This window comes from Gracilinanus agilis, chromosome 1 (assembly GCF_016433145.1).
Source record: "Gracilinanus agilis isolate LMUSP501 chromosome 1, AgileGrace, whole genome shotgun sequence".
NCBI lineage: Eukaryota > Metazoa > Chordata > Mammalia > Didelphimorphia > Didelphidae > Gracilinanus > Gracilinanus agilis.
Genome location: NC_058130.1, coordinates 645536962 through 645659470, shown reverse-complemented (window position 1 = coordinate 645659470; position 122509 = coordinate 645536962). Strand labels below are relative to the sequence as shown.

At 34.7% G+C, this 122509-nt stretch overlaps 1 protein-coding gene across 1 annotated transcript; it reads left to right on the top strand.

Annotated features, from left to right (window-relative positions):
• The first annotated feature begins 5474 nt into the window (after positions 1-5474).
• LRP12 (LDL receptor related protein 12) lies at positions 5475-110526 on the top strand. Its single transcript, XM_044684032.1, has 7 exons — positions 5475-5544; positions 49192-49248; positions 87713-87848; positions 99641-99843; positions 103737-104841; positions 106284-106416; positions 109565-110526. The coding sequence occupies exons 1-7, from the start codon at positions 5475-5477 to the stop codon at positions 110426-110428; spliced, it is 2568 nt and encodes an 855-aa protein (XP_044539967.1). The 3' UTR covers positions 110429-110526.
• The last annotated feature ends 11983 nt before the right edge of the window (positions 110527-122509 follow it).

Below are 122509 nucleotides of genomic sequence, written 5' to 3'. Positions count from 1 at the left end.
GGGGAGGCCAGTGTCACTAGAAAAAAAAGTGCGGGGGCAGGGGTAGGAGGGGGAGGAGTGTAAGATATAAGAAGGTAGAAGTCTTCTATATGTTATTTCTTGTATTTAATGTTATCTTTATGTTATTTCCTGAAGAATCAGTATCATTTTATATATTTCTTTAATGATTCTCTTTAAAAGTTCAAATTTTGGAGAGAATGTAGAACTTCTGAGAAGGTGGGAAAGAAAACCTGAAATCGAGACCAGTAGTCAATAGTTATTTCATTTTATTCAATATATTTTATGCAGTATACTGATTTGAGTTCATAATCAAAATTATATAGAACAGGGGGCAGCTGGGTAGCTCAGAGGATTGAGAGCCAGGCCTAGAGACAGGAGGTCTTAGGTTCAAATTCAGCCTCAGACACTTCCTAGCTGTGTGACCCTGGGCAAGTCACTTGACCTCCATTGCCTACCCTTACCAATCTTCCACCTATAAGTCAATACACAGAAGTTAAGGGTTTAAAATTTAAAAAAAAAAAAAAAATTATATAGAACACCAAGACCAGTGTGGGAAACAAATGTAGGCCACATAATCTGTAGAATTCTAAGTTGTTATCAGGTAGAAAGTTATCTTCCTAAAGACTCATTCTTATTCTTCCGGTTCAGCTTTGTTTGTCCACATCCTAACCCATTTTACTGAGCCACACAGTAACTTGGTGACACCAAAGGCCTTACCATCTTTCAGATTTCTGAGATCTAAAACTTTGTAATCTCAACCTGACAACAGTCTTTTAGTTCTTAAACAACTCACTTAATATCTGAACTTAAGTATCCTTATCGTAAGATGGTATAATGAATGATATATCTGTCTCACAGAGTGGCTTTGAAAAAGTGCTTTGTAGACCTCAAAACATTATAACTAATATTTGCCTTTACTGTAATCTCTGGTCAGTGAGAAAGTACAAAATGTTCTTCAAGTTACAGAAATAGCATCTATTTAGAGCTAGAAAAAGACCTCAGGGATCATTTAACCCAACCTCTTCATTTTACCCTTGAACAAACTGAGGCCCAGAGAAGTTGTGACTTGCCCAAGTTCAAACAAGAATTAAGTAACAGAGCCTGGATTTGAGCCTAGATCTTCTGAGTCCATTATCTGGAGATTCTATTCTAACCTACTTTCCCTTGTCTAGGCTCTCATGATACCTCTCTCCTGATTATGAAAGACCTGTCAGCTCGAGGTTTTTTTTTTGTTTTTTTTTTTGCCAGATCATCCTCTTGGTCATGCCAACTAACTGTGGGTGACTCTCAGGGGTCTGTCCTGTTGCCTCTTCTCTCTTACTCTATAATTCCTCCCTTGGTGATTTCATCAGCTCCTAGGGGGTTCCATTATCATGCTTTTGCTTGCAGATGATTCCTCCATAATTTTTCTGTTGATCTCTAGTACCTAGACATCTCAAACTGGATGTTCTCATAGACCTCTTAAATGCAACACATCCCAAACCAGAACTTATTATTCCCTCAAAGAAATCTTTTTTCCTAACTTCTCATTTTCTCTTGAAAATACCATCCTCCCCAGTTGCCCATGCTGGAAACCTAGATGCTATCCCTCAACTTTTCATCTGTTGCCAACTCTTTTTGCCATATTAAGAATACTTTTCTTTCCTTTAATACTATACTGTATCTCAGGTACTTAGCCCTTATCAATTCATGCTTGGACTATTACATTTCCCTTTTGAGTTATATTTGTCACAAGTCTCTCCCTACTCCAGTCAGTCAGCACATATCACACCAAGATCATCTTAAAGCACAAGTGCTCCCTATTACTCATAAAATGCTTTGTTTGCTTCTGAGGCCTTTAACAACTTGACCCCTTTTTACCTTTCCAGTGTTAATATACTTCATTCTCCTCTACACACTATGATTCAGCAGTAGAGGTCTTCTTGCTATTCTTCACATACAACACATATGCAATTCAGTGCCTTTTTTCTGTCTCTTTTCATGCCTTGAAAATTCTCTGTCTTCCCCCACTTTCTTACATATTACCTTAAATCCTACCTTCTGCTAGAGGGCTTTCCTTTTCCTTTTCTCTTCCTGCTTCCTTCCCCATCTCCCATACCCCTCCCATGCCTTTTTTTCTGAGATTAGCTCCTATTTACCCTGTATGTATTTTGTATGTACAAAGTTGTTTGAATGTTGTCTTCCCCCTCCCCACCTTAGATTGAGAACTCTTTGAAAGCAGGGGCTGTTTTTGCTGATCTATATATTCCCAGTACTTAGTACAGTGCCTAGCATTTAATAAATGCTTCATGTCTTGACTAGTAATACAAATATAGATAAAACTTCATGGAGGAGGTAGCAGTTCAGATGGACCTTAAAGAAAGAAAGAAAATTCAGCTGATAAAGATGGGGGAAGGAAATCCATTTTAAGTAGGAAGGACAACATGAGCCTGGGCACAGTAGCAGGAGAGAGCAAAAGAAAACCAGAGTGGGGAGAGATGGACATTAAGTAGTTTAAAATACAGGGTACATAATAGGGAATCGTGTGAGATAAGGTAGATTAATATATAAGGTCCTAATTGCAAAAGTTAGGTTGATGTCTGGTTATGAGGATCTAGAATGCTAGGATCAAGAGTTTAACATTTTTGTATAGGAAATAAGAAGCCACTGAACTCTTGTGTAGAGGAGTGAAGGGTAGTACATTAAGAGGAATGCTTTAGAGAGGAGAAAATTACAAGCAGGAAGAGCAGCTAGAAAAGTATGGTAGCCAGGCAAGTGAAAAAGGATAATTTAGATATGGAAATGAAAACAACCGGACTTTGTAGTTGATAGGATGTGGAGATGAGTGAAAGAAAAGAACCAAAGATAATGACTCATTATTTCATTTCCTATAGTGACTGTTTCAAACTTTTCCGTCTTACCTCTTATTCCTATTCCCCATGCTTTTAATAGATGACTTTCTCTTTGAGAGGACTGAGGCTCTCTAATGTGAACTTCCAAAACTCCCCCAGTCCCATTCTTTAAGCTTTTTTCTGCTGCCCAATCCATTCGATAAGAGGTATCTCTTTTTTCATATCTATAAGATGATGTCATGTGATAGATAGAAAGCTTTGGCCTTATGTTTTGTGACAGGATAAGTCATTTAACCTCTCAGAACTCCAGGCAATTCTGTAAGATTCCTTAAGTTTTCAGTTAGTTGCTTGCTGAATTTTATAGGAGTCAGGTTGGTGGACCTATGGCATGTGTGCCAGAGTGTGCTAAAGGGAGCTACACCCTTCACCCTCTCCAAAAGCACCTGAAGACATTTCTCACATGACCTGAACCTTTGCCCAGCAGCCCAATAGGAGTACTTCCTCCCTCCCCTGTCTGGGGTAAGGTGGGGGGCTCACATGGCATGAGGGTTGCAGTTTGGGCACTTGTCTCTAAAAGGTTCTCTATCACTGCTCTATACCGACAAAATCATAAGTCTGGTGAAAGGAGAAAAGAAAAAGTGGTTTCTGTACCTTTTCTTCCTTACTAACTACTCATTCCTTATCCCTTTGTAATCAGACTTCTATTCTCACCATTCTACAGAAATTATTATTCAATCAACAAGAATTTTTTTATTTTATTATTTTTTTTAAACCTTGCCCTCCGTCTTGGAGTCAATACTGAGTATTGGCTCCAAGTCAGAAGAGTGTTAAGGGTAGGCAATGGGGATCAAGTGACTTGCCCAGGGTCACAACAAGAATTTATTGTCATATGACAGGAACTGTGCTAAACTCTAAGGTCCCCATTGGTCATCTCATTAAATCCAGCAGGCTGTTTTTGGTCCTCATCCTCCATGCCATTTAAAAATTTTTTTTGACCACTGTTGACCCTTCTTTTTGGCATCTTTTTCTCCTTGTCATCAAGGTTATCATATTCCACTGATTTCTTTCTGTCTTTAATTGACTTCTGTATTCTTTGTTGGCTCTTCATCTTCTTCTTGATCCATTTATTTGTGGATTTTAAAATTATTATTCTTATCCCTCTATTTCTTGTACTCTCATTTCACTCACTTTGAAGTTTCAGCTTCAATTGCCTACTACCTTTATATAAACATGACTTCCATAATCTGTATCTCTAATTTTCTGTGCTTTTCTTCTGAGCTCCAAGAAATGTAGTTACAATTAGATATTTCCATATCTTTGTCATGCTAGCACCCTAAATTCAAAATGTCCTTAAAACATGCATATTCTTTCCACCTAAATGTGCTTCTCTGTTTACCACTGTTTCTGTTTGTCCTTTCCCCACCATATTTTAAATGATGGGGAATAGCTCTGGTCACTCTAGAGCTATATAGTATTCTCCGCATTGTATCACAATGCATCCTTTAGTGCCTGCTGTCTGCTGGAAATTGTTTTAAAATGGCTATAGATATAAAGGAAAAAGACAGGTGGAAAAGTTGGGAGTGGGGAGGAAGTTAAGAAAGGCTTTGAATTCCAAGGGATTTTGAATTTACTGAGTACTGCTTATGTGCCAGGCACTATGGGCTTATTCTGAGAAGGTAAGATTTGAGCTGAGCCTTGGAAGAAGATTTGTCTCCTTTCTCTGTTCCCACCACAGTCATTCTTGTACAGATTATTTGCCCGCACAATTTTTTTAGTACCCTTTTAATAGTAAGAGAGATTTATGGGTTGCACTTACTCAAGTATAGATTTAGTTATGTTATTCCTCTGCTCAGAAAATCTTAAGTAGCTTCTTGTTGTCCACTGAGTAAAGATTAAACTTCTTTGCCTGGCATTCAAAGCCTTCTTCCGCTTTTTATTTATTTTATCCCATTCCATTCTGTCTTCTCTTAAGAGATTACCTCCTCTATCATTCCTGCCCTATTACTTACCTTTAATCTCTCCCTGTCTACTAGCTGTTTGTCTTTTGCCTACAAACATGGTCAGGCCTCCCTGATCCTCAAAAAAACCCACAATTGATTTCTTTCACTGATTATTATTCCATAATTCTCCTGCCTTTTGTGGCTAACATCCTTGAGAAGACTATTGGCAAAAGATGCTTCCAAGTTCTCTCTTCTTAATCCCTTCTAATCTGGTTTCCAACTTCATTATTCAGCCCAAACAGCTCTCTCCAAAGTTACTGATTATCTCTTAATTGCCAAATCTAATGGCTTTTTCTCAGTCTTCATCTTTCCTGTCCTCTCATCAAACTTTGACATTGTCAATCAACTTCTTCTCTTTGATAATCTTTTCTCTCATGGTTTTTGTGACTGTTCTAGTTCTCAACATATCTGACTTCTCTTTCACAGTCTCCTTTGTTAGATCTTCATTTAGAATTTTAGATCATACTTGCTTACTGTATTCTACAGAGTTCTTTCCTGCATCCTCTTCTTCCTCTGTACTGGAAATGGGGTAAATTAAATACTGGGTTTAGAGAAGTGGAGAAAGGAGGACTGCTTGGGCAAGGATAAAAACAAATACCAATAGGGAATCACCTTTACACCCACAAACACAGGACTTGGGAAAATGAGTAACACCTATATGGAGGAATGGATGGTGACAGTTGGGAAACAACTGTCACTTCAGATCAACTCAGGCAAGGGTTTCCTTTTAAATGACAATGAGCCCTTTTGGTTGTGGATTGAAACAGGAAGAAGTTATAAAAACACAGTTTAATAGCTAATTTAAGGGTAAAAGATGTGGGGAAAAGTCACCCTAAAACTAGGTATCTACGGACAAAACTCAGGGACTGGGAGATGGGTCAGGATCTACATTATTCTAACCCAGGCTGCCTGGATTAGCCTAAAAGGCTGGAAGGTGAATGGATGACTCACAACTTGAGTTCACTTCTGTTGCAGTGATGATCCAGCATAGATACCAGCCAAATAAATCCTCTGAGAAGTCAGGGAGACTGATCTTGCTTGTCCACCAAACAAGACAGCAATTCTCAACCTGCTCTAGATCTTGCTAGTTGAGGTGTTCCAGATGTTGCTCAAGGCTTAAGGCACTGAGATACAGAGATACCCAAAATCCACAGGCTCTCAGGTCAGTGGCTATGACTTCTCCAAACTCCTTCAAACCCCAACTGCCCTTAGAGAGTCCTCTGTGTTTAGTCCCTTGCTGTTTTCCAGGTTGGAATTTTAGCTCCTGCCAGACTGCCTGACTAAATTTCTAAATCTTCTTTTAAAGCCTATTTCCTATTACAGTTCTACTTGCTTACTGTGTCCTAAAGAGTTCTGTCTTGAGTTCTCTACTATTTCTCTTGTTGATTTCATCAGCTCCTATGGATTCAGTCAGTTGTTGTCTGAAGATTCTCAACTCTATTTATCCAATCTTAACCATTCTTCTGACCTTCAGCATCTCCATTTCATTACACACATATTAAACCCTATGTGTTTAAAACTGAATTCATCACCCTCTCTTCCAAAACTCCCATTTCAAACTTAACTGTTAATATTGAGGACACCACCATCCTTCTGGTCTGGCTTGTAATTGAGGTTTTCCTAGTCAAGGCCTGTCAATTTCACCTTTGCTTCCTCTTTCGAATATGCTCCCTTCTCTGCCTCTTCCTTTCCTGACACTTCCACTATGCTGGTGCAGGTCTTTATCCCTTTGTGCCTGGAGTAGTGTAGCCTGTTGGTAAGTCAGTCTGTCTCAAGTTTCTTCTTCACCCAAAAGCCCTTCTCCCCCAATAAATTCTGTTTTACTTACAAAATCAAATATAATATCCTCTGTTTAATATTCAAAACCCTTTATGAACCCTCCCTCCCCCAATCTTTCCACTTACCTTCTTCCTTTCTTTGTATATCCAGCAATATTTGTTGACTGACTGCTTACTTAACTTAATGGTATTCCTTTTCTACACACTATGACTTTTTGCCAAGTATATGACTTAATTTCCCTTTGAACTTGAAATGCACTTCCCAGACACTGTCTTTGCACATGGTGGTCTCTGTGTGAAGAATTGTTTTCTTCTTCCCCACTCACATGTTGAATTCCTCTCAATATTTTTATCCTTTAAAGCATTGCTGAAGGCCTCCCTGATTCTTCTTTACTTTCTGTTAATGATCTCTCTCTTCACATTTCCATAACACTTTGTTTTGCAATTCCATGATACATTTGTCACTTATCCTGTATTACAGTTACCTGATGCATTTTATCACCTATTATCCCCCTTATCTCACATAGATTTTGCCACACTATTTGAGCAGAGACTGACTTATTTAAAAGTTTCTTATCTCCTACCACATTTTGTACCTTGAGTGTGCTTAATAAATGTAAATAGATTGACTGTGACCAATCTACTATTAATTGGTTTCATGGGGCAATCATATTTTAGGGTACATTTTGAGAAGGGAAAGTTTCCTAAGAGAGATTTGAAGGAGGAAAGTAAGTTAACTTGGAATAACTGTAAAGATAAGATTTGGAAAGAACTAAGGTAAAACATGGGAGATGAAAAATGAGAGGAAGTCATAGAAGATATTTGGGCTGGAGTTTCAGCTGAACAGGAACTTGATAGGGAGTTCAAAAAGTTTTTATAGGCTTTATGCCAGGAAAGGAAGAGACCTCCTTGGTTTTGTGATGGGAAGTTTTTTTGGTTGTTTTTCATTCAGAGACCTTGAGAGATAGGAGAAAAAATAGGAAATTTAAGTAGGAAAAATGAGATGTAATATTTTTAAGTAAGAATTTTCTCTTTTTTTCCTCTCTTTTTCTTTTTTTTCCCCCTTACTTTCCATCTTGGAGTTAATGCTGTGTATTGGCTCCAAGGCAGAAGAGTGGTAAGGGTAGGCAATGGGGGGGGGGGTCAAGTGACTTGCCCACAGTCACAGAGCTGGGAAGTGTCTGAGGCCAGATTTGAACCTAGGACCTCCTGTCTCTAGGCCTGGCTCTTAATCCACTGAGCTACCCAGCTGCCCCTTAAGTAAGAATTTTAATTACTTTAAGGAGATATAAAATGTCAGGGCATGCTTATTTTTTTGGAATAAGTAGTAAATAACCCTGAATTTTTGAATAGTGTTAACAATCTTGAATGAAAACACAAAAACGTGTTGATTATCTTCTTGATAAAGCTTTTGTTTATGTACTTCCATTTTTTCTTCCCCTGAATGTGCTGTAAGATATAGTAGAAAAAGTACTTTCCTTAGTTGGAAACTGAGTTTTGAGTCTTGGCTCTGACACTAGCTGTATAACAAATGGGTTCTCTTATGCTTCAGTATTCTTATCTATAAAATGAGCTTTAAAGTATTTCTAATACTATGTCAGAGGATTGTTTTGAGGAAAGTATATTGTATTATTAAAATTAATTATAAATTTGAATAGTTTTTACATTATTTTTATTTATTCAATATATTACAATTGATGTTCTTATTTGTATATGTGTTATCTTTTTATTAGATTTTAAGAACTGTTTTGGTAGATATATTTTTATCTCTCCCAGTGCTTACCATTGTACACATAATATAATATAGTGGTTGCTTACTAAATATTGAGCTAAGTTGGTTACTTTTATAGAGCAGAGATTTTGATTTGTATGAAGAGAATAGTGCAAAACAAGCAAAATTGTGAATTTACCAGAGTACTAAAGAGTGCCAGTGCTTTTTTCTGTGTGTATGCAGATTAATCTAGACTTCTTTCAGGAATTGATGTTTGGTTAACTAGCTTTCACTCTTTTCTTTTCCACCTTGCTTTTTATAAAATGGCTATTATTTTTTCTCCCATTTTTCTATCCCACCTACTTAGCTCCTACAAAATAACTACAAGTTTGCCACCTTAGTGTTCTATAGTTTATTTAGAATGGTTTTATTAACCTTTGTGGGACGAGAAATTAAAAAATGGATGAAGCCGTTTGATTAATTTTCTGTTTTAACTTCTGTCTTTCATCTTCCCACCTTAATTGGCAACAATTTTGACAGGAGTTGAAATTTACTTTCTCCATTCTATATACCACTGAGGTGAAAGTTACTTAATTATTATCCTGAATTCTTAAATTTTACTTTACTCAAGAAAGGGAAGCATGGCAGTATTACAGAAGATTAAGAGTTTAAAAGGATGTATAAAGAGTATAGATACTTCCTTATTAATTGTAGGAAGAAGAATATTTTTGTTCTTTACCTGACATGAATTCAGGAAACTACCTAAACCACAATTATTTACAAACCAGGACCATACAGGGAAGAGTTTTGGAATGTACCTGGAAAGCCTGGGATTTGGATCTTATCTTGATCATTTGCTATCTTTCTGAGGCTCACTTTTCCTCACTTGTGAAATGGAAATTATCATGCACTATTTTATAGTTGTGGAGAAAACATTTTTAACCCTGAAAACACTATAGCAGTGAGTTGTGTATTGTTAGAATGAAGACTGCCGGTTCTATTGTTGTTTTTATTTGGTCAATTCTGCAACAGAATTTAGTTTCTTGGGCTTTTGTCAGTCCTTTAAAGTATTACCTAAAGCTACATAGGCAAAGCATAGTATATAGTATACTCATCTTTTTAGAGCAAGAGTAAAGTTAATTGAAAAATTAGATATAGTGAAAAAGATAAAAAGTCTAGAACGTAACTCCTAATACAATTTTGTGTGTGTGTGTATGTTCTATGGAAATTTTTACTAGAAAATATCTTCCTAGCATAAAGCAGGTCCATTTTTTCCCCCTTAGAAGCAAAAGAAACCCCAAATAGTCACGTTTAGCTACTTCTCATTTCTTTGAAATCTAGGAGTGAAGATGTGTGTACCCCGGTAGTAAAATCCCTGATCCGTACCCTGATGAAGCTAAACTCTTCTTGCTACTCAATCTAAGTATATCTTTGGATTTGGAGAATTTCACTGGTTGGGCAGCTAAGCTGTATAGTTGATATAACGCTGCGCCTAGTCAAGAAGACCCAAGTTTAACTCTAGCTTCAGAAACTTATAACTGTATGATGGCCCTGGGAAAGTCATTTAACTTCTGAGTTTCTTTATCTGTAAAATGGGGATAATAATAGCACCTACTTCTTAAGGTTGTGAGGATCAAATGAGATAATACTTGTAAAGTGCTTAGCATCATCCCTAGGTTTTAGTAGGAGTTTAATAAATTCTTCATCCTTTCTTTCCATAAGGAATCTGTACTTTAAACATTACGCATTTCACTTTTTTAAAAAAAGCACTTAATTTTTTGAAATTTAATTTTAATTTTGAAGCAAATTAATGGATTTAAAAAATATTCATACTTAGGGCTAATTATTTAAGCCTAATTCTTTGATTCTACTATTAGCATATAAACCCCTTGTAGGATATAAGAGATATGTGAGAGCACCCATCATACTTGGGAAATGAAAATCCTTTCATTTGAAAAGGACAAAAATTCTTTAAATAATTTGGGAAATACAAGTACAGTTGATTAATTATTAATTTTTCTTACTTAGCGGATACATAATAGGATCCTAGATCCTAACGGCCTACGAGTAGTAAAGTAGTATCCTGTGATTGAATGTGAACCCAGGTCATTTGACCCCAGAACTCATATGGTGCACTGTCTTATTTTGCTTTGAAGTTGTGAATGATAATTCATACCTCACTACAGGTCATGGTAAGATAGAACCACTCTCATTCCTAAATGGAAAGGCATTTAAAATTTATATACCAACTTTTAAATTAGCAGCTAAGGCCCTATTTCCAAAGGATTCTTCACCAAGGTCTAAAGAAAAAAAGGATTTTAAGGTGTCACCATGACCTGAGAAAGAGCAGCTTTGTAGAAGCTGGAGCACCCCCAGGCTTTGCTAAGGTCCCTGAGGAATTTCAGGTAGACAGTGTGTATGCACTTCTACTCCTTTTTACCTCTTAAAGTGTCTGACAAGTAAATAAAATTCTAATGTGTCTCTCTTCTAACTTGAGAACATTTTCTTTTAAACTACATATACATTCTGGAATATTCATGCTAAATAGTCTGCCACTTTTAGGTAAGATAATATTTGTATCTTTCTATTTGAAATTTTGAATAATATTCCTAATCAAATTATTAGAATTTCAACCTAGGGGCAGCTGGGTAGCTCAGTGGATTGAGAGTCTGGCCTAGAGATGGGAGGTCCTAGGTTCAAATCTGGCCTCAGACACTTCCCAGCTGTGTGACCCTGGGCAAGTCACTTGACCCCCATTGCCCACCCTTACCACTCTTCCACCTAGGAGCCAATACACAGAAGTTAAGGGTTTAAAAAAAAAAAAAGAATTTCAACCTAATTGTGCAAAAAATAGAGTGTGAATAGTATAATCACTTGTCTAAATAGCGGATGTATCAGTAAAACCTTAGTCTTTAATAATATAACAGTTTTTAAGTGAAGTAAAAAGTCAACATGTTTCTCTGTTCAATCCATTACCTGATTCTTATGGAATTCATTATGGTTAACATAAAGAAAGAATTTTATGTGATATATCAACAAACAGCCTCTGCTTTTGAACACCAACAAAGCAGATAACTGAGGATCCAACTACTTATTGGCTCTGCTTCTAATCTTTTCTATGCTCAGGAGTTCCTTTAAATAGTTTAAATTGCCTCATCATTTGTTACAGCTCATTCAGTCCTTGTTAAAGTTGGCACTGAGCTTTTCCCATTTTTCCTCACTTATTTTTTTTCTCCTCTTACCTTGTGCAAACTGGTACCCAAGTGATCTCAGTTCTGCTATAGAGCCCCAAACCATGTAGAGGTGATTCAGAATTGTTTTGGACACCCCAGAGCTATTTTTAAACCTATCTAGCCTAAAAGGGTAGATCTCTTATTATCTGGTGAACTTTAGAGAGTTCATTAGCCTTCCTTTTCTCACAGTGATAGACTTAAGACTTGGATTTCAGTTTTCTATGACATTTATTGTTTCCAACAATAATTATTTGATAGTCAAATATGATTTGAAGGTGCAAGTATCAGTCTTAAACTTTGCAATTGAGGTCTCTTTGGGTAGCCTGGTACAGCTGGATTCAAGTTCTAGTTCTGTTGCTTACTTACTATATGTGTGTGATCTGGCATGATAGGCTATCATTGGAAATATGCTACAATATACTAGAACTTGTCATGAGTCTTTTAATTGCTCTTTGGATTATTTGCAACATTTCTTTGAAGATTGTGATATTCTGTGATTTGAAACCATATGGCTTCATCACAAATAAGTTTATATTTTAAATGATAGACTTTTGTACTGAGCAACAGCTTGGGATCATTGAACATTTAGTCAACAGCATTATTAAGTGCTTTTTATGTTCCAGGTACTTTATTAAGTGTTGAAGAGGCAAAGAAAGGCAACAAAAACAAATCTCAAAACAATCCCCTCTCAAAACAATATTCCTTACTCTTAAGGACTTTACAATTTAATGGGAGGGACAATTTACAAACAAGATAGATACAGGAAAAATTGGGCATAATCAACAGAGGGAAAGTAATAGCCTTAATGAGTATCTGAAAAAGACATCTTCCAGAAGGTAGGACATTAGGGTGAGACTTGAAGAAAAGTTAGAGAAGTCAAGAGAAAAGATATGAGAACAGAAAGATTCTAGGCATGTGGGATAGTGGGTATAAATAGGAGTTGGAAAATGGAGTGTCTTGTGGGAGGAACAAAAAGGAGGTTGTTGTCTAGATCACAGAATACTTGGAAAGAAGGAAGGTGCAAGAGACTGGAAAGGTAGGAAGGGACTGTTATAAAAGGCTACACACATTTCTTAAATGAAATTCACCCTGCTTTATTTCTCCTCTTCAATTCTAGGATCAACTCATTGTCATGTAATCATATATTAAAAACTGAAATCAGCTAGTCTAATCCCTTCATTTTCATAAAATTATTTTTCTAGTTAAAAGCTATTTGTTTTCTCTCCATTCTGGATGAATTCACAATTCTACCAATAGTGCATTAATATTTGTTTTTCTGTAGCCCTTCTGACATTTGTAATTTTCTCCATTGTCAGCTTGGTCAGTCTAATGAATAAGAGGTAGAACTTGAGAATTAATTTAATTTGTATCTTGTTATTTATTAGTGTTTTGGAGCATTTAAAAAATTTGGTTATTGATAACATTGTGTATCTTCCTTTGAAAACTACCTGTTCATTCACACTTTTTGTTAAGTTCCTTCTATATCTTAAATAAGAGGTTTTTATTAGAGAAACTTGCCTAAAAGATTTTCCCTGTTACTTGTTTCCCATCTAATTTTAACGGCATGCATTTTGTAGAAAAACATTTAAATTTTATATAATCAAAATTAATCCATATTATCTTCTGTGATCCTCTCCATCCTTTGTTTGGTCATGAACTCTTCCTTTAATCCTCAGATGTAAAAGGTTTCTTCTATGCTACTATAATCTGCTTATGTTACCTTTTATACACAGTCATGTATCCATTTAGAGTTTATCTTGGTATATTGTATAAGATAGTGTGTTGTAACTAATTTCTGTTAGACTGCTTTCCATTTTCCCCAATAGTTTTTTATAGAATAATGACTCCTTACCTTAGAAGTTGGAGTATTTGGGTTTATTGAACATTATGCTGCTGTTTTGTTTGCTTCAGTATGTTGTATTCCAAGTATGTTCTAATGATCGCTCTCTCACTAAAAAAAAACAAAAACAAACAAAAAAACAGTACCAAATTATTTTGATAAATACTACTTAATTAAAGGTCTGGTGAGGTTAGGCTTCCTTTTTTCCTATATGATTTCCTTTAAGACTCTTGACATTTTTGTTCAGCCAAATGAATTAATATTTTGCATCGCTCTATAAAATAAAATGATGGTTATTCAATATGGCACTGAATAAGTAGATTAAATAGTATTTTTATTTTTCTCATAATGGCCAGTCTACCAATGAGTAATTCATATTTCTCTAATTGTTTAATTCTTTATTTCTACAAAGAATGTTTGATAGTTGGATCCATATAGTTCCTGGATATGTCTTGACAAAAAGACTCCCAGATATTTTTATGTATATTCTGTAGTTATTTTAGATTTAATTTTTTCCCCTTTTTCTTCCTATCAGCTTTTTATAACATAGAGGAATGCTGATAATTCATCCAACCCTTCTTAATTTTAATGCTTCTCACTTTTAATTATTTTCTGTTTTTCTTACATGTAGCTTTTTTGTACTCTTCTGTTGTCTACCCACCTAGAGTATAAGAGCCTTGAAGTTAAAGACTGTCTTGTCTCTTTGTATCCTTAGCTCTTAGCAGAGGTCTTAGCACATAGCAGGTGCTTAATAAATTTTACCAACTAGCTGGATTTTTTTGATGAATTTTGAATTGACTTTTTAGGGTTCCCTAGACCTATGGTAGAAATGGAAAAATGTAAGTATTCCTACAGACCACCTATTGACTTAATTTTTAAAATTAAAAATGAAAAAATTTAATATTATTTATGTCTTATTGCCCCAAATACATTTTAGTCTAGCCAGGACAGCACTTAAAACTCTGGAGTATTGTGGATTGCATGTTTGATACCTCTGTCCTACTCTGTCTTTGAAAAGTGGTAGTTTTGTTTCCTCTTTAGCTATTTTTGTTTATTTTCTTGATTTCTCTAATCTTATTGCTGAAGTCAACAATTCTAGAATTGTTAAATAGTAGTGTTAATAGTAGTATCTTTGCTTTATTCCAGATCTTATTTGAAAGGCCTTTGATTTATCTCCATTATATTTCATGTTTGCTTATGGATTTTGACATATATTGTTTACTCCATCAAGGAAAGCCCATCTATTATTTTGCTTTTAAATGTTTTTAGCAAAAACGGGTATTGGATTTAGTCAGAAACTTTTTTAGCATCTATTGATATGATCATGTAGTTATAATGTCATTTCTGTTTATATGTTATTTTCCTACCCTATATTCCTGGTATAAATTCAATCTGATGATAATGTATCCTCTTTTAAATATAGTTTTAGCTTATTTGCTAATATCTTATTTATAATTTTTGCATCAATGTCCTTTAGATGTATTGGTCTATAGTTTTATATTGTTGCTTTATGTCTTGCTGGTTTAAGTATAAAGACCAGATTTGAATCATAGAAAGGGATTGCAAAAACCCCTTCATTTCCTATTTTTGAAAATATTTGAAGCAATCTTGGGATTAATTGCACTTTTTATATTTTTAGTAAGATTACTTGTAAATTCATCAACTCTTTAAATTTTTTCCTTTGGGAGTTGATTTATGATTTGTTCAATTACTGTTTCTGAAATTGGGTTTTCTTAATAATATTTGTTAATCTGGACATTTTGTATTTTTGTAAGTATCCATTTTCAATCTGGTTAGCATATACTTAGGCAATAATAGTTGCTGACATTTTCCATTATTTCTTCAATTGTGAATTCTCTTGTTTAATTTTTTATATGAACTACCTAACTTTATTTTTTTCCTTCAGAAAGAAATGGTATTTAGTTTTCTTTATCAATGGTTTTCTATTTGTTATTTATTTATTTTCAATTTTGTTCATCCTTTTTTTATTTCCAAAATTTCTATTTATTTATTTCGGGTTTTTGATTTCATATAATTTTAGGCTTTTCATTTTATGCCCATTATATTGTCTTTCTCTTTCTCTATTTTGCTGATGAAAGCTTTTAGTGATATAATTTTTCCCCAATGAGTGCTTCAGATACATCTCACAAGTTTTGTCATATTGTCTCATTGCTATTTTCTTGATGAGATTTTCTGTTATTCCTTTAGTTTGTTCTTTGACCCACAAATCAAGTTCATTTTATTCTTCCTTCAAAAAGACCTATGTTGAATATGATTTTTGTTGCATTTTAATCAGTAAATGATATATTTGGTATTTCTATTTTTCTGCATTTTTTGGTGCAATCTTTATGCCCTTATACAAGAGGATTATATAAACTCTTTCTACTTAGTAATTGCCAGAGAGCTATCATTGCTAATTTTTTAAAGTTCTATTTGAGTCTTTGAGTTCTTCTTTTTTTTTGTCATAGGTCTAAAAAGGATGCATTGAAATCTCCTACTAGAGTTTTATTGCATTTTTCTCTATAATCCCATTACTTTTTTCTTTTAAGTATTTAGGTAGTATGTCCTTAAGTACATTTATATTAAAGATTGATATTGAGTTGTCTTTTGTGTTTCCTTTAAGCATAATAATTCTGCATATTATTTTATCTTGTTTATATTTACTGTAACCTTGCATAATTAAATCATCTTTGCAACTGCTGTTTTTTTAATTTCACCTGTAGGAAATAGATCTTGCTCTAGCCCTTCCTTTAACTCTTATTTTTGTTTTACCTGTTTGTTGAAAACAGCACTGGATTCTTCATTGTAATACATTATATCCTTTTCTGCTTTTTAAAAAATGAGTGAGTTCATCCTATTCTTGTTCAAATTCTAATATCATAAATTATTAATGATTATTATTTATATATGTGGTAATTTCCCTTCATCTTTTCCCCTTCCTTTTCCTCCCCTTCTTTATACACACCCTTTTTCCTCCCTCTCTTTATACACACCATCTTTACAAATAAGACAAGTGATAAAGGAGAGAGTGTTTGTCTAACATTATTAATCAATAAATGAATGGGTCTGTTTCCATTTCATAGCCTTTTTTCTCTTTCCCTCTCCCCATCCCCATAACAATATTTTACTTTTGTCCTTTCCTTTTAATATCCTCTTCAAGCTTCCCTTCCTGAAGTTGAAGTTAGACTAGTTTTTGCTTATCATTATTTTCTTACCTAGCCTTTTCTCTCTTATACTTTTAAATATGAAAAAAGTTGAGTGGCAGAATTAGATTCAAACTGAAGTCATCTAACTTAAAATCCAGTGTTCTTTCCCCCATTGTTTTTATCTCTTTAGTTCCTACTCCAGATACATGTACTAACTCAATGGGGACTGATCATCCAAGTGTATATCTTAGTTGAGTTAATGAGCATTTTTCATTTTAGTTTCAAGATAGTTTAAAAGGCAGTGAAGAGGCAAATAGGATGCACAATCAGACTGAAGTACCTTACAAACAAAGAGTTATTAAAATACAATTTAAAAGATTTCATGAGAGAAATGCATGATCATAGTAGAATGCAGAAATGAGTAGTAACTGAAGAACATTATTGGTATTTCCCAATGTAAGAAGATTTCAAAGAAAGTTCTTCAAAATGGATGAACTCTGACAAATTTATGGCAGAATATGGACAAAATCTCTAAATTCCTTTCTAGTTCTAAATCTGTGATTCCCAGAGTCAAGAATGGATGGGTTATGATCTTCATTTTTGAAGGAATATTCACATTGATAAGGTCACAGAATCATTTGAGTATTTGCACAGAACATTAATTTTTCCAGTATGGATTATGGATTTCCAGTATGGATATGGGCCAGTCTTTTTAAAATAATCACAAATCTCATTGTGGAGGCTGTGCACAATTCTGGAACTTGATGTAGTCAGCAGAATATAATCCACAAATAAAAATGTCTAGAGGACCTTTTCCATAGGAAGCTCCATTTCTATTTGAACTCTGCTCAGGATATCCTTACAGTATCAAACTTATTCAGTAAGTATATATCATATTTTATGCCTTGAATGGTGCTAATGTGGTTGCATTTATTTAGTAATTGTATTAATTGTAATATTCATAGGGATTCCTTTACAGAAGAGACTTTTTTAAGGTTAAGTTTTGTTTTACAGCTTTTTCTGCAGTCAGTAAACATAGGCGGATCTTGTATTTTTTCAATCAAATGTTAATTTTAAAACTGGCATACTGTAGTAAATAATTTGTAAAATTCTGCCTATTTCTTAAAATTTTGTCAAGAATTTCCTCTGTATGTAGTTCTTTCTTATTAAGATTTCATAAAAGTGAGACTAAGCATATAGGTAAAGTTAGTAATGCTTTTCTTTTGAGATATGTTATAATAAAATAATATCTTAATTCTCTCTCACTTCCCAGCCCTGCTTTTCCTTTGCATTTACTTGATGCAGTTTAACCACCCTTCCTGCCTTTGATTGTGACATTTCTACTGCCTAGTGTAACATCTTGACACTGAAGGTGTCAAGGATAATATTAATAGATTATAATGAAAATATTGGTAAATCTATACTCTTACTTGTCTTCTTGTGAGCTAATAACTAATAATAGTTTGGGGATGATGTGACTTAGATAAGTCTAATGCCAAATTTTCTAAATAAATATATATTTATATTGTTAATATAAATGTATATTATTTATACCTCTATTATTTTCTGATTGCTTTGTTAAATGCTACTGCTTAGTCTTCGCCATCCTTAACCATAATATTTTACAAATCACTTTGTATTTTAAACTAATATTGCCCTTGGACACCATTTATTTCCCTTTGGTAAGGTAGACGTATTAGAAAAAAGTTTCTGAGGTCTTTTTTGACTTCTTGTAGTTACTACTGCATTGTCAAGAAACTTTTGTAGGAAATAGTAATAATGAAGGACAGAATCTTTACTTTGGCTCTATTTTTTTCATTCATCATCTTTTACCATTGACAGTTGGTTTGAACAGGTCAGGTTGAGGTTGTTATAATTGTATGCCATCTCTTGTTCTCATCTTTATTTCTGACTTGATGTTGGTTTTGACCTTTGCTCTATAGTTTGTGGTCACATTAGCTGTCATCCAGACAGCTAATTTGATATAATTCCTTTGTCAGCATGGAGGTATTTCCTGTTCATTAAGATATAATTTAATTTTTATAATTTTTATTCTTGCTTACTATCTCAGCATAATAACATTTTCTTCTTAAAGTACTCACTAACATTTTCTTCTTAAAGTACTCGCGGCTTCCATTCCCAGGGATCACCACATCCTGGGTAGCATTCATGATGCAAGAGGAGCTGGTGGTCCTGGAGGCACCCTGTGTCAGGAGATGAAGATGGCTTCTATAGTGGTTTCAGGAAGTGGGGCCTAGGTTAAGTTCAGGGCCTTTGGCAGTTAAGGGAACCAAAGAGGAAAGTACAAAGGCAGGGAGTGGTTTCTTGTTACCAAAGTATTTAGGCAAGTTCATGATCAAAACCTTGAAGGAAAGCTAATTTTTCCCTTTTATTATGGTGTCTAAAAGCCATAGACTTCTTGAGGCAGGCTGTAAGATTTAAAATTAGTTTTGACTAAATATGAGAGTTATAAAAGTAAGATTTTGTGGTCTCTTTATAAAATATTAACTTTTAAGTCAGAAAAACAACTTTTATTTACAACAAGGTAGAGGTATTAAAGTGGGAAATATAGGAAGGAGGTAGAGAATTGTCTGGCTGCCAGCCTAAGTGCTGATCTGGTGAAGTCCTGCTCAACCCCTGGCAAGGGCTCCCTCACGTCCTGATTTCCACTTGGAAGTCTCCATAGTTTCTTCAGCCAGAAATCCACCAATTTAAGCCTCTTCCTTCAGCTTGAGTCACTCACCCAGCAAGCCTCCAGGGCAGAATGCTCCAGCCCAGGACAAGTCTAGGAAAAGTGATTGCCTCCGAGAGTCTCCCTGAGGCCCAGCTCACTGAAGTAGAATGAATGAATGAATGAATGAATGAATGAATGAATGAATGAATGAATGAATGAATGAATGAATGAATGAATCCTCTGACTGGCCTTTTTAAAGCAGTTTTCTCTAAGTCACTCTCCCACTTCATGGGAACCAATCACAGTGTCCCAAATGAGTTTGTGGGATCCACATCCTTCCCCTGAGGGTGGGAACTCTTATCAAAAGGATTCCCCAGTTCCTGACTGATTGAGTTAAAAAGGTGGGGCACTCTAAAGTTAAGATAAAGAAATTCCCTTTCACTAGGCCTTTACTGAAGGATACAGTTCTAAAGATCATGCCTTTTCAGAAATAGACTGGATCTGGTCAGCATTTCAGATTTAAGGCATTTGTGACTTTTGATATGCTACCATGGTGGCCTGGGTATCAAATGCTTCAAAGAAATGATTCTAGCCATATAGACTATATCACACTGGCCAAGCTGCCCATCATTCCTTTGCAGCATGACTACTGAAAGAATAATATTGGCAAACTCCTCAAAGTGTTTTGCAAGGTGACTAAGCATTGTGGATTGGTTCAGGTATGCCAGAGCCTTGCCTCTTAGGGTACTGGCATTATCTCAACTCCAAAGCCCAAGAAATTACTGATGATAATTAGAATTGTTGAGTGCCGCACTTTTGCTAGTCTCTATGACTACTCTGGCAACTTTGCTCAAGCCATCTCTGCTGCCATCTCTAAAACCAAAAGTTACTTAACCCCCAGACCTGTGGAAAGAGGTTCATTAATCTGCTTATAAAGACTCATAAGTAAATGTCTGTCTAGAGAACACAGGCAGCTTCTGTGGCTATTACATAAATCTTTTTGCAAGAACAAAGCATAAAGTGGACTATTGCTGAAGAAAAAGTATGATATAGAACATGAGAGAATGTCCTTTGATATTTGGTAGAGAACAAAGTTTTTGTATGCTTTCTTTTTTACTCCTTTCTTTAAAGTATTTATAACGTAGACTTCTGAGTGGTCTTAAGCCTTTTGTCCCCATCATTTCTTAAACCTGAACCATATTTTTCTACATCCTTTTTGCAGTCCACTCTGGTACCCTCACATAGAAGTCAGCAAGTATCAGTCTACAGTGAGTTGATTTGGAGGATCTTGTCATGTTCTTTTTAGAATTTCTCCTTCTTTTCATCTTTAACATGTTACTATTCCATAAGCTGCTGCAGTTTCTTCATGATGCTACATTTGTTAACCATGACCAAGCATCTCATTATGTATTTCTTAATTACTTGGGGCACAAAGTGAAACCAACTTCACCAAGTTCTTTGTTTCACCCTCTTAAGATTCCAGGAACCAGTCCCATTTAACTGAACTTTATGTCTTAAAAATAGTATGATACAGTTATTCTAAAAGTATTTATTTCTATTCATTGCTTGTTGGACAAAAGTCTCACATTTAGAATACCAACAATTACTTTTTATAGATGGCCTAAATATTATGATTCTTAGCATCGTCTGCCACCTTTTCTTGCATGCTACCATAATCACTTAATTATAAATTCCTTTTGAATTTGTTTTTTCCATTCCCACTCTCATAGAATAATAGGCCTTAACCACCTGATACTCTTGACAGCCTTCTACCTGATCTTGTCAATCTCTTTCTCCTCTCCATATTCATGTTTCCTATAGTCATGTTACCATTGTCAGCTCCCAGAGAGCAGGAACGGTTCATTATCTACTTTTTTGGAATCTCTTAATCTACTTTGTTCACATAGTATGGAATTATAAAATTTAGGATGAGAAGAAACATTAGATCTTGTTTGTTTCAGGACCCTAATTTTTACATATCAGAAAATTGATTTCCAGAGAAGTTAAGGACACATAGTCCTGGTCTAATGCTCTTTAAATAATACTCTTTCCTTAAGGACACTAAGTACTCGAATGAATGATTCATATTACTTTTCTGCTTATAGACCTACATTTTTTTCCCTTTTGTTTACTGGATAAAGTCTAATAAACTCCTTTTGCTTGACATTCAAAGCCCACTACAATCTGTTTTTCCCAGGCCATCACTTTCAATAGGAATCCTCTTTTTTGGCCAGACTAATTTTACTGTTAACTGAGACACAATTTTAAAAAACAAACTTTTGTTCACATAGTTTTCTTGTCTGGAATGCCCCATATTTCCACCTATCCAAATACTATTCATACTTCAGATTTCATTTACCTTTTCAGTTTCATCTTAAGTTAAAATAACTCAACAAGCCAATCTTTTGACTGGTAGTCCCATTGTAGATCTCTTCCTTCTCCACAGTCTTTTAGGACCTACCTCTTATTTGAGCAGTTAATAACGTACTGCATTGTTACTTAATAGAATATATAATGTACATTATATATATATATATATATGTGTGTGTGTGGCATATATATATATAGTACTTTGGCACTTAACATACTGAATTATTACTTAATTGTTTATAAACATGGAGATATATATATATATAGTATAACATTACCTTCTGGTGGGGAGGAAGGAGGGAGGAGTGGGGAGAAAAGGAGAGAACAAAGATTACAAAATGTCAGAAAACAAGTATGAAAAATTATAGTGATTTACAATCTGAAAAGAAATAAAAATTTTAAAAAGAGTTCATATATATCTATTAAAATGAATTGTAGACCCTGGCAACAAAGGTTATGCCTAACATTACTTTAGTATCTCATTATGCACAAAGTCACATTTATTTGTTGACAAGAACTTTAGAAGTCATCTTGTACAACTCCTTTGATTAGAAATTACCCTGGTCAACCTTGAAAAACACAGAACCACTAAAATAGTTAAAAAGAACAAGTCTTTCATCAGGACAAGGGAGACAGAGTTCTTATGTCCACCATACATAGTCATGTGCATTCACAACACCAATACCACACCTAACTAAGCTCAGAGACTCTGGGAACAATATCTCCAGGAAAATGCACCATGAAGGTGAATGTCCATCATAGGAATTTCCATTAAACTGAAGAATTTATATCCTGGGAATATAGGAAAGAAGGACAACTGGCTTACATGGAAACTAGAAGAAGGATTCCAGCCTGGGGCTATACTACCTGGGAGAGGCCTATATATACAATGGAACAAATTTCTAAGACAAAGGAATACTTAATACTTGAATTTCTCTCTTTCTCTCCTATTCCTGTTGCTTACTGGGTGCTCCATAGTTTATTGGCCAGTCTGGGAGTTACTTGAAGTTCTCTTGGGACAATGGTAAATTTGTGGTTTTCTGAAACAAAAGATTGTCACCTCTAAAATAATCTTGGAAAGTGGTTATCTGTTTAGGACAGAGACCACTAGGTGGTGCAGTTGGTGGGGTCTTGAAGAATTGGATGTGATTGAACAAATCACCAATCACATAGCAATTTCAGAATTTCAGGTCAGATAGATGGCACCCTGGGCTTGGAATGGGGAAGACTCATTTTACTGATTTCAAATTCTGCCTCAGACACTAGCTATGTGACCTTGGGCAAGTCCCTTAACCCTGTTTGTGTCTATTTATTCATCATCCAAACAAGCCTGATAAGGAAATGGCAAAGTTTTCCAGTATCTTTGCTCAAAAAAACCCCCAAAAAACGAAATAAAGGCATGGAGGGTCAGATAGGACTACAAAATAGTAGAACAATAGCAATATATATTTACGAAATGCCTAGTAATTATTCCTTAGTATAAATTAAAGTTTCTATTATTTTTCTTCAGTCTGATTACTTAATATTTTCTCCTATAAAATAAATTGCTCTCTGGAAGGAGGAAAATGCCTTGTATTTGAGTTAAAATCTATCTTTACAAGGGGAAGCTGAGTAGCTAAGTGGATTGAGAGTCAGGCCTACAGAGGGGAAGTTGTAAGTTCAAATCTGGCCTCTGGCACTTCCTAACTGTACTGTAACCCATGGCAAGTCACTTAACCTCCACTGCCTAGCCATTATCACTCTCTGTCTTAGAACCTATTGATTCTAAGGCAGAAGGCTAGGGTTTAAAAAATAAAATAAAATCTATCTGTGCCATATCTAAACATTTCTGATAGTTTCTCCAGAAACTAAAGGATTAAAAAAAAGATAGAAATCTGAAATCAAAGGTTAAATAAATCTTTAAAATAATTTTGCTAATAAATTTGTGATTTAAAAAGTACTTTGCATTTTTGTATTACTTACAATATACATTGATATATGTTAGGATTAAAACTTTCTTGAGACTATATTTTAATTTATAATTATTTATTAATTAAAAAGTAGGTCAGAAAAAGAAAAGGCCTCTAGCCATGAGTAGTTGGCAGTTACCTTACTAAGTCTCCTCCAAGCCCTGGAACTGTGCCCACATATACCTTCCTGTTTTCAATCCCCAACCAAAATACCTACTTTCCTCCCAGGACCCAAATTTAAGCTCTTAATTATGCCCTTTTAAAAAAAGCCCTTCTGATTGGAAGACACTGACCTCCCTTTGAGCAAGAGGTAGGTCTGGCCACTAGCCCCCTGATTATGCATGTCTGCTCTTCTCCCCAATTATCTTTTCCTATTTACTGTCTCTGTTCATCTGAGAGTGGGGCAGTTTATAGCTTAATCTAATCAGGATCGATTCAAACCAATCAAATTTAATATACAAATTTACCCTCTTGAAAATCCAAGATTAATCTTGAGGGTGCGCAAAAAAAGAAAAGATGCACAAGCTAGTGTTAAATTCTCACATATAAACATATGTAATAAGTATTAAAATAATTGTTCATTATAGCTCCAACAATATTAGAACTTACAGCAAAAATTCATTTCTAAAGTATGCCCTAATTGTTGACCAGATAAATGCAGATTAGGTTGAATGCTTCTTATATACTTGACATCAGAGGATCTGGTTTCAAATCCCAGCTCTGCATTTTGAACAAAAGACACTCTAAACTCATCTGTAAAGTAATGTTAATAACACTTGGATCACTCACCTCAGTGGATTTTTGTGAGGCAACTGTTTTTTAAAATGCTTTAGAAATGTAAACTATTAAATTACATCTTGTACATGATGTTACATTTATAGTTATATCCTTAACGTAAAGAGATTTTTTTTCTCAGATTTCCTCTTATTAACGGTACTACATAAAATGAGGCTTTATTTAAATGGAAAGCACGTTGAATTTAGAGTCAAGAAAACCTGTTTCTTTCTATTTCTCTTCTATTTTTCTACCTGCAGATTACAGAATATCAGTTTGAAGGCACATTAGAGCGCTAGCCTTTCTTTGTCCAATTTAGACTAACCTTTCCTTTACATTTTTGGGCTGTTGTGGATCAACCTTTTGTTTGAAGATTTCTATTGAAGGATTCTCAAAGTAGATTGCATTAGAGGAGCTCTAAGGTCCCGTCCCCCCCCAACTCTAAGTCCTGTAAGAATTTAATTTCGTAAATCTCATTTTGTGTAACTGTTATCCTCAAATTTATGATGTCCTTTAAACTGAAATTTTTTAGTTTAGTGGTAACACCTGCTGCTTTTTGTGGTGATATAGTTCAATATTCTTAGATTTACATAAACAGAAAAAGAGTAACAAGATTCTGGAAGAGACAAATGTCAAGCAGCTCACTAGGTAGAAGCTAAAATTCTTCTTGTTTATAGTGAGCTTCAGAATAGTCAATAGTAAGAAAGATTCCAAAGCTGCAGAGATGTTGAATATAGTACAGAAAACTAATTGAATAAAGACTACAATTTCTGCTTTCATAAGTATTTTTCTATAATAATGATGTTTTAATAATTAGGCCAAAAGTTTTAAATTCATTCTAATTGTGGGGCTGAATGAGGAATCATCTGATTTTGAAATTGCTAAAGGGAAAATAGGAATCCTTATTTTAAAAACAACCAGTTTCTTTTTGGATTTCATTTACCCACATAGTAATTTTGATAAATTTATCTTTCAAACTATTTTGTCTTCCTGTCTGGTTTTCATATATTTAAGCTGAGATCTTTTAGGTAGAAGAAAACAGCCATGAAATTGAGAGTCACTGATACTCTGGTAAAATCCTGTGATTCTCAGTTTTGATCATGTTCTATTAGATTTCAGTATTATATTCAAATGTTGATGTCTCTTTTGCAGTGATTAAGAGAGTTTGTGGTGGGGAAAGACTATCTTCACTTACAGAGAATTCTGACAATTCTTTTTATATTGTCATGGGTAATATACAGGAAAAAAGTACTTAAATAGAAGCTATCCAGAGTCTACTCTAGAAAAGACCACCAGGGGGCATTGTTAATATTTTTAAGCGTCTTAAGTGGTTTAGGTTTAGTCTTGCCTTGGTGTATAATATTAATTACACCATTTTATGAAATCCCTTCTGAGTCTGTTAATGTTCTACCAACCATCTATGCTAAGGATATATTTTGTCAGACCTTTTTTTATTGTATGTTTATTTTGATAGCTTGCCCTATACCTAGTATATTGCCCTATACCTGGTGTCTAAATATTTGCAGACTAAGAAATCTAAATTTAAAACTTTTCTCTTAAAATATTCTGTCCATCCTACACTTAGTATTTTTTTATTCTTCCAAGTCAAGCACATGCCTCTTAGAAAGTCTCAAACTGACTTTAATAAATACTGTTCAAGAATTTATTTTAGAGTAGTTTTCAGGTGGTAAGGAGACTTGGAATAGTTTTAAAGCATTAACTATTTTATGATAGATGATATGAAGTCGTCCTATGTTAGTAATTGAACCTTCATAAAACCATTGGTTACCTCCTGAATTAATAAAATAATTCCCAAACAGTCATTCATATTCCATTGAAAATCATGATTGTTACTCTGAAAGCAGGCCAAGAACTCTACTATGTCTTATCATTGTATATGGAAATATAGTGGTTTCCTGGCCTTTTTTTATGCCCACTGAGATATCTTGCCTCTCCTCTAAGACTTATTTCAAACTCCATTTCTTCCACAATGCCTTACTTCATTTTTCTGGGCTAGTTTCATCTATAAAATTTCATCTATAAAATAGCTATTGGGCTAGCTTACTTGATCTTCCTTCTCTCTTAATTTCATTCTGTGATCCTTTCTTTTTAACACTAGCTAAATAAACGTAATTTAGTACTTTAGTTTTGTCAGCTATATGTTATAGATCACAGGCAACTAGGTGACATGATGGATAGTAGCTAATTGAATTTGGAACCTGGAAACACTGAATTCAGATTCAGATTCTGATATGTATTGACTGTGTGGTCCAGGGCTAGTCACTTAACCTCTTTTAACAGGTTTCCTCTTATGTAAAATGAGTATAACAATAGTAACCAGGGTTTTTGTGAGAAACTACTGAGATAACAAGTACTGTTAAACTATTTGCACACATTAAAGCACTATATTAATGCCAGCTATTACTATTATTGTACTGTTAGAACTGTTATTTTTGTACATAGTTTTTATCTCTTTTAGGCAAAGACAAAATTTTCTCATTTTTGAATTTAATTTCTAGAATAGTCTGTTTGATATGGCATTTTGACTGTTTTATGAATAGTATTCTAAAGGCTAGCTTGGGAATCCAAAAACCAGTATTATTTCTATGGGAAAAAATATTTTTTGTGATTATTTAAATTAAGTCAAGTGAGTAAGTATTATTCCAGACTTTATGCTAAATATTGGGAGCTCCGTCTGAGTGAGAGATAACACATAAACAAGTATGTACAGACAAAATATATTCAAGAGAAATTAAAGATAATCAGCCAAGAGAAGGCATTAGTTAAGAATCACATTGTTTTTATACCCTTTAGTTAACAGTAAATATTAAACGCAATCATTGGTGCCCCAAATATTAGATCTGTGCCCAGTGAATGAATTGACATGCTTTTAGAAGAACTGAGTCATCAATCTTGACATTACAACTATAAATAAAAAACTAAAAAAAAAATGAACTTGCAACTAAATAGAAGGAAGGATGACTTACAGGCTTTCCTTGGAAAGGAAAATAATGAACAAAATTGGTTTTATTTTGCATCTAAAGGCAACAAGAAAACTCATTTCATAGTACACTTAGTAATTTTACCTTATAAAGAACACTACAAAAAAGATCGCCAAGAAAACAATTATTGCTTTTTGCAACAGTAGCTATTGCACAGAAGAAAAGAGAAGGATTTTATTGAGAATTTAATAAAACCCTCCAAAATGATCAGTATGTATTTGGACAAAAGTACCCCAAAGAACAGTGAAAAATACATTGTCCAAAAGCTCTTGTAAAATTTTAAGGTCCTTTTAATGACCCCATACTTCTTCCTGAAACAAAGAAACACTTTTAAAATATCATTATTCCTTAAATGGTGCTTTGTAGCTTTAAGTCATGAAATACCAATTGTCTCTGAAAAATTGAAGTTGAAAAGGCACATTCTACAACACTGTCATAAGGAATGTCACCTAAGAGATGTTTGACCAGAAAAGGAGGTAGGCCAGTTACATACTAAGGACTTGGAATTTACAAGGAAAATCCTACATGCTACATTAGTATCTACACAATATTGAGAAATCTTGAGAAGCCACCTCCACAGATATGTAGTATTTTCTGAGAGTCTCCTGCAAAAACTAAAGGGGTGGATAGATTACTGGCATTCTGCTTAGTTGTTGGGTTGTCTTCATTGATGGGATTATAGATACTTTGATAAAGCTTTGTTTAATGATAACCTGATTATCAATTTTAATTGTGCTCAGATATCCTAAGTGAAGTCCATATATAAATAGGGATTTAGGTTTATATTCTTAAAAATTTACTAAAACTAGCTAATATCTAGGACTTTTTTTTTTTCTTTTTCTCTTATTGTTGAGAATAGCAGCAGAATAAATAGAGAGCTGACCTTGAAGCAGGGAGACTAAGGTCCAGATCTCAGTCCTGAAATTTAGGTGTCCATTAAATTTAGGTGTCAGTTAACCTCTTACTACTTATGGCAGCTCTTTAAAATACAAATTATGGAGAAAATTCTAACCTACTACATTGGTGAATGAAGTTCCTCCCTGGGGAGTCTTTATTTCAGCAAAAATACAGAATCTCATCACCAGCTTGAGAATTGGATTTAGGATCTGAAAGAAACCTTCAGAATCCAGTCCTCTCATTTTCCAGATGAGGAAACTGAGTCTCAAAGAGGTTAAAACGACTTTTTCCAAAGTCATTTAGAAACCACTTTAACAAAAAAGCTAGTATTCAGTACTATTGACTGTCAGTTATTGTGTCCTTTTAAACATGTATACGAAGATAGGTCCATTTCCTCATTTGAAGCAACAGTTACCTTAGTCTATATGTAGAACATTCATTAACAAGGAAAAGACAGTATACTAATGCATGGCTGATTTCCTAGAACTTTCCAATTCTTGATGACATCATTAGTAGTGTCTTGATGTTATTGCACAGACAAAACAAAAAGGGACAAATTAGATTTCTGAAATTATAAAAAATATTGATGCCCTGTATATTACACTGAAAAATAAAGTCTCTTAAAGGAGATGCCACAAAAAGATAGACTTATGTTGTTGATTCTGCAAAGCACCCTGAAAAATAAATTGCTGTATTGTTAACTATTGTAATGCAAGATTTATGCAAGATTTCTTGCATTTGCAATATTACCCTAGGCAATCCTGTCAGTTAGTAGAATGGAACTCTGGCCCAGCAGGTGCCAGTCCCAGGAGCTGACAGTTGAGCTGGGACTATATAAACCCCTGCAAACACAATCTTTTGTTCTGATTTCCTTGACCTCACCCAGACACCCAGCTACCCCTTGACTTCCCCTTGGGGAACCCCGGGGGTTGAGGGAGGTGGAATGTGGGCAGAAATTTAGCTTAGAGTAGCCTAGCTTAGACACCCCTAAATCAGTTTAACAATTATATCTGTTTAGGTGGTGGATCATATAACATCAGGGCAGTGTTAAATTATCTCTGACTGAGGGCTGGTTCCCTCAGCCTGACCTTACCTTCTAGGTCCATTGCCAGTACTTGCCAGTTGCCCCTAGCAACAGCTTTTCAGGACCCCAAATCCTCTTACCCCAGTTTTCCCTTTCATATCAAAATAAAACCCTTAGCCTGAAACTGAAAGTTCCTGTAGTTATTATATCATCACCCTAGGCTAAAGGGACTGAGGAGAGGAGAGAATATCAATTAGTTGAGTTTACAGGGGAGAGAAACCAAAGCCTCCATTGTATCCAGGAAGTTGAGCTTCACTTCCTGTTGGGTTCTACTCTCACCCAGTAGGGAGGCAGTTACTCCAGGAGGGAGGGGCCGCTCACTCATCACCTTAAAGGAACCTACAGCTGCATTGTGGATTATCTGGGCATCACAGCTCAGGCTGCTCAACACTGATAGCCCCAAATCTCCTGCTACTGTAGTTTCTGACTCCCAGGCCTCTGGTTGACTCACTTATACCACCAGCTCCATATTAGCCACATTATTCATTTATTACACTATGCATCAAAAGATTCGTGGATATCAGTATTTCTTGACGGCTCTCTTTTGGTTTATTTAATGCATCTGACATCTAGATCATTGTTTCTTTACCATATTTACTATTTATGGAAGATCAGGGAATAAGAAGATTATTTAGAAATAAATCCATGTAAGACTCCTTTTTTAGTGAGTTACTTCAAATGCCCTCTCAGATAAGTTTCCTATATTTGAAATTCTACTTTTTGAAAGATCACACTTCATTTTAATTCAAGAAGATTAACATATATTGGAAATGGAAGAACTATATTTTGTAATAGATATTATATTACACAAAAAGGTTACTCACATAGACTAAAAGCTCAAATTTATTTTCCTCTAGAGCAGAGTTCAAAATCTATCCTATGATCTCTGGTGGAGTGATGAGCTGCAGGTACCCATCTTTTTCTGTTTAGGATAATTGATCCTCATGATAGTTGTTTTAAAACTATATCTTAACATACTTTTGCTACTCTTGGATTAGCCTTTACTAATAAAGGATAACTTTAAAATTTATAAACAGATTCACATGTTGCCTATTTGGCTCTATAAAATTTAATTCAATTCCAACTGATACTGTACCATTCTTAAACGATTTTTGTTGTGTTTATATTAGCCAAATAACTATGTTCCATTTTTATGGCAGTAAAGTTGAACTGACTTAATTTATGATTTACAGAAAGTTTTAAGTATATATTCCATTCCTAAAGAATAATGAATATCAAGAATTCTCTCCCTCTTTAGCCTTCCTTTTTCCACTGGGTGTGTATATGTTATATGTGTATGTATATTTGTTTACATATGTGTAACTTCATATGCATTTATGTGTATATATAGATTATTATGCTATGACATACAATTGCATTATGACAATACAGATAGGTATTTCTATATAAAGATTGCATATAATATACATATCATAATATAACATGTTTACTATATAGTGTATGTGTATTCATAAATTATATTGCATGTTATGATTTATAATTCATCACATATGTATCACGTGTGAATACGTATTTACACATTGCATATAATATCTATATAAAATCCAGGGCACATGTGTGTATTATGTATATTATTTATTTCTTGATATTTGTTATAAGATTGGAATACTATAATATACTTGAAGCCTTTTAAAAAGCATAAGTTAAGTTCATTCAAGGTAACTGCCATAAAAATGGAATATTGCCAATATAAATGCATTGTTTAAGAATGATATGGTATCATCTAAAATTAAATTAATTTTGTAGAGTAAAATGTACATATTAATTTTAAGTCTATTCTTTGTTAGGAAAGGATAATCATATGTGTATATGTACACACATGGAACATGTTGTTTGCCCATTGTTTTCAAAGAAGACCAATGATATAGTGTGATGTCTTGATGTGTGTTGATTGGATTTAAGTGAGACAGTTGCACAAAATTGTCAATCTCACTCTCTTCCAGAGTTGTTAGAGTCTAGTGACAAGACAAAAGTCAAGAGCACTGGTGATGGCCTAGGATGCAATGAACAAGCTTGGTTTTTGGGATGTCTGACTAAACTCTAAGCATTCCACAGTGCTCCTTTCATGACCACTGGAACAAACTGTTTTCATCTGTCTATTTTGCTGTCTTCACATGCTTTGGATAGACATTGATCTCAACTCATTGAAAGGTTTGAGACTTTTTGGTCAACCTGTTTTACATTCAACCTGGTTTAGCCTGTCTGCTGAGACAGTTTTACCAGGTGTGGCCTCTGCACATGCAATAGTTTCTTGGATCCACAGGTGAGAGTTGGGTGATAGGTAGACACCAAAGGTGAATGAGCAGTCTTGAAAAGTGTTCAGCAAGCTCTCATTCCAGAAGTGCTAGTCTTCCCTGTACACTAACATACAACACACATTTACATTATGACTACTATACAATATTATATTTATAACATGTACTACATGTCTAATATACATTATAACTTATTAAATATTATATGTACTTTCCACAGTTAATATATAACATTTATAATGGGCAAATAGTCATAGCACAAGAAAAAGAACAAAGGCTATGATATTGTTTTTAATATCTTAATGTTAATTTCCTTGTTAACTTTGCCAAAGAAATGGAATATACATTTTAACCAGTTCTCATCACATGTAGTTTTAAAATTCAAAATTACTTTTTGGTTACTTTCTTGGGGGAAGAGGAACAGAGTAGTATCTCATGTGCAAAGTTGATATCATTGACTTTGTGTTTATACTTACTTTGAAGGTGGTTTTTAGATATGATCTGTTCTTTTTTTCTTCTCTGTTCTGTCACATTTTCCAATGCCTTCTATATAGACTGTCTTTGATCTAGTAACTATTTTCTCTGCCTATTCAAGTTTCAGGAAATTCCTTTGCTAATGGAAATCTTAGTATTCTAATGCCTACCTTGAGGAGCAACCTTGAACAATGTCCCAATTATGGTCATGATCAAAGATCCTTCTATACGTATCTCCTTTAGAGAACTTTAATGTTCCAGAGACATGACTTGGAAAGATAATTTTCACCAGTTGAAGGAAAGGAGGGTGGAGGAGAAAGTGGAAACATCATCATATTATTTTGTGTTATATACACAGTTAAAAACATTTGAAATGAATAATTTAATTGATAGTTTATTGGCTTTTCTTGAGTTAATAATTGTATTGCTTTAAAGATGACATGGCTGAATAACTTTTTCTACTGTGCATGAATGAAAATTTGTGAAATCAAATGTCTCTTTCCATATTACTTTTTTTGGAGGGTGAGAAGGGAATCTACCTTTGATTTGAGTCATATCATTATAGAAACTTTCTCTACCCATTTAGAATAGTAACTCATCTCTAATTTTATAGCCTTATAAAGTTACTTAGAGCACTTCCCTGTGTTTGCATAGCCAGTACATGCCAGGGGGAGGAATTCAATTCAGGTCTTTCTGGCTTTTTGACTTGGTCTTTTTACTATTTTTACCTTTCATAACATTATTGTTATTAAAATAATTTAAGCTTTTTACCTCTATTGATAGGTTCCCAGAGGCTTTAAAAAACAAAAACCACTTTATTATTAAATTTCAGTACCTATGATGGATTCTTTAAACTTTTGATAGTTTTATCTATAGTTCCTACAATTCCATTATAACAAAATAAAATTATTTGTATATGACATTTCAGTAGATCTGTTATCTCTTCAGTGGGGTAAGGAGGGGAATTCTCTTCAGAGATATAGATACAGCCCAGGCACACCTTCTCTTGTGCTTCTCCTGTTCATGACTTCTCATAAATCTTCAAAAGAGTTGCCACCCATCTTGTCAGGGAGGCATTCACTTAGAACTTTTGGCATTGCATGGATACCAACAGTACAGGAAAACTTCAGCCTTTGGAAGTTTCCAGGATGGCAATTGGTTTTAATTTCAAATTGTCTCCAGAATTTGTTGGATCAGTTCACAATTCCACCAGCAATGCAATGTTTCAATTTTGCCACATCAGCTTCAGCATTTATTGTTTTCCTTTACTGTCATATTGACCAATCTGATATGTGTGAAGTGGCACCTAAGAGTTATTTTAATTTTCATTTCTCTAATCAAGAGTGATTTAGAACAGTAATGGGCAAACTATGGCCCACAGGCCAGATGCAGCCCCCAGAAATGTTCCATCTGCTGTGCGACATTATTCCTAATCTTACGAATACAGTGAGTAGGATACAATACAATGAAACTTCAAAAGAATTGCCTTAGAAACAGACTGACAGATGAGCATATCATTTCATTTGGCCCCCTCTTTAAAAAGTTTGCCCATCACTGACTTAAAACATTTTTTCATATGATTATTGGTAACTTTGATTTCTTCCTCTCAAAATTGCTTATTCATGTCCTTTAACCGTTTGTCAATTGGAGAATGACTCATATTCTTAGTTCTCTATAAATTAGAAAAATTAGACCTTTGTCAGAGAAATTTATTATAAAAATGTTTTTCCAGTTTCCCTTCTAATCAGAGTTACATTGGTTTTATTTGTACAAAAGTTTTTTAATTTAATATAATCAAAATTATTCATTTTTACATCTGATAATGCTTTCTATCTCATTTTGGGTCATAAATTCTTCCCTTCTCCAAAGATCTGCCAGGTAAACTATTCTGTGTTTCCCTCATTTACTTATAGTATCACTCTTAATATCTAGATCATATAACCATTTTGACCTTTTCTTGGCATAGGGTGTGATATATTGGTCTATACCAGTGATGGGCAAACTTTTTAAAGAGGGGGCCAAAGGAAAGGAAATGCTCATCTGTCAGTCTGTTTCTAAGGCAACTCTTAAGTTTCATTGTATTTTTTCCTTCTCATTGTATTTGTCAGATTAGGAATAATGTCATGAGGACGTATAGACCATTTCAGTGGGCCAGTATCTAGCCTATGGGCCATAGTTTGCCCATCACTAGTCTATATACCTAATTTCTGCCAGTTTTCCTAGCAGTTTTTGTTAAATAGTACATTTTTATCCCAAAAGCTGGGGTCTTTGGGTTTATTAAACACTGAGTTGCTAAGGTTATTTACTCCTGCACATTTTGTATCTAATCTAGTCCATTAATTCACCATTCTGTTTCTTAGCCAGTACAAAATTATTTTTTGATAGTTACTCTTTTTTAGGACAGTTTGAAATCTGGTACTGGTAGGCCACCTTCCTTCTCATTTTTTTTTTTCCCGTTTGTTCTCTTGATTGAATGAACTCTTTAAATGAGAATGAGTCTAGTTAGTTTCAAGAGAGTTCTCACATGAGAGAGAGGCTCCATTCTTACCTAAAGTCTCCAGAGAATCAAGTTGGAAATCAGAGATACATATTTTGAGGAGCTAGTTTCCCCTATAGATTTGTAAGAGACTGTTTTTCTTTCTTCTTCCTGGAGTTGGTCCTGAAGAGAATCTGGAACTATTTGTTGAAGAATGAAGGGAGAAGTGGAAACAGAAGGGAATAAACATTTGTATAGTACTTACAATGTGCCAGACACTGTGCCATCCACTTTATAGATATCTAATTTGATCTTCACAAACCAGGGAAGCAGTTTGCTGTTGTTTTTATTTTTAAGGTGAGGAATTGAGGCAAGCAGGTTTAAGGGACTTGTCCAAGGTCACACAGGTAGTGTCTGAGATTAGATTTGAATACAAGGTTTTCCAACTCTGGGTCCATGCTTTATCCATTACACTACCCAGCTGCTTCAAGAAAATCTCTTCTCCCTAAAGTTCTTAAATTAGCTCTCTTACCCAGTGCTGCATGAGCATTCTTTCCAACAATTAGAAGTTTCAAGTAAAATGATCCAGTCTTGGCTGGAAAACTGTGTTACACATGTACGTGTTCTATAGCAGACCATACTGATTAATTTAAGTCTAACTTTAAAGAATAGCCCTTGCAGCTTACAACTTTGTAAGAATCAAAACCTATATGCACATAATAAGGAAAGGATCATAGAAACTTGAGATCAGTCACAGGAAGCATTACAGCATTTTATCTTGCTGTATCATTGATATAAGCCATAATAATTTCTCTTTAAGCAAAAAATACCAAACCAACCATAGATAAGAGAATGCATCAGATAGGTACTTGTCATTGTGCTTTACAGATCTAACAAAAGGAAATATTAATTGTCCATGATCTTGAAATTCATTTTTTTAGTTTAGTTTGTATGTATATACATACATACACACATATGTCCAGTTTTTTTATCATAAGATAAAATTGTTCATTTTTTTTTCTGATAATTTTTTTCTTCCATATTATTTGAAATAGAAATTTTTGAATTTTGGGGGCTGTTGGCCTATTAGAGACCTTTTTGTTAAACAGCTGTGCCTCTGATAAACTCTTCACTATTATTGAAGTTATAAAACAGGTTATTAGATTATTAATTATGTAAGAATTCTTCTCTTTTCACAGATATGCCATAGAATTAGAAATATTTTAAACATTAAAGAAAATATTAAAAAAAACTTATACATATATATTTTTATTTAAAAAAATTTTTTTTAAACCCTTAACTTCTGTGTATTGGCTCCTCGGTGGAAGAGTGGTAAGGGTGGGCAGTGGGGGTCAAGTGACTTGCCCAGGGTCACACAGCTGGGAAGTGTCTGAGGCCGGATTTGAACCTAGGACCTCCCTTCTCTAGGCCATTGACTCTCAATCCACTGAGCTACCCAGCTGCCCCCTACATATATATTTTTAAGGAATTCTAGTACACTTAATTTATGGAAAGATATGAGTAAGAGTTGTGCAAACTAGATATTGTAAGGGTGGATAGCAAGATTTGCATTGTTGCAGAACACAAACATTCAGATTACACTTCCGTTTTAGTATTTGAATATTTTAATTATGTACATGTTCAAAGCAGATTTTTTTTAGGGCTATATCTTTTGGAAAATGAAAAGCATTCATTTCTGATTAGAATTTGTCAAGTAATAACAAAACAGCTAGATTTTATATTGAGAGATTTTACATAAATAGATAAATGGATTAAAGACTCTTTAAAGGAAAATCTATAATTGTAAGCCACAGGGTTCTACCTAAGACCCTGACTTGTCCAACATTTTGTCAGAGACTTTAATGGAGAAACAGATGGCATGCTCATCACATTTGCTGGGCATGAAGCTAGGAGGGACAGGAAATATGTTCAGTGTTAGAACTAGGGTTATAAAAAGTGGCATCACACTGCAACAGTTGGTCATTTAACAAAATAAAATTTAAGAATAACTGTAAAGTCTTTTATGGAAAAAAACCCAGCTTCATAGGAACAATATAGAAGAAACCATGTAAAGATGTAAAATAAAAAATCATGTAAGAACTACTTGGGGGATTTTGGTTGTTGATAAGGTCATTATGAGTTAGTAATGTGACATGCTTGTCAGGAAAAGCTAATGGGACTTTTTGGGATTGAATAGAACTGTAGTATTTGGGAAAAGTGACTGGATATCCCCTGGTCAGACTTTTATTTGAAGTCCTCTCTGTAAGACACAACACTCTGAATTTTGATAAACTGGACAGTGATCCTGATGGTTAAGGAATTTGAAGATTGTTTGAAGTAACTTGGGATACCTTACTTGGAGAAGAGAGGAACATCATTATTTTAAAATGCTATCTAAAGTTGTCATTTGGATTGCTTGGTAATGATTGTGGCTTGATTAGTTAGTGAATATTCCTAAGTGTTAAAGCACCAGGTCGATGACATCTATTGGGAAATTTGGCAGATGGGAATTTTGTAGAGGGTAGGAGGTTGGATTAGAAATTCTTATTTCTTGGAGTAGGAGATTGGCCTACAAATGATCATTTCTCAGTAATGAATCTTAATTTTTAATTTAGATAATTAAAAGTTCTCTAAGATTTCATTGTCCTTTAGTTGCAGTTAACTAAAATTTAATTCCTTTTTTTTAAAGACTAGTTTTCTCTATCCCACCTAGTCTGCAAATGCAAGGACTATTTTAATTCTTTGCCATTTTCTGATAACAGGAAATTTGATCTACTTCATTTCTGATGTGGACTGCTTTACCCTTCCTTAAGCAGATCACCATATTAATATCAGAATTAGTCAGGCAGCTGATCAGCTTAGCCCAGTTCATATCAGATCTCTGAAGCTCAAGAGATGCATCATACTTGGTCTCCCTCTTAGGAGGAACTAGAATATACTACCATACTCATACATTCCAAATTCAATAGTTTAATGTTATTGTGTATTTTTCTCATACTTCTTTGCTAAGTCATCTCTCTGCCTTGGTTTTTTTTTTCTTTTGGAGTGAATGGATGAGTGAATGAATGAAAGAATGAAAAAGGATTTATTATTTACTGTGTACTAAGCACTGTGCTAAATTCTAAAGATATAATTTATTACATTACCATTTTTTTCAACCATTCCCCACATATTTTTTTTTTTTTTTGAGATTGAGTCTCCCTTTCTTGCCCGTACTGGAAGTACAGTAGATGCTCCTGGGCCCTACCCCATTGATGATCAACAGGGATGTCTTTGACCTGCTTCATTTCCAGCTTTGGTTGGTTTGCCACTCCTAAGGCAACCTTGTTTGTCCCCTGTTCTTGCCTCCTCTCATACAATGTGGTGTTTGACCAATGGCAGTCAGTTGAATTCAGTTTATAATTAAATGTTAATGTTTTATTAATAATTTATCATGTGTTCTTAAAGTATTCACTTTAAAGTATCTTGTTTTCTTGTGTGACTTAGTGTCAATCTTTGCAATAAATTATTGAGTATTTTAAGCATATTAAAGTACAGATAGTATTATGATAAATGCATGTATACAATGCTCTTTTCTACCCTCTTTTACCTAACCCCTGGATTTTCATGAGTTTAGATTGAAGTGATTAAAAAGCTGAGGTAGGAAAGCGTTAGGGAAATTGCTGCTACCTAAAACCTGATCTGGAGCACAAATGCAAAGATGTTTGCTCATTTCTTTCCACCTAAAATATTGAGATTAAGTAATCTGTTTATCAGGAAAGAATACCTGATGTACAAGATAACAAAATTATATGCTTTTAGAGTTGGAAAGGACTTCAGTGACCATCAAGTCCAACTCATCCAAAAAGGAATTCCCACTATAGCATATGTAAATTGGGGGGGGGCAGTAATGTAAGGGGTTAAAATTAAAGGGTTGGACTAAGTTATTTAAGAGTATGGAGCCAGGAATTAATTACTCAATTCCAAAATGATTTTTATGGTAATTTATTTTACAAAAGGAGAGAGAGAGAGAGAGAGAGAGTGAAATTAGAGAAATGGGAAAGAGGACAGAGTAAGGGATCTAGCTTAATGAGCTAAATTATGTGCTCATGCCCTGGCTTACTTTGGCAGGGCCTAGGGGTCAATTAACAAGGGTTTTAGCTACGAGGCTCCTCTCAGACAAGGGGCCGCCTCTCCAGAGGATAGTACCTCTAGGAAAGGCCAAGGAAGGAGGAGTCAGCCTTTTTCACTCACCCACATGGTAGTTCTAAGGAGAAACAGAAAGCAGTCCAAGGTCCTCAGCCAGAGATCCTCTAGGGTCCAGTTCAAGTTGAAAAGACTTCCTTCACAGGAAGTTCTTGCCACTTAAAAAGACCATTCCTTTTGTCACTTCCAGTGCCTTCTTCCCACTTTACAGGTACCAATTACAGCTAAAGCTTAGGTTTGCCCAGGGGGCAGTCAGTCAATTCTGATTCATTACTCACTATAGCACATGTGGGTCACAGACCTCCCCACCATACTTAAGGCTAAGTGGGGTATATATGCTTCTAGTGATTAAATCTAAAAATGGGCAAGGTAGAGTTAATCCCATCTTCACACTTAACTGAGGTCTGTCTCTGCTCAGTCTAATCCTGTCAGTCTAATGAGGAGAAGCTAATAACTCTAGTCCCCTCAACCCCCTGCAGCCCATTCTGTTTTTGAATAGCTTAAATTATTATCAAGTGTTTCATCACATTTAATCTAAATTTGCCTTTTTGAAACTTTTTATCCTGGTTACACTTTCTGGAACTTAATAGTTCAAGTCTAATACCTTTTCCAAATGATAATCCATTAGAATAATTCTTGGGCTGCCATGTCCCATCCTGATTGTCATATTCAGGTTAAATATCCTCAGTCACTTCAGTTAATCTTTATGTGATATGAGCTAGAGACCCTTCACAATCCTGGTTGTCCTCCTCTAGGCACTCTCTAGTTCATTAGTGTCCTTCCTAAAGTGTGGTATCTAGATGTGAAAACAGTACTTCAGATGTGTTTTGATCAAAGCAGAGTATAAAGACATCTTATTTTTGAGAACTTTGCCTCTTGTGTTAATAGAATTAACTCTAGCCCATTCATAGTCAAAACTCTACTTACCCTAGGCATAGAGATGATATCATCCCCACCTCCCTTAGTGGGGAGGGGAGATGAGTTACTCACATGTGACAATAAGTAACAAATCAAGAACAAGGGACTGCCCTTTGGGCAGTCCAAATCAGTGTAGAGGCTGCCATTTGTCCACTTGAATTAGAGGTGGACCCACAGGAAGTGACAAAAGACACTCTCTCTTCAAGTATGTTGGTTACTTCCTGCTAAGGGAGTTCCCGCTTTGAACTTGGTGCTGAAGGAGCTCAAGGGGGACCTCAGGCAGCTTCTACTCTGAATGGTCACGTGGGTAAGTTAGGCTGACTTCCTTGGCCTACCTTGGCGTTTTTCCAAGACTCTACCTTAAGTAGGCTCTAGCCTATAGGATTACTAGGCCTCGTGGCTTGTAGCCTAATTTATTTAGCCTTCTAACCTTCTCTCTCCTTCCAGGCCTCTGCAGGTCTGGACTAGCCTCTCCCTCTCTTTATTTCCTTACCTTTTACCTTCCTAATTGTAAATAAACTACCTTAAACCTGATCCTGACTTGGGTCTATTTTAATTACAGAATCAATCTGAATTGTTGATTCCTGGCGACCACACTTTAAATATATATCTGTAAATATCTAAAATCTCCCTCTTACACTCTTTTAATGTAGCCTGTTACTTTAGCCCTTGTAGCCATCATATCATATTGTGCACTAATGTTGAGCTTGTGGTTTACTAAAAAGACTTATCTTTCTCAAATAGATTTCTTACAGTGTCTCTCCCATTTTGTACTTAAACAATTTTTTTAATCCAAGTATGACTTTACATTTATACTTAATAAATTTTGTCTTTGATTCATCCTAGTACTCTTCTCATTCTGTAATCTAGTGTTTTAACTGTCCCTTCTATTTTTGTGACATTTATCAACTAGTAAACATGCTACCTATCCAGCTCATTGATAAAAGAGGACCAAACCGGCACATAACGCTAGGATATTCCATTGGAAACTACCTGGTTTGACTTTGAACCATTAATAAATTTTCTTTGAGTTTGACCAGTCAATTCCTGTCCTGTTTATGATTATATTATCAAATAGTCTATGCATTTCCAGTTTTCCCACAAGAATGGTATGAGATTTTAAATCAGATGATATTCTAAAATCATTTGTTAACTTATACCTATATTATTTTCATAATCTACCAGTTCAGTAAGCCTCTCTCAACAAAATAATAAATTTAGTTTGGCTCTAGATCAGTGATTCCCAAAGTGGGCGCTACCACCCCCTGGTGGGTGCTACAGCAATCTAGGAGGGCGATGATGGCCACAGGTGCATTTTTCTTTCCTATTAATTGCTATTAAAATTTAAAAAAAATTTAATTTCCAGGGGGCTAAGTAATATTTTTTATGGAAAGGGGGCGGTAGGCCCAAAAAGTTTGGGAACCACTGCTCTAGATCCTTCAGACTATCCACTTGGCTGCTTGAGTGGTATTACTAACTTGCAAACTTAATTTCTTTTCTTTTTTTTTTTTTTTTTTTTTTTTTGGTTCCAAGGCAGAAGTGTGGTTAAGGGCTATGTAATGGGGATCAAGTGACTTGCCCAGGGTCACATAGCTAAGATGTTTCTGAGGTCAGATTTGAACCTAGAACCTCCCATCTCTGGGCCTGGCTCTCAATCCACTGGGCCGCCCACCTGCCCCCTCAAACCTAATTTCTTAATCCTAGTTCTAAATAGTAAACATGTTACTGCTATGGTGGTTCTCTTTTACTTCTAGGATCTAATGTTCTTCACAATCTGGTTCTACCCTACCTTTCCAGTATTACTACATTTTACTTTTCTTCAACATCTAGAAAACACAACAGATGGAAGCCTGATGGGCAAATCTAAGAAAACCCCTCAAAAGAAGTCATTTTTCTAGCCCAGGTTAGCATGGGAAGATAAAACAGCTGGGGACACTAAAGACAGGGTCTGGTCAGGATCACACCTTATAAAATGTTCTAATCCCAAATTTATACGTGGGAAAATGGGCTGATAATGAATGGCGAGACAAGGGCACATATAAGAAATGTTTACAGGGTAGAAACAAGATTTGTCAACAGATTGGATATGTAGAATGAGTGCTAAAGATTAACATCTAGGTTATGAGCCTGAGAGATTGTGATGATGGTGGTATTCTTGACAATTAATGGGGAAGTATAGTAGGGATTACATAGCTTGTAAGGAGTTCTGTTTTGATCTCATACCTTAGTTGATCTATCACCTGCCCTCCTTTTCTCTCTCACCCCTTTTTCATGCCTTTAGTTTTCTTCATTAATCTCAGCTTATTCTGAGTTTAGGAATTCCTGACACTATTTTTACAGTGTTGTGTCATGCTCTTAGAGTCATCCTGTTTACCTGCTAATTGCTTCCATTTTCTTGATATATGTGCACCAAATTTAAAAAAAGAAAGTTTTTACATTCCCTGTATTTCCATATCAGCATCTTCAGATAACTTATTTTTTTTCTTATTGGAATTTCTTTTGTATCTTTATAATTTCATTCTATAGAATTACTATTTCTCCTAGGTTGAAGTAACTTAGCCCTTTTTGCCTTATAATTTTAGAACTTGGATCTTATTTATCATAATTATTTGAAATCTATTCTTCCAAAATCAAAGGTATATTTTTCAGACTACTTTCTTCTCTTCTGTCCCAAATTTAGCTGTCACAATATTTCTCTCATTTTCCTTCCAGAAACCAATTCTCTAAGTTAGGATCACAGAAATCCTGAATAGAATTTTACCTTTTCCTTGAAAGATGAAGTCGTTGTTTTCGTCAGAGAAAACACCCTAGCAAAAGTCTAGATAATTGAAGTCCCTCATCACTAGAATATACTAGTATATATAATGCTTCTTGTCAAGTTTATTTTTCTAAAATTCTCATCTATTTCTTCTTTCTGTCCAAGTGGCCATTAGTATACTCCTATAACATTTCTGTTTCTGTCTCTATTGATTTCCAATAGAATGCCCCCCACCGTATTACCCGAATCTGATTCCTTGAGGTGGTGTACTACCATGATTATACCTTCTCATTATTATACTCCCCCTCCCTACTTCATTTTATTTTATATTTTTCTTTTTAAAATTGTTTTTTTATTATGATCTAAACAAATTTGAATGTTCCAATATATTAAAAACAAAAAGAATTCTATATGAAATTGCACGTCGATTATGTACATCCTTTGAAAATACTAATTTACCACAATAGTATTAGCATAACTTTTCTATTTTTTTCATATTTAATTTAGATTTTTATCTTATTTTGTGTGTTTTCAGTAAATGCCTTCTTCCTGAAAAAAAAAAAAAAGTCAGTTTTCTTGGAATACATTCCTTTTGTCATTCATGTCATTCTAATGTTCCATTCAATTTATATACTCTTTCAGAGGTACCCATTTTATTTCTGGTTCTTTATAACAAAGTGATGTTATAAATGCTTTAGTGGATTGCTAGGTCAAAAGGTATGCATAGTTTAGTGTCTTTTGGGGGTATAATTCCAAATTACTTTGCAGAACTATTGGAGAAATTTAGAACTGTGCCAAGAGTGCATTAATATCCCTGTCCATGGACTCTTTAATACTTGTAATTTTCCTTTTGTAATGTTTTTGTTAGTGTGATGGGTGTGAGAGTTCTTTAAGTATGTGGTCTTTATTACTGCTAAGGAACATTTTCTTTTCATGAATTGTTTATATTTTGCATTTCTTCCTTTGAAAATTGCCTTTTGATTATTTTTGGTCACTTACCTATAGGGGAATATCTCTTGTTCTTTTATATTTAATCAATTCCTTACATATGCTGGATTTAAAATCTTAATTAAAATTGACCTTTTTATCTCTTGTGATCTACACTATCCCTTACTTTTATCAAGATTTCTTACCTCATCCTTAATTATGAAAAGTTACCTTCTTCTCTAATCCTATAATTGTTTACAATATGACTTTTAATATCTAGGTCACATTTTGAGTTGGAGCTTATTGTGGGATATCTTGTGAGGTGTTGGTCTAACCTTAATTTCTGCAAGGCTGCTTTCTAGTTTTCCCGGCAGTTTCTAAGTGAACCCTTAACCTAGTAGCAAATGTCTTTGTATATGTGAATCCTTATGCTACTGTGTTTGTTTGCTTCTGGGTCTTATGTACCCAGTGTGCTCTACTGATGAACTTTTTCTATTTAAATTATTGTCATTAGTTTATATTACATTTTGAAATTTGGTGCTGCTAGGCCCCCCTATTTTTTGCTGCCATTTCCCATTATTTCTCCTAAAAATCTGGCCTGAAATGAATTATGTTATGTCAAATTATATGAAATCTTAGATAGCATTTTAATTGCATTTTAACAAAAGGGCAAACTGAGGCAGAGCTCTGAGCAAAATATAATTTATTAGCCAGGGACATGTTACCTGTCAATAAATGGACCAGTGAGGGGGCAGCTCGGTTGCTCAGTGGATTGAAAGTCAGGCCTAGAAATGAGAGGTCCTAGGTTCAATTTTGGCCTCAGACAAACTCTGGGGCCCTGGGCAAGTCACTTAACCTCCATTGCCTAGTTATTATTAATAATCTCTTCTGCCTTGGAACCAATATATTCAATATTGATTTTAAGATGGGAGGTAAGGGCTTAAAATAAACAAATAATTAAATGAACCAGTGACTTTCCTCCATTCATTCCAAAGACCCTGAGCAGTTCCTTTTTTTAATAGGTTTTGGAGAGTATAGACCAGTGGTTCCCAAACTTTTTTGGCCTACCACCCCCTTTCCAGAAAAAATATTACTTAGTGCCCCCTGTCACATACTATCACTGACCCCTTACAGTTATTCACCACCCACAAATGCACCTGTGGCGATCACTGCCCTGGATCGCTGTAGCACTCACCAGGGGGCTGTGGTGCCCACTTTAGGAATCACTGGTATAGAACAAAGAGCAGAACAGGGCAGAGAAAGAATAGATCTGAGCATGTAATTAGGAAAATGGCAAATTACAGTTGGAAATAAATACAAAAATAGACATTTGGAAACTTAAAGAAGATATAAATAGAATCAATAATTAAAAAAAAATAAAGTGCTGGGCCTGATATCTTTGCATCACCACCAAGCTTTCCTTCAAGTAGTTTAGTGTCCAGAAGTGTAGGATACTATCTCACATTTGTATTTTCTCACATTTGTTTAAGAATACTTGAATATATACAGAAAAAAGTTAGTTAGATCCCAAAGTTTTGGTATGTTGTATCATTCCAGTAATTTTATTTGATGGAATTCTTTCTTCATAATTTGGTTTTAATTCACATTATTTAGGACTGCAATATTTAATCATTTATGTTTGAATTATTTATTCAAATGTCCTTTATTAATTAGAGAGGCATCTAGGCATCTTGAATAAAGTAATGGATTTGGAGTCAGGAAGGCCTAGATTAAAATCTTACTTGAGAGATTTGCTAGCTCTGTGGTCCTAGGCAAATCATTTAACTTTATTTTGACTCATTTTTTGTTTTTAAAATGAGAGGATTGAACTTGATGGCCTCTAATTGGTTAGTCTGCTATATAAAGTACCTACTATTCACTGGGCATTGACTTCAGCAATGTAGATACACAGATAAACAAAATACAAAATAAAAACCAGTTCATGCTCTCAGATAGCTCAGAAAATAATAGAATAACAGCACATAAACTATTATGTACAAACAAATATTTGCAAGATAAATTGGGAGTAGTCTTAATGGGAAGGTGTTAAGGTTAAGAAAGACTAGGAAAGGCTTCTTGAAGAAAGAGGGACTTTGGCTAAAATTTAAAAGAAGTTGGGTATTTTGTTGTTGTTGTTCATTCCTTCAGGTATGTCTGACCCTATGTGACCCCCAGGACTTTGGTCCATGGGGTTTTCTTGGCAGAGGTATTGGAGTATTTGTCATTTCCTTTTCCAGTAGCTAGGAGGTGTAAGTCAGGAGATGGGGTGTCATTTTCTGGAAACAACATTGATATCAATGTTATAGGATACAGCAGATTATGTAAGGGTCAGTTAGGGTATAATGTAAGAAGACTAGAAGGGTCCAGGTTGTAAAGGGTTTGAATGTCAGACAATATTTTAATTTAATCTCAGAAACAATAGGGAACCACTGGAGTTGAGAGTGACATACATCAGATCTGTATTTTAAGAAAATCAATTTGACAGCTGAGTGAAGGATGGATTAGAATGGGAAGAAATTTGAGGCAAGAAGACTAACCATTTTTAAATCCCTTTTTAAGTCCATAGATTTTAAGTCCTATGCTTTTAATTTTATTGCAGTTGGTAAAAAGTGGTTTAATATTTTTGCTTTTCTATATTTACATATGAGTTTTTTTAGGCTGTAACACATGATCTTTTTGTAAAAAAATACCATAAAACCTGTGAAATATGTGCACTCCTTTTGATTCCCATTCAGTAACTGCTAGAGATTTCTCCTATCTTACTTTCATAAAATATTATTCAGATCCTTATCTTCTTTTTTGCTTATCTTTTGGTAATTTTTTCAGTGTTTGAAAGGGACATGTTGAAATCCCTACCTTTTATGGTTTTGCTTTCTATATCTTCAGTAAATTAGTGAGCTTTTCCTTTAACTATTTAGATGATGTGCTTATTAAATGCATATAGAGTATCCCATAAGTCTTAGTACAGTTTAAAGTAATTATAGTTTCCGATTGCACTAAAATTTTTGAGCCATCTTGAATATTCATTGTGTGTGTATATTTACGTATACGTGGACAAATTTTACCTTTAAGTATAATGTAGCTTATTTACTTATCTCTTTTAGCCATCTCTATTTTTATTGCTGCTCAGGAGAAACTTGTTAACAATTTAAATTTTTCAAAAATGGAGGGGATTACTTTAATAGTGGATGGCAACCTACTTGGCAAGTCATAAGTTGAGTGATGATGGCATAAAGTGGATAATCTTTTGTCAGGTATAATGGAGAGAGAATTCTTATTCACACATAGGTTAGAGTAGATGTCTTCTAAGTTTTCTATGTTTTTATCAAAATCTGATTAATCTGTATTTGAACAATTTATCTCTAATATTTGGGGAACAGGTTATTGAAATTTTCTACATATACTGTGTAGAAAAGCAGAATATGAAATCTCACAAAGAAACATTTAAGGATTGTGAATATCTTAGGGTCATTATAAATGCCAACTGCTAATTATGTAGTAAAGTAGATTGTGGATTAGATTATTTTGGGGAAGTTTTACAGTGATTACTAATCACAGACTTGTTTGCAAGTCATATCTTTTTTAAAAATATAAATATTCTCCCAGTCATACTTTAGTTGTTTCCATTTATGACTGATGCAGAAGTGGCGTAAAAACTGTATACTTAGTAAAAGAGTGGGCTTTGGAAATGAGTGTTCACAATTTTTGAATGGGGTTATTGTATGAAGATTCAAGCTATAAAAAAGCTAGAGTAAGAACTTGAGCATTTTGTATAGATTCCCTATCAAAGACATAGGGAAAAAAACACAGCCAGGAACTGCATTGTATGAGATGGAATGGATAGGTTGAGATCTAAATGAATAGAGGAGATCACAGTTTTATTGATGTATAGTGTAGATGTGTAGAAGTGTAGATGAGGTGTAGGACATATAGATAACAATCTGCTAGATGGCACAGGGGATAGAGGGCTGAACCTATAACCAGGAAGAACTGAGTTCAAATCCAACCTCAGTAACTTAATAGAGTAGGACCTTGGATAAGTCACAACTCTGTTTGCCTCAGTTTCTTCATTTATAAAATAGGGATAATTATAACACCTCCCAAAGTTGTTGTGACCATCAAATGAGATAATAATTATAACTTAGCAGAGTTCCTAGCACATAATAAATGCTATGTAAATATTAACTTCTCCCCCTTAAAATTATTTTTTTCAATAAATCTTTTATATCATTTTGCTTAATCATTTCTTTCTCAGTAAACATAGAATGTCTAACAAATTCTGGCAGTTTGAATTTCCCAGTACCCTGAATTCTGCACATTAAGAGTGAAAACGGTCAATTATAGAACATTAGTGCTTACATCTTAAATATGAAGTTATTACAATTTAACTTGTTTATGGATCCCACACTTGTGGAGTAAATTTTATTTACTTGTTTGTAATTATAGGCTATCGACATTTATTTCTAGTTGTATAAAAGGATATATTTTTGGCTGTGTTCCTAAAATAATCTGTATATTTTAAAAATATAAATAAATATGCATTAACATACCATCAATTTTAACTTCAGGAAATAAATATTCCCATTATCTTAGCTAGGGGACACTTCAGCTCAATTTTTTTTGTCTTAGATAAAATTTGTTTCCTATTTCAACAAGTATTTAAAAGTCTTTCTCTAGGCTCATGAATATTTGGTGTTATAGGAAGTTAGGGAAGTAGTTACATGACAATGTGGCTGTTGTTAAAGAGCTTAGTTACGTTAAAGATAGGTCTTCATGAAATACAAAGAACAGTACAACACAAAATATGAGTAGGTACCAAAATGTGTACACTGGCAATAAGTCCTAGGAAAGTCTTGGAAAAGTCATTAAATAGTAAGCACCTACTATATGCCAGGCAGTATGCTAAGACTGGGGATACAGAAAGGCAAAAGACAATTAATTTCTACTCTCAAGGAATTCACAGCCTAATGGTGGAGGCAACAATACAATTATATATAAGATATATACTGATAAATTGGATCAATAGAGGGCGGGCACTAAAATTAAGATCTGGCAGGGCCTCTTAATTAGAAATGGGTTTTTATCAGGGACTTGAAGGAAGCCAGGAGGGAGAGAATTCCAGGCAGGGGGACATTCAGTGAAAATGCCCAGAGCCAGAGATACCTCTTTGGTTAGGAGTATCGCCAACACATTTAACAGGAACATTGTTATTATATTAAAGAAGATGTACACATTAACATTATCTTCTTGGGGCAGCTGGGTAGCTCATTGGTTTGAGAGTCAGGCCTAGAGACGGGAGGTCCTGGGTTCAAATATGACCTCAGACACTTCCCAGCAGTGTGACTCTGGGCAAGTCACTTGACCCCACAATGCCCACCCTTACCACTCTTCCACCAAGGAGCCAATACCTAGATGTTAAGGGTTTAAAAAAAAACAACATTATCTTGTATTTACCTCTTTTCTGTAGTATACATTCCTCTGATTTTCCACTTTCATAATTTAACAACTTTTTTTAGCTTTTTATATTGCAGCCCTCTAGGGATTCTGACTGGTTTCCTTACCCTTTCTCTCTTTCACTCCCCTATTCAATTTCTTAAAGAAACATTTTATGAAGTGAATTTAACAGAAGTAAAACAAAATCTGTTTAACATAAAGAATACATTGTTTTTAATTCTGTCATGTGATAGTTTCTAAAACATTTTCTCTGCCATATTTATTGCTTTTCTTTTTATAATCTTAAAAAGTGTAGTGCATAGGGCCTTTGATTTTTAAGTTGCAATCCATAAAAGTAGCTTAGTCTTTCCTTGCCCTTTTAAAGAAAACGGATCTGAAGAAATTTTTACAAATTTTATCTTGGAAATTAGTTTATTCATTATGTTTAATTTTAGGAAATGGTGCTCTTGCAGAACATTCTGAAAATGTGCATATTTCAGGAGTGTCAACTGGTAAGTCATTTTTTGTAATGTTTAAATTTCATGCATGACTTATATGGTAAATATTGAAAGCCACCTGGTATCTTATGAAGTGATATTTGGCTATAAAAATTATTACTGCCTTTTGCAGCATGTAATAAGGAATGAAGCAACTGGAACATGGAAAAATTCTCATAAGATAAAATTGATACCTGCATGCCCCTGAACTGATTATGCTTTTCTGAACGGACTGCTTAATTATTTTTTTCCATACAAACATTGAACTAAGAGAAAAGTTAGTTTAAGTTGAATTGATATTTTCTTTTCAAGAATTTATATGAAATGAAATTTATTAAAATGTAATTTTGGATTTTGGTTTCTATATAGAAGAGTCAGAAATTAAACACTTTATTTGATTTAAATTGAAGTAGTAAGACTAGCTAAAGTACTATATATTTGTATAGTTTAACAAAAGTTGGTGTTCATGAAACTGAGAAACTTCTTTTGGTATAAGAGTTTAAAGAGTTCAAATTTTATCACTGGCATGTACTGTTAAAACATAATACTGACCAAGTGTTTAAAAAAATAAAATAAAAAGCTTTTTAGAGAAGAAGCAGATAATTTATTAATGAAGCTGTCCTGAATTCTGCCTGTTCTGGCATTAGACATAAACCTGCAAATTAGAAGCTACCCTTTCCTTAATTTCTTTCTTGCCTTTTATCATCATTTTCACACTCTGTTCTAGCAGGGAAATATATTAATTTCTGTATTGTATGTATACATTGTCTTCTACTTCTAAATTATTTGCACATCCCATTTTCTACATTTAGAAACTTCTTCTCTTTGTAACTCTGTGCTAAAACATTTTCTTTAGCCCTCACTCCTTTCCAACTCCTATTCTTGCTCATTTAAAACCATGATCAGCTCTCACCAATTTGACCACATTTTAATTCCCCACAAATTTCATTTACCTCACCATTTATTTTTTTTCAGCCAAGTTACCAACACTTAAACCTTTGACCAGATTGCTGAAACTTATGAATAATTTTGTATCTGTCTCTAATTTTGAAAGGTGTATTTACTTATGTAACTTCTTCCTAATTGTTTGTAAGTCCTTAAGAAGATGATACTGGGCAGCTGGGTAGCTCAGTGGAGTGAGAGTCAGGCCTAGAGACAGGAGGTCCTAGGTTCAAACCCGGCCTCAGCCACTTCCCAGCTGTGTGACCCTGGGCAAGTCACTTGACCCCCATTGCCCACCCTTGCCACTCTTCCACCTATGAGACAATACACCAAAGTACAAGGGTTAAAAAAAAAAAGATGATATTATTTTTATTTACTTGATAACTCCCTATATCTAGTAGGCAGTGGATTAACAGTTATCTTAATCAAATGACATTCTTTGGGTTCAGGGAGTTCTTAGCTATTTTTGTGTCATGAATCTTTTTGCCAGTGTGTGGAAATTTTGGACCTCTTCTGAGAATGTTTCTAAATGAATAAAATACAAAGGATTGCAAAGGAAACTGATTACAGATTCTTCTACTTTTTCCTCTCACTGTCTTCTTAACACTCAGTAGTCTGGCTTATCCAAATCAAACTGCTCTTTTCAAAGTTAATAAAGATCTCCGATTTGTCTAATCTAATATCTTTTAATAAATACTCATCTTGACTTCCGCTGCAGCCTTTGACACTATCAGTCACCTCCATCTTCTTGATTTTTTTCTTCTCTAGATTTTCATGATACTACTCTCTTGTGATTCTTCTCCTGTCTAGCTGAGCACTCTTCAGTTTTCTATGTTGAATCATCCAAGTCATTCCTTGCCAAGTCCTGGACCCTTTTCTCCTCTACCTCTATATAATTTCCCTTGGTTATATTATCAGCTTTAATGGATTCATTTATCATCTCTAGGCTGATAATTCTCAGATTGCTTTATCTAGTTCTAACCTCTCTGTTGACCTTTAGTCTTAAATCTCCAACTATCTACTGGACATTTATCTAAATGTCTCATAGATATCTTAAACTCAGCATGTCCAAAATGAACTCATTCTCTTTCCTCTTTAACCCAACCCTCTTTCAGATTTTACTTTTACTTTTGGGAACACCACCATCCTTCCAGTCATTCATACATGCAACTTAAATGTTATCTTCAACTCATTTCCACATTCTTATCTCTTATATCCAGTTTTTGATAAGGCTGCTGAATTTTATCATTGTAACAGCTTTTGCAAACACCCTGGCTTTCTTAACTCTCCTATCCCCTGAATCTAGACATTTTCAACGATGGTCCTCCTTGCCTAGAAATGCTCTCCTTCCTTGTCTCTATCTCGCCTGACTTTCCTGGTTTCCTTCAAGTCCTACCTGGAATCTCACAAGAAACTTTTTATAGACCTCTTGCCTTCTCTCTGTTTATTATCCCCAATTTACCCTATATTTAGCTTGTATAGTATTTTTTTTTAAACTTACCTTCTTAGAATCAATATTAAGTATCCATATCAAGGTAGAAGAGCAATTAGCATTAGGTGACTTGTCCAGGCTTACACAGCTAGGAAGTATCTTCAGCCAGATTTGAATCTAGGATTTCCTGTCTCTGGGCTAACTCTATGCACTGAACCAACTAGGTGTCCATTTTTGTATAGTTTTTGCTTGTTGTCTCTCCAGGTAGGCTGTGAGTTCCTTGAATTCAGTGATTGTCTTTGACCTTTCTTTTACTTAACTCTTAAAATGGTTATTGATTCACAAGGCATTTAATAAGTATTTATTGATTGTAAAAAAAATATATGGATTGCAGGTTAAGAACCCTTATGCTCCAGTGACTTATACATAGTTTTTGATGTGTAGTTTTCAATTCTACAAATTTGTCCTACATGTTTTCAGTGTCCTGATTTGAAGCAGAAATACAAGTTTGATATGCCATTATACTGGGTGTCATAATAGTTTTAGTCTGAACTATTAAAGCTTAATACTGCACTAAGACTTTTCAGACCCTCTATTTGTTCCTTAAATAGTGGTGTAACGTGTATTACCTTAGCATTAATGACTTAATTATAATTTTAAGGGTGGAAGGGACCCCACAAATATTAATTCCAACTCATACCTAACTCATCAAGAATCTTTTCCTAAAATTTGATTGAAATCTTCAAATATAGCTTTGTTTGAGACCTCTCTATTCACAAAAACCTCACTGACTCCCAAGGCAGTCCATTTTACTTTGATTTAAATGCTCAAATGTTTTCTTTATATTAGATAAATCCTACTCACTGCTTCTCTATTACTTATACTTTTTGCTCCTATTTCTACCTTCTAGGCCTAAGAAGAACAAATCTGATTTATTATAGGATTGCCCTTTAGAACATATCTGTCCTAAGACTTCTCTTCAACTTAGATATGATCAATTCTTTCAACTAATCTTATATGCCATTTCTCTTACTGTCTTGGTTGTCCACCAGGTCATATATATCTTTCCTAAAATATAGCATCCAGAACTGAAAAAAAAATATTTCACTTCTAGTCTGATAGGGACTAAGCTATACCTTCTAGTTGATATCAATTTATTAATTATTACTCTTTTAATCTGGTATTTAAACCAGTTGTGAATTCACCAAACCTGTTCTAACCTAGAACTCTTCTTGTTGCTTACCAGTAGAGCATGTTCTTTAGTTTCAAATAGTTTGCTGAAATCACAGACTGCTTTTACCTTTCCTACCAGTTAGTTTACTCATTTAAAAAAAAAAAGACTAATTGGGAAGAATCTATTCTTGTTGATAACTTGCTGACTATTTCCCTTTTTAAATGCTTTCAAAGCTAGAATTCTAGAATTGCCTTCTTGGATTATAGTTTTCTGGTTTTCTGGTTTTTCCTCTTTAAAAAAAATTGGAATGCTTTCAATTTTCCGTCACCATTACTATTTAGTCTCTTTTTTTCAGTCATTCTTTCAGGTGTGTCCAACTTTTTATGATCTCATTTGGGATTTTCCTGGCAAAGGTGAGTGATTTGCTATTTTCTTCTCCAGCTTATTTTACAGATGAGGAAACTAAGATAAACAAGGTTAACTGACTTTCAGGGTCATGCATATAGTGTCTGAGGCCACATTTGAAGAACAGGAATGTTCCTGACTATAGGCCCAGTACTCTAACTACTGTACCACTCAGATGCTCCCCCACATTTTCTTATACAACATTAAAAATGGCTCAATATTTTCTGGAAGTTCTTTCAATTCATCCATTCTTGGTTACTTGAATTCTTTGAAGGTAGCTTTGGATTTTAAGATACCATCTCTTTGTTAATCTTGAATTTCATCTACTAGAATTCCATCTATTTTTACTGTCCTTTTCATTAACTGAGAGCTTTCACCTTAGAAGATAGAACAAAAAGAAAATGAGAGTTGATTACTTTAGCTTTCTCATCCACTTTTTCTCATCCTAGCTCCTTAGAGCAGTGATGGGCAAACTATGGCCCACAGGCCAGATGCAGGCTCCCTGAAATGTTCTATCTCCCCCCCCCCAAAAAAAAACCACATTATTCCTAATCTGATGAATACAATACAATGGAAGTGTTGCCTTAGAAACAGACTGACAGGAGCATTTCCTTTCCTTTGGCCCCCTCTTTAAAAAGTTTGCCCATCATTGCCTTAGAGCCATATTAATATTCCTTTACTGATTCTTTTCTTTCCTCTATTGTAGCTATATAAATCGTAAGCCTTCATTAGAACTTCAGCTCTTTTGGAACTTTAGCATTCCAGAATCATAAAGAGGCAGATAACTGAGGAAGAAGAATTTTTTTCCAAGTAATATTTTCTTTCTGGTCACTTCTCTCTGGTTCACACCTGCTTCCTTGATGGAGGTAACAGGAAGAGTGTGGCTACTGTAACTCTTAACTATAAATGAACAGTTTTCTCTTTCATCCAGTTTGCATTGACTCCTACAAAGCAATAGAGAATGAATGGATGGGGAAAAGTATTATCAATCTGCAAATATGTAAATTTATTTTGATAGCTTAATAACTCCTCACTGAAAAAAATCAGGTCTCAGTACTCGGAGATTTCCCAGAAATGTAATTGGCATATTTCCCCCTTAATTTTCATGCCCCATCCCCAAGCTTTTTAGAATGTCTTATTAATAATTTCATATGTTCTAATAATGATTTTCAGATTCTGGAAAGCCTCTGATTATATAATGATGTATATAATTCATTTTTCCAAATTCATCTCCATTCCATTTCCTCTTATACCATTTAAGCATATTTTTATCCTTTCCTCTCAATACACATATAACACAATATACATATACTAGTATGTATACACATATATACCTTCATATATATGCATTTATATATAGATATATGCACGTGTAGTCTTTGACCTTTCCTCATAATTCTTTTGATTCCATATTTTTGTCTCATTATTGTACCCATTATTGAAGCTAATAATTTGAGTAGCTCTTTGTGGCATCATGGACTTCCAAGAGAGACTGTAAGAAGTGATGAAAAGACCTAGGCTGGACCAGTATTCACAAATTATAATAAACCTATGATTCCTTCCAGAATTTGAAGTTTCAGGCCACTATTAAAAGGTAGTACGGAATAGTGTAATGGATTTAGAATACAGAGGACCTGATTAAAATCTTGGCTGTCCTACTTATAACTCATATAGCTTTAAATAAATCACTTAAACTTTCCAAGTGTCAATTCCTCATCTATAAAGGACTTGGACTAGATGGCCTCTTAAGGTCACTTCTAGCTCTAAATCTGTGATTCATGAACCCTGTCATATTATGGATGGTGAGGTCAGGTTACAAAGGTATGTGTGTGAAAAGTGAAGGGAGGGAGGTAGGATAGATGGGAGAAAGGAGAGAGGAAGGTAGAGGAAGGGAAAGGAATGTAGAGGTCCCAGCCCTGGCAGGGGGAAATTGATCAGAGCCCCTAATAAATTATCAGAGAGCAACTTTAGAGTTTGAAAAGCTTGGTTTTATTTTAATTAGAAAGGGAAAGGTCTAGGGAAAACTAGGAGGTAGGAAGAAAGGGGAAAAGGTGCCAAGAGAGAGATCAGGGTCTCAGGGTAGAGAGCTCTAGCAGGTTGAGAGAGCCCAGCCAGCCTCCAAGGTCTAGAGAGAGAAAAGGCGCCAAACTTTCCCTTTTATACTTTCCCTGACACCTCCCCCAAAGGAAGTGGGAGGTGTCAAGGGAAGTTGTAGCAGAGAGAGAGAGTCCTGGGAGACTAGTCTTCCGGGGCTTAGGATAATTTTAAATGACACAGGTAACACAACTAGTAAGTGGCAAAGTTAGGATTAACACTGAAGTTTAAAACTAAAGAAGCTCCCAAACTGCAAAGATTAAATTCTATTTTGTTAATTCCCATTAATCCAATTATAATTAAATTATTAGCCTGTTGGACAGTGTCCTAGCATTGCAAGGTACGGACCTAAAAGTATAAAACATAACAGTTTAAAATATTTAAAAGTTTTTAATATGTTTAAAACCAATGATCTGCAATAGAAATAGTATACTAGCTTTTAAATCATGACAACCTGGACCATTAAATTAATATCAAATTAGTAAAATACTTCATTTCTGAAGGTAATGTATACAATTGATACATTTCTATTGTGGAAGTAGAATATTATGAAATGTGTTAAGATCATCTTAGCTAGATTAACATCTCAACTTCACAATAAAAAAGGTGTGTTCATTGTTGACAATCTCTTATTTCTCTATACTTTTGCCTTTCTATCGGATTACTCCTGAGTCTCTTTTATTTGATCATCATTCATGTTTCTATTTCCTAAGCTTGAGCCTCATCAAGAATCTTGGGCCTCCTTTAAAAATGTTGTTTTGTTGTTGCCTTTTATTTTTAAACTGCACTGATTTCCCTTTAATTTTGTTTATGTCTACCTTCCCACATACATTTCAACCCTTCCTTGTAACAGCAAAAGATTGAAAGCCATATTAAGTGGCATAGCAACTGCACCTGATAATGTACATTATGGGCCTTTACCCTTTTTTCTGAAAGTTCTTTCTTTTGAAGAGTATCAGTTTCTGTGGGTTCAATAATTTCTAGGTAGATGTTACCCATATTGAGAAAGTGAGATAGACACATCTACTCCATTAGGGAGAACTTATTCAAATATATACTGTACCTAGTCTAATCCTGCCTCAATGATAGAAGAGTCTGAGGGTCCTTATTTTTAATCACCATTATATAGTAGTAAATGTGAAAATTAAAGTATATGCCTAGCTGAAGCAACAAAAAGAACATATCATAGGTAGCACGTGCAAGGCAAGTGAAACCACTTCTACACCATCTCCCCCGGGACCCTGAATCCAAGAGCCCTGGGAATGATAGTGTTCCCCAGGACCTAGACCTATTTCCAGCCCAGACTTTACAGCCATTATGGAAGGGAGAAATCATTGTGGAACAGGGACCCGTATTCCTTCTTACTACCAGTAACAATTGCTTTCATTGAACAGATATATGTAAGAGCTCTCAGATTCTTCCTTATCCCCCATCAGTCTACAAATCCTGCTTCCAACCCATTCTTCTCATCTATTATCCAGTAAGACACTTTGGATGAGGGTCCAGCCATCCCTACCAATTGCCAACCAACTGCCAGGGAGACTCAGGAAGCAATGTATGCCAGGTAGTTAGTTCAGATCACTTCCACCTTGACCACCATTTCTTCTCATACTCTAACTAAGACGCTGAACCCAAGAGTTTGTATGTGTGTGTGGTGTCTTTCTCATCAAAATGTGAGCTCCTTCAGAGTAGTCTGTCTTTTTTGTTTCTGTCATCTGTTCTTAGCATGCTTTATACATGAGCATCTGACAAATGCTTCATTCATTCATTTGGGTTCAAATAGAACTGAATCAGTATTGATCTCAAGGTTTTTTTTATTTTTCTTTAATTTTTCTCTGCAATACTAGGGGAAAAAATTACCTGAATAAGCAGTCTAAATTACTTTTGATGCTTTTGAAATCTAATTAATATATAAATGCTCCTTTCAGTGGTAAAGATTGCAAACCAGCCATACTTTTTTTCATGATGTTCAATTCATGTCTGTGCCTTATTATAAATCATTTCCAGGTCCCCTAATGTACTGATCATCTATCTCTGTATTCCATGACATTTAGATACCAGTTTAACATGTTACTTAGCCGTCATTGATGCCTCATCCTTGCTATATGACTAAATCAATGGCTTATTTAAGTCGTACATTTCTCTTATTTTTTATGCAACTTCTACACAATTCTTTGTTGGCAGTATGTTGTCTATTCACCCACCAAGGTTCTTCTTTGCTCTGTGTCTTGCTGCGAATATTTGGACTACAGCATCATAATAATTGATATACTGCTTGAAGAAATAGAAATGACACTAAAGCAAGCAAGGATGGAAAGAGCAACTGGATATGACCAAATATATAGAGGAGAGGTACATGCTAGAGGCAACATAATTTCAAAGGTATTGAAAGATCATTTCTTAAAATGTCTGAAAAAGAGAGTATACCAAATGCTTAGAAAATATCGGGGGCCTTCTTAAGCAAAAAAAAAAAAAATGAATTAATTGGGCACTCAAAATAATAGCCGGATTCATTAAAATTTCACCTTATGCTGAAGATTTTTACCAGTTCTCTTTGCTGCTTGCACCTTCCCTCTGAGATGACTTTCTGGTTACAATGTATGTATCTAGGTGTTTCTCTTTCATCAGAAGTTATGCTTCATGAGGGCCCGATTGTCTTTTTTTTTTTAGTTTTAACCTTATGTATCTATCCTTTATCATAGTACTTAGCACTATGATATAAAATACTTGTTGACTAACTATCAGCCCATATGCCTACTTTTTCTATCTCTACGAAATTTTTTTTTGGGAAAAATCTATAATTGCATTAAGGTCATCATTGATGAACATAGGTATAGGGGCTGAATTTGTTTCCCTGATAAAGGATTTTCCCAGGTAAGGAAATTACCTATGCATGCATGCATACATAGTATAGTTCTTATAACTTATAATCTTAGACCGTTGCCTAGAACACTGAAATATTAAGGACTTCTCAGGTCTTGTTTACACAGTCAGTATATGTCAGAAGTAGAACTTGAACTATGAACTATGGGGTCTTCCATGCCCTTGAAGCCAGCTCTTCATTCATTATGGCACGTTGCTTCTTTGATGAATGTATGAAAATGAAATAGTAGGCTTTTGCAAATGGTATTCTGTATAGCAGATTATATTTTTATAGGCACAATTCTTAGGGAATGATAGAGAAAAATATCTTATAGTGCTTATTTTGACTATTCTTTTTTTTTAAAGGAATTTGATTCAGTAGAACATGCCATGTCCTTTAAGGCTGTTCTCTAATAAAATGTCTCTCACACATATATTTATATAAAGTTCCTTGAAACATGGAGCAAGAAATAATATTGTTCATTGACCCTCTGATTATAAACATTAAGTGAAATATAACATACTCTCACCAAAGGTATGCATATTTAATGAAGAGTCAAAATGAAAAAGGGATTTCCTATGTAAGGATGGGATTTGTGCTAGGGGGATGAGTCAGAAGGAGCCTGAGGAGTGGCTGACAGTTGGTGACAGTTACTGGCAGTTGAGACCAGAGAGAGAATTCTGGGAAATTCTCCGGAGGAAAGGGGAGAAGAGGACTCCACTTCTTCCAGTGGAGGACTAAGAGAGGGAGGATGTGGACAACCCAGCTCGGATCCAGTCCTGAGGGCTTCCTGAGGATCTTTCTTTGGACATTGAAACCCTGATTCCCTGATCAGCCATTCCTTCATATCTCACCTGTCAAGACTTCAACCATCGAGTTAGCTAAGTTTTTAGACTCCATTTTGGGAGTGATCTCTTAGTCTCCTTCAACCATTACCCAACCTTGCTGAGACTCCCTTTCAGTCAAAACTTACAATTATAGGAAAAGATAGAAACAGAAAAATAGAAACAGAAGGAGAAGGGGTGAGGGGAGACGCTTAGGAGTGGGATCCCCAAAGGTTCCCACCTAAGCTACGGACCCCATAGAAATAGAGAAGAGGGCACCCCAAAATCCCTCTGCCCTTCACCCCTTTCCCCAACCCCTGAATTGCAAATAATAAAAGCCATTCATTAGTCAGATAGCTTTCCAGAGAGCCTGAGATATTTACAAGGGAAAGGGGAACCACAGCTTGGTCTGGCTGCCTCCATCTTGAAGTCAGACAGACCACCTGCTGTGAAGTTGACTGACCTGGGGGGAGGCTTGTGTGAACCCCGTCCTCATTCAGAATTGGATCGGGGTACCACATACCTTGTCGTATAGAGAAGCCTTGCCCCCAACTCCTGAGGGGCAGCACAACCATCTAGGTCATCCAGTTTCGGGGTGACACCCCCTCGAAGTCTCCCAGAGTATATTCGGCCTCAGGGGAGTGCTGGAAGAGAGACTCACCTCATAGACTCTATCTCCTCTCTATCAAAACATTTATTGATTGGCTCCCTTTATTATTACACCTATTATGATATCTTCCACATGCTTTTATTTCCAAATTGATTACATCAACCTTCTGAGCTTTGCGGTGTCCATAAGCATATAAGAAAATTACTTTTGTTTATTTGGCAATGGAAAAAAAAAAACTCCACAGAATTGATCTATCAGTACTTATATCTTACATAGGCACTCCAAATGGATAATAAACTGAAGCAAGAGTTAAATGGGTTGGATTGCCTTTTGAAACTCTACACTGACCGTCAGTAAGTATTACCTGCAATGAAGACAAGTTAGAAGCCTTCCCAATAAGATCAGGAGTGAAGCAAGGATGACCATTATCACCTCTATTACTTAATATTGTACTATAAATGCTAGTGGTAGCAATTAGAGAAGAAAAAGAAATCAAAGGGATTAAAGCAGATGATATGATGGTATACTTAAAGAATCCTAGAAAATCAACTAAAAGGCTAGTGGAAATAATTAACTTTAGCAAAGTTGCAGGGTACAAGATAAACCCACATAAATCATCAGTATTTCTGTATATTTCCAACAAAATTCAGCAGCAAGAGTTAGAAAGAGAAACTCCATTTAAAATCATTCTAGACAATATAAATATAGCAAAGTTCATTTGGAAGAACAGAAGATCAAGAATATCAAGGGAAATAGTGAAAAAAAAATGTGAAGCATGGGAGCCTAGCAGTACCAGATCTTAAACTGTACTGTAAAGCAGTGGTCATCAAAACAATATGGTACTCTAAGAGACAAGATCAAAGGAATAGACTAAGGGTAAATGATTTCAGGAAGCTAGTGTTTGATAAACCCCAGAACCTCAGCTTTTGGGACAAGAACTTATTTGACAAAAACTGCAAGGAAAATTGGAAAACAGTATGGGAAAAATTAGGTTTAGATCAACATCTTACACTCTATACCAAGATAAATTCAAAATGGGTAAATCACTTAAATATAGGGAATGAAATCATAAATAAATTAGGTAAACATAGAACTGTATACCTGTCAGATATGTGGGAAAGGAAGGAATTTAAGACCAAGCAAGAGATAGAGAACATTACAAAATGTAAAAAATGGATGGTTTTGATTACGTCAAATTAAAAAGGTTTTTGTTCAAACAAAACTAATGTAACCAAAATTAGAGGGAAAGCAACAAACCGAGAAAAAATCTTTATAATAAAACTCTGACAAAGGTTTAATTTTATATGTTAGGAATTAAGTCAAATTTACAAAAAATCAAGCCATTCTCCAATCAACAAATGGTAAAGGGACACGAATAGGCAGTTTTCACATGAAGAAATCAAAATGATAAATAAACACATGAAAAAGCGTTCTAAATCCCTCCTGATTAGAGAAGTACAAATTAAAACAACTCTGAGTTACCACCTCACACCAGCAAATTGGCCAATAAGACAGCAAGGGAAATTGATAAATGTTGGAGGGGATCTGGCAAAATTGGGACACTAATACACTGCTGGTGGAGTTGTGATTTGTTTGGGCCATTCTGGAAGGCAATTTTCCCAAGGCTTTAAAAAACTGCCTGCCCTTTGATCCAGCCATGCCACTGTTGGGTTTGTACTCCAAAGATAATAAGGAAAAATACTTGTCAAAAATATGTATAGTTGTGCTCTTTGTGGTGGCAAAAAATTGGAAGATGGTGGGGAGGGGTGTCCATCGATTGGGGAGTGGCAAGATACCAAATTGTGGTATCTTGAACTGAAAGAATTCCTTGTGTACTGGAAAGATCTTCAGGAATTGATGCAGAGTGAAAGGAGCAGAACCAGGAGAATGTTGTATACAAAGACTAATAAGTTATGGCACAATCGAATGTAATGGACTTCTCTACTAGCTGCAGTGCAGTGACCTAGGACAATTCCAGAAGAACTTGTAAGAAAGAACACTATCCACATCCAGAGAAAGAACTGTAGGAATAGAAATGCAGAAGAAAAACATTGATCAATCTGGTGGTTCGATGGTGATATGATTAGAGTTTTGAAGTTAAAAGATTATTGCAAATATGAATAATATAGTAATAGATTTTGAGCAATGATGCATGTATAACACAGTGGAATTTCTTGTCAGCTCTGGAAGTGGAGAGGGAAGAGGGGTGGGAAAAATGAATCATGTAACCATGGAAAAATATTTTAAATACATAAAAATAAAAAAAAACACATTGCTTTTAATAAAATTGACCTTTGTCCCTAAAGAAAGCCCCATCTTTTAAAATGTCAATATTCTTCTGTTGACATTTTATGCTTATTAATCATTGAAAATTATAGTCTCCAAAAAATTCAATTTGAGATCCATGGTTCTTGTTAATCACAATGTTAACACATTATGTTTTACCTGTAAATGCAAAAGATTTTAGTTTAGTTTTAGTTTAGTTTAATCGAGGTTCTGATGTGAGAATTTTTTATTCATAAGGAGTAAAAACTGTCATGTTACCTTTGTAAGTCATCTTTGTAATGTTGTAGTTCCTGTGATTGAGTTATATAGGTTTTGAGGAAAAGCAAATTTTTTTTTTCCCTCTCTGAAAGTATATTAATTAAATAAATTGATATCCCTCCTACACTTGACCTTGCTATAATGTGTTCATTGTTATAGCCTCATATGTTTAAATGGCTTTAAGGCTTTTTGGCATTTAATCCCCTTTGTGGTACAAGTTGACCCAACTTATAAAACTACAGTTTTATAGCAAATAATAGTATGTGAGGAATTTTCAGAACCAGAAATCTGGTGAAATATACCTAATTACTCAGTTTTTTTTTTTTAATCAAAAAGCTTTAATTTTTTTGTTTTATTCTCCAATCCTAACTTTTTGGTTTCCCAGAATTCAATGCTCTTTTCATTTAAGCTACATTTTTTCACAGTAGCACTGAATATACATAGAGAATTTAATGTGACTTTGACAAATTAAAGAATAATAATTATAATTACTACCATTGTTAGTATTATTATCAATATATATAGTCTTTTTAAGATATAGCACATATATAGTTTTTTAAGGGTTGCACAGAGCTGTTTGCATTTATTATAACTTTTGATCCTCAATTACCCTGTGAGATGTGTCCATATTATCCCTCTTCATTGACATTGACAGTTGTCTGAAATTCTTTGATATCTTAACAGAAAAGAGACGTAGTGAAAATTTACATAGGTGCTTTGGTTTTTAGATGTTTATAACTTGTTTCCTTGAAGCTTTTGGAAAGGGACAAGAGTCTACTCTTCCCCCTTTTAAAGAGAAAAATGAAAGAAAATACTACAACAAATCAGTACATTTTTTAAAAGCTTGAAAACATGTGGCCTGAGCAATACTCAGGGACCTCCCACCTTTGCAAAGAGTTTGATTAGAAGCATCCTTTCATATCTCTTTAGACTTGAATATTCTTATAATTTTGCTACATTAACATTGTAGACTTTTATCTGTTTACTCTGTCATTTCATATAGATCATTCCATGCTTCTCTGTATTTGTCACATTCTTAATTTATATTTTAAAAAACATTTATTTTTATATGTTGTAATATAATACATGTGATATAGTGTAAATATGTAATAATTATGTTTATCCCAAAGAAACATATTCTCACATTAGTACTGTTCAAAAATCAAAAAATTTCCCCATCCTATTTTTCCCTCTTCTCACTCTTTCCCCCTCTCTCCAAGAAGTCAGGAAATATTATATAGGTTGTACATATTATAGCATAATTTCTTATATCAAGTAATACTCTATTTCTGTTGTTGAATTGGAAAAAACACAGGACTAATAAATAGTCAGAAAAGCCACTCTTTAATCAAGGATAGAGGTAACAGGACAGAGTAGGCCTCTACTCAGATCTGCATGCTACACCCTTATGCAGAGTCCTAGGATTGAATATGCTGGGCCCTGACCCCTGGGAGTGACACCACCCTAGAAGACAACTCAGAGGAGCCTTTGAAGTTGGGAAGCTTAAATATCTTTTCTGGGGAGCTTGGGGACTAAGGACTTGAGGGATAGTTGATTGACCTTTCAATAGTAACTAAGGAAAATGAAGAGTTCTGGAAAGTAATAATAGTGAAAGGCTGATGCCTAACTACGGACACCAAAGGGAAAGACTCAGCCAAGGGCTGGGCCACCTGAATAAAGGGCCCTGGCCTAAGGGGAGAAACCCTTGGGACTGAAGAGATACTTAACCATCCATTGGGATTAGCCATCCCCACCTAGATTCCTTAAAGGCCCATTGTTAGTTTGAGACCAATGAAGTTGGACTTTTCCTCTGGAAGAACTCACAAAACCAAACCTGGGACTTTCACCTTAAGGCCAACTAAACTGGGGTTCATCAGTTCTTCCTAGGATACAAGTTTGGGGCCTCCTAGATTCCCCGTCAGCACTATATTCACAAACCACAGTTTGTTAAGCCTTAATCAATGGACATGTACTTTGTTTCCAATTCTTTACTCCTATAAAAAAGTGCTGCTATAAATATTTTTGTATATATAGACTTCCTTGGGTTATGATGCTAATGATAGAATATCTGGGGCAAAGGGTATTGACATTTTATCCACTTTATTTGCATAATTCAAAATTGCTTTCTAATATAGTTGTACTTTTTCACAAGTCTACAATTTAATAGTGTGCCTATCATATCTTCACTAGTTTTCAGGGTGTGAAGTGAAAATTCAGAGTTGTTTTTCCATTTTTATTCTTGATTTGGAGTATTCTTTCATGTGGTTCTTAGTACTTTGAATTTTTCTGTTGAAAATTTTTTTACCTTTTTAACACCTTATCACCTATCTCTTGGGAAATAAAGTCCATTTCTTTTTAAATGTACCCAAGAGCCCTATTCAGTTGCCCTTCTAAATTAGATAGGTCTTTTAATTTTTTGTGTGTAAAACCTTGTAAATAATAATGATGTTTTAAGATTTCCAAATATGTTATTTTTACATATGTCAACTCATTTGAACCTCACAAAAATCTTATGATGTAAGTACTATTATTATCCCTATTTTACAGATGATGAAACTGAGGCACAAGGAGGTTAAATGACGAGAGTCACAGAACTAAGGGAGTGTATGAGGCAAGATTTATACTGGGATCTTCCTGATTAAGCCCTGTACCCTCTACACTGAGCCACCTAGTTACCTCTATAAATTCAAGGCATCAGTGCCTATTTGCATAATTTTAACTTTCTTGTAAGTCAGTTAATACAAATAAATATTTTTAGTCCTCGAAACATAATAAAAGTTTTATTAAAGATTCTTGCCAGAAAATAAATTATTCCTTTATTGATCTAGAGATACTATTATTTAATTCATGTGTATTCTTAACATAAATTTCAGTGAAATGTTTTATATATAAAGTTATTAATGTGTCCAAAATTTCCCCCTTTTTGGTAGTTTTTAAAATTTCAAATAATACTCTTTTTTAATACCACAATGGAGATGTGCTTCTATGTTTGAAGTTTATTGTTATGGCTAATGGCCATAAATTCAATAATTTTAGTGCAAGACCAAAAAAAAAAAGTTTGGACACACATATTATATGAATAAGAACGGTAAATTTATGTCACCTTTCTGTTTTTTGTTAAATGAGAATGGCTCATCTAAAATAGATTAATACCAAAGAAATCAAAATCTTCCCTTTCTTTCCCCACATTTAACAACAAACCTGGCTATTTTGAACTAATGGAGCATTTTGCAATTTTCTTAGCTATTTCATCAATACATTTATATATACATATTTACATTTTATCTATGTATGTATTTAAAAGAATAAAAACCATTGATAACTGTTATCAAATGTTTGGTTTTCAGCTTACCTTAAAATAGCTAGTTATCAATTCTAACCTGCAGAATTATAAAAAGGAGGGAAGAACTAGAGACTTTTAATTTTTATAGCAAAAACTCTACTATGATGAAAAGTGCTGACATCTTTTGCTATTTTTTTGTAATGGGATTCATCCTGCCTGGTTTTCTTTTGAGGAACTTTTGTATTGGATATTTTATATGGACCTTAGAAGTCTGGTCCAACTCTTTCATTTTACAGATAAAGAAACTGAAACTTGAAGAGGTTAAATAATTTGACCAAGGTTATACAAATAGTAAGTGGCAGAGCTAAGATTCAAGCTCATAAAGAAAAAAGAGGTGGTAAAAATGTATTAATAATATAAAATCTCATTTAATATGAAGGTCCCTTCTGAAAGGAATTCCTTTTCTACTAGAATTAGCCAGGTAGCATAATGGACAAGGTGCTGGTTTCAAATTTGACCTCAAACATTTAGTTTATGTTAGATATATGACCTAGGGTTAAGTCATTTGAACTTTTATCTGCCTCCATTTGCTCATCTGTAAAATGAAGATACTAATAACATCAACCTCCCCATGGTTATTGAGAAGATAAAATGAGAATATTTGTCAAGTTCTCTATAAACCCCTTATAATGCTTGTCGTCATCCTTAATAATATTATTATTATTTTTGAACTTTATATTGGATCTCTTCCATGATGATGAACAGCTTCTATAAATATATGTTAGTTGTCATTAAGTATATTAAGTATATCTACACCTTTCATTTGGGGGATAGTAAAGGTATGATGTCATATGGAATATAATTTGTGCCTGCCTGGTCCCTTCTAATACCTTCATTAAAATTCCCTCAAAAATGTGTAGATTGGGGGCAGCTGGGTAGCTCAGTGGATTGAGAGCCAGGCCTAAAGACTGAAGGTCCTAGGTTCAAATCCGGCCTCAGACACTTCCCAGCTTTGTGACGCTGGGCAAGTCACTTGACCCCCATTGCCTACCCTTACCACTCTTCCACCTATAAGTCAATACACAGAAGTTAAGGGTTTAAAATTAAAAAAAAAAAAAAAAAAAGAATGTGTAGATTGTTCTCATAAATATTTATGTGACTGGGAAAGCAGACATAGGTTCAGTAATTGTTGATGTTCTAGAAAAAGCCAAGATCATTCACATACCAAAGGTAGCACTAAAGTAGAATATTGTGTACAATCATTGGATATACTCAATTAAATTAAACATAATATTGTTTAAATCAGTTTTTGAAATTGTCTTTGAACTGGATACATGAGTACATAAATTTTTTTTATTCAAAGGAACAGCAAGTTAAGCAAAAGTGGAATGTTATACAGCATAAGGGAATGTAAAGAAATTCAAGTAAGGAATATAAGTAAATATAATCAGTGAGTGCCATTGCTTGAGTAATATGACTTCCGTCAGTAATAAAGCAATGCCTCAGAAATGAATGGATTCCTAGAACGATTTCTTTTGTTTGCTGGTTGTTGCCAGGCCCTGCTTCCTCATGCCAGCAAGAACCATGTCTTCAAGAATTCTTATCTCTTTTCCCATGAAGTCAGTAGCCATTCCAAGGACTCAACTTACCCCCAACATTCAGGATAGCAATGCTTAAAGATTATGAAGTCTTAGGCAAGAAAATAAAGACCTTAAGTGCATAGGTGATATTTTTATCATTGCCCTCAATCTAAGGCAAAGATCTTAGATGAAATGGACATATTCAGAAAGTGAAAAACTGAATGGGAATTTGGTCTGAAGGCAGATTCTTATTATTCATTCTCATTCATTCATTCATTCATCATCTCATCTCAATCAGTAAGCACTTAAATTCCAGGCATGATGCGTGCTAAAGACTGAGATACAGAGTAAGGCAAGTTCATAGTTCCTTCTCTCAAGGAACTCACATTCTGATGAGGGAGAAAACATGACTAACTATATGCAAGATGTATGTAGTGTAAATGTTTGTCGGGTTTTTTGTTGTTGTTGTTGTTGTTAAGGTATGGGAAGGATTCATGAAGGAAGTAGGATTTGAATCTTGAAAGGAAGCCATGGAAACTAGGAGGGAAAGGTATAGATTTAAGAGAGGATGTCCTGGAAGGCAAGAAGGCAGGTGATGCTGGTCTGTAGAGTAAATAAAGCATAAGAAGATTGTAAAGGTAGAACCTTGTAAAATAATTGCAGGAGGTAAAAGAATAGGATTTAGAAAGGGCTTTATGTAGAAGGCAACACTTGAGCTGAACCTTTAGAGAAAGTATGCCTTCCTCAAAAAGGTCATGCTAGACCAATGATGTTTTGGTTTCTGACAAGGTTAAACTGTGACTGGTAGATCAGATAATTCCTATAGATATCATTGACCTAGATTTCAGTATTTGGCATTTCATATACATAATGCCTTTTTATATTTTTAATGACTTTAGTAAGCACATAGATGGTGTGATATTTGCAGACAGCAAAAAGACGGGACACTTAGCAAACACATTAAATAATGGAAGGACAGTAGTATCCCACCACTTTCTTTAGAAGTTGACACCACCCCTTCTACAACAATGTTACTAAAGACCACATGGAATTTAGATATTTCTAGAGATCAACAGTTCTCCTGAGAGAGCCTGAAAGACACTACTACCCAGGCTGAATTAATTCAGAATGTATCTCACTCTATCCTATTTCCTTTCCATATCATATCCCAGCTTCCTGGACCTGGTATGTCTAGTTCAATTTATTAGAATAACTGTACTGAATACTTTTTTTTTTAAACTCACTGTAATAGAGGAATGATTTACAGTTTAGAGCAAAACTAAACAAAAAAATTTTTTTAAATAAAGGATCGAAAAAATGAGAATAGAACAGTGGGTTCATTCAGGTGGAAAGGAAAGAAACCTGATGCTGAAGTTAGAGAATTTAGATTCACATCTCAGTTATGATGCTTATTGCCTATGTGAATTTGGACAAGGTACCTTTTGTGGAAGCACATTTGTTGTCTCCACAACCAACTTCTCTACTTAAGGGAAATCTTTCTAACAATTAGAGCTATCCAAATGTGGAATTGGCTGCCTTGGGAAGGATCGGATACTCTTTAGTAGAGGCTTTCAAGAAAATAACCACTTCTTGGCAGTTCACGAGAATTCTTTTTTGTGTACTGCTTGAACTAACCTCTGAGGTCCTTTTTACAACTCTTGAGATTCTTTGATTCTATGAAGCACTTATTCACTATCCCTAACATTCTTCCCTTACTGACACACAGAATGGAAGGGAGTAGAGCTAGATTTGAATTATCTGTGTAAACCTGGTCAGGTCATGCTTTTTGGCTTTATTTTCCTCATCTATAGAAGATCTATCTGGTCCCTTTAAATATTGGATCAATAATTGATCCTTTGATAAAATGTGACTCTTCTTTTAAATGCTTATAAGGAGGGGCAGCTGGGTAGTTCAGTGGATTGAGAGTCAGGCCTAGAGACAGGAGGTCCTAGGTTCAAATCCGGCCTCAGACACTTCCCAGCTGTGTGACCCTGGGCAAGTCACTTGACCCCCATTGCCCACCCTTACCACTCTTCCACCAAGGAGCCAATACACAGAAGTTAAGGGTAAAAAAAAAAATAATAAATAAAAATAAATGCCTGTAGGCTTGAATCCTGCATATTTAAATGTTTTGGGGTAGGTGAGGAAATATTCTTTCCCTTAAACTGAAATTAGTGACAGTTAGTAGAAGTGAAGTTTTCTCACTTATATCTTCTGCTTCACTAATAAACAACTCTACTCTTGTTATTCAGCATTTATAGAGTAGCACTTGGCTTAAACTGCTTCATAAAAGCCTGTTCTTTATCCTTCCTTTTTTTGGGGGGGGGGGGGAATGACCTGGTTGTCTTCTTTCCTCTTGCCCTTATCCCCAACCTTACTTCTACAAAACAATGAAAAAACCCTGTTCCATTATTTCAAGGTATCATGGTTTTCTTTTAGAGAATTCCAATTTGTAATGCAACAAGTATTTCTGGACCATAAATCAATATTGTCTCAATAAATCTACTACTATAAAAATAGTGGTAAAGTTAATTTTAAAGTTAAGGGTAACTTAGGTATGTATATATCACATATTTCATTACTCATTTTTGCATCTTTCTAATGGGTCAGAGAATTCAGAGCCATAAAGAAAAGAACTGATTGGGGGTGGTTCTCTCCTGCTTCTTCCCTCCCTCTTAGATTTTTCATGTCTTAGAAGTTTCTGAAAGTGTTTGAAAAACACTGTGAGCTATTTTGCCTCCAGGACTGAAGAAGTTGTTTGTCAGATAATTACCCCCAGATGAGACTTGAAAATTTTACTCCTCATTCCATCTGTTCTTTTTCACCCCTAACCCCTTAATACAATAGTGAACCTAGTGAAAAAACATTTCAAAATATATTTTCAAAGTAAATTGATAAAGGAAATGTTATTTCACTAGGTTTCATTATACATATAAAAAGCCGAACTCAGCCCTACCCCTTCTTAAAAATAAAAAATTGGTCTCCTTCCAACTTCTCTATTTCCCTTGGTGATACCAGAACTCCTTAAGCTTAAAATGTTAATATTCTCTCTTTCACCCCTAAAATCCAGTTTCCCAGTCTTGTCAGTTCCTCCTTGATATCTCTTGAACCTTCCCTTCAATTTCTATTGCCATTACCCTTATATCATCTACCTCCATTACTACTATTGAAAAAAAACTAAAAGATGTCTTTCATATGTGCTAATTAGAACCATAAAATTTTGTTATATAATCTCAATTAGACTCTCACTGCATATCCTTTCACCTCTCCTTAATTGATTATCTACCCTATTCCAAAACTTCTCTTTTCTCTTCAAGCCTTCTAAAAGGACTTCTCTTGCCTCCTTTCCTGAGCCTCTCTCCTTATATTTTACAAAAAGATCCCTGTTCTTCAGTCTTCTTCATTTAATAGTTTATGGCAGTGGTCCCCAAACTTTTTTGGCCTACCGCCCCCTTTCCGGAAAAAATATTACTTAGTCCCCTGGAAATTAAATTTTTAAAAATTTTAATAGCAATTAACAGGAAAGATAAATGCACCTGTGGCCATCACTGCTCCCCTGGATTGCTACATCACCCACCAGGGGGTGGTAGCGCCCACTTTGGGAATCACTGGTTTATGGAAATCCCATAGTTCCCTCTTTCTTCCAATCTTTGATTAAGAAGTAGTTCTTATCTCCATGGCTAACCTTTCAACATGCAAACTATCACATTCTATCATTTGTCCATTAGCAAATTTTCTCTTCAGTCATTACCCCTCACCCCCAATTTTCAGTCTATACTGGTTTCTTACTGCCTACTAACATCACACTCCATCTCCTTTGTGATTTTGTATTGGTGCTTCTCATGCTTAAAATGTTCTGCCTCCTGGAATCCAGAGATTCCTTTCTGACTTTGATTAAGAGTCATCTTCTAAATGAAATCTTTACTGATCTTCCCTATTGTTAAATACATCTCCTCCTAAATCTTGCTTATGTATATTATCTACATAATTAAATAGTTACCATTTCCTCTCATTATTATGGAAGCTCCTTGTAGTCAATGATTGTTTCACATGTCTTTGCATCCTTAGTGTCAAGTAACTAATGCAAAACAAATCCTTAATAATTGCTTATTGACTGATTACATCTCTATATATCATATTCTTGACCTTTATGCCCCATTTCACATGTCTTTAAAGTCTCTTTAGACCTTGTTTGACTTTAAAAACAAAAAGAACTCCAAAATCCCTTGCCATATATCTTTTTTTTTAATATAAATATTTTTTAAACCCTTGTACTTCGGTGTATTGTCTCATAGGTGGAAGAGTGGTGAGGGTGGGCAATGGGGGTCAAGTGACTTGCCCAGGGTCACACAGCTGGGAAGTGGCTGAGGCCGGGTTTGAACCTAGGACCTCCTGTCTCTAGGCCTGACTCTCACTCCACTGAGCTACCCAGCTGCCCCCCCTTGCCATATATCTTAAAATCAATACTAAATATTATTTCCAAGGCAGAAGAGTAGTAAGGGCTAGGGTTAAGTGACTTGACCAGGATTACATAGCTAGGAAGTATCTGAGGTCAAATTTGAACCCAGGACCTCTCATGTCCAGGCATTGCTCCCTATTCACTGGGCCACCTAGCTGCCCTTCCTTGTTTTACTTTTGAAACTTTTTTTCATACTACTAAGCATTTTTTCTTAGCGGGTATTCTGAAAAGCATAGAAGCTTTTTTCCTTTGGTCACTTCACTTTCCCTCCACAGCAGGAGAATTTTTATTTTAACACATGCATATGTAATGTAATGATTACCAATAACAGAAACACAAGCATGACACAATCTCTGTATTTGCTAGAACAGTGGCCTTGGGAAAGCAGTGAAAGTGATAGAGAATCCTAGGGAACTAGATTCAAATCTACTTTGATACTATCTGCATAACCCTGTATTTATCCTTCCTCTTTTTACTTCAGTTTCCTTATCTGCCAAATGGTGTGTTGACAAAAGAATTTCTAAGATATCCCCTCTTGCTTTAAATTCTGTGACTTTTCAATACTTGTTGAAATTTAGGTCTTTTGTTGTTTGTGACTTCTACTGGCTATTCATTGAAATTCTGTTCTTCTTCACCTTCTGTGTAAATGGAATTAACTCTAGCCCATTCATAGTCAAAAATCTACCCATCCTAGGCATAAAAATTAAGTCACCCTCACCTTGCTTAGCTTGGAGGGGAGTAGAGTTACCCACATGTGACAACAAGTAACAAATCAAGAACAAGGGATTGCCCTTTGGGCAGTCCAAATCAATGTAGAGACTGCCATTTGTCCATTTGAATTAGAGGTGGACCCATGAGAAGTGAGGAAGGACACTATCTCTTTAAGTATGTTAGTTACTTCCTGTTGAGGCAGTTCCCTCTTCAAACTCGGTGCTGAAGGATCTCCTGAGGCCACAGACAGCTTCTACTCTGTATTGTCATGTGGGTAAGTTAGGCTGACTTCCTTGGCCTACCTAGGCCTCTTCTAAACTCTGCCTAAGCAGGCACCAGCCTATCTGGCTGTTAGGCCTTGTGGCTTGCAGCTTCATTTATTTAGCCTTTTAACCTTCTCTCTCGTCCAGGCCTGACCAGGCCTGGACTAGCCTCTCCCTTTCTCTTTATTCCTATATTTTTTACCTTCCTGATTGTAAATAAACTTATCTCAACCCGATGCTGACTTGGGTCTGATTTAATTATGGAATCAATCTGAACTGTTGATTCCTGGCGGCCACGTTTTATATATACCTATAAAATACCCTAAATTTCCCTCTTACACTTCTTCTGTTTGTGTCAGATGATATCTTTTCTTTTCCTTCTTATTGCTCTTCCTACCCTACTTCTCTGTCTGTAACCTTTAAACTCATTATATTATGAATTAAAGTATATTCTTAAATGTTTTCTGTGTTTATTAAATACATTTTTATGTTTTATATTAATTTCAAAATTAGACAAATCTAACATTGCATATATCTCATGAACTCAGTTTACTTTTTATTTTCATGTGCTCCTCAGTTAAAATGTTTTTTTTCTTTCTGTGCATGATCAGTTTTAATAATCTTACTTATAGTCAACTCTTTATTATCTGTGCTGAAGTAGGGAGTGTTGAAATTAAATGGTGAATATTCTGTTTACAAATTTCCTACTTTCCACAGAGAATATTTGAGTCCTATGAGATCAAATAAGGGCAAGAGGGGAATGATTCTGAATATAGTATAGTCCATGAAAAGAGTCTAAAGAATAGGAGAATATAACCTCAGATTTCTTATCCTGTTCTATCTTATCTTTAACTTGTACATGGTTGCTCTCAAATTCTGTGTTTTATGAGGAGACAATAGTGAGATTATTAGGAAGTAGTGACAAAACACTTTTTACAAAGGAGTCCAGTTTTCTAGTCTCTTTAAAGAATGTCATAAAAAGTTTTCAAGGATATTTCATTTTGATAGAACTGTGATTTCATTGATTTGTTTATTCCCTATCCATTCTCAAAGCCTTCTCATTCTTTACTTTTTGTGGACATGTTCTAAATCCACTATGAGGGGGCAGCTGGGTAGCTCAGTGGATTGAGAGTCAGGCCTAGAGACAGGAGGCCTCAGACACTGGGCAAGTCACTTGCAATCCCATTGCCCAACCTTACCACTCTTCCACCAAGGAGCCAATACACAGAAGTTAAGGGATAAAAACAAACAAATAAATAAATCCACTGTGAATCTATCATTGATTATCCACTCAACATTATAGATGTCTTCCTCTTTTTCTTTTAATAATTTGAGTGTTTAGAGTGTAGCACTCCAATGTATTCATCTTTTTCTCTTCATTTTTCCTTTATTATTAGTTCATCTTTTTTTGAGTCATATATATTCTTAATATCTTTTATTCTATTTTTGTGTGAAAAGATATTATTGTTAATGTGCTTATCTTTATCCATCTTAATCTACCATTCAATTTAGTAAAGTATTTATTAAATACCTACTATGTGCCACTCACAAAGTTAAGCACCAGAGTCACAAAGTCCAAAACTAACCCCTGACCACAGGAACACAGATGAGTAAATACAAAGTACATTTATGTTCCAAATAAAGGGAGAACACAACAACTAGGAAGACTAGGAAAGAACTCTTAGAGGAGTAGCACATAAGCTGAGATTTGAAGGTGAATCTGAGGTGAAAATGAAGCAAACAGCCAGTACAAAGACACAAAGGAAGAAGATGGAATGTTATATGCTGGGAGTATCATGTAGATCATTTTTGCTAGAAAGTGGTAGGTATGAGAATGAGTAATATGAAGTTGATCTAGAAAATTAGATTGTAGCCAGATGGTGCAGAGCTCTAATACCAGACAGGCACTTGTATTCTGTATTTCACAGAATAGAGAAATACTGAAGCTTCTTGAACAAGAGAGTAACATGATCCTACTCATGCTTTAAAGGTATCAGTTTGACAGCTGTGTGGAGAGTAGTTTGGAGAAGGGAGAGATTGGGACAGAAGGGGAATAAGAAGGAACCTTTTATACTAGTTTAGGGAAAAGTTGACACAGAGACTCTGAAAGATGTCAGTGGCTTATGAAAGAAATGGATATTTAAAAGACATTTGAAAGAAGAATTGACAAAACTTAGCAACTGATTGGATGTACGAAATGAGGGAAACTGAGGAGTCAGAGAAGACTGAATTGTGAACCTGGATAGCTAAAAGAATGATGATAAACTTGGTAGAAACAGGGAAGACTAAATAGGGTAGCTTTTGGAGGAAAGATAATGGACATGTTAGGTTTTGAGTTATCTCTGAAATATGTGGGTGTAAGTACCATTATAGTATAGAACAAGAGCCTGAGAGAATGAGATGGGGGATAGTTAGGAGTCATCTGTGCCTAGCTGTGATAGTTGAATCCATGGAAGCTAATAACATTACTGAGTAAATTTAGTAGAGAGAAAAAGAAAGTATAGAGAAAAGAGGGCCCAAGAAAAAGCATAGCAGGCAAGACATGGGTGATAATCTGACCAAGGAAACTGAAGATCAGTTACGTCAAGAAGAATTTATTAAGTGCTTGTGATATGCCAGGCATTGTGCTAAATATTGAGAGGCTTTTGGTGACACTGGAGATGGAGACTAGAAGACCTGAGTTCATATTCTTCAGACTAGCTGTGTGACCCTGGGCAAATCATTTAACCTAGGTGTGCCTCCGTTTCCTCAACTATAAAATAAAGGTAATAACAGCACATACCTCTCAAGGTTTTTATAAAGATGAAATGAGATGATATTTCTGAAAAGCACATGGCACAGTCCCTAATTAGAGAGATTGGTATTTAATATGGTTATTATACATCATACTCAAAGAAGGCCAAAATAACATCACCATGTCATGGACTATGTATAGCATATTTGACTGACTGATTAGACCAATATGAGCTTTAAATGCTCTACCGTAGGTCAAGCACAAATAGTCTGTAGGGACATTTGCCATGGAAATGATTCTTAATTTGCACATCTCACATTTCTTTTGAGCTATTGCAATTCTGTTATGCTCATGGAGCCCAGTGCCTTCTTTGATGTGTGTACACCATTCAGGAAGGTCCTGTCCTCCAGGTGAGCTTGTGCCTCATGATTTCTCAGTAAAATATTTTTTAAAATGGTATACTAAACAGGTTTTAAAAGCTTTTGACAGTGAGGTCAGCACAATGTCTCTGTATTCATTTAGTTTCTTAAGCAGCCTAATACCCTTTCTCTCCCACACTTGCCTTTGGAGCTTCCCAAACACTGAGCTCTGGCAGTGCATTTATCAACTAGTTCTGTAACCCTGGACAAGTCACTTAATCTTTTGTGCCTCAGAATTTACTCTGCAATTTGCACTAAGTTGGTAAAGAAATGTTAACTAAAGTGATCAAATCACAGGCTTGCACAATACTCTGTTGACCATACACCATTTCTTGTATTTAGTCATAATTGGAAATATGCTGCAAACTACTTTTATCCATCACGTATCTCACTATTGCTCTTTGAGTCACCTGCAAGTTTGGTTCCTCAAAGGTCACCAGTAGTGTTCGAAATACTATCTCTGGGAGAACATTTTTGTGGTGCAGTAGAAAAAGTTTTAGATTGTGCATCAGAAGACCTGGGTTCATATTCTAGCTCTATCACTTAATAGCTGCCTAATCTTGGACAAATAATATCACCTCTCTAAACCTCAGTTTCTTTAACTGTAAAATGAGAATTTGGGCCAGGTGATCAGAGCCAAGAAATGGAGTGTCTTGTTCCTGAAACAAGCCAGGATGTTAGCATTATTAGATTAAAAAGTTTATGTCCATGAGTAAGATGTAACAATATTGGAAAGGTAGGAGGAAGCTAGGTTACTAAATGATTTGAATGTGAAACAAGATTTTGTATTTTGTTCTGGAGGGTATAGGGAGTTGATTGGAGTTGAGTAGAGGAGTGACAAGCCTTTCAGATATCTTAAAATTAACATGTTAAGCTAAATATGTACAAATCAGAATTCTTCCTCTTTAGCATCTAGTTTTTGAAGACTTAGAAAAGAATTCTCATAACTAAAGACCTTGGCATTTTCAAGTGGTATAGAAATAGATATGGTTTTGTCAGTTGATAATATTTTTTTTTTAAACCCTTGTACTTCGGTTTATTGTCTCATAGGTGGAAGATTGGTAAGGGTGGGCAATGGGGGTCAAGTGACTTGCCCAGGGTCACACAGCTGGGAAGTGGCTGAGGCCGGGTTTGAACCTAGGACCTCCTGTCTCCAGGCCTGACTCTCACTCCACTGAGCTACCCAGCTGCCCCCAGTTGATAATATTTTAAAAGGCACATTGCCACCTACTTTGCCACAGGGCCCCAAGAATTCTTTTCATTATGACTTGCAACTGAAACATCCAATGTGTTTTCTCTCCTTTTAGAATGTAAGCTCCTTGTGAGAAGGGACTATTTTGCTTTAAAGTTTATATTCTTTGTACTTAGAATGATGCCTGGCACATAGTAAATATTTAACAAAATGCGTGTTGACTGACTTTTCTATATAATTTGTGGTTTGAGGTTTAATGAACATTGGATTTAATTTAGGTTTAATCTGGTCTTTCATGATATATATAGTAGCTCCAAGGCTAGTCATCTTGTTACCTCTTTCAGATAAAACAAAACAAATCAAAACAACTTGCATTTTAACAGAGGACTTCTGGTAGAGAGAGTTCCTCTGGGCCCCAAATTCCTTTTATTTACCAGTAATTCATTTTTGATTAAGACAGCCTGATGAGAAAAGTTTTAAAGAATGTGACATAGTACTCCTTAAGTCACATTCTCTAACAATAATAATGCCTAACATTTATATAGAACTTAAAGATTTTCAAAGAACTTCAAAGATATTATAGTTGGGGCAGCTAGGTGGCTCAGTGGATTGAGAGCAAGGCATAGAGATTGCAGGTTCTGGATTCAAATGTGACCTTAGACACTCCCTTGCTATATGTCCTTGGGCAAGTCACCTAACCACATTTGCCTAGCCTTTATCATTCTTTTGCCTTGGAACCAATACTTTGTATTGATTCTAAGACTAAAGGTAAATGTTTAAAAAATAAATCATATTTATTCTCATATGTTTGTGCAAACATTGAAGTGTATGTCACCAAGTACAGGCTGACCCCAATTTTGTGTGAAATTATCCTAGCTACCTGAGGAAGTTGGGTATAATAGAAACTCTTGAAATCTTTTCTCTACCCCTTGGAATAGTGTCTTAAATGATCAGTGCCATCTGGAACTATCCCTTGTTACAGTAATAGGTACTATATTAATAAAGCTATTTCTGTCCCCTGCTAGCTATAGCCCAACATAAGGTTTATGGATTTTATTACTTTTGTTTTCTTTATTTCTTAGTCAGGTTAATAGTCACTCTTTAATCTTAAAATATATCATATTGTGTGCTATTTCCAAAGCAATTCTCACTTGCCAAATTACTATCAAAATTAAAACTGTAGATTGGCTGGGAAATAGGAAGGCTGAAGCTCTTAATGTCTATAGCTGAACTGTTCTACTACGGAATGTCCCTTTAACTTTCTGCAACTCTTCCTACTTCCTATATTCTTTAATCCTAAGAAAAATCAAACAACTAGAAACTATTTGGAATTTTAAAAGGGGGGGGGGTGATGATGTGAACATTTCTATAAGCACTGGTGCTACTGAACAAGAACCTGTAGCACAGTTTCTAATAACTACTCATACTTTTTCCTACAATATGTAACTTTTTTTTTTTTTTTTAAACCCTTACCTTCTGTCTTGGAGTCAATACTGTGTATTGGCTCCAAGGCAGAAAGAGTGGTAAGGGTAGGCAGTGGGGGTCAAGTGACTTGCCCAGGGTCACCCAGCTGGGAAGTGTCTGAGGCCAGATTTGAACCTAGGACCTCCCGTCTCTAGGCCTGACTCTCAATCCACTGAGCTACCCAGCTGCCCCCAATAACTTTTTCTTTTTACTTTCTTTTTTTAACACTTTTCCATTCCTTATTCACTGTTATAGTTTAAATCTATCCATCAAGTATAGATTACAGAGTATATAAATGTAAAATTGTCTTAACGTTCAGAGTTCTGTTAAATACTGCAATTTTATAATATCCATTCATTCTCTACCTAGTTAATATCCCAGTTTATTGTGAATATGGTACTGAGGAATAGTTTTTATGTTAGCTTATAATGATATGGTAGTTAAAACAAACCTAGGTTTAGAATCCCATAGTCTGAAAAGTTTGGGCTCAGAATTGTGGTTTATGATGGTGATGGAATACTATTGTGTTATAAGAAATGATGAGCAGGATGATTTCAGGAAAAGTTGCAAAGATCTCTATGAACTAATGAAGAGTGAAATAAACAGATCCAGGAGAACATTACATGCACACTATATATAATAGTACACACCCAAAGCAATATTGTTTGATGATCAACTGTGAAAGACTTATCTACTCTAAGTAATAAAATGATCCAGGACAATTCCGAAGGACTTATAACGAAGAATACTACTCACCTCCAGAGAAAAAAAAAACTGCATTTTGGAAGATCAAAGTAGATTATTTTTCATGTTAGTTTATTTATAGTTTTGTTTTGGGGTTTTGGTTTTATATGAGCATTCTCTTACAATAATGACCAATATGGAAATATGTTTTGCTTCATAATACACATATGAGCCAGATCAAATTGCTTACATCTCCAGGAAGGGGGGAAGAGAAAGGAGGTGGAGAGACAATTTAGATATAATTTTGCAATTCATATGTTGAAAATTGTTATTACATATAATTGGGAAAATAAAGTATCTTTGAATAAAAAATAAAATGAAGAGATCAGGGGACGGAGTCTTGATTTATTAATTATTATTAATCGTGAAAGTTTGAGCAACTTCTTGTACCTCTCTGACCTATTGTTTCTTCATTTGTAAAGTGTAACAATACCTCATAATTGCCAAAATAAGTAAATTGTGTTTAAAGTATATAATGTAGAAATCAGTGTACAAAATAGGCATTTGAAAAATGTGTTGATTATAACAATGATCTATGGATATCAATCACTATAAAATATGTTATCAGATTTAGAACTCTCATATGTCCATTTTTAGGCAAAAAAGTTCCATCAAAATACAGAATCAAGGAAAGGTCTAAATATTATTACACTATTAAATATCAACAGCATTTGCTGTAAGGAAAGTCTATCATAAGGAGACAGATTGAAAAGATTAGAACTTTTCAATATGGAAAGACAAAAGCCTGGTAGGAATATGATCAGAGTCTACAAAATTATGAAGGGAGTGGTTTAAGTAACCATGAACTTCGTAACCAAATCTCAAAATATTAGAACTAGAGAATCTATCCTTGAATTGTTAAAGAGGCAAACTTTGTAAGCCTGTTTACTGAATACTTTATTGCATCTATGTTTTCATGGTGTTCTAGGCAACTTATCTATGTCTTTTTATTCTGTGAGACTTTGGTCCATATTCTACTGTAAATCATCCTTAGTGCCATTTAACTTTCCGGAGCTTTTCTGTATGGATCAATGTAGTATGTGAGCTAGCTATCTTTTGCTTATTGTTGACAGCCATCCTTTTCCAGGTAAAAATTTCTTTGATATCTTTTTCATAACCCCTTGAATATTGATAATTTGCTATAACCTATGAACATTGTGTTTCTTTTCATTCCGCTTTGGTTGACCTGCTGTTTTCCTTTTTCAGATACATGATCATGGCTGTAGGTCATATTACCTCTGGAGAATATCTCATGGAATTTAAAGGGATTTTGGAAATCCTAATTTTCTTTTTAACCAATGTATATTAACCCCTCAATCATTTATAAGTCACAAAAAATTACTCACCTTGAAGTGGAGTGACTTGTCTATGTTAAACAGATAGTAAACAACAGAGGCAGGATTTCCTGATTGTAATTTGTCATGCTGTCTCTCCACATAAGATTATTGTTAAAAATAAAGTTTTCTGTTGTAGGTATAAACTCTTATGATCAGGGAGAGTCCTCTCTAGTTTCCTAAACACAGTCCAGCTTGATCTCTTTTATTTGTTTCCGAGGCCTGTTCATTATCTGTCCAATGTTGTAATAGACCAGTTCAATGGACTTTCTGTCCAACTGCATCGTCTAGTCAAGACAATATACGTTCTTCATCTACTTAATTTTTCTTGTGTAAATTCTCAGGTTAAAATATTTTGAGAGGTATTATGTTTCAAGACTCAGTAGTTTTTTTGTTCTTAATATGATCAAAGTAATGCCATCTTCAAACATCATCTGGAGGAGCTCACCAACTAGAGGGAATTCCCTTTTCCATTTGGACTTTGTATTGGATATTCTTTTTAAGCGCCCTTACAGTCCATCTTTGCATCACTACTGTGTATTGGTTCTAAGGCAAAAGAGCAGTAAGAGCTAGACAGTGGGGGTCAAGTGACTTGCCCAGGATCACATAGCTGGGAAGTGTCTGAGGCCAGATTTGAACCAAGGACCTCCCGTCTCTAGGCCTGACTCTCAATCCACGGAGCCACCCAGCTGCCCCCTGTATTGGATATTCTTCATGGAAGTAGCAAATAACTTTTAATGAGCAAACTTTTCATTTGATAATAATCAGATCATTAAACATGGCACTGATACAGTAGAAAGAACACTGGCTTAGGAAAAAGGAACTGGGTTCTAGGCTCATCTGACATTTTTTACCTGGGTGACCTTGAACAAATCACTTAAACTCTGACAAAAATAAGGAGTTTGAACTAGATGGCCTTTGATAGAGATTAGTATATTAGTAAATTGGTGAGGCACACTATTAGGTAGATATTTATGTTGTACATCAGTCATTTCAGTTGTGTCTGACTGATTCCATTTGGGATTTTCTTGGCAAAGATACTGGAGTGATTGCCATTTCTTTCCTTTAGCTTATTTTCAGATGAGGAACTGAGATAAACAGGGTGAAGTGACTGGAGAGGCCAGATTTTAACTCAGGAAAAACTTAGTACTCTCTCCACTGTAGCATCTATGTGTCCTGGGTGTAGATATAGATTCAATATCTAAATATTTAAAGTCATATCATTTCATATGACCCAAAACAGACTTCTTTGTCTTAATGATTTCATATTATTTTCCTAGTAATTTCACTAATTCCAATTCATGAGAATAGAATTTATTTAGGTAAATAGGCCCAGTCTTTACCCTGCAAAAAAAAGAAATTGTTACACTTGATTTCTTTGATTTTTGAATTAATTTTTTCCATTTCTTTTTAAGGTACATAAAGAATGGTGTGCATTTCTATTTCATACACCATTATTATTTGTATTAATTCAATATGATATATATTTTGCATACACAATTTGTCATCTCTAGACAAAATCTAGAATAAATCCCGGCCTCAGACATGTTACAAATATGCAAAATTAAGTTAATGTATATATTCATCTATGATGAAAGAAAAACTTTAGAATGTAGTGATTTTTATCTTGAAATCTGAATTCGTATCATTTTAAAATATAGTTATATGCTTATTTTGGGAAATACAGTATAAATGATCCAAGATTTTTTATAAAAAAGCAAATCTTAGAATTAACTACATCCCACTTACCATTGTGCCTTATCTCCTTGTACAGTAATATGGAAATAAATTATTCCTAATACCAAGTGACAATCTTTATTTCTTAATACAGAGTGCCACCTATAGGACTTCTAAGAAATTAAGACTAAAAACTTCATGTTGTAGAGTGGGTTCTTTTTAGATAATACCAATAAACTTCCTGTTTTTCTTAGCCTCATTCTCAAATAACAATTTCTATACCATCCTTAAATCTCAGAGGACAAATTTTAATTCTGTTTCATAGAAAAAAATTAATTCATAAGATCACAAATCTAGAGATAGAAGGTATGTCAAAGGCCATTTGGTCCAACTTCTTCATTTTATAGATGAAAAACTGGAAGCCACCGTGATAATAAGATTTGTGATCATAGGGTTTATATTTGAATCCTGTCTTTGTTATTTGGTATTCTTTGTTATCTTGGTATGTGATTTAAAATCTCTGCCCTTCAGTTTGTTTTCTAAAGGAGGAAACTTAAATTGAATTTAAAATGATTTAATTTAAAATAAGTTTTAAAATGATTAAATGATCTTTAAAGTTTCTTTTACTTAAGATCTTGCATGGTTGTAATACTATAACATTTTCTGGTAGGAGATAGTAATGAAGATGAAAAAAGGAAGAGATAATTGCATCATAAAGATGTTTTAATTAACTTTTTATGATAACATCACTGGAATGAATATATCAACAATATTTTTGAGAAAATATTTTAAGGGAAAATGTAAGGTATATATACATGTATATTACATGGTTCAGTAAATCAAATCCTCTCCTAAATGTTTCCATGCTCTCTGTTATGGATACATGATACTACTTTGAAAAAGCGATCTTTTTTATACTTTCAAAAGAAACTAAATCCAACTATGAGTGATTCTCCTTCATACCACAACTGATCATTAGCTCTAGCCCTGGAACTATAATGACATACCCAACAAACCTGAACCTAATCATGAATGGAAAAACAAAAAGATGGATGTTCAACAGAAGAAAGGCATTTGAAACGTTCTTGAGAAAAGGAAATTAAAAAAACAAAAACAAAGAAACACAGCATATGTTTCAACTTGCAACCACTGTTTTTCCCCAATAAAAACTCAAGAAAGATATAACTACAACTATGAAGAAAAAGAATGCATAATGAAATAAATTACTATATGTCTCTAGATTTTTTTTTCAGATTTAAAAATAACAGAAAAGTATGGATCTGTCAGGGAGGATATGAAAGCAAGAATTTAAAGAAATAGGAGAGGTGAAGTTAGGGAAGCAGACCTAAACAGTAGAGCTCAGATCCCCTTACAAAGTAATCAAGGTATTTGTGGAACTAAATTGCAACATTTCCATGCTAAAAATATATATATATATATAATCAATAAAGCAGACTAGAGAAGGAAGGATGAAAAATAATAGAGCTAAACCAAAAACCTGTAATACCTAGAAATGAAGACCCAGTTTGATAAGAACTACTAGTAAAACTGAAAAGCAGTATGGCATAAATTAGACTTCAACCAGCATCACATAGACTGAATATTAAAGATTGCACCACAGAAAATTTAGGAAATAAACAGATCATATCTTTTCATAGCAGTGGCGGGGAGGGGGTGTTAAAGTCTTAATTCTTAAACAAGAGATAGGAGAATTACCAAAATTTAGCAGATAATTTTGATTACATGAAATTTTAAGTCCTATATATATATATATATATATATGTATGTGTGTGTGTGTGTGTGTGTGTGTGTGTGTGTGTGTGTGTATCTAAGATAAGAAAAGGAAAAAAAAAAGCTTTGTGTCATACCTTTGCTAAGATTTGATATACAGCCTTGATGTATAGGCTTTCCCTGGGGATTAAAGGTTAAAGTGGTAAAAGATACGAACAACCACTTCTCAAAATAATTATAGATTATTAACAGATTATAAAAGAATGCTCCACATACTAATAATAAGAGAAATTCAAATAAGAATAACAATAGGCAAGATGGAAAAAATCAGTGTTGGAGGGGTTCTGGAAAGGTAATCCCTCACTAATACACTAGTTAGTTATCTGTGAATCAATAAATTAACATGTATCAAGCACCCAATCTATCTTAAGCACTGTGGTTACAAGGGAAAGCAAAATACAGCCCTTGGTCTCAAGGGATTAAGAGAGTTGGACAACATATGCCAAAAAATCTATTTCCCAAAAATATATAGATACAGGATAAATTGGAAATAATGAACAGAGGAAAGGCACTAGCATTAGGAGAGGATGGAAAAGGCTTCTTGAAGGACATGCAACTTTAACTGAGACTTGAAGGAAGCCAGGGAAGTGAAGTGAAGATGAAGAGGTGTAGAGACTTCTAGACATGGCAGACAGCAAATAAAAATGGCTGGGGTTGGGAAATGGAATGTCTAATACTAGGAATAGGAAGGCCAATTGTACTGTATCACAGAGAACATGGCAGGGCATAAGGTGTAAAAAGGCCAAAGGTAGGAAGGAGCCGTGTTAGAGAGGGCATTAAAAGCCAAACTGATAATTTTATAATTGATCCTAGAGGTAATAGGGAGCCACTGGAGTTGATTGAGTTATTGGTATATTATGGTCAGACTTAATTTCAGATCAATTTGATAATCAAATGGAAGATGTCATAGGAAAAGTCTTAAAGCAGAAAGACCAGCAGACAATTGCAGTAGTCCTAAGTATGAGATGAGGATGGTCTACACCTGAGTCTTGGCAATGTTCAAGTAAAGAAAAGAATGTGCAAGATGTTGGAAAGATAGAAATGACAAAACTTGGCAACTAAGATGTCAAAATGAAATGAGAATGAAGAGTTGAGGACCACCTAGGTCGTGAGCCTGAATGATGGGGAAGATGGTAGTGCCTTCTAGAGTAAGAGGGATGTTAGGAAGGAGGGTAGAGTTTAAGGAGAAAGAAAATGAGTTCAGTTTTGAATCAGATGACTTTTGGAAAGTCATATTGGTGACTGAATAGAGGATGGATTGGAGGGGGAGAGACTTGAAGAAGGTAGAACAATCAGTTTCATATTACAATAAGGAAAATAAAGGAAAAATATGAAAATATACCTCCCCCTTTAGCTCTGCAGAGATTGGAGAGCATTGTATATCACATCAGATTTTTTACTGAGTTTTTTCCTCTTTTTAAATGCTCTTGTCTGTTATAAGGGGTGGGTCTAGGAAGAAAAGAAGAGGGATATAATGGGAAATATAGATTAAATATAAAAGCAATAATTTGTTTTTAAGTGTATACAAGGAATTTTAAGTTCATAAAAAGTATTTAAAATATGTATTTAAAAATACCTTCCTTATAAAGAGAATTAAGAGGTCCTAACCACGACAGTCATTAAATAATATTAAGAAAATCATTGCATTTTAACAGATTATCTTTTCCAAATCAGTGATCTATCTGTTCTAAGAACATTGGCTTGTAGAACAAAGATAAAAATCGATGCCAAATTAAAAAAAAAATCAAAATAAGATAACAATATGGAATATATCTAACCTTTTATTTCAACAATCTGTTGATTTCTGTTGCCCCTGAAAAAATAGGACAGCAGACATCAACACCGATTGTTTAAATTGATACAGATTTGTCTCTTTGAGGACAAAAGTGCATAGGAATTGTTTTAGCCAGAAAACTCCTTGATCTCCTTGCCACACAGAGAGCTATGACAACCAAGAATAACACTAGTTTAGAATCTAAACTCTTAGAGTCAGATGCTGGAAGATTAGGAATAGTATAACGTCTTGAAACAACAAGAAGCATTGGAGAGAAAACCAAATTTACAGAAATCTTGGAGTAAAACCTGTCTAAGCACATTCAACCTGAGGGCATTTAAGGATGATACCAGAAAGAAATCGGTAGTCCAAAAAAATAAATATCTACAAAGTTTTTTTGTAGTAAACTCATTCTTCTGTCAATAACATTGGAACCACTACATTCAGATTCTAATATCATAGGCCTTTTGGGACTTTATATGGAAATAGAATTGGTTCCAAAGAAAACAAAGAGTGGAAGAGCAGCTGGATTAGATCATATATATACACAGAAGTCTAAGCAGTAAGATTTTTTGTGATAGGTTTTTATTGATATCTTGGCTAATATTTCCCCCTGTATTTTCCTCTTTTCCCCCCTCTCAGAAATCTGTCCCTTATAACAGAGTTTAAAAAAGAAAGAAAAAGAGGAGAAAAATAATATCAACACATTAAAAAAAATCTGACACTGTATACAGTGTTCCATGATTGTGGATGCTCTTTTCTTTCTTTCTTTGTTTTTAAACCCTTACTTTCCGTCTTGGAGTCAATACTGTGTATTGGTTCCAAGGCAGAAGAGTGGTAAGGGCAGGTAGTGGGAGTCAAGTGACTTGCCCAGGGTCACACAGCTGGGAAGTGTCTGAGGCCAGATTTGCACCTAGGACCTCCCATCTCTAGGCCTGGCTCTCAATCCACTGAGCCATCCAGCTGCCCCACTGTAGATGCTCTTTTCAAAGGAACAGAGGGAAGTATCTTTTCCTTGATGCAAAGATCATTTGCAGTTTCAAAACTTTTGGTTTTTCTTCTTTTGTTGTGGTTGTTCTTTGCATTTATATTGTTGTAGGTAATGTATAGGGTTTTTTTTCCTGCCCAGACTTATACTTTACATCATTTTGTTAAAGTTTTTCCTTCTCTGTATTGTCATGTATATTAATTACCACTGTTGTATAGCTACCCAAAAAAAGTTAATATGACATTAGTTTGCATTAATATAGTGTCTAGAAAAAGGGAGGCAATAAATTCACCATATTCTGTACCACCTAGACTATATCTGAAATACTATGTTCAATTCTTGGTTCCATGTTTTAGCAGCAATATTGACAAATTAAGCCATGCCCAGGTAAAGGCAGCAAAAATGATGATGAATTAGAAACCATGGCATGATTAATTGAAGGCACTAAACCTGCTTAACAAAATGGAGAATTAGGACTAGATGGACATCAAGAGGCAGTTATTTTTTCCAGAACGGAATAGGTTGCTTTGTTTTATTTTGAATTTTCTATTAAAATAGGTATTGACTGTCATGTATCAAAGAAAGGATTCATGTGTCAGATAGAGCTTGAACTAGGTGCTTTCTGTCTTTTTGAGCTCTTAAGATTTAATAATTTTTTGAAAAATTGATTTTTTTACATTTTCAAATTATAGTTTTCTTTTCTGGATTACATGTAGATAAAATGTTTTAATAATTGTTTTTTGCCATTTGCAATCCATGTTTTCTCTCTTCCTTTCCTTCCCATTTTCTGAGATAGCAGGTATTATGATATTGGTTATATATTTGCTATCACGTAATATATATTTTTATGTTGGTCATGTTGTAAAAGAAGATATGACACTTAAAAAAGGAAAAAAAAACTCATGAAGGAAATAAAATGAAAAATGGTATATTCTGCACTAAGACTCCATCAGTTTTTCCTATGGTTGTGGATAGCCTTTTTTTTGTCATGTGTCTTTTTGTGATATAGACTAAGTAGTGTTATTGCTTGCTGGGTCAAAGGGTGAAAGATGGATTTTCATTATTAGTGCTTTACTTTTTTACAGATTGATACCCAAAGATTTAAAAAATGTAAATTCTGATCATTTAAATACAATTTTAAAATATAATCAGTTATGATTGTTTTCAATATTTTTCAGCTTGTGGAGAGACTCCAGAACAAATTAGAGGACCAAGTGGGATAATCACAAGCCCTGGGTGGCCTTTTGAATATCCTGCCAGAATCAACTGTAGCTGGTATATACGGGCAAACCCAGGGGAAATCATTACTATAAGGTAATTTTGATGCTTTACATATTAATATATAACTTCTATTGTACATTTCATTCCCAAATTTCCCTGACCAACATTTAATAATATAATAGCATTGGCTACTTTTACTTTTAAAAATTATACATACCAGTACTGTTCAGTCATTTTTCATTCATCCAGTACTGATAATGTGAATTGCCCTTTATACAAAAAGATAATATTTTCAACTAACCTCCATTAGCACATGCAATGAATATAGGAAATTATTTTGATGAAAAATTTGTATTAAGCTATCCAGACTCTCTAGTTGCCTTGTGGCCACAGGCCCTCATATGTAAGACAGCTAGAAGGGGGGGCAGAGAGGGTAATAAAATTGCAAAATGATTCATCAACAATGGGTTCATTTATTCTCATTAAGAGGGTCCTAACTCATTGAATTAACTAACTTATAAGATATTTTCATTTTTCTTTCAATAAATATTCATTTCAGCATGGATTGAAAGTTCCATTACTCACAAAGCACTATAGAAATCTTTTTCTCTTCTTTTTTTCAAGGGGTAAGAATGGGGCAGGTCCCTTTTAGTTTTTTTGGTATGGTTTTTGCATTTCATGCCCTTATAGATTATACTTACTTCATGATGGGTCTCTTACAACAAAAGAAAAACAAGTAAAACTAATAATAGATCATTCTCATTCTCTCTCTCTCTCTCTCTCTCTCTCTCTCTCTCTCTCTCTCTTTCTCTCTCTCTCTCTGTCTCTCTCTCTCTCTGTCCCCCCCCCCCCTTTAAACCCTCAAACCAAACAAAAACAAATTCCCTTAGTGGTAGTATGCAAAATGGATATAGGAGTGTATAAGTGTATTTATGATTTCATCCTACATTCATCACTTCTCTTACTATGAATGGTCATCATATTGATCATAGTTCTTAAACTTTCAAAGTCATTTGTTTTTACAGTGTTATCATAGTTTGAATTGTTCTCTTGGTTCTACTCATTTTATTGTCAGTTTATTAAAGTCATTAAAATTGGTCATTTTTATACTATTGGTATTGTAATTGCTTTGATTTTGCTTACACTACATCAGTTCATTTAAGTCTTTCCAAATCTTTTTTTCCCTAAGTCTTTTGGAAATCATTTTTTACAGTATAGTGGTATTCCATCACATTTGTTTGCCACAACTTATTCAGCCATTCCTCAGATGTTGAACAGCCTCTTAGTTTCCAGGTTTATTTGCCACCTCTGAAAGAACTGCTGTATTTTTGTATATAAAGGACCTTATCTGCTTTTTTTTTTTAAATTCTCTTTTGGATAATAGTTTAAATCTAAATGTGGAAGACAGTCTTGGGGAAAGTAACTTTAGGATTCCAGGAAAATGGACAAAATTTTAGAAAAGTTAATTTAAGAGAAAATTTCAACATAATGTATTTGAAGAAAATACAAAGGAAAGGAAGCCCCCAAATTAAGAATGTTTAAGGAAACAATGTCAAGAATACATGAAAAAAATTGAGTGCTCTCCCTCTCCCTAAATATAAAAAATGAATGATCGTTTGGCCTGAAACATTGATGGGAATGCCCCATTATCTAAAGACATGATTTTGTGCATTTGGACACTTTCTTGTGATTTTTTTAAAAGTTTATTTTTTATTATTATTAACTTTATTTTATTATTATTTTTTATTCTATTTTAATTATTATTTTATTTATTTTTCATTATTATGTTACATAATACTTATATATAATAATCACTTTTTATAAATTAAATCATAATTTAATAAATATATTCAATTATTACATAGTATTTATATATTTATGTGGTGGTGTGGTTTGTATAATATTTCTATGATTAATATAAATCAAATTTATATTAATATAAATATTTAAAATAAAAATTGTAAATTAATTAAATGAAGTGATAATGAATAAATATTTATTATTATTAACTTTACTTTAAGTTTATTTATTTAAGGGTGTTTTCCCATAGTTACATGATTCATATTCTTTCTCTACCCTCCTCTCATAGCCAATGAGCAATTCCACTGGGTTTTACATGTGTCATTGATCAAGACCTATTTCCATATTATTAATATTTGTATTAGGGTGATCACTTAGAGTCTACATCCCCAATCATGCAGTCTCTGGATGTAGATAGCGTTCTTTCTCATAAGTCCCTCAGAATTGTCCTGGGTCATTGCAATGCTGCTAGTACAGAAGTCCATTACATTCTGTTTTACCACAGTATATCAGTCTCTGCGTACAGTGTTCTCCTGGTTCTTCTTTCGCTCTGCATAAATTCCTGGAGGTCGTTCTAATTCACATGAAATTCCTCCAGTTCATTATTCCTTTCAGCACAATAGTATTCCCTCACTATTGGATACCACAATTTGTTTAGCCATTGCCAATCAAAGGGCATCCCCTCATTTTCCAATTTTTTGCCACCACAAAGAGCATGGCTATAAATATTTTTGTACACATATTTTTCCCCATTATCTTTTTGGGGTATAAACCCAGCCGTGGTATGGCTGGTTAAAAGGCAGGTAGTCTTTTAAATCCGTTTGGGCATGTTCCAAATTGCCATCCAGAATGGTTGGATCAATTCACAACTCCACCAGCAATGCATTAGTGTCCCAATTTTGCCACAACCCCTCTAACATTTATTATTACTTTCTTTTGTTGTCATATTAGCCAATCTTCTAGGTGTGAGGTGGTGCTTCAGAGTTGTTTTAATTTGCATTTTTCTAATCATAGGAAATTTTAAAACACTTTTTCATGTGATTATTGGTAATTTTGATTTCTGTATTTGAAAATTGCTTATTCATGTCCCTTGCTTGATTTTTTTGTACAATTAATATAGTTCCTTAACAAATTTAGGTAATTTGACTTTGTCAGAGGTTTTTGTTATGAAGATTTTTTCTCAATTTGTTGCTTCCCTTCTAATTGTGGTTGTATTGGTTTTGTTTGTACAAAACCTTTTTAATTTAATGTAATCAAAATTATTCATTTTACATTTTGCTCTTGCTTGGTCTTAAAATCTTTCCTTTCACATAGATTTGACAGGTATAATATACTATGTTCACAGGTATACTATTCAATGTCCACCTAATTTACTTATATTTTCCTTCTTTATATTTAAGTCAGTTCACCCATTCTGAATTTATCTTAGTGTAGGGTGTGAAATGTTGATCTAAACCTAATTTCTTCCATCCTGTTTTCCAATGTTCCCAGGAGTTTATGTCAAATAGTGAGTTCTTGTCCCAAAAGCTGGGATCTTTGAGTTTATCATATACTATCTTGCCAAGGACAATTACACCAAGTCTATTCCATTGATCCTCCCTTCTCTCTTTTAGCCAGTACCATATCGTTTTGATGACCACTACTTTATAGTACAGTTTAAAATCTGATATTGCTAGGCCCCCATCCTTCACATTTTTTTTCATTACATCCCTTGATATTCTTGATCTTTTGTTCTTCCAAATGACTTTGTTATAATTTTTTCTAATTCAGTAAAAAAGTTTCTTGGTAGTTTGATAACTATGGCACTGAATAAGTAAATTAATTTGGGTAGGATTGTCATTTTTATTATGTTAGCTTGTCTTACCCATGAGCAATTAATGTTTTTCCAATTGTTTAGATCTAGTTTTAATTGTGTGGAAAGTGTTCTGTAGTTGTGTTTATATAGTTCCTGTGTTTGTCTTGGCAAATAGATTCCCAAATATTTTATATTGTCTAGGGCAGTGATGGGCAAACTATGGCCCCCAGGCCAGATTTGGCCCCCCTGAAATGTTCTACCACCCGAGCGACATTATTCCTAATCTGACAAATACAATGAATAGAATATAATTCAATGAAACTTTGAAAGAGTTGCCTTAAACAGACTGACAGATGAGCATTTCCTTTCCTTTGGCCCCCCTCTTTAAAAAGTTTGTTCATCACTGGTCTAGGGTGATTTTAAATTGTAATTCCTCTTTCTAACTCTTGCTGCTGAGTAATATTAGAAATATATAGAAATGCTGATGGTTTACGTGGGTTTATTTTGTATCCTGCAACTTTGCTAAAGTTGTTGATTATTTCTGCTAGCTTTTTAGTTGATTTTTTAGGATTCTTTAAGTAGATCATCATATCTAAAAAGAGTGATAGTTTAGTCTCCTCTTTGCCTATTTTAATACCTTCAATTTCTTTTTCTTCTCTAATTGCTACTGCTGATGTTTCTAGTACAATGTTAAATAATAGAGGTGATAATGGGCATCCTTGTTTCAGTCCTGATCTTATTGGGAAGGCTTCTAATTTATCCCCATTGCAGATGATGCATGGTTTTAAATATATACTGTTTATTGTTTTTAGGAAAGGCCCATCTATTCCTATACTTTCTAGTGTTTTCAAAAGAAATGACTGTTATATTTTGTCAAAGTCATAATTATGTGATTCTTGTTGGTTTTGTTGTTGATATGGTTAATTATGTGAATGGTTTCCATAATATCCTTGCATTCCTGGTATAAATCCCACCTGTTCATAGTGGATAATTCTCGTGGTCACTTGCTGGAGTCTTTTTGATAATATTTTATTTAAGATTTTTGAATCTATATTCATTAAGGAGATTGTTCCATAGTTTTCTTTCTCTGTTTTTGGTCTGCCTGGCTTTGGAATTAGTACCATATTTGTACCATAAAAGGAATTTGGTAGAATGCCTTCTTTGCTTATTTTGTCAAATAGTTTGTATAGTATTGGTATTAGTTGTTTAATAGTTAATTTAAATGTTTGATAGAATTCACTTGTGAACCCATCTGGCCCTGGGAATTTTTTTCTTATGGAGTTCTTTGATGGCTTGTTCAATTTCCATTTCTGATATTGAATTATTTAAGTATTCTATTTCTTCTTATGTTAATCTAGGCAGTTTATATTTTTGTAAATATTCATCCATATCACCTAGAATGCCCTATTTGTTGCCATATAATTGGGCAAAATAGTTCTTAATGATTACTTTAATTTCCTGTTCATTAGAGGTAAGGTCTCCCTTTTCATCTTAGATACTGTTAATTTGGTTTTCTTCTTTCCTTTTTTAAATTAGATTAACCAGTATTTAATTTTTTTGTTTTTTCAAAGTACCAACTCCTGGTTTTATTTATTAATTCAATAGTTCTTTTACTTTCAATTTTATTAATTTCTCCTTTAATTTTTAGGATTTCCAATTTAGTTTTCATCTGGAGATTTTTAATTTGTTCTCTTTCTAGATTTTTATTCTGCATGCCCAATTCATTGACCTCTTCCCTCCCTGATTTGTTGATATATGCATTCAGGGTTATAAATTTTCCCGAATACTGCTTTGGCTGCGTCCCTTAGATTTTGATATGATATCTCCTCATTGTCATTCTCTCCAATTAAATTATTAATTGTTTCTATGATTTGTTCTTTAACCAACTAATTCTGGAGAATCATTATTTAATTTCCAATTAATTTTTGATTTGCCGCTCCATGTACCCCTACTAATTATTTTTTTATTGCATTATGATCTGAAAAGGTTGCATTTATTATTTCTGCTTCTTTGCATTTGTTCGAAATGTCTTTATGCCCTGGTACATGGTCAGTCTTTGTGAATTTATCAGGTGCTGCTAAAAAGTTGTATTTCTTTTTGTCCCTATTTATTTTTTTCCATATATCTATTAATTCTAATTTTCCTAAGATTTCATTCATACCTCTTATTTCTTTCTTATTTATTTTTTGGTTTGATTTATCTAGATCTCATAGAGGAAGGTTTAGGTCTCCCACTAGTATGTAGTTTTACTATCTATTTCCTCCTTAAGTTCCAATAATTTCTCCTTTAAAAATCTGGATGCTATACCATTTGGTGCATACCTGTTGAGTACTGCTATTTTCTCATTGTTTATACTGCCTTTTATCAGGATGTAATTACCTTCCCTATCTCTTTTAATTTGGCTTTGGTCAGATATGATTGTGACTCCTGCCTTCTATTTCTCAGTTGGTGCCCAATAGATTTTGCTCCATCCTCTTACCTTTAACCCTGTGTTTGTCTACCTACCTCATATGTGTTTCTTGTAGACGACATATGGTAGGAATTTGGTTTATTCACTCTGCTATTTGCTTCCGTTTTATGGGATAAGTTCATCCCATTCATTTTCAGAGGCATGATTTCCACCTGTGTATTCACCATCATTTTGATTTCCTCTCCTAGTCCTGCCCTTTCTTCTTTCACTATTTCTTTCTATACCAGTGTTTTGCTTTTAATCAGTCCCCCTAATCCCCACCCTTATTTTATTTCCCTTTTCACCCCCTCCCTTCTTTTCCCCCCTTAGTTTTCTTTAAGGTCTATTAAATTCCCTCCTCCCCTCTCTTTCCTTCCCTTTTGGTACCACCCACTCCACTCCCCCCCCCCTTGGTTTTTTTCCCTCTTAACTTCCCTGTAGGGTAAGATAGAATTCTATACCCCAGTGGATCTAAATACTTTTCTCTCTCAGAATTGATTCCACTGAGAGTAAGGTTTAAATATTACCTATTAGCACTCTCCTCCTCTCCTTATATTTTTCCCCTCCCAATCCCATGCACACCTCTTTATGTGGTATAATTTATCCTATTTTTCTTCTTCCTTCAAGTTTCTTTTGGTTCCATCTTCTATTCCCCCCCCCTTTTTTACATATCTTAAACCACTTAGTACCCCTACTTCTACCTATGAATAATTCTTCTAACTACTATGATAGTGAAAACAGTTTTCGAGAGTTACAAATATCATTTTCCACATAGGAATACAAACAATTTGACCTTACTGAAGCCCTTACAAAAAAAGTCTCCCCCCCCCCCCCTTCTTGTTTACCTTTTCCTTTTTTCTCTTGAATTTTGTATTTGGCCATCACATTTTCTGTTTAGTTCTGGCCTTTTCTTTACAAGTAGTTGGAAATCTCCTATTTTGCCCATACTTTCCCCTGTAAGTATATAGTCAGTTTTGATAGGTAGATGATTCTTGGTTGTAGATCCAATTCTCTTGCCTTTCTGAATATCATATTCCAAGCCTTACAGTCCTTTAGTGTGGAAGCTGCCAGATCCTGTGTAATCCTGACTGGGGCTCCTTGATATCTGAGTTATCTCGTTCTGGCTTCTTGTAATATTTTCTCCTTGGCTTGGAAGCTCTTGAATTTGAAGTTTCTGGGGTTGTTGTCTTTTGAGGAATTAATAGAGAGTTTATGGACTCTTTCAATGTCTATTTTGCCTTCTTGTTCAAGAATATCAGGGCAATTTTCTTGGATAATGTCTTGTAATATGATGCCAAGGCTTCTGTTTTTTTTTTCTGAATTTTCAGGTAGACCAATGAGTCTCAGATTGTTTCTCCTGGATAGGTCTGTCATTTTCTCAATGAAATATTTCATGTTTCCTTTTATTTTGTCACTCTTTCAACTTTACTTCATTGATTCTTACTGTCTTGTGAGATCATTAGCTTCTACTTGCCTAATTCTAGTCTTTAAAGATTGGTTTTCAGCTATGATCTTTTGAGTTTCCTTTGGTCTAACCAGCTTTTTCATGGCTTCGCAGCAGGTCAATTCTTTTTCCAAGTGGGAGATTCTGTCTTTTAAACTGTTATTTTCCTTTTGAATTGCTTGCATTTCTTTTTCCCACTTTTCTTCCCATTGTTCCTCCATCTTTCTTACTTGATTTTTGAACTCTAATTTGTGTTCCTCGAGAGCTTGTGACCAATTTCCCTTTTTTGGGGAAAGTTTGGATATGTTTGCTTGTTTGTCACTTTTCCTGTTGTCTCTGTACTCTGCTCCTTTTCTCCATAGAAGTTATCAAATGTTGTGACTTTCTCTGTTGTATCTTACTTTTTTTGGTATTTGTGGATTGTAGTTTTTGGGTGTTGGTGGCCATTGCTATATCACTTTTATTTTTCCCTTCTCAGCCAAAAGTCTGAATGACAGGGCAGGCAGAACTGGTAGATTGGTTTTTGCCCTGAGGCTATTTTTCAAGTCTCTGCAGCTTTGCTGTGGGTATCCTATCTCTGCAGGTCCCAAGTCTTGCCGCCAAGGCTTTGCACTGTCCTCAGGGCTAAGACTGTGGTGCCCCTTGGCCAGCTCTCAAGAATTTAGAGATTGCCCCAGCATTCTCTCTGTCTCTGGAGTTGTAGGTGGTGTGTGTGTGGGTGATCATCTCACACTTTGGTAGGTGTAATTTTACCCCCTTATAGCGTGGAAATGCCCAAACCCTGCCTACGTTCAAGGTTGCACCTTACGATAGAGCCTCTTTCCTCCTCTGATTTTGATTTTTGTCCTTTTGAGACATTTTCTGAAGCTATAAGATCCAAATTGTTTTCTTCCCTCTTTTCCATCCCTCCCATGATAAACAATTTGATCAGGCTTATATCTGTATTATGCAAAATGTATTACCATATTCATTGTTGTAAGAGGATACTCATTAAACCAAAACCCCAAAATAAAAACACAAATAAATTAAGGTAAAAAATCATATGGTTTGATCTGCTTTCTGACTCCCAACAGTTTTTTCTTTGGAGGTGGATAACATTCTTTGTCATAAATCCCTTAGAATTGTCCTGGATCATTGTATTGCTCAGTTGCTAAGTCTTTCACAATTGGATCATCCCACGATATTGCTATTACTGTGTACAGTGTTCTCCTGATTCTGCTTATTTCACTCTGCATCAGTTCATGTAGGTCTTACCAGCTTTTTCTGAAATCATTCTGTTCATCAGTTCTTAAATTATAATAGTATTCCATTACATCATAAATCACAATTTGTTCAGCTATTTCCCAATCGATTAGATATTCCATCATTTTTTAGTTTTTTGCCACCATAAAAGGAGTTGCTATAAATATTTTTGTACAAGAAGACCTTCCCTGCTCCCCCCCCCCCCTTTTTTTTATATCTTTAGGATACAGACCTAATTAGTGGTGTTACCTGATCAGAGGTTATGCACAATTTTATAGCTCTTGGGCATATTTGTCCTCAAGAATGATTGGAACAGTACATAACCCCACCAACAATGCATTAGTGTCCCAATTTTGCTACATACCCTTCAGTGTTAAACATTTGAATTGTTCCTAGAGAAGGTAGTAGAATTTCTTCTCGAAGTTTTGAAAAAAAAATAGCTTCTCAAATATTTGTCTTAAGTATGGTTCTGCTGGGGCACAAAAATTAACCAATGAACCAAAGATCAGCTTTTCTAAACTTTATATTTTATATATGTGTGGTTTGTCTGTGTAAGTATATATGTATATTACAAATATTGTCTTCATTAATTTAAACATCTTTGTTAAATTACAATTAAGTTGCTTTAATTATTTCTTTCTCCAAAAAAAACCTCACCCCTTCTGTCTTAGAATCAATTCTAAGACACAAAAGCAATAAGAACCGGACAGTTGGAATTAAGTGACTTGCTTAGAGTCACACAGTTAGGAAGTGTCTGAGGTCAGATTTGAGCCCAGGTACTCTTGCCTCCAGTGCTGGTGCACTATCTACTGTGATACCTTGTTTCTCCCTAATTATTTCTTGAGAAAAAATGTTTTCTTTTTTAAAAATCCATGCATTACTCCTTTCGTTTAGCTTCTTGCAACTCTTTTGTATCTATTTTTAAATAAAAAGTTTCTATATCTAAAATACTCAAATGGATCTCTGTCTTATCAGTTTGGGAGTTCTTGCCAACAAAATAGATCAAAGACCATCCATTCCTGCCATCCATGCAATTCATCCATGACCTCTCAAAAATAGCTGTAAGGAGGTCCATCTAACATCACATGGATACCCATAGAGTATCTTGACCATTCACCAGTCTTACCTAAATCTTGCCATATGACCAACGCATTTTCTCTTTCTGTCATACAGATCCTTGATTTCATTCTTTTTTCATTAGAGTTTCCTCATTGGTTATATGTTACAGCCTTATACATTATTGAAAATATTTAAACCATTTACAAAGAATTTCTTTCCCCTCCCCCATATCTCTGACATTATTTTTCCCTTTCCTTTACTCTGGCCTCTGATTTGATAAGGTGACTCTTATGCTTGCCTATATCAACCTCTCTCTACCCTTCATCCCATTCCATCTCCTATCTTCTCCAACAGATTTCACCCATCATTATCCTTATTCTTTCTAATCTCTATTGATTATAAATGTTGGCTATAACTATGCTTAAGTTTCTCCATTCTTAAAATATCCTTTGCCAGAGGTTTTCCTATATCTCTTTTCCCTTCTCACTTAAAATCATCTGTAATAGATTCCTTGACTTCTCTGCTTTCATTGACTTCTTAACCCTTTGCAATCTAGCTTTCGATCATAGAATCCAACTAAAACTGCTCTCTCCAAAGCTACTAATGATCTCAGTTGTCAGATTGAATGACCTTTTCTTCTTGATCCCTCTGCAGTTTTTAATGCCATAGATCATCTTCTCTCCTTGGATACTTTCTGGGTTTTTGTGACCACTTGCTTTCTAGTTCCTCTGCTTGTCTCACTGTTCCTTCTTTGTTTTATCTTCATGTCGCTTCTCCTAATTGTGGGTATCCCTTAATCCCGTCCTTAGTGCTGTTCTGTTTTGTGAATAATTTTAGATACTTACAGGTTATCTAACTTGAAATATCTAATAGGAAAATTGATGATGAGCAGCTGAGACAAATCTAGGTCTGGATAAGAAGATTTGGGCAATATCTGCAAAGATATATGATAGATGAACCTATGAAAGCTTATGAGATTTATGATTGAGAAATTATGGAAACAGAAGGTTTGGGGTTCAAATATGATCTCTTGACATTTCCTACTTGTGAGATCCTGGACAAGTCACTTAATCCCCATTGCCCGGCTCTTACTACTCTTCTGCCTTGGAACCAGTAATTAGTATCAGTTCTAAAAAGAATGTATGGGTTAGGGAAAAAAGAATCTGCTCAAATGCCAGCTATTACAGGTAACCTTTCCTTATCCTCCCGAATAATAGTGCCTTCCCTACTAAGCAACTTTCTAACTACTTTGTATTTATGTATGTAATGTTTTCACCTATTAGATAGACCCTGTTTGCCTTTCTTTGTATCTCCAGCACTTAGCACAGTGCCTGATGCACAGAAGGAACGACTTAATTGATTTTGATTGATTGCCAGGAACTGTGGTATAGTAGGTGCTAAAGAGAAAGAAAAAAAGAAAGATCCTTCCTTCCTCTTGGGAAAGGCAGGGAATAAGTGAATAGAGATGCAAGATATGTAAGAAGAGATATAAGAGCTTCAAAAAGAGGTGAAGGAAGTTTAACATATTAGAAGAAATGCAGGAGCACATGAAATGGATTCAAAAGAAGCAAGAAGGAATGCAATACAGGATACACTTGCAAGAGAGATTGACTGAAACTTAGAAAACCCCAAACCCACAAATGGAAAACCAAGAAGACATAACCACATACATTGAAGAAACATTTCAAAAATTGCAACAGGAGCTACTATTAGAGAGAGAGAGAACTTAAATGATTCAGCAAAAGTAGATCCTGAAAAGAGAAACTGTAGACTCATTTTTTCAAAATACACTTTATTATATACAAGAAACAAAGGAGATGCAATAAAATATTCTTATATATATGCATATACATATATAAAATGCAAAAGAACAGAGTACATGTCTTTCAACTTGTATTTGTATTTTTACATTTAAAAGTAATTTGTCAAATCTGGCCTCAAACACTTAATACCTATGTGACCCTGGGTGAGTCACTTAACCCCAGTTGCCTATACCTTATTATCAATTCTAAGACAGAAGGGTTAAATAAAAAAGATAATTTAAAACAAGTATTTAAATTTGTTATTTTAATATATATCTGACTTATTTTTTGCAGTTTTCAGGATTTTGATATTCAGGGATCAAGACGATGCAATTTGGACTGGTTGACAATAGAAACCTTCAAAAATGTTGAAAGTTATAGAGCCTGTGGCTCCACTATTCCACCACCATATATTTCATCACAGGACCATGTTTGGATCAAATTTCATTCTGACGACAGCATCTCTAGGAAAGGTTTCAGGCTGGCATATTTTTCAGGTATGTTTTTAAAAAGAAAAAATGTCAAACTTTAGAGATTGAGCCATTCATTATTTGAATAGAGGGCTATAGGACTAAGTGTCCTTTCTCGTAGAGGTAAATTAAATCCTAGCTTCGGAGAGGAGGGACAGTTGTTTAGAGCATCTCCATAGATTGAGTCTGATATTGGCAGGGAAATAGGCTATTAGGGATTAGGTATGATACTTGAACCTCCCTACTTAAATGTCCATACTGAGAAATTTAAATATTGAAAGACATTAAAGGAGCTGGATCTCTTGCCAGATTCAGACTAGTTCAGCCTCCCTAGGAGCTCAGTTGAGAAAGGTGGGAAGGAAAGAAGAAATGAAGGAAGAAAGGATTTATTACATATCCTACTATGTGCCTGAAACTGCTAAATATTGCCTCATTTGATCTTCACAACAGTCCTGCAAGGTAGGTGCTATTTCCTATTTTACAGGAAGTAACAGATGTTAAGAGACTAACCCAGGTGCGCACATCTGATGTGTCTGAGATACAATCTGAACCAGGAATATAAACATATTACGAGGGCTTCACAGTCTAATAGGAGAGATAGCAAGTACACATCAGTACCTATACTATAAGGAGAATAAACAAATAAATGCAGGGTAAATATTTACAAAATAGTTAAATATGATATAGTTAGAGGAGAGCAGTAGTGTTAGGTGTAATCTGGAAAGTGGTACTTAAGCTATACCTTGAGGAGAGAGAGGAATTTAGTGAAACTCAGGTAGGAAGAAATACATTACATGCATAGGGAGCAGCCAGTGCAGAAGCATAAAGATGGGAAATAGAGTTCCCTATTTGAGATTGTAGAGAAAGCCAGTTTGACTAGATTGCAGAGTATGGAAATTAGGATGATGGATGAGTTTGGGAAGATAGGCAGCAAGGTGGTACAGTGAATAGAGTGATCTATCTGGAGTCAGAAAGACTCCTCTTCCTAAGTTCAAATCTGGCCTCAAACACCTAAAAGCTGTGTGACCTTGGGCAAACCTAACCTAGTTTGCCTCAGTTTCTTTAGAAGGAAATGACAAACCACTTTAGTATCTTTGCCAAGAAAACCCCAAACCAGGTCACTAACAGACAGGCATGACTGAAATGATTTAATAATATCATCATAAGGACTTTTGGAAGCCAAGTATAGGCATGTATGAAATAGTAGGAGTCTTGACATGCTTAGATTAGAGCTGCCCTCCATATATAATCCCAGCAGAATAAATTTAATATAGACACGATCAAAATATCTATTGATTACCTACCTATATCTGTATCTTTACCTTTCCTCTTCATAAACTCCAATCATGCATCAAGCAATGGCTTTAAACAGTTCATCTCAAAAAAAGAATTTTCCCTTTTCCTCAAATTAATAAACAAAACAAAAAACAGATGAATAAAATTCTTTGTCTAAACATTGAATTACAGGAGGGGAAAGGACAGTTTCTCTATGTGTGTATATGTGTTTGATGAGACCCTGTAGAGTTTATGCAGATATAATTGAGCAAAAATCATTTTGAGGACAAAATATTGTTCTAAAGTCTTTATTTCTCTCTCCCTCTCTCTCTTCCTCTCCCTTTCTCTCTCCCTTCCTCTTGCTCTCCCTCTCTTCCTCCCTCCCTTCTTTTTTGCTTTTTTGATGTTACTTAAGCAGAAGTTGTTTATTAAGAAAGAAAACTAAGTGAATGAATGGAAAGAGAAAGATTGTATTATCTTCATGTCTCTTTCCCCTTTTCTCTTCTCTCTCTTTCCCTCCCACCTCCATCCCTTCCTTCTCTTTGGACTTCTTATATTTTTTCTTTCCTTTTTTGTGACAAGTAGATCATTTCTGTGAAATCTTTAGAAAATTTTCAGTTATAGGCATTTTTTCAGTTTGTATTTCACTGCATGATAGTTTAGGAACTGCATAACAGTAAATCATTGGGACTAAAGCTTGTTAAATCATGGTGGGAAAGGATGTTTTCTACTTCAGTATGAGAAATCAATAACAAGGGGTCTTTTATAAATGAAGAAAAAGAAGGGAGCAGTAGAGATTCACATCACAGTGAATCAGCTCCCGTGCAAAGTTTACTTACCTCGATGGTGCCAAGTTCTCCTTCCTCATTTTGTTGAACTCTATTCTGATCCCCAAACTTCATAGAGCATGTGTATAACTCTTTGCTGAATGTTGAATCTCCAAGTAAAGCTTATTCATTTTGTAACAATTCAACTTCCATAATATAATATTGTCCATTTATAAAAAGTGCTTAATTAGCACCAGTTTGGTATCATTTTGTTTCTGATTTGTAGAGAACTAAACTGTCATCTTTTGATTGAAATTTAGTATCTAATCATTTTTTAAAGCAAGGTTTAAAATAGCAAGTAGATTATAATTCTTACAAACATTTGACTAAATGATGCACATGGACTGTTGAAATGTCAGAAACAAACCTTGAATTGAGCAGATTAAAATACAAAATGTAATTTGAGGGATAGTAAATATTGTTTCTTATAGTTGCAAATAAACAAGCAAAATGTAACCTCTACTCACTGGTTAATGGGATCATTTCAGTTAGGGTTAACCTTAATGCTATTTCTTGTAGATTATTTAGTTGACCCCAGTTCTCCATTAAGTGAAAAGTTGAGTACCATAAAGTATCTCATATTGTGTTCTAATTCGATAGCTATAACGAAAATGGCTTAGAATTTCTTTTGTTTTCATTTAATAGTCTGGTTGACACTGTTACCTTTACTTTAGTTGTAGTTTTCAGTTTTACCAAAAAGATATCACAGAATAATTATAAATAGTACTTTGTGCTTTAGAGGTGAATTTAAGATGTTATCATATTGGCAGCCTCCTCCAGGTGGACATACACTAGCATGTAGCATGATGAATGAAACAAATTTTTATTTCACGTCATTTTCTCTAAGTCAAAGTCGATCCAACTTATGGTAATATGGGAAAGCATGTACTTGTCTCTTTATGCTATGCTTCCTAAAGTTCTTCATTATATAGTACTGCAAACTGGCATATTTAATAAACCATGAATTCACTTAAATATTTATATGAAAAAAATTGTCATTCCTCCCCAATCTGTTTTTTTTTTTCAGTAAGGACACAACTATTTAGTAAATATGAACTTGTATTCTTATATAGCTGCCAAATAATATGCACTATTAATATTTTTTTCTCATTCCTAATTAGATTAGGTAGATTAAGGTAGACTTGGTTGATTAATATAATTCTCCAAAATTCTCTTTTTTTCCCTCTTTTTAAATACTTACCTTCCACCTTAGTATCAATATATTAGTTTCAAGGCAGTAGAGAGGTAACAGCTATCTGCTGAGCCACCCAGCTGCCCCCAATACTCCTGACTATTGACATGACATCTTCTCTATGTTTAACTAAAGCATTTACTTGTGAAGTCTGTTTTCTGTTAACTATATACCATTTCAATTTGACAATTAGTTATTAATTCCCTAATATATCCAACCAATGGATAAATTACTTAATAAAGAAATCAATATTAGGTCAGTATTACCAGAATTTTGTGATTAACACACTTTCCAAAGAAAGACTGTACAACTATTAGGTGACCCATTCCTATATTGCTCAGAAGAAGGAACAGAACTTATAATGAGAGAGCTTCCTAGTATATTCCTGTTTTAATTTTTAGATATACAGTATATCCTAAGGGCCCTTTTATTCAGGTCTCTTATAACATTTAATCAAGTTTTAAGCAATAAAATATCCATCTTAGATTTTCCCTTCAAATAATATAAGATTATTTATAATTGTTAAAATTCTATTGCTTTTATCTTTGAAATATTATTTTATCTGTGTAAAATAGTATTTTCTCACACTGTTGCCTATGTATTTTCTCACCCTTTTGCCCCTCTAGGAAAATCTGATGAACCAAATTGTGCATGTGATCAATTTCGTTGTGGTAATGGAAAATGCATTCCCGAAACCTGGAAATGTAATAATATGGATGAGTGTGGAGACAATTCTGATGAAGAGATATGTGCCAAAGAAGCTGATCCTCCAACAGCTTCCTCTTTTCAACCCTGTGCTTACAACCAATTCCAATGCCTATCTCGATTTACCAAAGTTTACACTTGTCTTCCTGAATCCTTAAAATGTGATGGAAACATTGACTGTCTTGACCTAGGAGATGAAATAGACTGTGATGTACAGACATGTGGACAGTGGTTAAAATACTTTTATGGTACTTTTAATTCTCCTAATTATCCAGACTTTTATCCTCCAGGAAGCAATTGTACCTGGTTAATAGACACTGGTGATCATCGCAAAGTAATTTTGCGCTTCACTGACTTTAAGCTCGATGGTACTGGTTATGGTGATTATGTCAAAATATATGATGGATTAGAAGAAAATCCACACAAGCTTTTACGTGTATTAACTGCTTTTGACTCTCATGCACCTCTTACAGTTGTTTCTTCTTCTGGACAGATAAGAGTGCATTTTTGTGCTGATAAAGTGAATGCTGCCAGGGGTTTTAATGCTACCTATCAAGTCGATGGCTTCTGTTTGCCTTGGGAAATACCCTGTGGGGGTAACTGGGGTTGTTATACTGAGCAGCAACGTTGTGATGGGTACTGGCATTGCCCAAATGGGAGGGATGAAATCAACTGTACCATGTGCCAAAAGGAGGAATTTCCCTGTTCAAGAAATGGTGTCTGTTACCCTCGTTCTGACCGCTGCAATTACCAGAATCACTGCCCTAATGGCTCCGATGAAAAAAACTGCTTTTTTTGCCAACCAGGAAATTTTCATTGCAAAAATAACCGATGTGTATTTGAAAGCTGGGTATGTGATTCTCAAGATGACTGTGGTGATGGCAGTGATGAGGAGAACTGCCCAGTAATTGTGCCTACCAGAGTTATAACAGCAGCAGTCATAGGGAGTCTCATCTGTGGACTATTACTCGTCATTGCATTGGGGTGTACTTGTAAACTGTATTCTTTAAGGATGTTTGAACGAAGGTCAGTATCAAGCTTCAATCTACACTATACTCTGTACAATAAAATCTTAGCTAAACATTTATCCCTAATAGGACAATGCTATTAATAATGGTAAATATTTTGGGTTGTTCTATTGGGAAAGTGTAGAAAAGATAGAAAAACAATAAATGTTGCCCATAGTGGTAGAGTTGAAAGAACACTGGGCTTGGAATTAAGAGACCTAGGTTTAATCCATCTCCAGTACTTAATATTTATTGGACACTCATACTTCTTAAGGTTACTATGAGTTATATAATGAGTAGAGCTTTATAAGACTTATTGTATGTGTTAATTCTTACTAAGATATAAAAGAATAGAACCCCAAAGGAAATAGCTGTCTCTACAAAAATCTATTTTCAGATACAAGATAAGAAGAAAATCATTTGTAACCAAAAGTTAACCTAAAAAAAATTTTTTTTGTAGGAACTGTGTTGTGAGCTGAAATTTTCAAGTTATCTTTTAATCACATTTTATAATGCAGATTTTATATATGTCCAAAATATATAATTATATAGAATAACTACAAATTAAATTTAAAACAAGTACTTTGTACATTTTATTTCTAGGCTTTAATTTATACAGGTGATTGCCCAAGCATATAATATCACAAATGAATAAACTGAGTTGCCTTGTTTTGTTTTGTTTTTTTAACTCTCACCTTCCAAGGCACAAGAGTGGTAAGGGCTAAACAATGGAAGCTAAGAGACTTGCCTAGGGACACACTGTGAGGAGCTGTCTGAGGCAAGATTTGAACCCAGGACTTACCAGCTCTAGACCTGGCTCTATCTACTGAGCCACCTAGTTGGCCTCTGGCATATTCACTATACATGTAATAGATGTCCTAAAAATATATATTTTTCTCATACTGCAACATAAACAAGAACATTCAGAAACTCATGACTTTGTCAGTGGTCCTTTTAAAATAGTTAAGATATGGCCTGAAAATAGTTAAGATATGGCCAGTGATAGATTACTTACTGTGGCTTTAAGACAGTGATGGTGAACCTTTTAGAGGCTGAGTGCCCAAACTGCACCCTCATGCCACATGTGAGCACACCTTCCCCCTTACCCCAGACAGGGGAGGGAAGAAGTGCTCCTATTGGACTGCTGGGCAAAAGAGTGGGTCATGTGAGAAATGTCCTCAGACACTTAAGGGGGGAAGGGGGGAGGTGGCGCACAAGCAATACCTTCCAGCATGTATGCCATAGGTTCGCCAATATGGCCTTAAGAGTGTTTACAACTCATTGAAAGATAAATCAAACCTAGTTGAAGTCTTTAAAGTTTAGAATAGAAACAAAAAAAAATCACATTTATCATAGCATACAAAACAAGTATAAAATGCACTAAAATTGAATAAAAGTTATTTTTTTTTAATACAAGTAGTCTTAACTTGTTTTCTTCTTTCCCTTCTCTACATTTAAAAGATCATTTGAAACACAGTTGTCAAGAGTTGAAGCAGAATTATTAAGAAGAGAAGCTCCTCCTTCTTATGGACAATTGATAGCCCAAGGATTGATTCCACCAGTTGAAGATTTCCCTGTTTGTTCACCTAACCAGGTACAGTTTACCTAATAATTTTGAAATAAAATAATCAGAACACCTCTAATAGTCTCTCTCACACACATACCCTCAATACAAAAAAGACTTTGACATCTGGAATTAAAAGAGTATAATGAAAGACTGATAAATTGATGCTGTATTTGCAGTGAACATTCATTGCTTAGATTTTTTTCTTGGAATTATATGCGTTACAAGTGAATAATCCAGTGCTCAGAATTAGTGGCTTGTTATTCATTAATTAAGTCTCAGAGAGATGCTGTAATAGAGTCTAGTCCCTAACCAGTACTCTTTCCAAATCTATGCCATACTACTTACCTTACTTAAAATTGCCTTTTTTCTCTAAATCTCATAATAGGATAATGACTTCTGCAGTTTTTTAGGGTAGATTCAGCAGTCTAAAGAGTTAAAACATGTTGCTGATTACACCCCTATTTACAGTGGGCAAAAATCCAGTAATGACTTTCTATCTTACCTGTTCATCACCTCTGAGGAAAATGTTTGGATTTCCTTCTTAAGAATTTCTCCTCTGGTTAATGTGGTCTCACATTCTGAAGGATTTTATTTGTCGTGATGCAACTTGACAAGGTTCAAAGAAACCTTCATTTATAGGATGGTTCATTGCTCCCCCACCAACAGAATTTTTAAGTAGGTCAAATCTTCAGAATTTCAGGTAAACATATTAAGTGGATTAAATCTTTAGTTTCTAAGCCTGAAAATTTCAAATGCTTTCAAGTACTACAAAGTTTTAAGTGACAATTTTTTAAGTCCTCTGACTTATAGTTTAACAAAAGCTAGTGGAAAGAAGAAAGAATATGTTTTTGCAGTCTCTTTATGCTGGTGACTTGTTAATATTACCTTGGGCAAGTCATTTAACTTCTCCAGACCTCAGTTTCTTCCATGTGTAATATATCTTCACTTAACCAACTCACTGGATATCTGTAAGAATCAAGCAAGAGTATTTATGTGAAAGTGATTTTGTTAACTCTGAAGTATTACACCTTAGACTATAAATTATTTTCATATCATCTAAGTCATAAGAGCTGAAAATAGCAAAATAGACCAATTACAGACTTTTGATGTGATTTTGTAAAAAAGTGAAAAAACATTTCAAAATCTGAAGACAACCATCTTCAAATATAAATTTTACCTCTGATTGTCATTTTTATACTTGTTTAGAAAATTTGCTTCTCAGAGCAAAATTTTGAAATATCCTTATGATAGCAGAACTTCATTTTGGAGGAGAAATGAGACAGATGACATATTTTAGGAGGCTCAATGGAAATCCAAAGTATTGTAGTAAGCTTATAATAGAGAGGGAGAAAACAAAGAAAGAAATTTCCATAGGTTTGTACATTTATATACTTTTCTTTTCCCTTCTTTACATTTTACCTTTTATATAAAGGGCATGTGTATGAAAAGGAGATAACTCAGTCATTTCTTGAAGACAGAGAGCGTGTCCTTCGGCATATTTGAAGCTACAGGAGTTATAATGTTGCTTTTCTTAACCACCAGATGGCATTAAAGCCTATGCTTATATACATGGAATTTGAGTTTTGAAAATAAATATAGCAAACTCTCATTTATCTAGAATAGTTGGAAAATAGTGTTATGGTTAATTTGATATTCTTCACTACCATACATATTCAGTAAAAGATTAACAATTATCAGAAAATTATTATATGATGACATTATGTTGATATAATGGAAAGGGCACTGTTAGAAGCAGAATATCTTAGTTCAAGTTGAATCTTTGTCACTTTCTAACAGTGATGTTGACTAACTTATCTCTCAGTACTTCAGCTTCCTAATAAATAGAGAAATATATACTATATTATAGCGACTTCATGAAGATAAAGAGATACGTATATAAAATGCTTTTTAGATTATACAGTACTTCAGAATTGGCAGTTGGTATTAAGTGCACTTTAATTGTAATAATTTCATATCTGATGATTCATGTCTGAATGCCTCAGGGTAATCATTTGTGAATACTAATTATTATTACCTGCTAACATGAGAAGTCATAGTTATTTGTACTTTATGATTACGTAGATTCTAAGTAAAAAGTTCTATTTTTATGCATTGATCAATTTTTTTGTTATTCTTTGCTTCTTCAATTCTTCTGGATCTGTAGTTTCATCTCGTGCATATACTTTTCACCCGTGCAGACCACAGATTTGTTACCAAGCATCTAGCATCTACTTCTAGCTTGCTGAAATCTATCACATTTTTCTGCACTAATCTTTAAAAACTTTTATGAAGTTTGAGACTGGTAGAGAATTGATTTTTTTATACTTCTAAAAATTTAAGCATAAATTCTTAAAGTTGATTTCTGAAGTTGTACTGGTACATATAAGAATTTATTTAGTCTTATAAAGTTTAATAGGTTTTTTTAAAGCTGTGTCCACGCTGCTATATATCTTTAAATAAATTATTTTTATATATATATGATTTGATGGTGAGTTTTCTAGCTTTTATAATACTTTTACATGAAAGTTAATTGATTTACTGGTAGGAAATCCAGAATTATGGAATAGGGATCATGGAGTTTTAAAAAAATAGATTAAAAGTCCATTCTTATATTTGTGGTTTCTTTGGCATATAGAACTACTTCAGGCTGCACAGATCAGCACCTTTTTTATCATTTAAAGTTTTAGTGAATTTCCTAAAGCACTGAGATGTTAAGTGACTTCTCTAGGGTCCCAAAGCCATTATGCATCAGAGGCAGGATTTAGATCTGGGTATTACTGACTTCAAGGCCAAATATCTCTTCACTTAAATTATATTAGTAAAATGAAGATCAGTGCTAAAACCACCTTAAAACAGCTAAATTTTCTAAAATGTGAATTAGAGATTAAGGTGGTGTGGAAAAAATCTAAATTGGAAAGGCCTTAGTAGGATGACTTAATGAGAGGATTTGGCTCTTCTCAAATATTAACAGGACTGATTGATAATTATTTTCTTTTATACATAGTATTAGAAGGGATGATTTTAATCTTACTGGCTCATATTGGTTTGTAATGTTTTAAAGGCCTTCAAGATATAGTTAACTTAAAGTTATCCATAAAGAACATTTTCTAACATTTACTGTGATAATATGCGTGTGAAGTGCTACAATTTACCCACTTTTTCTTTTCTGTTACAGGCTTCAGTTTTGGAAAACCTAAGGCTAGCTGTGCGATCTCAACTTGGATTTACCTCAATCAGGCTCCCAATAGCAGGCAGATCCAGCAATATTTGGAATCGTATTTTTAATTTTGCAAGATCACGTCATTCAGGATCGCTCGCTCTAGTGTCAGCAGATGGAGATGATGTTCCTACTCAAAATTCTAGTAGAGAACCTGAAAGAAATACTGCTCATAGAAACCTATTTTCCGTTGAGTCTGATGACACAGACACAGAGAATGAGAGGAGAGACACTGCTGGAGCAGTTGGTGGAGTTGCAGCCCCTTTACCTCAGAAAGTCGCTCCCACGACAGCCATTGAGGCAACAGTAGGAGCATGTGGAAGTTCCTCAAGTCAGAATACCCGCAGTGGTAATACAGATAATGGAAGGGAAGTGTCCAGTGTGGAACCTCCAAGCGTGAGCCCAGCTCGTCACCAGCTCACTAGTGCACTGAGTCGAGTGACTCAAGGTTTACGTTGGGTACGCTTTACATTAGGGAGATCAAGCTCTGTCAATCAGAACCAGAGTCCTTTGAGACAGCTTGATAATGGGGTGAGTGGGAGAGAAGAAGATGATGATGTTGAAATGCTAATTCCTGTTTCTGATGTAGCTTCAGACTTTGATGTGAATGACTGTTCCAGACCTCTTCTTGATCTTGCTTCAGATCAAGGACAAGGGCTTAGACAACCGTACAGTGCAGCACACCATGGAGTAAGGCCATGTAATCGAGATGGCCCTTGTGAGCGCTGTGGTATTGTTCACACTGCCCAGATACCCGACTCCTGCTTAGAACCAACACTAAAAAGTGAAACTAGTGATGATGAGGCTTTGTTACTTTGTTAGGTACAGTTTGAATAGGGGAGATTGTATACAAGTTGGAGCAATATCCAGTCATTGTTTTGTACTTTATAATTAAGAAAACTAGTTTTAGTTTAAAAAAATTCCAGGGCAAATTCATATTCTGATGTGTTAGCCTGCATGGTTAAATAAACAATTCCAACTCTTATGAACTGCTAGAGTGAACATTTTAGCAGCTACATCATGAATCCATACTATTAGGAAACCAATGTTCATCCCATTAGTTTATAATTTGTTTATCCTGGTACTGTAGTTCACAGTAGAAATATGGCTGCTGGAAACTCACTTGACTATCAGGTTATTTATCCTATGTTGAGATTTATTTGTACAGAGTGATATTTTTCCTTAGGAACTAAAACTGTTGTGTTGTTACCAACACATACCCTGTAACTTAATATACTAAAGCTGTTATACTTTTAATGTGCAAAAATTCACATCCTTTCCCCCTTATTTTTGACTTCTAGAACATTTGTCTAAATATTCTTGAATTTCATCTTAATAATATGAACTTATCAAAGGAAGGAAAAATTTCTCGAAATCTTTTAAGTTAAACATGCGGTGATGTGTGAAATTTAGGTGTAGTTAGATAAACTGATAACAGATACAAAATCCTTTTATAGATTTTATAATGTCAACTTTAATACAGTACTCTCTAACATGGTACAAAACCAAATGGTATGTAAAATCCCAAGTCATTTTTCTTCATCTCTATTTGGGGACAGAATAAAGTGGCCGAAGATATTCTACTATGCATTAATTCTTGAACTTTATAAAATATGTACAAATACTGTACAAGATAATTTCCAGATGGTAATGTCTTTCCCTGATATATACAGGGTCTGCTTGTATATGGACCGAAGGGATTTGCACTAAAATCATATCAAGTTCTCAAATGAGCTTAGTGCACAAGCACTATCACTTTAAATACTATTATTCGCTAATACTGCAATGAATATATATTTCCATAGCTCTTTTCTTGGGGTGTTGCATTTTTATTACAATTTAAATTGCTTTGCTGGTTCTCTATTTATTTGTTGTATTTAAAGTTTGAATTATCTTGTTGTAAGAAAAATGTTTTTTCAGTGTATGTTTTTTTTGGTTTTTTTTTTTTGGTTTGGGGACAGGGTTTTGTAATTTTCATGTTGGAGAAAAACAAGTGGGAAAATTGTTTAAAATTTCATGATAAGAAGGTCGATAATATTACTAGAGTGATTACAAGACCCTATATCCTTTTTTTTTTGTCAACTACTGTTATTTATTCTTTGCCAATGTTTCAGTAGCTTAATGATTCAGTATGAAAAAATGTATTTGTGTGTGACTATGCTATTTATTAAATTTTAAATACTTTGCTGAATGTCATTTTAAAGCATGTTTAAGGTCTTGTGCATTTGTCGTGTTATGCTGTCAGGCAGAACTGACTAAAATGTTTTAATATGTATCAAAATTAAAATGACTTTTTGTTATGCCTTGAGGTACTTTTTAAATCAGAATTGTTCTTTGTTTTTGTGTAGAATTAGTGCATGCAAAAAATGTAATCTGTAAAATGCACAATATGCCTAGAAGAAAAACTGAATTGAATGAAGGGCATGGCCATCTTCTCCCTTAAATTCACATATAAATACTAAGTCAAAAATGAAGTGAGATTTAGTACAATTGATGGATTAGAATATTTCCCACAAACATAACTAACTACATTCATTTAAAATTTGATTAATCTATAATACAGATATCAGTCCCGACCTTCAATTCAAGTTACAAAGAAAGTACACTATTTCAGTGTTTTAAATAACTCTTTTCCCCCACAAAAAGTTGACAGGAAAACTATACACTTAATTTTAGCAAATGTTAAAATATATGAAGTTAAAATTGTTTACATACCATCACTGACTAGTTTTGATTATTATATATATTCATACTTTAATATTGTGCTGATTGCACTGATAGTCTTCTAAATATTTCACATTGAAATAAAATGGACAGAAGACAAGGCAATGAGAGAACCAATATTGGTGCAGAAAGACACTTCTTAATTTTCCATGGGTAAATGGAAGAAGTTGGCCATTTTCAGCAAACAAACAATATGTTAAATGGTTGAAAGAACAACAGCTTAATTTATAACAAGTCTTTTAAGGGAAACATATACTTGGGGTCATTCGACCTTGTTTAAGATGACAAAATTGCCTTGATTGTCCCATAGCTTATATTTAAGGGTCCACCTAATGCTACAATATGAAATTATTTATGTTGATTTTGCCCTCTCCCCCCCCCCAAAAAATGAAAATGAATGTAGTGCTCTTTGAGCCCTTAGGCCTCATTTTTTTAGGGAAGGAAAACTCAACACTCAAATTATGTGTCTTGCCCAAGTTCATAGAGAGTAAATAGAGTTATTAGGCATTGAATCCAGAACTTCTCACTCCCATGCTTTTCTCACTACAACTTATATCCCAGTTTCTGGTGTGATTTTTTTTTTCAGGTCTAATTTGGTATTTTTGTCTTAAAACTTTAATGTTTTAATCAAAAAGTCCAAACATTTTTAAGGAATGTGACTGGAAAAGGTGCATTCTCACTGATTTTTATTCACTCATGGGACCAGATATTTTCTTATGTAAATTTATGTATAATTTTATAAATCAATGGAAAATGTATTTAGATGAATAGACTTGATTTGAAAATCAGTTTTCAGAAACTTTGATTTCATTAATATTTCATAATTAGCATAATTATGGATTATAATAAGCAAGACAGTCTTTCCACTCAGATCCTCAAAATGTAAAGCTTATTGAAGAAGAAATTTAGATCCTTTTTTTTTTTTTTTTTTTTTTTTTTGAGGTTCAAGGTTTGGTCTAATGACATAAACATCAAAAGTGCTTCCCCGCACTGCTGGAGAAAAATATATTTTTTTCATACTCTGGGGAAAAAATCAAATAGGACCTTAGTTACTAAGGACCCATGCTTATTACCATTAAATCCTTAAGAGAATGAAGCTTACACATTTTCTTCCAAAAACCTAAATTTATTGTAAAGTTCTTGAAGCAGCATTTTATAGTGGATAGAGATCTGGCCTTAGAGCTGGGATAAGGCAAGTCCAAGTTCTGTCTCTGACACATACAGGCTGTATGACCCTGGACAAATCACTTAGCCTCTAAGCTTTAAGCCAGAGGTATCAAACTCAGACTCCTATTAAAATATAATGGGAAATGTTTAACAGAATAGAAATACAACATATCTAATGTTAATTTGTGATTTTCTAAGTCAACATGAGATATCTCTGCTCTAAGTAACTCTTTAAAACTATGGGTTTCAGAGAGTGCTGATCTGCAACAATAAAAAGAATTTCCTCACCGTAGAGTCACCATAGAGTTCCTAGTACCACCAGTGAAATCACAGCTCCATTTTCTATTCTTATATTTCCTAAAGTTAAATAGCTCAAAAAACTGAAAAGCCTAAAATGAATGTTTGTGTTCTTGTTTTTTATCCCGAAATTAAAACTAGCATATGCATATGTAATGTTTACTTTAAAATTTGAATGTTATGTTACATGAAGGAATTCATAATCAGAAAAATTCAGATAATTAAAATGACCAGTCTTAAAACAAACAACAGCAAAATAACTGCATATGTTAGGAAGTTTGAGAATAAGAATGGAAGTTTGAAGGTGGTCTTTGGCCCCACCACAATCTTCATAGCCCTAATGTAAGCAGTTTAATTTAGCCATGCAAACGCTGACACAGATCTAAACTATGTAAACACTTAGGAGAATTACTAGTGATATCTTAATTGTCAAGACCGATAGACCTTTCTCATTTCTTGCCCTCCTCCATGTGTTGGCTGTATGTGATGCTCTTGACCACTGTCTACTCCTGGGCACTGAGTTTTCATGCTGTTCTCACGTTTCTCCTACTTGACTGCTCCTCAAGTTCTTTTGCTGGTCTGTCATCCATAGGAGTTTTCCTAACTGGGTGTTTCCTAAATTTCTCTACTAGGCTCTCTTCTCTACACAAGTTCCCATGATTTTAACTATGAGTTCTTGCAGATAGCAATATTTGATATCACATACATATGTGCATGTGTAGATAACAGTAAGAGGGAGCTTTAGCTTAAAACCACTCAATTTTGGGGACATCCTTGTGTATATGGATTCCCAATCTCCGCTGGGCTTCAGCTCTATGTTTAACCATTGCTGTGCAAACTGGATGTACCAGAGATATTGAGTCTTAAACTCAAACCTGTCAAGAATTGAACACCTTTGCCTTTAAACGCTTCCCTTCTCCCAGACTTCCCAGAGAGTGCCACCACCCTGATGCAGCCCCTCGTCACCTCTCCCCTGGACTATCACAACACTTTGTTGACTGATCTCTCCCCACTCACATTCCATCTGCTATTCAGCTCTCTAATATCTTCCTAAAGAACAGGTCTGACCATGCCATTCCTTTATCAAGTCAAGTCCAGCAGCTCCCTGTTGCCTCCATGACCAAATATAAAATCATCTGGCTTTTAAACCTGACTCCTTCCTACCTTTGAAGTAGACTTCCAGTCTTCTTCTATCTTATTGATGTACTCATTTATTTTTTATGTATTATTATGTGTTCATGTTCCTCTGTGATCTGGTAATGCTGTCCTTGCTCTTCCTTGTAAGTGATGCTCTCCCAGCTGAACATTTTCACTGGGTGCCCCTGAATCCTGAGCTCTCTCTCCTCATCTTTGCCTCCTCACTTTCCTGGCTTCCTTCTCAGCTGAAAGCAAGAAGCTTTTCCCAGTCCTCAGTCTCAGTGCGTTCCCTCTGAGATTACCCTTTCCTCCCCATTTATCCTGTGTATATCTTATTTGTACATTATTTGTATGCTGTCTCCTCCCATAACACGTTTTTTGGTTTTGTGTCCCCAGCACTTAGCACGATGCCTGACGCCCCAATGGACTTAATGAATTCTAGTTCATTGATTAATTGAATCCCTTTCCCTGGCACTACCATCCTTCCAATCTCTCAGGTTCCTGATCTCAGCTGATCCTGGACTCCACCTTAACTTCGACATAAACACTCAGTTTCCCAATCTTGTCTTTTCTGCCTTCACAGCATCTCCCATACTTCACTCCTCTTACCCAACTCACCCTAATTCAGACCTTTATAACTTCTCACCCAGAAGTGAACCAACTCTTAATTGATCTCGTCACCTCGTGCCTCTCCCCAGTCCATTTCGTCTTACACACTGCTGCCAAAATAAAGTTCCTTAAATGTAGATTTAATTAGGTGATTCCTCTACTCAACCAACTCCAGGGACACCAACATAAAATATAAACTCGTGGTTACTTTTAAAGCCTACATAGCCTAGTCCCAAATTAACTGTCCAGCTTTAAGAGATATTACTTCCTCTTCCTAAACTCTGTGATCTAGTCTTTCCTCTGTTTCTCACACATGACCCTCCACTTTCCCTCTCTGAGCCTTTGCCCTAACTGTCCCATGTGCCTAGAATGTGCTTCTTCTCACCTTCAATTGCCACAGTAGACCTTGACCTCAAATATTTCCAAGCTGTGTGACTGTGAGCATTTAACTTTTATCTATAAAATGGAATAGCAGCTACCCACATGGGTGACTGTAAGGATAAAATGAATTAATATTTGTAAAGCACTTGGCAAACCTCAAAGCACTCTATCTAAATGCTGGTTGATTATTATACTCTTTAAGGAGTCAATTCAAGCACTATCTTCTGCTTAAAGCCTTTCCTGATCTTTCTTCCCCGTATTTATTAGTGACCTCCCTCCCAAACTACCTTATATTTAATTATTATGCATGTAATTATATTTATTCACTTTATATTTTTCTGCATGTTACATGTATACTTACCTTCTATTTAAGAATATAAGCACCCTGGGGAAGGAGAAATTGTTTCATTCCTTGTACTTTTATATCCAGCACCCAGGACAGTGCCTGGTATATAGTAGATACTTAAATAATTTTTGAGTATTAATTGATAAAAGTCTTAGCTATACTTTGCTGTTGCTCTCACTTGCTAATCAAACTAGTACTTAGCAAAGTGCCTGCTAAAGTATAGTACAAGCGAGAACAATTGCTTCTGTCCCCATTCCCCTGAATTGCCCTGCTTATTTTTCATTTCCAGTAAGAGGGGAAAAATTGAATTGATGAAATTTTGATAAGTATGTAATTATCTTTTTAGTATTTGTATCTCTGTTTGTAAAATGGGAAGCCTAACTGACTTCCTTTCTTACAAAGATATAAGAATGAATAAGGGATAGAAATGCTTTTATGATGTCAGCAATGGAAGTAAAAAAAGCTCACCCTGTTGTTTTGTTGGGTTCAAGGAGAGCTATTCATTCAGTTTCTTACTCAATGCTAGTAGGCAAATTGTGAAAAATCCCCTTCCAAGGCTAAAAATAGGGACCTTGGATTTTCCTACAGGGGTAGATCTCCTTATTGCCCGTGTGGGGATCGCCACTCCCCCTCTACCTGACAGATTTCACAAGTGTCTGTTCAATGAACCAGGGAATGTTAGTAAGTTGCTTAGAGAAGATGGGCTGGTAATTTCTTAACTGATTAGTACTGTTTATATTTCTTATCTTGAGATCCTTGAAGCCCTTTCATGCACTCGGAATGGTTAGAGCTTTATTCATAGTTAATTTTATTGAGTGGTGGTGGCAGGTTTTTGCGCAGTGTCCATGCACTGATACAATCCCACTCACATTTCATAATAAGTTTGTTGCTTATTCTAGGCCACTTCTTTTTCATAACAGCTCATTTTTCCATGAGTCAATCAGAATTGCTTAACTAAAGTACACATAATTAAAAGTACTGTATATGGTTGCTTATAACATTCATTGAATGTCTAGCTGGGGTCTTCAGAAAGAAACACAGCCAAAAAAAAAAAAAAAAGGCATTCATTTCATCAATCCTATGAAAATCAAGATTACCATTTTCTAACCAGTTGATGGTGTTAGTCATTTGTTGACATAGCAGTTAAAGGGACCTGAAGAATTATCTATCCCAAATCTTTTAGTCTTAGTTAAGGGACCCAAAGCATGGAAACGTTATCGCTTCACTTCAAGGTTACATACCTACTTAACAAAGCTAGGACACAAGCCTAGGTCTCCTGACTCTTTGGCATTTCAGTTTTCCTAATAATAAATCATTTTGTTTTCAGTCCTTTTCAGTTGTGTCTGAGTTTTCATGACTACTTTTTAGAGTTTTCTTGGCAAAGACATTGGAGTGGTTTATCATTTCCTTCTCTAGCCCATTTTGTAAATGAGGAAACTGAGACAAACAGAGTTAAGTGACTTGCCCAGGGACACACAGCTAGTAAGCGTCTAAGGCCAGATTTAAACTCATAAAAATGCCCTACTTGTACCAACCCTGACACTTTTCCACTGTCTTACCCAACGGCACCTAGAATAGATCATTTGATCATATGAAAACTACCCATTTTCTTCAATTAAGTTGTGGGAGCTTTTCCATTTAAATTTAACAATGAAAAGGTATGTGTAACTAGGAATCATAGTGTAGATTTATAAACCATGCAATCACTGAGAAACTAAAGCTTGCATACATTGGGTATTTTTATTTTTTAGATTACAATTCCTTCTTTATAAAGGAATTAAGGAACCTTTCAGCACCCTTAGATTAACATTAATACTTCAGACACCCAGAAAATGTCTTACTTTGGTCTGTACATTTTGGATCTGTTATTTTTGGATCCTGGTCTATAATTTTTAATGCCTATTTTAGATTTTGCCTTGTGACTCTAGTTCTGTTTAGAAGTACAGTAAGTCAATGAGCACTTATTAAATGTATGTTCTATGTGGCTGGTACCGTGCTAAATGCTGGAGATGCCCAATTAGTCTGTGACCTCAAGGAACTTGAATTTAATAAGAGAGACTATGCAAATGGCATTATATGCAAAGTGACATATACAGTGTAAATTGAAGATGATCAGAGAGAAGACCCAGGCCTCTTGAAAAGGGGAGAATTAATTGAGCTGAGTTTTGAAGGAGGCCAAGGAAACCAGAAATAAGCTTTTCCAAGTTACTTGTTTAATCTAATGCTTCCCTTGTTGTGTTCAGGGTAGGTCTTTATTTCTACACTAAAAGTTATCCTTGGTTTGGATTGCTAGAAACTGGGAAAATCTCGTGTCCTGAGTAAAAACTTAAAATACAGGATTTCCCCTATGTGTCCATTTTTAATGAGAACTGCACATAATGCCACAGCTAATTTCTCATTTTCTTACTATGGGTTTAGCCTTTCTTCTCTTTTGACATTTCTTAATTCCAAGTCAAAGCCTTATTTAAAAAAAACACACCCACACACTTTTTGGGGGAGCACATTTTCACTAGAAATGAATATGCTATATTTTTCACAAAGTTCAAACTGCTTCTCACCTCGACTATTTTTCAAACTATATTCCATGCAATATAAATAATGTCCATTAAAGAAAAATGATGCTATCATTATTTTTCCTCTGATAAATATGTATAAAATGTTGAGTAATTTTTGTAAGAAAATAAACTGAATTTTCTCTATAATTCCTCTGATCCTTTTTATCCTGTGGAATTTCTATATTCTTAAATCTCTGCTCCTCTTCTGAACCAGTGTTAATAGGATTGTGGCACAATGGGAAAGAATGCTGTGTTTAGAAACTGAGAACCGCATTCAAATCCCAGTTCTGTTACATATTACCTATGTGATCTTAGGTAAAAACATTTAGTCTCCCTGGCCTCATTTTTCTCATCTGTAAAATTAAAAGGCTGGACTAAATGACCTTAAGGTCCCTTCCAGTTCTAAAAACTGAAATTATGGACCCATAAATGTATCTCAGGCATATAGCTAAGTGGAGGTATTATCCCTCACCTCTCCCTTAGTTTGGAATATTTTAGACATGTTGATCAGTTTTGCTGTAGTGGAAACAAGGTAAGTAAGTGTTAACTGTTTTTCAAATCTCAGCTAGTAGAAGAACTCTAAGAGAACTACTTTAAATAAAGTTGCTTCTGTTTTTACTCTCTGTCATTGACTTTATAAATCAGATTTTTTTGGTTTTGCAAAAAATCTGTTATATGATTAGAAAGTATTCCCCAACAGTCTTTGGAAACAGTATTTTTTCTCTCCGCTACCTATATCTCAAAATTCCTGCCTATAGTCAATGAAACTAGGTAAGGAGGAAGATTTGGATCAGGCACTGATACAGCAAGGCAATAGAATTGGCAGAGATTTCTATTTTTGTTCAATAATTCTCTTATCACTGAAGTTCATCTTACTATTTACCTTTTACTATTTCCTAAGTGTTGTTTTCAGTCACTTCAGTCATGTCCAACTCATTCTTGGCAAAGACACTGGACTGGTTTGCCATTTCCTTCTGCAGCTCATTTTACAAATAAGTAACTAAGGCAAACAGGATGAAGGGACTTGGCCAGGGTCACACAGCTAGGAAGTGTCTTAAGGCTGAATTTGAACTCAGGAAGATGAGTCTTAACAGATCCCAGGTACCACTCATCTCCTGTGCCACTTTTTGTAGATTGGCTTACACTCTTGCTAAATTCTATAATTTCACTGATAATTTTACAATTATTTATAAACACAAAGATTTTAGTCTAGCTCAATTTTAACCTGATTAAAAAATTTCTTTCATGACTTTTGTCTACTTTTGTGATTTTAGCTAAAACACTTCTCAACTAGTTTATAAATCCCTTGAAATTACGACCCATGTCATCTTCTTACAATAGCATAATAATTAAAATTATGAGGCTGATAGTAGCTTAATAACTTTATTTAATCAAAGTAGTGGTGGTAGTAGTAGTAGTAGTAGTAGTAGTAGTAGTAGTAGTAGTAGTAGTAGTGGTAGTAGTGGTAGTAGTAGTAGTAGTGGTAGTAGTGGTAGTAGTAGTAAAGGGAGGGAAAGAAAGGAGAGAGGTACTCAATTCAACAATTATGTCATCTACAAAGAAATTATGCTAGGAATAGAGCAGGAAAGATTAGATTATTGTACTGTCCCATTCTCCAAAATGTTACCAGGTTGACTGGTGAACACATAACCATCATACAAATTAGTGCAAAGGACAGTTCCAGCAAGCTGGAGAACTTTGAGAAGGGAGACATCACTTCCAAGTGGGAAGAATATATGTGGTTTTATGGAGGAAGTGATCCAAGTTGATCCTTAAAGTAAAAAATTAACATGGAGCTATTTAAGGAATGAAGGGAATCAGTTACAGACATGGAGGACAATGAGCAAGGTGTCCAGGTACAAGGATATGAAAGTAGCAAGAGAATGGGAGAACCTAAGTAGCACACTTCTGCTATTTTTATAGAGTATTAACATTTGCAAAGTGCTTTACAAATGTGATCTCATCGGTCCTCCCAATAATACTTGATGCTATTCTTACCCACATTCTAGAGCTGAGGGACCTGAGTGTCAAGGGCAGCTAGGTGGCAAAGTGGAGACTCGTCTCCAGAGTTCAAATCTGACCTTGTACACTTATTAGTTGTGCAGCCTTGGGCAGGTCACTTATCCCAGTTTTTCTCAGTTCTTCATCTGTAAAATGAGCTGTAGGAGGAAATAGCCAACAACTCCAAGATCTTTGCCAAGAAAACCCCCAAATGGGGTCACAGAGTCAGACGTGAATGAAAAATGTGAACAGCACTACCAGAAAGGGTCTGGGCAAGATTTTGACTGGGGTCTTCCTGACTCTTAAGACCAGTGTGTGATACCTATCTGCCAGAAGACTGATTATGCAATAAGACTGCAAAGATGATTTCAGTCAATCGTGGAAAACTTCGAGTGCTAAGGAATTTAGATCATATTCAGTAGGCAGTGGTTTACTGCTGTTGGTTTGTCTTATCAGGGACATAAGGGTATCGAAGGATTATGGTTAAATTACGGGAAGGATTATGCAGGTAACACAGTGAAGAATGAAGGACTGGAGGAATACTGGTGTGATGAAAAGAGAACCACACTGGCCTTGGAGTTATAAGAGACTTGGATTCCTTTCCTGATGGAAAACTAAAACTAAAATACAAATGTAGAAGTCAAGAGAAAAATAAAATGGTAAATACAGGTGGATAATCAGAAGGATGAATTATATATATTACAATGGGGGAGGATATTAAAAGGGTTCAATCAGAATCTTCATGTCACAATAGGTAATCGAGACAGAAGACCTATAAATAGTTTTATGATGTTTTGAAGACGTAAAGAAGAAAAGGGGGCAAAACTATATTGGGGAAAACTGGAGGAAAGGCGGAACATAATCAGGTTCAGGTTGTGCAAGTAAAGCTATATAAACATGGAAAGAGTTGGGGAAGTAGACATCATGTGAAAGTCACTTTCTATTATACTGGTCAAAAGAAAGCCAAACACACACACAGACATCCACAATTTGAATATGATGGAAAATATCATTGGGCTGTAAGAATTGAGGAAATAGATTATTTCGAAGGGACATGGAAAGACATATGAACTGATATCATTTGAAGTAAGCAGAATGAAAACAATTTATAGTCCAACATCAATATTATGAAAATGAACAAGTCTAAAGGCTTTTATAAACTGATGAAAAATGAGATAAGAACCAGAAAAATATATATAATAATGACAGTAGAAAGACCAATAATTTTGAAAGATGCTAAGAACTATGATCAGAACAAAGACCATCCATGATTCCAAAGATCATACTATCTACTTCCTGACAGGTGACAGATTTAGGTTTGCAAAATGAGGTTGTATGTATACACACAGACATATATGTATATAACATATACACATGTATTGTATGCATATGTACATATATATAACTATTCCTTTTCCCACTCTCCCCATCGTAGTTTTAATATATCGTGGGTCAGCATAAGAAATTAAATAGGAGTTTGGGGGGAGTTTTGTGGAAGCTGCAGCAACATGCAAAGGCCAGCAGATGACACAGAAAAAATTTAGAAAATTATTTCTACTTAACATTGACCAACATATAGCCTAAGACCAAATACTTAACTCAAATTTTACAATAAGGTACTATAAACACCCTATGAGAAAAAGAAAAAAATTTAAGCTTCTTCTATGGTGCAAAAGACAGACTGAG

What these genes read in the sequence shown, in the direction of transcription:
- LRP12 (XM_044684032.1), top strand. Translation starts at nt 5,475, where the DNA reads ATGAGTAACACCTATATGGAGGAATGGATGGTGACAGTTGGGAAACAA. An exon ending in TATTTCAGGAGTGTCAACTG is followed by an intron (nt 49,249 to 87,712) that starts GTAAGTCATTTT and finishes AATATTTTTCAG; the next exon opens with CTTGTGGAGAGACTCCAGAA. An exon ending in CAGGCTGGCATATTTTTCAG is followed by an intron (nt 99,844 to 103,736) that starts GTATGTTTTTAA and finishes TTGCCCCTCTAG; the next exon opens with GAAAATCTGATGAACCAAAT.